The sequence below is a fragment of the Anabrus simplex genome, chromosome 14, assembly GCF_040414725.1.
Source record: "Anabrus simplex isolate iqAnaSimp1 chromosome 14, ASM4041472v1, whole genome shotgun sequence".
In the NCBI taxonomy this organism is placed as follows: domain Eukaryota; kingdom Metazoa; phylum Arthropoda; class Insecta; order Orthoptera; family Tettigoniidae; genus Anabrus; species Anabrus simplex.
In genome coordinates, this window is record NC_090278.1 from 76,309,465 (window position 1) to 76,453,643 (window position 144,179).

Consider the following 144,179-nt stretch of genomic DNA (forward strand, 5'->3'; position numbering starts at 1 on the left):
TCTTGTTTAAAATTTTGGGAAATTTATCTTTCCAAATGCGTGTAAATCGGGCATCACCACCAGCGCGGCTTGGCAACAATACTCTCTCCACTCTCGTATCACGCACATTCTCGGAGTATCAACATGAATTCCACAAAGTGTTTGCGATCTTTTACTGCAAGTGAGAAATGGAAAGCAGTTCGGGAAGCCAAAATTATTGGAAATCGTGCCGCCAGTAGGAAATACGATATTGACAAGTCGTGTATTCGCAATTGGAGAAAGAAGAAAAATGTGCTATTAACATGTAGTGGTGATCATAGAGCTTTTCGTGGACTGAGTGTACAGTATCCAGAAATTGAAAAAACTTTATAAATATGTGACAGAAGGGCGGAAATTGGGATATGGTGTGTCAACCGAAATGTGTCAGCTAAGGGCATTTTAGCTCGCAAAGGAAGTTTCATCGGAAGGGTTTAAGGCAAGCTGAGGATGTGTGTTAGTAAAGATTGTAAATAAATTTGACATCACTTTTTTTTCAATTTTGTTCTTTCAAAATAAGGGTGCGGTTCTTATTCGGTGGCGGGTGGTATTCAAGATTATACGGCAATCCAGCTTAATCTCAGAGTATAATACTAAATAGAACATGTTTCATTCCAATTATGGAACATCTTCAGCTAAAAGATTTAACAAAAATTTACAAGACAAATAAAATACTTGTGATGATTATGATAATGATGATAAGATAAAAAGTTTGTTCATGTTGGGTTAAAAATTTCCAACAAGTCAATGCCCAAGTTAACGAACAAAATTGACATAAGGTGTCTTCTTTTAAGGCTGGAGAAGTATATACTTGTTGAATGTCGTAAACCTAATACCATAGGGGTCAAAAGAGAATAATAAATGATTAAGGGAGGTCGGACAAGAAAGATTAGTCATCATCAGACTGACATAAATTAGTGGAAACAATGCCAGGCTCAGCTAGGACTGGGAAGGAAGCAACTGTGGGCTTAATTAAGGTACAGCCCCAGCATTGCCTGTTGCTGAAATAGAAACCGTAACAAAACCCTCTACAAGGCTGCCAGTAGTGGGTTTCGAACCCACAATCTGCCAAATGCAAGCTCACAGCTATGATTTGTTACTTCTAAAATGCTGAATGTAGTTTGGATGAATATAATTTCACCTTAAGTGAGTGTTGATATCATGCCTATATCGAGCAAGGAGTAAGACCAGTACTACAGTACCCTAAAATTATTTATTAAGACAAAGGGGCAAGACTCGCTCATGTTCTCGATTCTGATTACTTCTGATTACCCGATTCCCTGGACGGTGCAAAACCTACCATTGACAGTTGATGGGACTGACATTTTCAAAATGCATTGCCGATGTGAGGACCGTGTGATCAGCCCCAGGTTATTCAGTCGCTGAAGCAGAGCTGACAGATTCCATCAAAACTTTTTTTTTTGCTAGGGGCTTTACGTCGCACCGACACAGATAGGTCTTATGGCGACAATGGAATGGGAAAGGCCTAGGAGTTGGAAGGAAGCAGCCGTGGCCTTAATCAAGGTACAGCCCCAGCATTTGCCTGGTGTGAAAATGGGAAACCACGGAAAACCACCTTCAGGGCTGCCGATAGTGGGATTCGAACCTACTATCTCCCGGATGCAATCCATCGAAACTAATCCAGACAGTTAAATATCAACATTAAACTGTGAAAGAATGTTGTTGTTGTTGTTGTTTTTGTTTGAGTCATCAGTCCATAGACTGGTTTGATGCAGCTCTCCATGCCACCCTGCCCTGTGTTAACCTTTTCATTTCTACGTAAAGTTCTAACATTCCACGCTCTGACTCGCAGAATGTCAGTATCCATCTTCCTGATGATCGCCCCCTCTCGTGTAGTCCCCACCCTGCGACTAGTTTACCTCCGGAATATTTTACCTGGGAGGAAGCCATCATCAGTACATCATTCATACAGAGAGAGCTGCATGTCCTCGGGAGTTAGTTACGGCTGTAGTTTCCCGTTGCTTTCAGCCGTGTAGCAGTATCAACACAGCTAAGCCATGTTGAGTATTATTACAAGGCCATATCAGTCAATCATCTAGACTGCCGCCCTTGCAACTTCTGAAAGGCTGCTACCCCCCTTTCGATGTAACATTCCTTAGTCTGGTCTCTCAACAGATATCCATCCGATATGGTTGCACCTGCGGCTCAGCTATCTGCTTCATTGGGGCACGCAAGCCTCCCCACCATGGCAAGGTCACATGGTTCGCAGGGGAGAGAAAGAAGGTTATTGAGCTAAGGAAACTTAGCAGTAATTCAAAACTCACCCTATAATCTTTATCAAGGGAGAAACTAAAAAAATAAAAGTTTTGAACAATGAACACTCAGAAAATAAACCAAAAAATATTGAAAAGGCAGGTTGAGTGGCTCAGACAATTGTGAACATTGGTTTTCTGATACCTCCTTGGTGCGTTTGTTCACTGCTTAGTCTGCTAGTATGGGAAAGTGCTCAAATACACTAGCCTCATGTTGGAAGATTTACTGCAACATAAAAGAACTCTTGTGGGACAAAATGAAATGGAGTCTGGCTTTTAGTGCCGGGATGTGTCCGAGGACTTTGGCTCGCCAGATGCAGGTCTTTTGACTTGATGCCCATTAGGTGACCTGCGCGTTGTGTGTGGGACAAAATTGCAGCATCTCTGTGCCTCTGAAAACCGTACAAGTAATTAGTGTAGGATTGTTGTAACTTCTGCATTTTCTGGGACTTAGCCCCTACCCGGCTACAGCTGGATAAAGGGAAATGATGATGATGATGAGTACCAGATGAAGATGATAAAAGTTATAGGTAAGTTAGAATAAAATTGTAACGCCAGTGCTTGGATGGATGACTACTGCCATTAAAAGAAATAAGTTTCATAATGATTTCTTTTAATTACTTAGCCAACCAGGCAAAACGTAAAGCCTATTTATACTTAAGTTTAAAAGTTAACGCTTTAATTTACTTTAGGCTGATGATGACCTATTACTAGGTCAAAACTAGTCCCTATGTAATTTAACTATTTTCATTTTGTATTGAAAAGGTGGACCAATAATAATATATTATTTTACTCTATTGTGACTACTGTCATCTACTTGGTTTTGAGATATCATAATAATTGAAGTACTTGAGAAATTGACCTTAAACTTCAGAGAAATCTTAAGCAATTATTTCTTGAGGATCATATAAAATACTAAAAACAAATTATTTTTAACACGTACACAATACCAAGCAAATTGTTCCCCTGGACGACAGCAGTCGCCTGCACGAGTACCAAAGTGTTCCACTCCCAGGTTACTTCCATAATGACATCACCTTGCAGTACTCTTAGAAATGCTAGTTTTCATATATTCCCTGCACCTCTTTTCAACCCCCACAGCACTACAACTATGATGAGCCTGCCAAGCTAATGCTGTTGATCTGAAAAGCTTGCAAATTATAAGGTGTAATGAATCCTTTAGGCCATTATTCTTACTCTTCTAGACCGGCATTGCCACCTAGGAGTCTGATCGCTCCTTAAATAAAATCACGTACCCCGAATGGACCTCGAACCAACCCTCGAGTCTGGGTAAAAATTGCTGATCTGGACAGGAATTGAACCTGAGGCCTCTGGGTGAGCGGCAGGGCTAGCACATCTCTTTTCAGGCTCCAAGATATTAGATTGCAGGGTTTCAGCACAGTTCTTAGATGCACAATACTTTTGTGTCAGGAAAAGGAAGAGCCCCTTAAAAGAGCAAGATTTAGACTCTGGTGTCTCTCTAAGACTTCATGTATTAGAGACATTAAACATAGGGCATTGTCACTGATTTTATCCTCCATAATGCCCACCTCTTTCAGATCTTTCTCACACTCTTGGAACCACCTCAACTTGGATGCCTTTGGTTTTAGAAAATACCAGATTTTCTTTGTGAGCTGGTCATTATTCATGCGGAAGATGTGCTCATAAAACAGCAGTCTTCTCTTTCTAATTATTATTATTATTATTATTATTATTATTATTATTATTATTATTTGTAAGTATCCTTGAACTTTCCAAGATTACAACAACCTGATTTAATGTGATATAACACATTTATCACTCTTAGCAAGGTCATCTGTGTGGCTTCCTGCCAGGAAGTGGCTCGCTGTCTGTCAAGATTAGTCTTTCTATCTCCTGTAAAGATAAATATTGGTCACGCTATCTCTAATTGTGATACAGATTCCCATACGGAACCTGAAATATTTGTCCCAAATGCATTGGCACTGGCAGTGGCCTCCACTGTGTGCACTAGCCATGCGTCTTGACAGGTGTGCTATTTACCAACTGTTGAGCCCAACTTAGTACACTGGGGCAAAACGAGGAATGAGTTGGCTGGAAAATTAAAATGTCCAATAACAGACCAACTATATTGATCTCTAATTGTATCGTATGAAATAATCTTCATGTTGATCCATGCTGATGAACAATAATTAGAATGAAAGAAAATCCACCTAATAAATACATATTGATGTAACTGTATAAACATCAAACTTTGATGATGATGATGATGATGCTTGTTTAAAGGGGCCTAACATCGAGGTCATCGGCCCCTAATGGTACGAAATGAAATAACAAAAAGTACAAATCCATCCATTGACCAAAATAAAATTGTCATGAAGAATGAATGGATCAACATGAACCCCCCCCCCAAAAAAAACCCAGTGAATCAGACTCAAAAAAGATTGTAAATAATAGTATTACTGACCAAGGGACCACTTATAAAGCACAATGATGCTTGATGTCTAAAGGGATGCAAAATCCACATCTAAGGCCCCACTGAATGGTACATGTCGCAAGTAAAGTAGAGCCATGGTATTTGTCATGTTGGGGTACTAATCAAAAGTAGCGGACTCACGGCGTTCCACACAAGATGGTACTACTCACAAGTATTGTACTTCGTACAGGGAACGCAGACCTATGGTGTTTCTCACACAATGGCGCCACTCACAGCCAACGCATACCGGTGAGGCTCCTCACCTAGGTGTACTAATCACGGGCGCCGGTATTCCCGTGGGGTTCCTCACATAGTGGGCACCAATCACAGGCAACGCAGACCCACGGTCTCACTCATATAGCGGTACAACACACAGGCTATGCCCAGACACGCAGTGTTGCTCACATGGGTACGACGCACGGGTACTGGAAACCCCCAGGCCAGCCTCTTTACTGCCACGAATCACAAACCTATTTCATACCTAATTTAGTGGTACTACTCGCAAGTACAGGGAACCCATGGTGTTCCCTGCATGATGGTACAAATCAAAAGTAGTTTCATAGTTCTAATACAATCATCCCTTGGTAGCCCCTTGTAGTCGCCTCGTACAACAGGCAGGCGATACCGTGGGTGTATTCTACATGTGCGTCCCCCACCCGCAGGGGGCAGCATGTTTGGTCTGCGAAAGGTATTTTATTTCCCTCAAGTCCGCCGACAAGCCGGTTAAGACACCCCTATCCGCCACCTGGGATGCGCCACGTGGGAGTAGCACCTCTCCCCCTGCTACCCCAGTGTAGTAGGTTCGTGAAACATCACACTTTGTGGGACTAGTTTCACCTTCAGGCAAATAATCTAAAATTGATATTTATTTATGTATTATGTTCCTTAAAACAAATATGAAACTCAGTCTTAAAATCTAATGTAATATGCTGTATTAAAACATAATGGTTTACTCCATAAATAGCAGTAGTTAAAATTCAATTCTTCCGTATTAAATTACATCAAATGGGGTATCTCAGTTGTCCAACCAGATGTGTATCACCTCTAATGAACTACATTTCTTATGATTCAAATAAATAAAATGTTCCCTGATGAGATAAATCACAACATTAATTACATTTTTAGCAAATTACGAGACGTCAAACAGACGTAATTTGGATTGTTTTGTAGCAATTCCACGTCTCCTTTTAGTGGCACTCATTTCGAATGGTTCTACAAGTTTATTCAGAAGCGAGACTGTGATCTCACCATGCTGTACATCATATTCAAACATTATTCTAGCAATTAACATTTCAAAATAAGTCTGCATATTGTTGGATTGTTTAGTCATGTCGCCCCATTCATGGTAACGGGTAATTTACAACTTTGTTTGCTGGTTGGCTATGGAGAAGAGAGGCTGAGGGATAGAAACTACAGTATGGCCAGATGTCAATATTATTACTGTCTCAGTGGTGAACAGACTATTCAGAACTGTTATGACCAGCCCTTTCATTCAGGTTAATTTGTGAAACGTCAGGCTAAATGGATAGCGTGGTGGGTTTGATTCCCCGACGGGTCTATGATTTTAATCTTAGTTGGTTAATTCCGATGATTCAGGGTCTTTCTGTGTGTGTGCCGTCTTCAGCATTAGATTTCATCCTAGGTAGGGTCCTATTCTCACAGAAGGCACGGCGCTTATCAGGCATCAACTCTAAAGATTTTCACCAGGCCTCCCCGGTGGCCACACGCAATTATTATTAGTTTGTGAAATGTGTCTGCTTAAAGGAGGGCCTATTAACACAGGCTTTATGAGAAAAATGATCACCGAGCAAGTTGACCGTGCAGTTAGGGTCGTGCAGCTGCGAGCTTGCATTCGGGAGATTGTGGGTCAGAATCCCACCGTCAGCAGCCCTGAAGATGGTTTTCTGAGCTTTCCCATTTTCGCACCAGGCAAATGCTGGGGCTGTACCTGAATTTAGGCCACGGCCGCTACCATCCCCATCCCTCCATCGCCAAAAACCTTTGATGTGTTAGTGGGATGTTAAACATGCAGAAAAAAAAAAAAAATTGGTTCCAGAGAAAAATGGCTGATTATCTAGGTGACCACTAAGTGACGGTGGCCGTTCAGAAAGGCTTCACTGTGTAATATATTTGGAGAATATGTGACAAGATCCACACTGGAGCAGTAATCGAAAGGTTTCCAATTTAAGATTCACTGATGATGCTACCTTTTTTTTTTTTTCCGCTGCAAATGAGAAACAACTAGCTATGCTATTCAAAGAGTGTCCGGCTCCATGGCTAAGTGGTTAGCGTGCTGGCCTTTGGTCACAGGGGTCCCAGGTTCGATTCCCGGCAGGGTCGGGAATTTTAACCATAATTGGTTAATTTCGCTGGCATGGGGGCTGGGTGTATGTGTCGTCTTCATCATCATTTCATCCTCATCATGACACGCAGGTCGCCTACGGGAGTCCAATCAAAAGACCTGCACCTGGCGAGCCGAACATGTCCTCGGACACTCCCGGCACTAAAAGCCATACGCCATTTCATTTCATTCAGAGAGTTGCAGATACAAGTAAGTAATAATAATAATAACTTAAATGTTTCCACCTTTTCAATACAATATATTCACAAAATTACAAAATTATACGGTACTAGTTTCGACCCATCTAGGGGTCATCATCAGCCGTATTGGAGCAAAGATCATTTGTGGCGAAATTCTAAACAGCCTCCACCATTCGCCAAGATTCAGTGCACCCCCAGTCCCACAAACGAGCCACATACAACAGCCTAGTTCACCGAGCCTTCAGCATACCTATGTCCAATAAAGATCTAAAAAACGAACTCAACACAATCCGCGGAATCGCAAAATTCAACGGCTTCAGCAATCATTTTATAGAAAGGATAATCAATAAACACAAGCATCGCCCAAAAACTACCCTCAAAAAAGAAATAACCAAACCTCTAACATTTTCCACCTTCACGTTCAACAATGATATCTACAAGTTAACCAACATCTTTAAGAAACAAGGCGTTAAAATAGCCTTCAAAACCTACAATAAGAACATGAATGTTTTATACAATACTTCACACATCAACAAGACCAGCAGTTTTTTAAAATCAGGAGTTTATAGGATCAAATGTACCACCTGTAAAAAAACCTACATCGGGCAAACCGGGAGAAACTTCATTATCAGATACCACGAGCACACTAACGCAATAAAATACAACAAGTTTTCAGCCATCGGCCAACACATGCAAGATTATAACCATAATTTCACCAATATTGAACAAGACATGGACATCCTCGTATTAGCAAACAAGGGCCCTTTACTGAACATAATGGAAAATTACTACATACACCTAGACCAATACTTTAATGCCAGTCACAATCTCAATGAAATCTCAGAGAAACCCAACATACTCTTCGATCTATTTATCACTTTCCTCAGAAACAATAATGCAGCCAACCTAAACTCAATCCTAAATTTAATCAAAGGTACTTTTCCAAGACAATTACACTTTCTCCCGCACCCTTCAGCCCCACCTTAAGCCCTCTTCCTAAGCCATATTTCATTTCAATACAAGAACTTACTGATTTCCATGATTATAATTTTTACAACACCCCATTTATACTTTATTCTTTGTTAAAAACCTCTTATTATGTATATTCCTTGTATTATTAACTATTACCATAACATCTCATTTCACTTGTTATTCTTTAAAATAATATTGTCTTAGGATTTCGCCACAAATGATCTTTGCTCCAATACGGCTGATGATGACCCCTAGATGGGTCGAAACTAGTACCGTATAATTTTGTAATTTTGTGAATATATTGTATTGAAAAGGTGGAAACATTTAAGTTATTATTATTATTACTTATATATTGTTCAATACGGACCAAAAACATGAAATTCATAACCATCAATTGCAGATACAAGTCGTAACTTTGCTCGGTGGCCACCGTTACTGAGTCCAATTGGTGTAGGGGAAAAAAAAAAGTCTTCAGAATGTTGGCCAGTAGGTTAGGAAGGTTGGTGGTATACAATTTATAATCACTAGACTGCGTGAAAAAAGCCTAGGTTTTAATTCCAAACCTCTCCACAACTCTCATAGTGAGTGAGGGCATACGATACTGTCAGTTGGAGAAGTTAAGCCTTGAGCAGACCCCCTGGTGTTATTTACGGAAGTAGGCTGTGTGCCGACACCGACTCTCACCCTCTTCCTTTCTCCATAATACAATACACGACATGCAGTCTTATGTCTGGACGCAGGAACACACACACTTGCATAATGATCTTTCTCTTTGAGGCAGGGAGTAGCCAACTCTTGAACGCACAAATAAATGAAAATCGCAAATCACCCATCATCACGACCAACGGACTCGTATGTCCAAGGGCTTGGGCATTAGAAAACACATCACTGTACATGAAATAACTGAAATATTCAAAATTTGGAAACTGCATCCTAATATATATTTTATATATCTTGCTTAACTGTCACAAGCAATGAGATTTATACCACAGAGATCAGGCCTGAATAATAATGGTGAAGAAGGCAGTGCCATAGAGACCACTTTCTTCGTATATCATCTTTTCCATCTTTCTTTAGAGAACTGAGACGTGGACTGTCGATGCATCACACAAAAGAAAAATAGACACGTCTGAAATGAAGTGCTGTAGAATGTGGAATTTGTATATGAATTTAAATGTTTTATCATTTTTTGTTGTGAAAGGGGTAAGAAAGAATGCAATTACAAAATCCTCCAAAGTTATCAAGCTGAGAGAGACTTCTCTCAAAACCTAGTCATTATAATCATTTCTCAGCTCCAGTTTCTTGGGTGTGGTATACAAATGCTCGCCACATCTTCCTGTCAAAGTATAGTTACCGTTCCTCAATGTCCTCCAACTTGGCATTCCTCTTGCTGACCTCCAATTTTACTGTGTCTATCCATCGGTTCCTTGGCCACACCCCCTTCACTTCGCCATCAAAGTAATTCCTCGCTTCTTGGAAGTGAAGCTTCAATGGTGTGCAGAATTATTTAGTTCTTCTTTCGGGCTGAACCGTGTTATTTTCTTTACATTCCGGACAGTTCGCCGACATTTCGAATACTTTACAATATTCTTTGTCCAGGCGAATGCAATACCCCTACTCTATCACAGGTAATCAGTCTCCCAGGCAGCAATCAAACTACTAATTCCTTGCTGTTCTCCTTCTGTCCAGTCTCATAACATGTTCAAACCATTGTAGCCTGCGTCTTCCTATAATCTCAGTAACATGTACTTTGATGCTAGCCTCTTCCTGTTTGCTTTATTTCTGTTGACTGGATTTGACTTATTACCCTTGTTAAAATCTAGTATAGTTTGTAAAGTACCTGCTTATTTTATTGTTAATCTCCCTTCCCCACCTTTCCTCGGAAAACGAACGCCCTTGGAAAATGTTGTGCCTCGTAGAATAAAACTTAACACCAAATGTCTGAAACAAAAGTGAATTGAGTCGTAAAGTGGAGTAGCTGTGCACGTTGCCCTTGGACATCTGCTAGAAAAACCTGCACCAAGCCTCCCCGGAGTTCACACGACAATACAAACTCGACTTCTTTAGAAACGAGGATCGGTGGGTAGAGCTGGCCTCCGCATCCCAAGATTCAAATCCAGCAGAGGAATTCGGATTTTTCAAGAGTGGAAACATGTCCATTTTGTACGCAGTGTCAGGATGTAAAAGATATGGTGTTTACCCGACAAAATTAATTAAAATTTCAGCCAGAGACCACCCAACAGATATCTCTGTCTCTGCCTTCCGGTAAGTTAAAACGGAACATCAAAACTGACACGCAGGACACCTAAATGGCATTAAATCTTATTAAGTCACATTCCTAACAGCTGTAATAAGCAAATTGATCTATTATGTGCTTCATCATTAGACTGACGTTTAGTATAGTTCGGATCTGTTAACTAGTTTGTGTCAATTTAATATGCCCCAGAAAATGTTCTTCAGGGAAGAGGACAAGTTAAAAAAAAAAAACTAAAACTAAAATAGAGTAAAAGTAGAAGTAACGACACAGTTTTAGGTTGTAAAGATATTTACTACTAAAATAAGTTTGGAACAATTTATATGAAAATTCCATTTGACTCAAAAATAGCTGAACAATGGTACTAAATGAAATTATTTTCAGAGCATGATGAGTGGGCATTCCCCCACCCCTCTCTTTTAATAATTAGCAAATGTTATTAGAACCCTATATATTGTTATGTATGGCATAATATTAATAATGTGTTTTATAGAAAGAAATCACACTCATTCTTATGTATTTATTCAAGACTGTCAATATTTTCATGCTGTCTGTAAGAGCGATCAAAAGGTTTCCGTTCGACGGACGTACAGTCCTGAATCAAGATGCCAATCAGGCCGTTCAGCACTGAGGCACTTATCCCACCAACGTACCACATTGAAGATCCCTGTGCGGTAAAACACGGTGCCCTGCTGCACATCCTTGTCCGATAGGAAGCGTCGACTCTTCAAGGCCTTTTTGAGGGATTGAAGGCGTGATAATCGCATGGGGACAGATCAGGACTATAGGGCGGGTGCTCGAGATGTCATCGTCGTTGTTGTCAGTAATGGATGAGGCTAGCCTCCCAGATCCTCCAGCGCCTTGTGTCGAAAGGCGACCCTCACGGAACTTGGTAAACTATTACACAACGGTGATTTTCGACGGACATGCTGCTCTATACACAGTCTTCATTCTCCAATGGATGTCCACCGGTGTTTGTCCTTCGAAAGCCAAGAACAGAATAACAGCACGTTGGCCCTGTGTGGACGCATTTGGTAACAACGTTGCCATAGTTCATGGCCGCATTTAACGCACACACCTCGACACGACACGACACGACTGCCACACTAATTTCTTTTCCTATATGTCCGTGCTTATATACCCGCATCGGAGTCTTGCTTACTTGCATGACTGCTGCAGCAACGCCCTCAAACGGACACTTTTTGATCAGCCTTATATTTAGATGATAAGTTGTGACGTTATATTAATATAAAGACAATTTTATGTTGTTATTCTTATTTTTAATCTTGTATGCAGAATTTGTGGCAGTTATATAGTGCCTATTTTCTTATTTATTTCACAGTAAAATTAGTCTAAGGTTAAAATGTGTACTTAAGCTTAGAATATTAATGACGAGAATTGTTTAAGCTGGCACAAGATTAATGCCTCATAACGTTAGAAATACATTTCATTTTGTAGGAGATGAGGCACTTTTGTGACAGCTACTGTAACAGTGAGAAGAATAAATAAGGCATCATCCCGTCCGCACATTCAACATAAAAATCACACAAGCAGAAAATATATGTATGTAATATAAATCACTTGTTTAGATGGAAAGAGATTGTCAGATTTGGGTACATTACAACATTTCAATCATATCATGAATCTTTTTCTTAATGTATAGATTTGTAAATATAATGATCAGGAAAAAAATCAATAAACAAAACAAAAAACTTGTTTTGAATATTATTGAAAGTCCACTATTCCTCTTTAACAAATATTTTTTCAGCAAATAATGATGTTATTTAACAAATTAAGTTCCCATAAGGGAACCATAATTTAATTTTGTCGATTGTGAATATTGGCCTCTGAGATACCACAAGTGTAGGTACCAGTGTGGGTCTTGGAAAGGTGTGCCAATCCAACTGAAAAGCCCGCTGTCATACTGGAGTGAAATGCTGGTGATTTCACCATTGAAAAGACCTCAAGGGCTCGAATACTTTCCTAATGTTACTGGTTTTGTGTCCCACCGGCTACATTTACGGTTTTTAGACACACCAAGGAGCCAGAAATTTTCCTTGCACGAGTTCTTTCACATGCCAGTAAATCTTCTGATAGGAGGCTGGCATATTTCAGAACCTTCTAAGCATTCTTCTGTCTGAACTTCTCAACCTGGCTATCAGCGAAGATGCCTCCCTGACGTGTCACTGCTACGATTCTTTTTCACCAGACTTACAAGAGGGGTTTTTCAATCAGTCTTTTTACACCATGCACAAACAAATAATCCCCTCATTAGCTTTCATCTCCGACTCCATCCAACCATCTTATTTTCAGCAATTTTTTGGTAACACCACATTTCAAAACTCCTTATTCTCTTTATTCCTGCACCAGCAATTGTTTATGTTTCATATTCATACAAGCTCCCTTGGTGGACAAAAAGTAGTGTGTCAGCTCAAGATTCCACGTGTGAGGCCTCAATTCCAGTTACGGTAACCGTTTTTTTTTTTTTTTTTAACAGGCAAATATCTTGGCACGCGATGTCAGTCATTCGTATGTTAATAACCTGTGTATCAAATCTCCCGAAACTAACTCCAGCTGAGAAATCGACCACAACAGCACATCAGATTGTAACACTTCAGTCCCTACAGCCATACAATAAAATTGTGAAGGTTACTAAGGGGTAGATGTTGATGACCTAAAAAAAAAAGTCACTAAAACTGATCAATAAAATGTCATTTAATTTACAGAAAAATGTTACATTATAAGTTGAAAAAATTACTTTAAAATGTGACCATATTGAATTCTGGTGACTGTGTAACAGTGGCTCCTACAAGTAATATACAGGTAAACCTCGTTATACGTGATAGTTACGTTCTGCAGAATTGCCGCCCACGTGGAATTTGCGCAAATCGAGAGTCATTTTATGTGCAAAATACAGGGTTAGGTTTCCGTTTATTCAAATAAGTTTAAAATAGCAGAGAAACTTAGTATTTTCATTTTTAAAAATACCATCATAATGTTTCTGAAATGCATTTTAATGCACAGTTTACAACTTCAAAGTTTAACACTGAAACACACAATAATAAACTAAACTCTGCATACGAGCTCTTGGCTTTAGCTTAAACAGCAGCTCCAGGGAGAGGCATGTGTTGTTGGTTGTGATGCTTAATCCAATCCATTCTTTCCATCGCTTCCGAGTGAGATTTGGTTCCTGTAGTCACATTTATGTTAGTAGAAGATTGACCAGTTTCTCAAATTCATTCCGCATTGTCAAGACCTTGTCTGGACCTTTTACGCAAGGCACGCAAAGTAGGTGTAAAAACCACATATGCTGAGTATGCAGTGAAGAGGAAAACATATAAGGATCTACTCAAACAAAAGAAAACGCACTACCTAGAAAAACAGGCTAAACTAGAAGCTCAAGATGCTATGAAAAACCCTTACATTGCTCTCAAACAACTAGCTACGTGCCCTTCTCCCGAATTCCTAATAGCCACATGGGAGAAACATTTCTCGGAGACCCTTAATCAGCAAAACCTTGACATAGTTCTCTCACTTTGAGAAAATCTACATCGTACAACAAGACCTATAGATCAGGAGGAAGTCAAAACAGCTATCCAGTCCATGAAAAATAAGAAGGCAGTTGGCCCGGATGGAGTTTTCAATGAAAATCTCAAAGACACCTGTGACATACTGCTTCATACATGGATCACTCTGTTCAACGCATGTTTTACGACAGGGAAAATACCCGAAGGTTGGAGACAGTCACATATCAAAATGCTCTTGAAAGGCAAAGGAGACAGGGATAACCCTGATTCGTATAGAGGTACTGCCCTCGAAAACAACATTTATAAGACCTATGCCAAGATCCTAGAGAACAGACTAATTGCAGAAACAGGAACTATGATCCCCGAACTGCAATTTGATTTCATGAAAGGAAGAGGAACATTAGATGACATTACAGTCAAGAATCTCTTGGACAATATACGTGATTCAATGAGGTGGTCAAAGGGGAAATTTTAAGTCATCTTTGTAGACTTTCAGAAGGCTCTTGACCTCTTAGACAGAGAAATAATCCTTAGAAAACTAGCGAATATGATTGGAGCAGACAACCCACTAACCATAGCCATAAATAACGTACTTGCTTACAACAGGGTCACGATACAAGATGGCAAAGCATCCTCAACAGCCATTCTACAAAGGAACAGGGTACTTCAAGGGGGCCCCCTTAGTCCGATACTATTCAACATAGTCTTAGCAGATATCACAAATATCACCCACAACATATTGGTTGTAATAATAATAATAATAATAATAATAATAATAATAATAATAATAATAATAATCGTATGGCCTCAGCTACCGTGTGCAGACATTTCAATTTGACGCCATCTGGCTGTCTGCTCATCAATTTTGACGTTCCGTTTTACTCTAGGCCACCACTAGATGGCAGACCGAGTAAACCGAAACTCTCTTGGGCGTCTATGGCTGAGATTTAATTAATTTTGTCGGGTAAACACCAAATGTGTCACCAGAGATCTTTTACATGCCGACATCGTACGACATGGAGTGTCGAATGGACTTTTTTCCGCCCTTCAAAAATCCGACTACCTCTGCCGGGTTTGAACCCGCTATCTTGGGATCCGGAGGCCGACACTCTACCGCTGATCCACAGAGGCAGCTATATTGGTTGTGATGCGCCAGTATGCAGATGACATAGCAATATGATCAAACAACAGAGATGACCTACAAGCTGTAATGGATAAACTTGATGAGTATGCCAACATGAATAGTCTCATAATCAATAGAAAGAAACAGTCCAAATGGTTTTCCGGAAAGTAGGGAGAATAGCAGCAAATGACACAAGCAGTGAAACAGTCCTGGAAGTTGTGAATTCATTCAAATACTTGGGGATTACGCTTCAGCCCTCTTCTACTTCTTTTAGAATTCATGTAAGAGAAAGGTCATTGGCAACCATCATAAATGTGTATGATCTGAAGGAACCCACTAAACTGTCTCTAAATACAGCCATCATAATGCTGTTCTATGGAAAGGTTCTACCTGCCCTGACATATGGTTTGGAGCTAATTAGGGAACATCTAATTGTATCTGACCTTAGAGTTATTGAGAATGTCAAGGCTAGATTCTTGAATAGAATTTTAGGTATCTACAAAATGTCACCATCAAAACTTGCTTATGGAAGAGATAAGAATGAGGCTACAATTACAATTACACGACAAGAACAGGAACTACTTCAAATTAGACTAAGAAAACGAGCGGAAATTGACTTTGAATTCTACAGGGCGGATGCAATGATTAATCGAAGCTGGACGGGGCCGAACAACGAACTGAGGAGTGCTCTGAACAGACTGGCCATATATGGTTTCCATCACAAACTGTGCTTACGACCTGGTTTTCATGACCCATCTGTTCAGTGCGTGCGTGTGTTATGTAACAAACGATGTGACTGATACTATTTTAGTGAATGCAGTAAATGAGCAATTTCCTTATTGGATTACTCTAAAATAATGCACATTTGTGTGCAATTTCTTATTATTATTGTCAAGAATAGTTCTCACAGTGGATTCACTAAATCCCAAAGCACACTGAATGTCAACAATATGCTCACGTTTCTCATAGCGATACAAAACTTCTAACGTTGTTTCTAACGAATACGACTTTGGTACACACTTCTTTCCTTCAACAGGTACAATTTCTTTCCGTTTTAAATACGAAACCTGTCAAGAGCAACTTCACAGCTGTACTGACCGGAACTGGTGATTCACGTCACAACAAACACAACAGAGGATGCACATAGAGATGCGCTTGGCCTGTTTAACCTTGGCGCGCGACGTAGTGAACATTACAGAGGTCTGTAACCGCCTTAAGGCATTACAGCTTCCACGTACTGTTAACAGATGGCAGCACCAGACTTAAAACCAAAATCGCGTATATGCGAAATCGTGGATAACGGGCTTTACCTGTAATTCTGTTCTATGCACTACACAGATCTTCTTTTTACAGAATTAATTATCTCATAATTTACTTGGAAGTGTATATAAATATGGACATAATGATTTCCTTGATTTAGTGCTAGCACTTTGCCCCTGAAGAACCTGAGAACACTTGTTCTTCACCCTTATTAAAGCTTTCAGATGTTTTTCTTATTTAATGTGCTGTAGTACAACGAACTTCCTTTCCACACCCACTTTAACACTGCACAATTTACCAAACACCTGTAAAACATATTCCTCTGTCGTAAACAAGGTTTTTCCAAATTCATTCACTAGCCGAATTTAAACACGCTTTGTAGTAGTTTCATTTTTGGAATTTTTCTTGAATAGAACTACTTGGGAGGATAATTCTGCACTGAAGTAGAAAGTTCCAGTGTATAACTGTTGTTTCCAATTCCTTCTCGTTTCCATTTGTTCTTAGCCTTGAGGTATACTGGCTGTAGCAGCGGGTGCATTCCTTGTGCTTGAGACACATATTTGAACACCTTCAAATATCACCGAATTGAGCCAGGATTGAACTTGTCAAGTTGGGCAACAACTAGCAGTCTGATCACCCACCGAGTGACTTAACAAGCGAGTGGTCTGGAATATTGAGCTTGTTATCGAGTTAATGTTGACTCACACAGCTCATTGTTCAAATACTGCCCATTTCGAATGAGCAACAACGAGTCTACTTCGAGCCTGTCCCAACTCTGTTCGTTCTAGCAGCAAAAAAAACAAAACCAAGCTGGGTCTAAGTGAAGATGGAATGATCTCCGACTCATTCACAGCACAGCTGGATTTGATATATCTTTTTACTGCATAATATACTCACAAATTTTTATTTTTATTGCCAACTCCATCAACAGCAAACATTGTTGATGTAGAAGTACTGGTGGTGAACCAAGTCATGACTATCATCGTGATTACTTTCATAAGCTACAAAACAGTATGGTCACTGGCCCTTAATAATCAGCGTATGATGATTACAATATTATATACAATATGTATAATAACCATCTCGCGTCCACAACTAGAGCTGCACATCGTTGTTGGAGAGCCAGGGAAAAGCACCGCTTGAGACATGGTGTAAGTCCTCTACGGAGCCTCTGTACCCACATAAACAGCAGTCAGATATTCTCACATAACCTCATTTTTCCATTACAGATTAGAGCTTCATTGACGGTTTTCGCCAGATCACTTACAGTTTACTATGCATCTGTCTTCTACCTAACACAGCTTCTCAATTTTATATCGCGCCCCTTTCAACCCTTCATAATAAGGCAAGACATCAGCCAACATTATGAAACAATAATCAAGAAAGGGACCGCTAGACTGAGAAGATTTTGAGAATGCTGTTGTTTCAAAAGCTTTAAATTTCATTGGTGTTTTTTCCTTGTCAAAGGCTTTTCGCCTGCACGTCATATCAGGCTTGGTTTCTCAAAAATGTTTGCTCCCACTCCCCTCCTGACCAATTTAGGGTTTCTACAAGGATGATTTTTGACAGTGATTTCAACCTGTCTGTTATTGTTACTAAACAATATTTTGTAAACTATGAGGTCCACAACCTCACCATGTGCTACTATTGTTCATTTCCGTCTGCATCATTTGTTTTTTCATTCCTTTGTTTTCTTAGGTTAACACAGTTTTTAGTTTCAATTATTATTTTAAATAAACACCTTTTCACTGAATTTTGTCGCAGTGAGTTGTTTTTTGCTCCGCATATTGATGTAAATATTTGTGCTAATTTTGTTTCCATCTAGGCTCTCTTTTGTTTGTTTTTTCATTTGCTCCTTCGTTATGTTTTTTAGCATTTTTTCAACTTATATTATGTAAATTATTTCAAATCTCCCCTCATTTTTCACTGAAGATGGCTCAAACGAGCTGAAACATGTTTGAATTTGTTTACTCTGTCTAATGACGGAATATTTATTGTATTGAATTAAGAGGATACTCTCATTTTTCACCTTTGTAAAGTGGTCAGATATAACGTGATTTATTAAAGAAACAATTTAAAATAGTTTATGCTTGACGATGCTGAAATAAAAATATTATATGCCAGAAAACTGAATTTTAATGAGGCTCATAATAGTTCAAGTTTCATTATGATACAGGTTCTCCACCAATCAGAGTTCAGATTTTCATTATGATGCAGATGTTTGACCAATTAGGTAAGGATAGCATCGCACCTGCACTCAACGCACTAGCTTCGAACTTGTTTCCAAAATCAAACATGTCAGACACACATATTAACATCAATATTCCACAACCACACGGCACATTCCCGCAAATTCACTTCAACTGTACAGTAAACAATTTGTATTTGAAATAAAGCTAGGTTATGATAACCTTCTATCAAAGCTTTGAAAACATAAGACATGGTCAAGGTCTCTGATCCACTCACGGAAAATCATAACCCAACGCATGCGCTCTGTTCAGTAAACTCAACTGACAAGCGACATCTCGACAGAAATTTATGAATATTTAAAAAATAGAGTTATAATTATTGTCGAGCATAAACAGCTGTATGCAACTCTCCTATAATGGTAAGACACTCGTATGGAAATTATAAAACTCGCTTCACTCGTTTTATAAACATACTCATGTCTTAATTATTGCCATTATAGGCTTGTTGCGTAATGTACTACTATATTGGGTCCAGCTTGTCAATACTGTACACTTTTCATGAATGAAAATCATTTATTCATTCGTACATGTTTCACAAACAATATACATTCCCTTCATTAGTGGATAGTCAAAGTGTATCGACAAGGTGGACCCAACATAAACTATTTTAAATAGTTTCTTTAATAGATTTAGACAAGTCAATACAGGATCAAATCAAATACCTATTATGGTTAAGTTTATCAACAGATATAATGTGGTCAATTGTCTGTTCCTCTTCTCCGCAATCACATTGTGGTGTGAAGTCGTCCATCCCCATTTGAACAGGGTAACTCCTGTCCTAACTCTGTTTGGCATCTTCCACTGTCATCTTGGCAGGAGAAATCCTTCTCGGCATTCACAGTTATTCTTAAAAATGCAATGATGAGCTAACGAGGACTGCAGTTGCCACTGTTTTTTCCAGCCATCTAATAACGAGCTGTCTTGTAGATTAATTGCAGTACGCCAAGAAGGGTGTCTGGATTTCAGTATTTTAGCTGGAGAAGGTGGATAGGGAGGCGAGGCCTGTTTTTATTTTCTTCCGTAACAAAGATGTCTATTGAAATAAGAAAAACATGAAGGAACAAGGAATCATAAAGGAAGGTATCGTCGCCATAAGACCTATCTGTGTCGGTGCGATGTAAAGCCCATAGCAAAAAAAAAAGTATAGGCCTCGAATGTCCTAATGATTACATAAAATAAATTTCATCGTAAAGTCCATATTGTCGTATGTATACTTTTAGGTTAAGTCAATATTCCACCTTTACAATTATGGTATTGTAAAGGTGGAATATCAACAGATACAATGCGGTCAATTGTCTGTTCCTCTTCTCCGCAATCACATTGTGGTGTGAAGTCGTCCATCCTAAAAGTATACGTCCTAATGATGCTGAGCCAGAAGTACAAAATATGATAGCGTACAAGCCCCAAAATCTTATGAACTATAACATTACACTTGCGACTATTATTGTTAGTTGAAGTAACTATTCCGTCTTCTTCTGACTTTAATCTCTACTAAATAGTAAGCGCTACAACTGCATTAACAAAAACTAACACATCAACCACTGGCTCACAACTGCTTGCCTTTCTATATCTGGTTGAGGTGGATCGTAAACTTTCATCACATCACTGGGAATGGAACAGAGACAAAGAAGATACCATGATTAGTTTATGAGACAACACCATTCACTTTATTTCATCTTGAAGTTATCCACTCAGGTCATTTTTTTAATAACATTTACACAGTAAATGACGAAGTAGTGTGTATAATATACAGTATATATTATAATAAATAACAAAATATCTTACTTTCAGAAGTGTAAGGGACGACAGAGTTATCATAACACAAGATATAGGAGGATGGACACTAAATGCCCCGAACAAAACTTGTTCTGAGGATTGGTTCAAACATTACAATGCTGAACTTTCAGAGGACAGTACCTTCAATTTCACCAGTGCTTAAATAAGACATAGAATACGTTGTTCTCCTGAAATATCGTTAAGTTTTATCAAGGATATCACAAGTTTAAACACAGGAAGGATGTAAAAAAAAATATCAGCAAGAACAAAATTTCAGACTCTATACCTCCCGCTTGCACAAGAACAGAGGAATGCGCACATTAAAACAGATGTGAATATCTCAACAGGTTAATGAGTTCAGTCTGTAGGCACTCCCGTCTAGTAGACGTGAAAAACAAAAAGTGGATATGCATTCGAACTGTTACATACGAGACTGATGCAAGTCAGTCAGCAGAAGCTAACAAGGAGAAAGGGAACAGACCCAATCTGCATATCCCCTACTATCTCAGTAAATATCACCTCAAGAACCGTCAGATTGTAGAACTTATGGCTGGAAAAAGTTTGTATTTTTCCACGTGCTTGTCTTTCTTTGCTGACTTCTGCATCAGACTCAGAATCAACCATGATGTTGCCCTCATAACCCTTGAGATTCATCAGGATACTGAGACACCATTGACATTCATCCTATGATAATGCACTCTATGTACTTCAAATCACAATTTTCATACATACACTAACCCCACATATATTTTTCAAAATCTGGCAGCGAAAAACCAGGGTGCAGGTATTATTTGCAGTAAGGTTGGTACAGTGTTCTGACATATAAAAATCTGAAAGTTTGTATTTTTCCACCTGCTCTGTTGGCAATTCCATTCTCACAACAACCGAAAAGTGTCCAGCGCACACATCGCGTCATTTTGCAGCGTCAGTTTTAGTAGTAGTATGTGGCAGGTGGTTCTCATTATAGGTCGTTTGTGGTTAAAGAAAAGCTCCAAAGGCGTAGAGTAAACTGGAAATCATGCTACTGAAAGAAAGTAAGATGAGAACTACAGCTGCAATGTGGTATGTGATTTGAGGGGAAAAATAAAGCTGTTCTTGAACAGTCAAACAGTAAATGCCAGGCATTTTTTGGACAAAAATCCATATTTCCAGAGATGGAAAAGAGAATATGTGGATATGTGACTGGAAAGGAGCAGTTCGGATGTGCAGTCTCTAGTGAAATGTGTCGGACTGTAAGTCTGGGCGTGGATGTCTCGCATGGTTTTGAATGAAAGAACTTCAGTTCTTTTTAGACAAATAGTCAGGTCTGCGGTGTAGGAGTAGCATGCCTGCCTCTTACCCAGATGCCCCGGCTTTGATTCCCAGCCAAGTCAGGGACTTTTACCTGGATCCAAGGGCTGGTTCGACGTCCACTCAGCCTAAGTGATCACAATTAAGGAGCCATCTGATCGTGAGATGGTGGTCCCAGTCTAGAAAGCCAAGAATAACAGCCGAGAGGGTTCGTCGTGCTGACCACATGACCCATCATAATCTGCTGGCCTACTGCGCCATGGGGTTTGGTTTTTAATTTTGAGACAACAAACACTTATTATGAAGAAAAGCTAGTGAATTTCTACAGATTTTATCAGTCTGAACCAAAAACATTTCTACGTACTCTCGCAAATTGGTAATGCAAACTGGATGCCAGTATATTTTGAAATGTGACAGGAGTATAGGCTGCTATGAAGTTTCCGATCCAAGGAATTCTTCTCCTACTCCTTTTCCCACTTTCTTGTGGGGTCGCCAAGTGAACTGTGTCAAAAAATGTTGATGCGGCTCTGTTTTACAGCCAGATGCCCTTCCTGATGCTGTATTCACTATTGCAAGTTTCTGTGGTGTGTTGTGTTTGTATGCAGAGGAGAGTATTGTGAGACAAACACAAACATCAAGTCCTCGAGCCAGTGGAATTACTTTACATAAAAACAATATATATACAATTCTCCACCTTATCAATACGAATTTATTTTACATTACAAATATTCAAGACTAGTTTCGACCCCTATGGGGTCATCCTCAGTTGACATGCATTGTAAATTGTTCATAAAAACATCACGTATAGTGGTAAAAGTTTGGTATGTCTAGTACATGACTAGTGTGCATTGTTCATAAAGACACATATTACCTTACTGCTATTACTATCCAATTTTAAGTTATATAGTATGGAACACAGATATATTTGTGTAACTCAACAGTGACAAGTTCAAATATTTACAGAAATGGCTGTTGATTAGTCACATGATATTACAGAACACAGGCTTGAACATTTTTGATTTAAGTATCAGTGCAACATCTTGCTTTTATACATACTAGAAGCTAAATTCATTTTGTAAAGTCATTACATTCTGATTGAAACTTAGTGTGAGGTTAAAATTGAATAAAAATATATTCTAATGTGGACATTAAAATATTGTTAAAATGGGCATATAGTCAAAAACAGTGATATGTATGCCACACATGTCTAGTGTAAAAACTCATTACATTGATGCTGTTAGTGTGCAGTACAGCATATACACTGATTTGGAATAAATGGATTTGTACATATATTGTTCCAATAAAGTGGATCCATAAAAATATAAGATGTATAGGTAATTAGTATTGTAATGATCCACTGCAAATTAGGTAATGCTGTTGTTTACCTAATTTGCAGTGGATCATTACAATACTAATTACCTATACATCTTATATTTTTATGGATCCACTTTATTGGAACAATATATGTACAAATCCATTTATTCCAAATCAGTGTATATGCTGTACTGCACACTAACAGCATCAATGTAATGAGTTTTTACACTAGACATGTGTGGCATACATATCACTGTTTTTGACTATATGCCCATTTTAACAATATTTTAATGTCCACATTAGAATATATTTTTATTCAATTTTAACCTCACACTAAGTTTCAATCAGAATGTAATGACTTTACAAAATGAATTTAGCTTCTAGTATGTATAAAAGCAAGATGTTGCACTGATACTTAAATCAAAAATGTTCAAGCCTGTGTTCTGTAATATCATGTGACTAATCAACAGCCATTTCTGTAAATATTTGAACTTGTCACTGTTGAGTTACACAAATATATCTGTGTTCCATACTATATAATTTAAATTGGATAGTAATAGCAGTAAGGTAATATGTGTCTTTATGAACAATGCACACTAGTCATGTACTAGACATACCAAACTTTTACCACTATACGTGATGTTTTTATGAACAATTTACAATGCATGTCAACTGAGGATGACCCCATAGGGGTCGAAACTAGTCTTGAATATTTGTAATGTAAAATAAATTCGTATTGATAAGGTGGAGAATTGTATATATATTGTTTTTATGTAAAGTAATATCCATCAATACGGAAATGAAACTTATAAACACCAGTGGAATTAATCGTTCACGATTAAAATCACTGTCTTGGCCGGGAATCGAACCCAGGACTCTCTGAAATGACCCTTCAACCAAGGATATGATGCAATGAACTGCTTCATTATTTTATAATTTATTGTACTGTAGTAATTACAGTTTTCAATATAAACATTTAACAGAGCTATACAAACACACAAGAAACATATTTTTCAACATTTCCCCTCCTAAAATTCAGGTGTGGGAGTTATTCGTGTATATGCGGTGTACTTTTTTGTAACTGCTGTAGGTTATACATTTATAAACTTGTTGTATTCTTTATCCTTGTGGTCAACGGTAATTTCAGGCACATTTTAAAACATTCTAAAGACAAAGAAAAATATGTAATTAGTCCACCTTGGCCAATACAATAAATGCTACGTAAAAACAAATTACAGGTACATGTTTTGGCTCTGCTGGGCTTTCTTCACCCTTGAAAAAAAAAAAAAAAAAAAATAAATAAATAAATAAATAAATAAATAAATAAATACTCTAAAGGTCCATGATTCATTATGTCCAACTAAAGAGCACACTTGAATTGAACTTATTAGCATTTTTTTTGTTTTTCTTCTTCTTCTCTTCCCAATTTCTCTTCATCCTCTCGCTGAGTTCCTTTTTACGCTGTTCAAACCATCTGTATTTAGTCGGCTGTGCTTTACAGAAAATTTCTGTTTGTGAATTAAGGTTCTGAATTTTATTCTATCTGAATTGTTTCTTCATTAATGCCAATTTCACTGATTTCTTTTAGCCAATTACTGTGACTTTACATTGATACAGCTAAGTTTAAAATTTTCTTTGTGAGCCTGTTATTATGCATTCTATACAAGAGACCTTAAAACTGTAATCACCATTCCCTGATTGTACCTGAATTTTTTTCTGTAACTTGATAAATTTCATATGCTTTCTTTTTCATTGAAATTCCATTTTCACATTTTGTTTATCGATCATCTTTATCGAGATTTGCCACCGATATTATAACAGTTTCAGATGCATGAAGTGCTTCTGTTGTAACTACTGTGTTATACATCTTGAGGAAACCTGTAAGACTCAAAATCTTTGTTGTAATTTTGAGATCGACTACAGCTGATCTCCCCATAACCTTCAACTGATTAGCATGACGGAACAAACAGCTAACAAGAATAAGTGTTTGTGTATATATATTGTTTTATATGATTCTTTGGTTATGTTTGTTTTTACGTTACGACAAGTTAAAACGTAATGGATACGAGAGAGGTCCACCTATTCAATACCATACAATGTTATAAGAAAAATTATAACATTTTATTATACTCGGTACTGGGTTCGATGCTGGTGTGCATCATCAGCCAAAAATAAGAAAAATGTACATAAACAAAGTTACAATAAACAATGCATAAAGTACATACAAATTTTACAGAACTGGCAAGACCTGATTAAAAATGGGATCCATAAACATTAACCTATGACTTAAACTTAAAAATAGCACCAACTGTCTTAAAACTATAAATATACGTCCTCTTGATAAAAGTCCTCTGAATCTAAAAACACTGAACCATGTGCGAACAAAAACCAATGTTTCACTATCATAAAAGTTCAAGAGCATAATTTTTAATTTTGTAAGAACATATGTGTACAAGGTTTACTTGCTAAACATTCACTGAGTATTAGAGTAACCAGCCATTTTTAACCAATAGAAAAATTGTCTCAATTCTTGCACTGGTTACTCTAATACTCCGTGAATGTTTAGCAAGTAAACCTTGTACACATATGTTCTTACAAAATTAAAAATTATGCTCTTGGACTTTTATGATAGTGAAACATTGGTTTTTGTTCGCACATGGTTCAGTGTTTTTAGATTCAGAGGACTTTTATCAAGAGGACGTATATTCATAGTTTTAAGACAGTTGGTGCTATTTTTTAAGTTTAAGTCATAGGTTAATGTTTATGGATCCCATTTTTAATCAGATCTTGCCAGTTCTGTAAAATTTGTATGTACTTTATGCATTGTTTATTGTAACTTTGTTTATGTATATTTTTCTTATTTTTGGCTGATGATGCACACCAGCATCGAACCCAGTACCGAGTATAATAAAATGTTATAATTTTTCTTATAACATTGTACGGTATTGAATAGGTGGACCTCTCTCATTTCTATTAGATTCTCGGTTCAATACGGAATAAACATGAAGTTTTTAAACTTGAGTTAAAACGTAAGAAATAAATTGTCAAGAGGTCCACCTTTTCAATACAATATACCAAGTAAATAATATTAGAACAGTCATGCAACAAGTTTTAAGCCATTTAGTGCCCATCTTCAGCCCATAGAAAATTAAACAGATTATGTGATAACTAAAACATGTGCATATCACACAAAGACAATGTTGCAGGAATTATTATAACATTAAAATACATATAAAACAAAAATTATGGTTGTGGTCTTCTTGTCATAATATGATGAAATGAAATGTTGTATGGCTTTTAGTGCTGGGAGTGTCCGAGGACACACCCGTAGACCTGCGTGTCGTGATGAGGATGAAATGATGAAGACAACACATACACCCAGCCCCCGTGCCAGCAAAATTAATCAATGATGGTTAAAATTCCTGACCCTGCCGGGAATCAAACCCAGGACCCCTGCAACCAAAATCCAGCACGTTAACCATTTAGACATGGAGTCCTAATATGATGTCTTTAAGTAGAGTTAGGACCTCAGGCAATGAAGTAAATCTTTTCTAAACAGCCCTGTTTCCATTGCCTGTTTCCTCCAGCATGCCGGTGTGTGTTCCACATCAGACATTAGATATACTGTACATTTCACTATAGAGGTGAGTCTCATAAATAATATTTAGCTCCTTTTTAATTTCTTTTCTGTTTGTTTATTCATTCTTAATTCTGGCTATCGTTTCCAGATTTACTTCACTGCCTGAGGTCCTAACTCTACTTAGAGACATTATAATATGACGAGAAATCACAACCATAATTTTTGTTTTATATGTATTTTAATGTTATAATTATTCCTGCAACACTGTGTTGTATACATATGTTTTAGTTATCACATATGTATGAATGTTCAGTCCTCAGCCCTAAGGCTGGTTGGATCCTCAACAGCTCCGCCATCAGCTGTCATGGATGGCCTAGGCATTGCTGAAGAGGCTTACTAGGGAAATGAGGAGCAAGGTAGTTTCCCGTTGCTTTCCTCACCGAGCCATAAGTTGCTATTACATATCAATCTGTCAAGCCCACTGAAATGCATGCATCAACCAACCCTATGAGCAACATTTACACACCATTCATAGCACGGACTGGCTAAATAAGGAATGGCATTACCAGCATCGCTCATACTTCAGTCATTTTCATATTGTCAAAGGCAAGGATAAGACTGAGACAGATCAATGAAAGTAACAAAATTTCTCTAGCCCATACCAGAACACGCAGTGCACTGTAAACACTAGGTCCCGCCAGCAAAAGTTATCACATAATCTGTTTAATTTTATTTTGGCTGAAGATAGCTACTAAGAGGCTGAAACTAGTCCCAAGACTGATGTAATATTATTTACTTGTCAATTTATTTCTTATAATTGCACTTCAATACGGAACAAAAATGAAATTTATAGCTTATGAAGTTAAAATGTTTTTAGATTAATTCTTTCATATGGACTTTTAGAGTATTTTGTAAGCTTTTGTGTTTCTTTTTTCAATGCTGAATAAGGCCCAATAGAGCCGAAACACGTATCTTTAATGTGTTTATTGTATTGACAACGGTGGAGTAATTACATATTTTTCTTTAGAGTCAATATGGAACAAATATGAGATTCTTAAATTGCAATACTAAAGAGAGTCTGATGTAGTCAGATGCAAGTACTCCAATGAGATAACTTGTTTTTTAGCATCCCTGTAATGTAGCTGTTACTTTTGACTGCTAATTCCATTACACCATGCCTCAGAAGTTTTCGTTAGTGACATTTAGTATTGATCCAACACGTGTGTAAATACACACACAATTATATTATACAGATAAGTTTATTATGTCTTATTTAACGATTCTGGACGTTCACATAGTTTTAACGTAACTCTTTAGTAGTAACAGTCAATATAATCTGTACACCTAAAGAATACAATTCTAACCATTTGTAAAACATTGTTTGTGGCTGCAAACTGGGAACAACAAGAATAAGACAGTTAGGTAATGGACACATACAAAATCAACATATTTACAAAGAAAATGAGAATCTTGCTCAATGCAATGGATACAAGGTCATATTCCTCGTGAGGAGCACGGTTTAGCAGATCCTACACAGTCAAAGACTATAGTTATAGCACTGTTTGCCATAAAACAAACTAAAAGTTGAGTTGAAAAGTGGTTCAAAGAGCAAGAAAAATGTACCTATGTGAGTCTGTTGACAGAAATAAGATTTTCTGAAGGAGAGGATTGATTTACAGGAAGTTTACCAAAAGAGTGTGGATTACTTTTCTGGACATGTTAAGGATCTTGGTATCGTACCAAGGCAAAATACAAACATTTCGGTATGTATACCAGTTCAAGAGAGACTAGGAGTGACACTGGGATATTTTGAAAATGGAAGGAGTCTTGAGGATTTACAGTTTTCTGCTGTCAAATCTTTATTCATGTATAAAGGAAGAGATGAATCCCATAGTTCCTCTATAAATCTCTGTTATGTTGTGACTTGCCTAACTCTGAATCAAAGAATGGAGAGGGAACAGATGAATACTGTGTAGCAGCAGATCCTCATTCCTCAGACGTGACTAGTGCGATACTGATTGAAGCATTCTAAATGCCAATAACACTGAGAGTAATGGCAATACTAATGTTCTGATATCAAAACACTGTATTTGAATCCTCTACAGCAGACGTTCTCAAACTAATATGAGATTGTACCCTTCACTCATGGCTAAAGGTTCAATGTACCCCCATGAAATAATGCCTTAAATGATAGGTTTAAAAAATATTAGTACCTGGCTAATTATTAAGGTATTTTTGTTGATTATAAACCATTCTTTTTAAATACACATCATAAATAAGCCGAGATCGTGAAAGTAAATACATTTTTAGAGCACATCACAAGAAATTTATGAGTTTGTGTCTGTATCAAGTATAATACAATAATAATAAAGTAACATAGGACACCCTGTTTGTAGGAAAGTTTCACAAAATGCTAGATTTTAGCCTCAATATCAAATTAATAAATAAGGATGAAACATTTTTTATCTTAATTACAGAATTCAGACACTGCAAACCATCAAAATTTAAATGGGATGGGTGTGCCAGCAAGGCATAACATAGTTTTCCGATGTGTCCTAGTCCAGATGAAACTTTGAAGCTCCATACATACATATTTAACTTATTTATTTTTATTTTTCAAGTTTTAATTTTTTCCCTGAAGGTTGAGTCTCAGGCACCACAGCTTGAGAACAACTGCTCTACATTATTCACTTTCTTTCCAGTCCGTACATGATCTTTATTTCTGTCCATATTGTTTGATAGCGACAGCGTTACTGACTGTGTAGGGTCTGCTTTTATTTGCCAACTGAGTGCAACACGGCACCATGCATACCGTACATAAAGGTTGTCACAGAAAGTAAGTTTACTATGGCACAGGGATGATAAAAGGAATAAACAGAAACGTTTTCTCAGTCCAATAAAAATCTGTAGATGCACGGCAATCCTAGTCCAAGAGCTTACAGGTTGTTTTGCTATACTTCCCCCATACTGCTCCCAATAACGTTTGGATTCTTTTATATATCTATAAACTATGACAGAGGATAGAAAATATTTTACTGACAGAAAGTGTCATTTAATTACATTTGTCTATTTACAGATTCTTTTAAAAATTAGTATATTCTCAGCTATCTTGTGTAGGCATTTTGGGCAGACGCCATCCAAGCTGCCTGCCAGACTAATTTGATGTTCAGTTTTACTCTATCTGATGACTGATAAACATATCTCTCTGGCAGAGTTTTAATTCATTTTGTTGAGTAAACTCTAACTGTGACACCAGAGCTGACTCTCTGCCACTGATTCTTGGTTTTTTATTCTTAATGTATTTTAATGAGTCCATTTTACTATTTCATTTGTTCAACACAATTTATAGTTGTAAAGATGTCATTTCTAGGTTTGTTAGTTGGCTGAAGATGACTTAATAAAGTCGAAATATGTACCAACATTTTTTTAATATAGCTAAGTTTAACACTTAATTTGAGTGTTGGTCTTTTAAGTATTGAAAGATGGACCCATAAAGAAAAATTATTTAAGAATTAAAAACCAGGAACTTGTATGTCAATACCAAACAGTCATGAAGTTTACCGTTTGCAACTCTGCCACTGATTCAGAGAGGATCTTATTTAGAAGAAAAGAAAATATGTTTCCGTCTTATTAACTTACACCATCAATAATAATGGTACGTCCTCTGCTACTGTCTTGGAAACCCTTCGATTTGATGTTACTAAGGCTATTTGGATGTCAACAATATGAAACTTTGATTCTGCTTATGATTGTCGCTTAAAGGGGCCTAACATCTATGCCACCAGCTGTTCTTCATAAAACAAAGAATCCAAACTCCAGAAAGGTGCAGTATATGAGAGGTGTCGATAGTCCTAGCAGAACAATACTGTATATCTCACTCAATTACAGTCTTACAGTAAAATTATAGAAGTTCCTTTTCAGAAAGAGGAAAACCTGCTTCTTTCACTCAGTCACCATAAACAAATTTTTCTAACTCTCACTGACAGAATACTTACAGCAACACTTATACTGTAGAAGACCAATAGGAGACACTTGTTTGGCAACAAGAAGCAACACAGTCTGAACAAATTTAGCCATGTGATAGATGAATGATCGTAAGCCAGAAAGTTATACCCCGTATGTACGCAAGTATTTTGCATGTTTTTTCGTCAGAAGATGGCACTGAAAAATGTAATAGGCGTGCTTTTTCTTGGGATGAAGTTGTTCCTAACCTCATTCGTCAACGGCATTATAGCATTCGCATGGCATCGGTCATCCAGTCAGAGGAGAGTTGCAAAAAGACAGATTATGTGAATGAAAAGAAGCATCCAAAGGGTAAGATTATATGGCTCACAGTTCAACAACAAACTGGTATTTTCTTGCATTCATTTCTTGTAAACAAAACACAAATTAAGCCAATTTTTAATTTTATTTAGAATTTCCCCTCCGGATCGTTTGTGTATATACGGTAATAGTAATGTGATCTAACCCAGCATGGGAAAGAGAAACAGACGTGTCAATACATACAGAGGAAACTACTTCAAAATCATATGCTTCTGGGATTATCTTCAATACTATACACATCAGTAGTAGTAAGAAATCTGGAGATTTCTCAAACTATAATTCAGTTCCTAGTTTTAAGGGAAATTAGTACATCTGCTTATTTAAAATTAGCACACCTGGTGGCTATGACTGTTAAGGCATCAAGTCTACACAGTTTAACACTGCTTAGCTGGTTGAAGTCCTGCTGATGGGAGATTTTTTTATTTTTTTTTTTTATTTTTTTTTTAGAAGCTGCTTAACGTCGCACCGACACAGATAGGTCTTACGGCGACGATGGGACAGGAAAGGGCTAGGAGTGTGAAGGAAGCAGCCATGGCCTTAATTAAGATACAGCCCCACCATTTGCCTGGTGTGAAAATGGAAAACCACGGAAAACCATCTTCAGGGCTGCCGACAGTGGGGTTCAAAGTCACTATCTCCCGAATACTGAATACTGGCTCGGTTAGGAAAGAAATCTGACCAACATGGTAGGAGAGGTAGCAACTTCCTATTCCTCACATCACAACATCTGAGACATTATCTTAAACGACCATTTTGGTTTTTAATGATGTGTTTCAATGGATCATCTGCAAGATAACTGGTGCATAATCATTGCATAACATAATACAGACTGAAAAACAGCCTTCAAATTCAACAAGTGTCCAATATCAGTATTATACAGTATTGTAAACACACTGACCGGCAAAATTAATGGATCATTTAAATTTTCACAGGTAAAAGCATGTTAAATTGTGTAACCTTTGTTTTATTATTTACATTGATTACTTTCATGAAAAAATGACCTAAGTAACCAAGGGTATCAATAACAAACAGACGACATTACCTAGATAATTTTTTCACAAAAATAATCAACGTAAATAATACAAGAAATGTTTCACTGTTTAACATGCTTTCTCCTTTGAAAATTCAAGTAATCCATTAATTTTGCCAGTCAGTGTATTATTTCCAACATGTCCATACAGTGGTTGTTATATAATTAATCCTAACTCACAACTTATATTTACTTGTCATTCAAAATAAATGTCTTCCAACAATGTGCATGAGAGAAAGTAAGGAAATGTATATATTATCTACTCCGTTGCTAATATTCTTAAATTAAACACTGACGATGAGGTAATATATGGATGGAGGTTCTTCTCTTAGGATTTAAATATATTGTAATGAATAATTTTTTAAACTCATATATGAACAATGTATCACTTTAACAAAATTTTATGATTTTATATTCACAGAATAATCTGTAGTGAAAAACATTTGCAAGAAGAACATCCAAACCTGAGGCGCTTCGATTAAAAATTCACATTGTTCTGCATCATATTTTATCTACCTTTTGTTACGTGTAAATAACAACCAAGTTTACATGATAAGCTCAATCTGTTTCTCAGTTCTTCAGTCTGGACACAGACACTGTACGGTCCCTATTTAAATCGCGGTAAACAAACTGAATACCCAGCACCATATCAGACACTCGGTGCACAGGCTGACGAAAATAAACCCATCATCGCTACTTCAAACATGTCACGTGCATTATTCAGCCTAACCTATTCCATTTATAGTAGTGATGATATTTCTGGTATTGGAGTATTATTTTAATAATGTTTTTTTTACGTCCCACTAACTACTTTTACGGGTTTCCGGAGATGCCAAGGTGCCAGAATTTAGTCCTGAAAGAATTCTTTTTCATGCCAATAAATCTACTGACACGAGGCTGACATAGTTAATGCACGTAGGTTTTCGTAGCTCATTGTATTAACGCAAAGAAATAAATATGCACCTTTGAATAACACTGGACTAAGCCAGGATTGAACCTGCCAAGTTAGAGTCAACCGTCTGAGCCATTCAGCTGGGCTAATCGTTGTTTTAATGATAAGAAGAAGATGGTTCTTGGTTTTATGTTCCACCACCTATTTGTAATGTTTTTGGAGACATCAGAACTTCATCCCACGAAAGTTCTCTTACATGCCCATAAATCTATCAACACATTTGAGTACATTCAGCACTGAATGGGAATCAAACCCGCCAACTTGGGCACCGAAATTCTGCACAACACTGTCTGACTCTCTCAATCTGGTGATTACTGTATTAAAGATAAGTACAGTTAGGAAAGGTTACCTTGCATTTGGAACATAGTTGGTTCGAACCTCACTGCTCGCAGACCTGGAGACTCTTTTCTGTGGTTTCTCATTCTCACACCAGGCAAATGCTGGTGCTATATCTTAATGGAGGCCATGGTCACTCTCATACCAGTCCTAACACTACCCTATCCCACCGTCACCAAAAGACCTGAGTAAATCCAATAGCAAAAAGAAAAATCCCACTAAATAACCATCCCCTTTTATGATGCTGATGATTATGCTTGTTGTTTAAAAGGGGCCTAACATCTAGGTCATAAACACCACCCATCCCTTCTTACGGCTAATCAGAGGAGGAAAAAGAAAGGGGGTCTGACTTTCTTGAAAATGCAGGTACTCAGGAAGGGTCACAACCCACAAAACCAATACCACTGAGGTTGCAAGCAGCACGATTCTCTGCTAGCATTATTTTGAAAGTTTAATTAGTTCTGTGTTTTTATTTTTTATTTCTGGAGCCACGTGTTTAGAAATACATACAATGTTTACAATTATTTGTTGTTGGTCAAAGTGACCCTGGTTTGAATCCTAGTCAGTGGAAAGGAGATCCACGATAAAGTGAACACACACAATGGCTAATGCATATCAATAGTTCCACAAAACTTCAAACTAGCTTGCTTTGACAATGTTTACTCTGAAAAAGAGAGTGAGAGAGTGGGGGATGTCTTTTTCTATGAATCTACTTGGAGGCTGGTCAGTTAGAGCTCTGGTCGACGTGACAGAAAGTGGATAAACTGACCTGACTTTAGTAAAGGCCTACAGGGTTTTCTTAGAGTTATTTTAAAAGTAAGCAAACTTGGACTCTTGGATGTTGTAATGATAAGCCAGTTTGACTTTGAACTCACAAGATGCAGTTTTCATTTACAGAAATGTCACGTACCGTAAACAATCACCTCCTAGCTGAGTACCCAGTATGATCTTCTGTCCTCAAAGATATTTACTTCTCATACAAACTCTTGTAACAGCAGGTGTAATTACCACAAACCAATAGCTCTACCATGAAGCCTGGAAGAGGAATTCAATGAATATGTTCTTTTTTTTTGCTACTTGTTTAACCGATTGGAGACGAAAGACGGGCGCTGCCCGTCTGCCACTTAAATCTCAAATTTCTTATTAAAAAATTTAGGTAGTGCCGATTATTGATATCTGTAGCATGTATCGAAGTGTTTGGAAGTTCTTTGACCACTATCGATTATTTCACGTAAGCATTTTATCTTTGGTAGATATCTTTTCAGGTATGCGTGTGGTTTGTTTACATTCTTATCATGTTGGCACCAAGGCCTGAACTCAATAAAGTCTCTATCGAATCTGGTGAATTTTATGAGTGGGTTAACAAAGTTCTAAATGAAAGTGACTGTAAAAGAAATGATGATGGATTCAGTGAAGTTAATTTTGATGACAATTTGAGTGAAAGCTGTGAGGAGTGTGTAAACAAAAGCAATGTATACGCAAGTGATTGGACCTGGATTCAAGAGCCAGATAAACCAGTAAAATTCCATTTCAGCGGTCAATGCAGAGTCAATCCATTGATTTCTTGACAACTGCTTGAATCTAGAACAGAGTTAAGACGTGTTTAGTCAATTCTTGGGCGATGATTTCTGGATAGAGATCGTAAATGAAACTAGTAAATATCCACACAATGCGTTTCTGGCTGGCAGGGATTTGTGGTAATACTCAGAAAGATGTATCTGTATATGGAATGAAGGCTTATTTTTCCCTCATCATAATAATTTCATAGAATACGAAACCTAACCTAAATGATTACTGGAGCCGAAGAAAGCTTTATATTCCAGTACAAGAAATGCCTTGTTCCTCTTGCTTCAAAACATACCACATAAAGAAAAACTTTGGATGCTCCTGAAATCTTGTATTCAGTTGTCAGTTTGGCTATACTAAACCTATTTTTTAAGTTAGGAAATAAATAAAAACAAAAAACACAGTAAATATTCCAGTGTTCTGATCCTTCAGGACAGTCATCCCTTACATTAGAACCAAGCTAAGAAATATTCAGTCACAGGGCTCAACAAGTTCGGAATAAATTTGGACTTCAAGCAGTTAACATTGCACTAGCACATTGAAGGTTTTTTGCCGATGGAGGGATGGGAAAGAGCTAGGACTGCGAAGGTAGTGGCCGTCGCCTTAACTGAGGTACAGCTGTAGCATTTTCCTGATGTGAAAATGGGAAACCAAGAAAGGGCTGCCGACCGTGGGATTCGAACCCACTATATCCCAAAATCAAGGTTACAGCTGTGCAACCCTAACCGTACGACCAACGTTTATACATTTTCAGTTGAAGTTCAGAGAAAACAATGATAACTTGGATACTTCAATCAGAAAATTTAAGTGTATGCAAAGTGTCGGAAGACATTTTTAAGAACCTGTCTGGATAAAAAATTTAAAAAGTACTGAAAATAAGAAAAAAACAGAATTTTTTTCTCAAGATTCACAAAAAACTAAATCTATACAATTAAAAAAACATCATTAACACAGCAATCAAAATAGAACTCACTAGGCAGCCGTGATCTGGAGAAGACGGACACTGGCATATATAGCCTATACGTCAGTATCCGTCATAGAACATGATGGTCACTCTGAAAATAATACCTTTTCTCTTACATTGCTACTCTTCAAGAGAGAATCAACATCAACAAGTTCAGATTTTTTTTTTTCCATCTTAAATATTTACTCGTAAGTTTGCCTGATGACAGAGATCTAGAGTGATGGGGCAGGGATTTGAAACCCTGAGCTTCTCAATATTACGTTGTGAGCTCCATCTACTTGAGCCATTGTTCCTACTCTTCCTGAGCGAGGAGGTGACTGTGAGTGAATAGATGGGGGAGGAGTTAAGAGGGAGAACTGCTCTACCAGAGGGCCAAGTACACTGGGCAAGGAGAACAGTGTTTGTGGTAGGGAATGTGTCAGAAAAACAAATTAATAAATCAAGTAATTCAATTTGTTAAATAAGAAAAAAGAGCTAACAACCATCAAGGAGCGAAAGCTCAGGTACATCGGTATTAACATTCCCAACTCATAACTGAGGAGAAAACTGAAGGACAACCATCAGTGGGGGATGGAGAAATTCCCGACTTAAAGACTTGTGGCACTAGTATGGATGAACTTTTATTGAAATTCTTTGAGCCACTGTTTTGCTGGTAATCATAACCAATAGAATTGCCAACGTTTGTACGGAGATGGCGTCCTAAGAAGAAGAATATGGGAATATGATCATGATGGCATAATACCACTTCCAATGCTACTGATTTCCAGGCAAACAAAATTGCTGGATCTTTTTTCTAGAAAAAGAGGTTCTTTCAAGGTTTCTTGAATTTAAGCAAGCTTAAATGCACATAGGGAGCAATTTCATGTCACCATTGTGAGCATTAAACAACAAATCTGGTGGTAAATACTAGAAAGAAACAAACGACTGTCAAATCCAAGTCATATATAAAGGTTGAACCTGAACTTCTCCAATAAACTTTGGAGGTTGCTCAGGGATACCTTCTGAGTATACTGGTGGAAAGAAACGGCAGTGGCCTATGAATAGAAACTGTCCCGTCATTTGCCTCAAAGAGAAAATGGGAAGCCACAGAAAATCATTCTCAGGACAGCCAACAGTGGGGTTCCAGCCCAATCGTCTCCCAAATGCAGAACTTGGCTCCATAGCTGCAGTAGTGTTAGCAAGCACGGCCGCTCCACTCAATAATACACAGTCTACACTCTACTGTAGGATAACCACCACTAGAACTAAAGTAACCGACGGAACAAACATCATCAACAAGGTAGCAAATTAAGTACTGGAATGCGATGCAAAAAAACCCCTGTTCTCTGGTCTCCTTAAAATGTTTGACACCAAGTTCTTTGGGGTCAGCTTTGTCTTCTTTACCCTCCAAGATGTTTGGATGCTGGTTTTCAAGCAACATCCCTGCAACTTACGCACCACACATTACAGAATGACGCAGTTTCCTATACACGGCAGATGCTCCCCGCAGTTGTTGGAGGGTCTGCCTTTCAAGTGCTGCACCAGGTTAGAAATAACCACACAAAATTATTCATCATCATCATAATCATCATCATCATCATTTCCCTTTATCCAGCTGTAGCCGGGTAGGGGCACAAAATTATTATTGTTGTTATGATTATGTTCATCGCCATCGTATTTATATTCTTTGTTTCCACCTTTTTAATACTGTGTACATAGGTTTCAGGATTCATATATTTAGAGGGTTTACAATTCACACTTCATTTTACGCCACTAACCACTTTTATCCTTGTTGATAAATCCATACAAAGAATGGATATTTAGCTAGTTATAAATAGTGTTGCGCTCGATTAGGTCCTTAAGATATTTTTTCAATGTTACATCATCTCTTTTTAATATTTTTTTTGCCAAACTGTCCTGATATTTGCATCTATAAATTCTCAGATTAATGACGGTTTAAATTTCAAAATAAATCCATTTATGATTTCCAAGCAGTATCTAGCCAATACATCATTCATTAAAAGTCATCGGAGGATAAGAAACCGGGAATCTGAATAATATCTCCACACATTTTCATTTAGTATTATTTTTAAATATCTTCTAGAACAGAGTTTAGAAACAAAACTGAATAATTTTCAAGAAACAATTCAATGATAATGCCCGAGCAATACTACATCAAATAACAGTACATATGAACAATCTCTATAATAACAATTCTAAATACTTTCCAGCAATATTATTCACATAAAAGCATGAACTGCAAAAATATCAGGAAATTCACTTTCATCTGCATTCATTTTATAGGGACAGAAGAGGTGCATCAAATGATACTGCAGACGGACGACGTTAATGAGCACCGGGAACCTTAAAAACGAGAAGTACTGGTGTATCTGTGACATCAGGGATCAATGATACATGATAACAGCAAGAAAACAGATGTAACTAACAGATTTTGTGGAATGAAATACTACACTATCACCAAAAGTTAGAATATGGTAGTTACACATGTTTCTCTATAATTAGATGTTAATTGGGTGTTTGATGATACAGCATTACTGTTAGTCTCTATATCTTATAATTACAGCAACAAGGTAAGACACCATCCAGAGTGACCATCATTCTGTCAACTTACACAGAATACAGAGCTCTATATGGCTGATGACATCAATGCCGACTTCCAACCTCGTGGACGTATATGCACCCCGCCAAAGAGGAGTCTTCAGTTTCTCTGCTAGAGTAGGGACTGCTCCAGCATTATCTTCTCAAAACCTGGTGGTGGGGGATGGCTGAAGTTGTCCAAGATTATATCGAGGATAGCACCATCGTCGACTGAAATAAAAATGTAAGGAACCACCATTTCATCGAGATCAAAGCACTCATTTACTTCCACAATGAGTGGGAAGGGGAAACAATAGGGAAGTTAAAGATAAGAGAGAAAATTGCTCCCAAGTTTCGACATTCATAGCTCCTATTTTTCACGACTTTGTTACTTTTACTACTCGTGGCAATGCTACGCAAAACCAAGTCCGTAATAAAGTTTATCAGCATAGACAAGATTCCTGCTAAAAGTGCAAAGTCTACAGTTCCTAGAGATGACGATGAAGTCATTCAACAATACTCCCAAACTACAGATGAACAGCAGGCTACAGTGAGGTGGTAATGGTACTATTTAACAGGAAAGTACAGGGTGCTGTGACTAAAGCATTGTGATATATCTCAAAAGATTTTCTCTGTAAAAATTCTTGCTTTACAAACTATTAATCTCAAGTTTGATCTGTATTGACAGTTGAATTTTTTACAAATTGTCAAATTGTGCAATCAATACATAATACACATCAAGTTAAGATCAGCTTTCAATTAGACATGTTTCAAGCCAAACATTTTTAACAAGCATTGTATACAATCATGTGTTTTTTGCTGAAGATGACCCCTCATACTGAAGTTCATAAAAATTCCCCTGACTTGATGCCAAAACACAGGAAGATAATTAGATGTATAGAACAACTTGCTTTTGTAATAAACTCCGATCACCAAAAACTGCTCTCCTACATCTACTCGGAGAAGAAAAGGTGTAAATGTCAACAATGCTGATGATGCTGTCCTGATTACCATCTCTCAGGCAGACCTGCAGGTATTGCTGAATACAGTCGTCGATGCAAGTACAGCCATGGGACTATGGCTGAATCCAAGGAAAACAAGGGCTTGGAAGTTGAGGAAAAGACCTTTTTTTTTTTTTGTTGGGAGTCCGAAGACGAGGCCAAACATAATATTTGTTCATTCTGGGTGTTATAGGCCACAAAAGGGTGAGTTTTATTTCTCCATTTTTATGACTTTTTTTCAGGTCTTAATGGCCTTTTTTTTTTTTTTTTTTTTTTTTTTTTTTTTTTTTTTTCCCGACTACATTTGTACTTATAGGCATGATACTGTATGGGCTTTTGGGCTTATGGCGTGTCAAGAAAATAAGGTGAAATTCTCTAAGTTTCGCCCTTAACATCCGTTAGTGTGGAGAGAAGTTTCTCAATGTTTTGCAAAGTACTGTCTGAAAACCGGTTTCCAAAATCCAATTTGTGTAACCCTCAGTGGTAAAGCCAAATATGATTGCAGTTATACTAATTTCAGTTTATTTCTTCGGGATGTCCATTGCAGGTTCGCCAAATTCATTCTAGGTGGAAGCAAAATTTCATTCTAAATTCTGCAAGTAATTTTAATAAACAGGGAATTCCTTTTTTCAAATTATGTTAATCTAAAAATTTTGCACTCATTTGCATTGTATGTTGCATACCACCAGAATTTTGCATTTTATACAAAGAATACAAAGAATGATTTTTACAGGTAAGCTTATAGTGTTTCAATTTACATTTGAAATTGTTGTGTGTCTGACAGCCTGGAAAGTTTCTATTACATTTAATGAGTCGACACTAAAATTATGGTTTCTTTCTTAACAAAATTCTTGAAGGACACAGCACTACTACTAGTAGTAGTAAGAACTTACCATACAAAGCTGGAAATACATGTCCCCTTACACCTGTCAGGGGCGAGTCAACTTTCTTTCCATTGACGTAGAAATTCAGCTCAATGTGGTCATACGATACACCCTGTGAGATAGAACATACAATCAGACATATCCAAACTGGTCCAACTCACTATATACATTTACCATTTGCTTTTTACGTTGCACTGAAACAGATAGGTCTTACGGAGACGATGGGACAGGAAAGGGCTAGGAGTGGAAATGAAGCGACTGTGGCCCTAATTAAGGTACAGCCAGGTGTGAACATAAGAAACCACAGAAAAACATCTTTAGAGCTGCTGACACTGAGGTTGAAACCCACTATCTGCCGAATGCAAGCTGGCAGCTATGTGACCCAAACTGTGAATCCATTTGCTTGATGAAAAATTGTTGAATGGTATGGACACAATCTTGGAGAAGTACAAAATAAATAAACCTAAAATAAAATTAAGGGAATGCAATCAAAATAAGGCAGGTAATGCAGGAAATATTTTATTAGAAAATGAAGTCTTACAGGAAGTACAGGGAATTCCCGAGCAAGCGCCATATGGCTTGTGTCAACACTGGCGAGATAAGAAATGTTCACTGCCAGCGTGCAGCTGTTTAGCACTCTGTCCCTCAGTTCGCTAGAAACTATTGGACTTTGAAGGTGTGTTGTGAGGATATTACAACGATGGTTAAATGCATTATAGAGCAAAGAATATTTTTGGTAGGATGTTTTTTGCACAAGAAGAAGAAATCAGGTGCCTTCGAAAATTCCGTAGATAATTTCCCGGTGCGACAGTACCATCGAAACGTTACGTGCATCAGCTCGTTTGCAAGTGGCGTAGTACTGGTTCTGTAAGCAATAAGAAAAAGAAGCAAAGGAGAACAGCTCTCACACGGAAGAGGTTAGAAGGTGTATACAGGCAAGACTCCAGGTCAGTCCACACAAGTCGCTTCAGAGAGTAGCTCAGGAAAGTGGTATTTCACCTTCTTCAGCATGTAATGCAACAAAATTGTTACATTTACGATCTTATCGGACTCATTCAGTCCATAACATACTGCCTACAGATTTCAATGCAAGAATATGATTTTGCAATTGGCTAACGAATGACGGTATTGTGGATCCAAACTTTCTTTTTATGAGCAACGAAACCTGGTTTCATTTGAGTGGATATGTCAATTCACAGAACAATAGAATCTGGGATACAGACAACCCGCACATTTTACAGCCAAGACCTTTGCATGATGTGAAGGTGGGTGTGTGTTGCGCTATCAGTGCCTGACGAATTATCGGTCCGATGTTTTTTCAGGACACGATTACTTCTGACCATTATATTCACAATATTCTGGAACCATTTTTTTTGCTGAACTAACTGAAGAAGAGAAAACGTACGGCTATTTCCAGCAGGATAGCGCAACGGCCCATAGCTCTATGCGATGGTTACAGGAAGTGTTCAATGATGATCAGATAATCAGTAAAGGCTTATGGCCCCCTCGTTCGCCTGATTTAAGCACATGTGATTTTTATCTATGGGGAAATCTTAAAGGAAAAGTTTACAGGAATAATACTCGAACTGTAGAAGAATTAAAAATTGAAATTAGGAACATTGTGCGTTCTATCGGTGTCCATGAACTACAAAGTCTGTTTCGAAATCTCATTACAAGATGTGAAGCTTGCACTGTAGCTGAAGGAGATCACTTTCAGCATCATATGTAAATACCGGTGAGTTCAGTTTAATTTCCTAGTTGATTTATTTATTTGTTTATTCATTTACTCATTTTTCCAGAACATCTATGTAGCCGGTGAGTTCAGTTTCGTATAATTTCTATAGGCGTAATCATGCCGCTTCTTTGAGCCGACTATGCCTGCTTGTCATGGTGGGCACTGCACTCGTCTCCACTTCCCAGCGTGCCTAATCCTCGGCACTCCGCTCTGAACTTTTAAATTAATCACCTTGTAAAAGAATAGTGTAATAATTAATTTTATTGTTTTTACGTCCCACTAACAACTTTTGATGATGGCAAGGTGCTGGAATTTTGTCCCGCAGGAGTTCTTTTACATGCTAGTAAATCTACTGACACAAGACTGATGTATTTGAGCACCTTCAAATACCACCGGACTGAGCCAGGATCATACCTGTTCAGTTGGGGTCAGAAGGCTAGCGCCTCACCCGTCTGAGCCCCAGGGGCTCTGAACTTTGGAGCGTGGGTTGGCGACCACGGGGCCCTCAGCTGAGTCCTGGCATTTCTTCCACTTACTTGTGCCAGCCTCCTCGCTTTCATCTATCCTATCCGACCTCACTTGGTCAACTCTTGTTCTTTTCCGACCCCGACGCTATTAGGTTTGCGAGGGCTAGGGAGTCTTTCATTTTCACGCCCTTCGTGGCCCTTGTCTTCCTTTGGCCGATACCTTCATTTTTCGAAGTGTCGGACCCCATCCATTTTTTCTCTCTGATTAGTGTTATATAGAGGATGGTTGCCTAGTTGTACTTCCTCTTAAAACAATAATCACCACCACCACCACCTCACCCGTCTGAGTCACTCAGCCCAGCAGAAGAATATTGTTTCTTGAGCAGTACAATAAAAGGATTTATGATGTAAAATGCAGACTAGCACAAGCATTTCTTAAGAAACGTGTTCACTTTAAACATAGATGCATATTAGAAATATGTTTTTGAAGACTTTTGTGCAAAATATTAGAATCAGATACATGTAAGATACAGCAGCTATGCAGAAATGGACAGGTTATCACAGGATAGGGTGACATGGAGGAGTGCAAAAAACCAGTCTATGGACTGATGACTCAAATGGCACAGTTTATTATTTGTTAATTTTCACTAATAATGAACATATCACGAAAACAACTATACATTTAAATAGGGATATCACAATCTCTAGTATCATAATCCTGTTATACAGAACAAGTTTATAGTCTACTAGCAAGATACCCGTGCTTCGCTACGGTATTATACTGAAATTTATAATTGAATGCTTAACGTTTTACATAAAAATCGCCGAAATTCGCAATCTGACTCTTTTTCTGAGAGAATCCGCCAAAATTCGCGATCTGAGTCGTTTTCTGAGTGTTACGGCAAAGTTCCTCCCAATTTAAATCTTTCTTTCCAGCAATCGATTTCGTACTTCCTGGGCTAGGTCCACGTATTCCACCCGGTCAGTTGAGTCCCTAAATCTTTGCCATCTTTTCCTATAAGCATTTTTAATATGGATCAAATCCTGGAGGAGATCCGGCATGGTGTGGTCTTGGGTGCCTTGGCGGTACTGAACCCGCGGCCGGACTGCATTCGTAGTCATTACCTGGCCAAGGCCAGTTTCCAGCGCGGTCCGCATTTTTTTGAAGACAGTCCAGAACATTAATTATTATTACTATTATTATTATTATTATTATTATTTATGTTCAGGACCCCACAGCAAGATGCAAGATCGCTACTTGGCAGTAAATTACATCTGCTGCCATTGTCATTGCTGGCTATGTGACCAGCGCCATTGTCGCGCGTAGGCAAGTGCGCGGGATTTCTGGCGATACGAATGATATACTTCCGTGCATTATTGACCTTATTATAGAGGTGAACAATTGCACCGTCAATATCATTCCTATCGTTTATTTCAAATCTGTTTTAATTTATATTTATATACCAGGAGAATCTGCTGTAATCAAATAATGTTCTCCAAAAGAAAAGATGGCTCTTGAAAACGAACCCAGGAAAGATTACAAATGATCGGTTTGTGATCAGAATAAGTACATTGAAAATCCACAGCCTGTCTGAAGTCATTCGACTGGGTTCGGAATGGATTGAATGAAGCCCCCATCTAGCGGCGAGGATGGGAATTGTGCCGGCTGCTGAAGCCTGTCTCGCACTGGGGCAATGCTTAATGCATGACAAGTGAAATGAAATGATATTCGAGTGTGTTGCTGGAATGAATGATGACAGGGAAAACAGGAGTACCCAGAGAAAAACCTGTCCCGCCTCCGCTTTGTCCAGCACAAATTTCACATGGAGATGCTGGGGTTTGAACCACGGAACCCAGTGGTGAGAGGCAGGCGCGCTGCCGCCTGAGCCACGGAGGCTCCTAATAAGTACATTACGAACAGTAAAATCAATTGATCTCAACTTCTTTTCCACCCCACCGCCGTTAGGTTGATTTTACCCCGCCCCCCACAAAAAAGAGGACGTGTTTCTTTATGTTTAAAGGAGATTTCAAATTCCAATTTTCATGTCTCTCACCTTCAGTTTTGAGATGTAAGTATCCCCATACAAGTAATTCACTTTTTTCACTTCTTTTCACAACCTTCCCCCCCCACCAAAGTGCATTTTCCGGCAAATAATACTTGTTTCTTTAATAGTAAAGCATCTTTCGTTTTTGAGATATGTGTCCTCATAAAAGGAATTCAACTCCTTTTCACTCCTGCCCCCAAGATGATTTCCCCCCTCCAAAACACGTTTTTCATTGTTTTTAAAGGAGATCCAAATATCAAGTTTAACGTCTGTAACAACTTCAGTTTTTATTAGATGGAAGTATCCTCATACAATTAATTTTTCAATTCCTTCTCCTCCCCCCCCCCCCCATTTATGGATTTTCTGACAATACGCGTTTCATTAATTTTAAAGCAGATTCCAAATACCAAATTTCACGTCTGTAACGTCTTCAGTTTTTGAGATATCAGTATCCTAAATAAAAGAATTCAACCCCATTTTCAGTCAGTTTTGACCCTCCACCCAAGTGGTTTTACCGAAAACAAAAATACACGTTTCTTTATTTTCAATAGAGGTAAAAATACCATTTTTCACTTCTGTAACATGTTTTTGAGATATACTGTAGAAATTTTCATTTTAAAATTTCACCCCCTTTTTAGTTCAGTTAAGTGGATTTTCCAAAAACAAATCACCTATGTTGCTTTAATTTTACAGGAGATTCCAAATACCAATTTTTACATCTGTAATATTTTCTGTCTCTGAGATATACTGTATATATAGTCTTTCTAAAAATTCACCCCAATTTGTCACTCCTGTTTAACCCCATTAATTGGATTTTCCAAAAACAAAAAAATGCATGTTTCTTTATTTTAAAGGAGATCGCAGATACCAATTTTCAGGTCTGTAATATCTTCAGTTTCTGAGATATGAATATCCTCGTTAAAGGCATTCAACCTTTTTCACCCCTCTTATTGGGATTTTCAGAAAACAAAAAATATGTGTTTCTTTATTTTATTTATTTTGCTAGGGACTTTACGTCGCACCGACACAGATAGGTCTTATGGCGACGATGGGACAGGAAAGGCCTAGGAGTTGGAAGGAAGCGGCCATGGCCTTAATTAAGGTACAGCCCCAGCATTTGCCTGGTGTGAAAATGGGAAACCACGGAAAACCATCTTCAGGGCTGCCGACAGTGTCTTTATTTTTAAAGGAGATTCTAAATATCAATTTTTACATCTGTAAACTTTTAAGTTTTGACATAAAGATACACACATTTTAAAAATTCACCCCCCTTTTCACACTCCCCCTCCCCATTTGGATTTTCCAAAAAAATTACGCATTCCTTTATTTTCAATGGAGATCCCAAATGCCAATTTTAACGTCTGTAATATCTTCAATTTCCAAGATATAAGTATCCTCATTAAAGGCATTCAACACCTTTTTCATCCTATTTCACCCCTCCTATTGGGATTTTCCAAAAACAAAAAAAATATGAGTCTTTATTTTTAAAGGAGATTCTAAATACCAATTTTTACATATGTAAACGTTTAAAGTTTTGAGATATAGATACACTCATTTTAAAAATTCACCCCATTTTTCACCCCCCTTAGCGGCGCAAAATTTCATTTCTTTATGTCCAATAGTTTTGGCCCGGTGATGATGAATCAGTCAGTCAGTCAGTCAGTCAGGACATGTTCTTTTATATAGGCCTATATAGATGAATAATGGACTTTATTAAGAAGAGACCAGAATTCCTTACCAAGATATCTCCTTCCTGTGCAACATCTTGAATCTTCTGGATTTCAGTGTTGTTATTTCTGAACACACCATCCCAGCAGAGTACCCAGGATTCACTATCATGACCACCCGGGGCATGATGAAGGTCAGCAGAGCGTGTAGCCAAGCCAACACCCCAAATACCTGAAATACAAAAAAATAAAATAAAATGTTTAAAAAAAATAAAACTTATCAATACCAGTTGTTTATAGAAAAATTATACCATAAATTGCAAAACAAAGTTTTTTTCCCTTTAAAATTTGCTTTACGCACTGACACAGATAGGTCTCATGGCAACGATGGGGTGGGAAAAGGCTAGGAGTAGGAAGGAAGCAACTGTGACCTTAATTTGCCTGGTGTAAAGATAGGAAACTACGAAAAACCATCTTCAAGGCTGCCAACATTGGATTTAAAACCCACTATCTCCCGAATGCAAGCTGGTAGCTACGTGACCCAAACCATGCAGCCATGGATGACACTGGCATTCACCAGAAGTTATCCAACTCGACCAATAGTAATATTTCATATGTATACACATGGTAGTTGTCATTGTAACAACACTGACATTACACCATCTTCCCTCTCATTCGCGCCTTACTCAGTTGTTCTGAAACCAGCGTACTGACTAAAGTAACATATGCATAGTGCACTAACGCTATGATGTTGTTGATGACCGTGTTACCTGCCACTCATCACAACTGTGAATTGGCACCCACTATCCAAAATATTTACCCATTCGTTTTAAATAATATTTCACAATACCACCACAACAGCAAAGGTACACAATTCCCCCATAGCCAAGTCTGATACCGGCACTAAGCTCTCTTCCTCCTAGTCACTTGCCTTACTTCATCATATGATCACAAACTGCTAACAGAACACTCCAAGATATATATATATTGTCAGTCTGCACACATCCTGGACAGTGACAAACACTTTGGTCTAACACATCAGGGGTGTATAGCACAGAGCCTCCTGAAAGGAGTGTGTTCCTGCACAGAGTAGACACTGTTTTTATTGTGTGGTAGTTGGTACTATCTGCGCACTTTTTAGCGATAGATTTGTGTACAGTTTTGAGGAGTAGGAAGGGAGCACTTCCGGTTCCGTTAGTACTGCCAACTGAATGGAAATGAAATCTGAATTGAATCGATAATATGATCGATCGATATGAATTTTCTAAACCTTTGTTATTTTAAGCCAACAACTGTGTCACACACACATTATATAACATTTCTCAATGCGAATCTTATTCCTAGAGTGAATTCTATAGTTTGGCTTTGCTGTGTAAATAACAACAGTACTAGTACGTAAAGTGTACGCCAGACATCGCACAGCGATGCATAAGCGATTCATAGTTTGTGTTTCAGATATTGCCGGTACGAATCTCGAAGATTGCCGAGGTCGACCGCTTCAGCACTAGGGTGTAAATCTATTGCTAAAAAGTGCGCAGATAGTAATGAAATCTATCTGTGTTGAATTCTGGGAGTGATACATTTAATAAATTTCAGCCAATGGCAATGGATGAACACCTGGGATTTATAGAAAATGATGTACATATCTGATATTTTGCTATAAAAGTAAATATATTTCCGGGACCACTCGGTGCGTACCTAGCATCTCTCTTCTTCATTTTGTATGAGGTAAATTTCTAAGATTCACATGCCTAAATTGTGTACTTCATGCTGAGGGAAAACAGTATACCATTATACTGTAATAAAACACAAAACTGAGTAGTCTATATAATAAAATGTATACATGCTCTGTTGTGAGAGGTTTGTTAGCATGGATAAATGCTCCCCACCCCAAAGATTAGTATACTGGCAATATAATGTGTGCGTCAGTTCAGGAAGTTACAGGGCACACACACACACACACACACACACACACACACACACACACACACTAGAAATTGAAAATGCCAAACCAAAATGCCTTAGCACTGAGAAATTTACAAGTGACAAGTGCAAAAGAGAACAGTATTTAGTCAAAAGGGGTTTGGTTATGGTAAAGATGACAGAAGTAGCCTAGTACAAATAAGTCAAAGCAATCCTCCACATAGTTCGGATCCTGTGGTTAACAAAATACTCAGAAGTTGAGAGCTAGTGAAGGGAAAGAATGAGCTGTCTCCTTGGTGTCCGTAATTCATTGTGATGGTTAATGGAATGATTTTATGTAACATATGACAATGGAGACACCAAAAACAATTTGTACATTGTTTTTCTTACCAGATTGTTGAATCTTGACTTCAAAATATGATTTACTTTGAACTAATGGGGCACTGGCCAACGCACCTCCGCTACCGCAAATTCGTTGACCATTTTTCACTATAACTACTTCATGACCTGAAAAACATAACCACAATGTTTGACAGTCGACCTGGAAACAATTACCTATTATCACTATATGTAAACTCAAAACCTCACTAACCCATATGCCCAGTATCCAAGACAATTGGATTAATTTCTCTTCTCGGTGCTGTGTTAGGAGAAAATCCTAAGCCATCGAAACAATTTTTAAGGCAACAAAATACTATGGACATGTTTAAGCTTTTCAGTGAATGGCCATTAATAGATACGTGTTATCCCATAGATATTAGTTTCAAAAGTTAAACCGCATCGATTGCTGCCCGTCCCTGCGTAGTTTAATTCACAAAGGTTTAATGAAACAAAACAATGCTTGCTGTTTACAAGTCAATTGACAGAAGACACATCTGCCATCTTGTATTACTGTGCACCAAAGAGAATGCTGTACACTAGAAGTACGGAGTGATACAGTCTCCAAGTATTATATCTCTATGAAAATTAGAGAGATAAGAATCCGAGCCGAGTACAAGTGCTGCCCGTTTGTTGCCCGTGGTCTCCGTGGTCTCGGTCAAGGATCGGTGATGCCTACCGAGTGCCCTTGCCCTGTGCTTCGCACTTGCACTCTCGTGCTCTTTTTTTAATTTTTATTTTATCCATTGCATTTATCATCCAATCCTGTACGCTTGGGCCACGAATGCTTGCCCCGCAACCCGCACTTTATTATACGTTAGGCCTATTTGCCGATATGTTTCTCCCCGCAAAATTGAGCTAAACCATCCTCTCAGTAACATGAACATATTTAAACTCAGCATAGCCCTAAATCAAGATTTCTCTTCCGTTCATATTAAACTGAATGCATTCGCCTACTCCATTGTAGTGAACGTACCGTAGCTAATAAAAAAATTACGACACTCGCTTGGCAGAGGACGATTGTTCTACTGGCTCCTCACATTTCTCTGGATTTTTTTCCGTTCATTCATTGACCCTTAGTACCCTGACACTTGCTCTTCGAAGTCATTATCTTCACTTACAGGATATAGTAAACAGGATGGGTATGGTCATCCATAATCACTTCCTGGCTAATGGCAGGCTCTCTCTCTCTCTCTCTTTCTTCCTGTTTACATCAGAATAAAAATAAAACTCGCGCAGTAGTATACTGAAGCATTACATCTCAGTATACAGCAGCATGCATAAGCTTCTCTTCCTGCTATGCTTCCTAAGCACTGGTTCATCTTTGACAAATGCAAACTTCAACTTCAATTCTAGTTTGACAGCCTGCCCAAATATAAATTCATCAATAAAATCAAATATTGAAAAGGTAAGTTTAAAAAGCCATTCCATCCATAAAAACAAATTTATCATTAACTTGTCAATAATAACTTCATAAATTTAATTGAGAATGAAATGTAACAAACAGGCCCATTCATAATTAATATTTCAGATACCGGTAGTCTTTTATTTCCCTTGATTATTCTTTATGTTTATTCAATATTTTCAACGCATTTTCAACCTCATTACACTATAAAAAGTTAGACAAATTTTTAAAATAATTAGATTTTTATTTCTGATTTTTAATATCTACATAGGCTATGATTTTAAGTGGATTTCCTTTCATAGGTCAAAAAATTACATTTTTCATTTATTCCTTACAGAATATTCTTTTCCCTATTTGGTACAAAATAAAATTATACTCATTATCTCCATGTGTCTTTTGTTATGTCCCTCTGTTCGGTGTTTATTTTCCATAATTTTCATTGTTAGGTAATACAGTTTTCATCGATGATGATTGTTGTTGTTTTTGAAGGGGCCTTAACATCTAGGTCATTGCCCATGGTTTTCATCATTTAAAAAAAAATATTGAAGGTACTGCCATGAAATTTTGCACTGTATTACATTTTGTAGACTCATGTCTATGACACAAATAATTTAACTTTAAAAAAAATAACTTACAGTACGGTATATTAGTACTGTAATGCAATATTGGAAAAAGAATCTGGACTATATGTTGTTGATGTAAGTTTTATCATCATGTCAACAAAAGAATGATGTAAATATTCTGTGAACTGTAGCATTTAGATTTGGATCCCATTTAGATTAATGTATAATTAATTTTTTTAAATTACTGGTAACTGTTAGGTTTTATTAAAATCTGAACATTATTTCATGAATGGTAATGAATGAAAATGATGGTTTAAGTAGCATTTGTAGTCAGTGAACTAGAAAAATATTTTAATTTTACTACAAGTAATTAGAGCCTCTGTGGCTCAGGTGACAGCGCGCCGGCCTCTCACCTCTGGGTTTCGTGGTTGAAATCCCGGTCACTCCATGTGAGATTTGTGCTGGAAAAAGCAGAGGCGGGACAGGTTTTTCTCTGGGTACTCTGGTTTTTCCTTGTCATATTTCATTCCAACAACACTCTCCAATATCATTTAATTTCATCTGTCAGTCATTAATCATTGCCCCAGAGGAGTGCGACAGGCTTCGGCAGCTGGCACAATTCCTATCCTCGCCGCTAGATGGGGGTTTCATTCATTCCATTCCTGACCCGGTCCAACGACTGGAAACAGGTTGTGGATTTTCACAAGAAGCCCTGCTCACACACAGCATATGTGTATGACAGAAACATATTCCTTCTGCCTTCATACATCTTACTAGATACGGTAGTTCAAACCTGTATCACATGTTTGTGTTGGCTTTGCTTTCTTTGTTACAACTGGTTAATATCCCATTAATTGCCAATGAACTACAGTACTTGGATGTGAAGTGTTGACGTGTACATGTCCCTATCAAGGGTCTCAGAAATGTTCATGAAGTAAAGTACTGTCTGATCTGTCATTTCATTTATCTTGCTCATCATCATCAGTTCTCCTTATCCAGTTCCTGCAGGGTCAGGGTATTTATGGCACTTCTCCATCTTCCTCTTCCACGATCTTGTCCCAGTTTATTATTTTATCTTCTTATGCCGCTCTTCACTGATTCAATCCACCTTGTTCTAGATCTTCCTCTTGCTCTCTTGCCTTCAGTATCTGTCTTGGAATTCTATTCTCCTCCATCTTCCATCCTCTTTACATGCCCAAACCACTTTAGTTTATTCTTTTCAACTCTCTCATTTAGCTTTCCTATCCCAACTTCCTTGCCAACATCTTTATTTCTCACTCTGTCTTTCCTATCATACTTCTTAGGAATTTCATCTCACTGGCTTGAATTCTGTTCTCTTGCCTGCTAGTCAGAGTGCAAGTCTCAACTGCATAAGTCAGTATGGGTTCAAAGTACATTATCTCTGTACTTTTCCTTGGTACTTCTTTGCTCCAAACAAGTTTTCTTATACTTTGGTAGAATGCATTACTCTACTGTACCCTCCTACTGATCTCCTTGTCCACCCTAGCATTTTGCATGAATTCACTTCCTAGGTATTTAAAACTGTCCACAATTTCCAGACTCTGACTTCCAATTTTCACAGTGCCCTTTCCTTGCCTTTCCCCTCTCGACATCACCATAGTCTTGCTTTTCTCTGTACACTCCTGATTTTCATGCCATACTTCTCAATTTTTTTGTTCAGTACATCTAGTTGTTATTGCACTTCTTTGCTGTTCTTTCCCTAGATCACAACATTACCTGCAAATAGCAGTATCTTTATCTCCATAGGGTTCCTTTGTTTCCTTTACAATTTCGTCCATGACCATAATAAACAAAAGAGGTGAGAGCACAACTCCCCTGTCTTACATACATACACATCCCACGTCGTTCCATCAATACAATAGGTTGGCGAACGAAGCCTCTCCACCAACTTCTGTCTTTGTAGGTTCTTTTCTCCTTCTTCACTGCTGTTCCAGTCCCCTGCTCATTGCTGAATGTCGTTTTTCACCATGTCTGTACATCGCATTCTTGGCCGCCCTCTTGGTCTTGAATATTTTAACTGCAGATCATACATTTTTCTGGGTATGCGATCAGGATCCATCCTTCACATGTGACCATACCATTTGAGTCTACACAGAGTTATGTTATCCTGCATTCTGCCAACCTGAGCCATGTCTCTGATGTTTTCATTACAAATTTTATCTCATCTTATTTTGCCAACCATCGCTCGGACGAATCTCATTTCAGCTGCCTGAATCCTTGTTTTATCCTTTTTCCTCATGTAAGGAGTAGCATTGTGTGTTGATCCTTGTTTTAGGACATTTCACACATACACAAACATATGAATAATGTCTTTCTTGTACAGTATTCAGTGTCATGTTATCTTACTTGCCATCTATTTAGTGCTGACCGGGCGAGTTAGCCGTGCGCGTAGAGGCGCGGCTGTGAGCTTGCATCCGGGAGATAGTAGGTTCGAATCCCACTATCGGCAGCCCTGAAAATGGTTTTCCGTGGTTTCCCATTTTCACACCAGGCAAATGCTGGGGCTGTACCTTAATTAAGGCCATGGCCGCTTCCTTCCAACTCCTAGGCCTTTCCTATCCCATCGTCGCCATAAGACCTATCTGTGTTGGCGCGACGTAAAGCCCCTAGCAAAAAAAAAAAAAAATATATTTAGTGCTGTGTTTTCTATTTTACATAAAAATATCATGAGTATGCATATTTTTTGTTTTTGGAAAATTCAATTAATAGGGGGCTGAACAGGAGTGACAAATGGGGTGAATTTTTAAAATGAATGTATCTACAGTATATCTCAGAAACATAACATGTTACAGGCATGAAAACTGGTATTTGGAATGTCCTGTAAAAGTAAAGAAACATAGAGAATTTGTTCTCGAAAAATCCACTTAAGGAGAACTGAAAAAGGGGGAGAATTTTAAAAATGAGCGTATCTTCGGAACATCTCAAAAATTGAACATGTTACAGATGTGAAAATTAGTATCTTTAATCTCTTATGAAAATAAAGAAACATGTATTTTCTGTTTTCAGAAAAAACACTTAAAAGAGTAGGGGGTAAAAAGGACTGCAAAGGGGGTTGAATTATTTTTATTAGGATAGTGATATCTCAAAAACTGAAGATGTTACAGACATGAAAATTGGTATTTGGAGTCTCCTTTAAAAATAAAGAAATACATATTTAGTTATTTTAGGAAAATCCAATTAAGGGGGCTGGGTGAAAGAATTGTAATATTAGTTGAATTCTTTGTACGAGGATACTTATATCTCATAAACTAAAGATGTTGCAGACATGAAAATTGGTACTTGGTATCTCCTTTAAAAATAAAGAAACATATATTTTTGTTTTCAGAAAAAATACTTAAGGAGTGTGAAAATATTGTAAAATTAATTGAATTATTTGTATGAGGATACGTACAGTATATCTAAAAAAAATATTACAGGCGTGAAAATTGGTATTTGGAATCTCCTTTAGAAATAAAGAAACATGCTTTTTTTGGGGGGGGGGGGAGGGGGAATCAAATGGGGGTGGGGGCTGAAAAAGGAGTTGAATTCTTTATATGAGGATAAAGCTCAAAAACTGAGGATATTACAGTTGTGGTAATTAGTATAAGGAAGCTCCTTTATAAATAAAGAAACATGTATTTTTCAATTTTGGAAAATTCACCAAAGGGGAAGGGTGAAAGGAAGTGAAAAAATTGTTATTCTTTTTATGGGGACACTTATGTCTCAAAAGCTGAAGGTTAGAGACATGAAAATTGGTGTTTGAAATCTACTTTAAAAAGAAACACACATACGGGGAGGGGAAAATCAACTTAATGGGATATGGGGGCTGAAGAATTTGTTATATTCTTTTTATGAGGATACTTATATCTCAAAAACTGAAATGTTACAGACGTGAAAATTTGTATTTGGATTCTTCTTTCAAAGTAATGAAAGGCATATCCTATTGTTTTCAGAAAATCCACTTAAGGGGGTGAACAGAATTGAAAAAGCGTGTGAAATTTTAAAATGAGTATATCTACAGTTTATTTCAAAAACTTAACACGTTACAAACGTGAAACTTGGTATGTTGAAAATTCCTTGAAAAAAAAAAAAAAAAAAACAGGAACATATACTTTTTGTTTTAAAAAAAGACACTAAATGGGGATGAAGAGAAGTGAAAAAAAGAGCTGATTTTTTAATGAAGATACTTATATCTAAAGAACTGAAGATGTTACAGATGTGAAAACTGATTTTTGGAATCTCTTTGAAAAATAAAAAAGTATGTTTTCTTTTGTTTTTGGAAAATCCACTTACGTGGGGAGGAGAGGACTGATAAAGGGGTTGAATTATTTTTATGGACATCTCTAAAACTGAAGGTGTTACCAATGTGGAAATTGGTATTCGGAATCTCCTTTAAAAATAAAGAAACATTTTTTTTCATCTTGCGATTTTCTCACATGTACAGTTCTATGCTGCATGGCCATCTTGGCCCCAAAAGGCAAAACCACAAACGTTGTTTACAAAGAGTTTCTGGAGTAAATGAAACTCAATTTTTTAGTGAGTTTTTATACTTTAGGGATTTTCCGGTAATGTCTTGGTACAGTACCGAGGAACGATTACTTTTAACAAATTACGGAATCCACGCGAGCAAAACCACGGGTAATTGCTAGTTTTATATATATATATATATATATATAAGAATTCAGGAATAACTTGACCGTGAACTGGGAGAATATCAGGGAGGATTTCGACCAGGACAAAGCTGTTCCAATCAAATCATCAGTCTTAAGTGGATCATGAAACACCATACAGTTCGGAACAAGAGATTAATCATCACTTTTGTTGATTTCAAAACAGCTTATGACAGTATTCATCGTGAGTCACTGCTGAAAGTCCTTAAAGAATTTGGTTTACACCAAAAACTCATCAATCTTAATGGAATCATTCTTAAGAATACTAAGTCAAAAGTCAACTTTAGAGGCGAATTGTCTGAGCCGTTTGAAATTCACACTGGACTTAGAGAGGGAGATGGACTCTCGCCATTATTGTTTAACTGTGCCCTGGAGAAAGTCATGCGAGAATGGGTAAAGAAATGTCATTCAAACATCAAGATAGGCAGAAATATTAAACTTAATTGCCTAGCATTTGCAGACGATCTTTTATTACTAGCAAGTTGTGTGGATGAAGCTAAATTTCAAATTGAAGAACTCAAGGAAACTGCTGCAAAAATCGTACTGCAAATCTCGTTTGAAAAGAGTGAAATGATGCCGACCTTCACAATTGTAACACTAGCCATCACCTCAACAATGCCAAATAAATTAAGATTGTGAATAAGTTCAAATATTTTGGGAAATTATAACCTGGTACACAAAAGAGAAAACATTGATCGACAGCAGAACATCTAAACTGAAAACAGCACAGCAAAGCACCTGGCCAAATTATAAAATAAAATAACTCTCTCCATAAATGCTAAATTTCAGCATTACAACACAGTTGTTAAACCCGAAGTAACTTATGCCCGTGAAACACTCTTCGAGTTGAACACTAAATCAACAACCGATAAATTGCAGAGACTAGATAGAAGAATCATCAGGACAATTAGCAATAAGAAACACTATGTTGATGGCCAATGGAGATTAGCAAGTGGTATATCATGAAAGCGAATCAATAATAGATACCATACGGAAAAGGTGAATTGCCTTTTCTTGTCATATATTCAGACTGCCAGAAACCTGACTAGTGAAACAGTTATTTAGTTACTTCTGGATAAATAAAACAAAGAACACTTGGTTCACAGAGATCATGAATGATTTAGAAGAATGGAATTTTTCAATGCTCCAAATTGAAGGCAGAGAAAAGAAGAGGATTCTAAGGAATAAAAACTTCCGATTCAAACTGATAACATTTGAATGAAGGAAGTACACCATTACTGACAACCAAAGGGCAGCCAGGTCCAACAGGATGAAGAAGTTTTGGAAGCGGACAAAGAAGCTGAAAAACTGACTATTTAATATTATTAGACTTTAATGTATATGACTGATTAAAGTGATCCAACTACGTAAAAAAAAAATTGAAAAGTGTAAAACCATTTATGCTAAAACCTGTGTTTTCTCTTCCAATAATTGTAATGTTACAGCTTATATAAATGAAGTACTCCTCGTGCTGCATCTCTCCTCATAGGTATTCATCATCATTTCCCATTATCCAGCTGTAGTCGGGTAGGGGCAAATATAGTTTGTCTCCACTTTCTTCGGTCTTTCTACCACTCCTCCTCCAACACTGTGTCCCAGTCCAGGTTTCTTTCTCTACTACTGCATTGGATTGTGTCCTTCCATCTCAATCGCGGTCGTCCGCAGCCTCTCCTTCCTTGCATTTGTATTTCCATCACCTTGTTTTGGCAATCGTTTATCACTCATTCGCTTTATGTGTCCAAACCATCTTAGTCAGCTCTTCTCTATTCTATCATTCATTTTTTCCACTCCAATTTCTTCCTGGATTTTTCTCATTCCTGATTTTGTCTCTTCTAATCTTCCGTATCATACTCATCAAGAGCTTCATTTCGGCTATCTGTATTCGACTCTCATCCTTTGTCATTGTCCAAGTTTCTGCTCCGTAAGTTGTTATGGGTACATAATACATCTTGTACATAGTTTCCTTTGCTTCCATTGGCACATCTTTGTTCCATAACATGTTTCTTACACTATGATAGAAACAGCTTCCAGCTTGAATCCTCTTACTAATTTCAGCATCCAGTCGAGCATTCTCCATTAATTCACTCCCCAGGTATTTGAACGTCTCCACTTTTGGGTATTATTGTATTTTAATTGCTTTGGAAATTATACAAGAGTACACTACACTACACTGCTACACTAGGGTGAAACGCTGGTAATTTCACGATTGCAAAAGCCTAAAGAGCTTAAATGTTTTAACATTTGCAATCAATGAAATTAATTTACGGTTTCCTTCTAGCGACCTTATTTTTGATATACAGGAGTTGTTTAATTATCATGTAATGTTTAAACATTTTCCAAATTACTTAAAAAAATATCAATAATAAGGCTAAAATTGCAATTCAAAGTAGCCATTGACTTCATTGAAGCATTACGTAACTGGAATTACCGTTAAGGTAGCCAGCTGGCCTCATGCCAATGACAGAGTGTTACATTGCTACTCCTTGTTAGACCGGCAAAGAGAGAGGACGCACCACTGAGCACTTCACTACATAAATTATAACTGTGAATTAAAGATATGTCGGATCCACCTTTTCAATACAATAATAATTTATTGATATGAATTGTATCACATGCAGTTGTCCGGCTCCATGGCTAAATGGTTAGCGTGCTGGCCTTTGGTCACAGGGGTCCCGGGTTCGATTCCCGGCAGGGTTGGGAATTTTAACCATCATTGGTTAATTTTGACGGCTCTAGGGCTGGGTGTATGTGTCGTCTTCATCATCATTTCATCCTCATCATGATGCACAGGTCGCCTACGAACATCAAATCAAAAAAATGACCTGCGCCTGGCGAGCCGAACATGTCCTCGGACACTCCCGGCACTAAAAGCCATCCGCCATTTCATTTCATCACATGCCGTGGTGGTACCAGTTTCAACACTAATTATGTGTCATCATCACGAGTGATACAATTAAGCAAAACACGAACATAAAAAAATGAATATAAAACACATGCCACACATACAATAGTAATTTAAAATAAGTTAAAAGTATGGTACAAAAAGATGGAGTGGATTCGCTAACTGTTCCAACACGCTGCTCAAAGTTTCCATGGTCCCATATCAAACTGCTAATCAAGCATGGTTTCAAATTAAGATCTTCAAATGCTCATACTATTTTCTCTGGAACCACCTGAGTTAAGACCGTCAAATACCACAGCTTATACAAACAAAAGTTATTCTTCACATGAATGACATATGTTTTGCAATTTTCTTTTAACAAGACAAAGATATAAACATTTTATGACTTATATCTTTCAAGCTGGATCATCTCTCATGTGTGAATGGACTTAACAACTGAGTTTCTCACTTTAGATTTTAAAGAATTTTACTTCATGGTCTGATGCACCATATTCTCATTCCATATTTTTGTATCATGAGTTTAACTTATTTTAAATTACTACTGTATGTGTGTCATGTATTTTATATTGTTTTTTATTGTGATGAGTTTTAAGCCAGAAGATCACTAGGATTATCTGGCTGTCAAATGCTGACGTTCAGTTCGGTAATGGAAAATATTTTCCAACTACCTTAGCAGGGGCACCACGGGCAGGAATCAGCTTCACCAATAAGGACTGCCAAAATCCTGGTTGACAAATTTAGCCTGCAGCAGGATTGGTTTCAGGAATGGACTTCTATGGCTCCAGCTGAGTATCAGAACTTCCCTTGTATAACAAGTATTCCAAAAGAATTTGACCTACCTCGCAAAACCTGGACAACCCTCAATCGTATCAGGACAGGCCATGGAAAGTGCGCTGACTTCCTCTATAAATGGGGCAAACTTCCCTCCCCGGAATGTAGCTGCGTTGCCCCTAAGCAAACAGTTCGTCATATAGTGGAACAGTGCCCCCTGGGTAGCCCAAAAGACTTTCTTGACCCAAATCCTTCTTGTATAGACTATTTGCAGAGCTTGATGGTGAAATTGTAACCTACATAGTGTACTGTATATTTAATTTGTGATTGTGTGTTTTTTATTTTTAATGTCATACGCTAAATAAATAATAAATATATTGTTTTTTGGATATTTCTGTATTGCTTAATTGTATCACTGGCTTATGATGACATGTAATTAATGTCGAAACTAGTATCACTCTTTTATGAACGGCATGTGATATAATTCACATCAATAAATTATTATTGTATGGAAAAGGTGGATCCGAAATACATTTAATGAACTGTAATCCCAGTTCATATGGGCCATAATGAAATTTCTAACTTTCAATAAATTATAACTCTCAAGTATTAAAGGGTACAAACAGATTTTTAACATGAATGTTTCTAAATTTATAACCATTTTTTTTAAAAGTAGCATGATTTGATAGAATCTGATTATATGTTCATTCAAGAAAGAAATATGTTATTCTTTGTTTAACCCTTAATTATTCAGAATTTTGTTCCTCATTAAATTGTGTTACTTAATATTTCCTCTATCTTCCATGGGAATAATTAACTATTTTTTCTAGCTGCCTTTTGATTGTTCACTTTTATATTACAATTCAAAAATTCAAGCGTTTTCCAACCATTCAGTAGCAGTGGGAATTTTATTTTGAAAGCAGAATTGTGCGGAGAGGAATTCCGTGCGCAACTAAACAAAACAGCCATTTTGATGGCGTGATCTCGAGATGTATTGTGATTTTGAACAACAAGAGTCGTTTCCCGCCCTCCAATCATGGCTCCTTTTATCCCACAACATTGCAGTGGGGTGCAGAAGAAAACTGTTACATACAGCACAATGTGCAGTCTGGAAGAACCAGAAGAAGAAAATCAGGAGGGTATTTAAGTTGTAAGCCTGAGCTGTAAGGACTTCGTTTTTTTAGTTTATATATACTTGTTATTCTGTAATTTCCAGAATATCTTTCAGATAATTCTTGCCTTGACTTACATAATATGTTCATCAACTTTACGATCGATAACTTTGTCATTGATAAGAATTTTAGGTGTTTAAGATTTAGTCCTTCATGTTTTGATTTTATTATGTTTCATTGTTCCACCCATAAGACCACAAAGACATATCAAAGACAGAAAAGAGAAGAGGATTTTGAAGAACAAAAGCATAAGTCTCAAACTAAAAGCAGTTGAACGGAAACAATATACTATATCGGACACACAAAGGGCTTCCAGGTCGGAGAGGATGAAAAAGTTCTGGGAGAAGAAGAAGAAGAAATTAACTCAAATGTATTGATTTCAGTGCTCCAATGTGGGCGTAAAATATGTAAATAATAAATAATAATTATTTAAATGAATATTTTATTAAAATATATGTTCAAATTCTTTGCCTATAACTTTTTAAAATACGTTAAGTTATAAATATGCATACACCAAAATAAGTGTATTTCCACCAATTATTAAATTAAAGAATATTAATTATAATTCACTGGAGACCATGGGGACACAAGAGAGGCATTGGAAGACCCCAGAAGAGATGGCTCGACGATGTAAAGCTGTTGGCTGGAACACGCTGGTTCCAAGTGGTTCAAGACCGAAGACGATGGAAACATATGGAAGAGGCCTATATCCAGCAGTGGATTGAAATAGGCTAGAAAAGAAGAAGAAGAAGAATTATAATTACATTATTTCAACAGTTTTGCCAGTTATTTATTATGCGGAATAAAAGTCTGCGCGTGACTAAATATGCAACTGTAAGTGCACGACTAATGTAGGGTTAATAGTGTTTCTTTACAGATATGTTATAGTGTTGTATAATTAGAGTTTGACAGACTGAAGAACATTCAAGCTACAATAACTGAGCCGACACTGGGGAAAAAAGCAAACAGGGCAACGTTGCATATTTTTGTTGGCTGGGCCAATTATACAGTTTTTTTGTACAGTGACAGCTTCATATTGGGTGTATGGGAGATAGATATTTAAGACACACGGTGAGGAGGGATGTTTAGACGTCTTTCAGTATAATGATACAAACATCAGTGTTTTCACCTCTTTTTAATTAGTATAATACCATACCCTCAAATGTTCACACTATTTATGAATCTGTTTTAGTTGGTTGGAAAATGGTATCTAGCCATCATATTATTTGATGAAGACATTGAGGCTCTAGAAGATGAAAATGTCTGCATTAAAGCAGACTTCCAGTATTCTAATGAGACATTTCTGAATCAAGAATGGAGCTTTGAGCCAACTTCAAACAATGGTGGTATGACAATCAATATGCCTACCACTATAGAAGACACAAGCCACTGGACAGCCCTTTCACCACTTGGAGGTAAAATGTTAAATTTTTCTCTTTGTTTTCTCTCTCATTGTTCAGTGATAATTTTTCTATTTTATGTGATTATGCAGGTTGTGAAAGTAGCTATGGTACAGTAAAACCTATCTTAAATGCCTGTATTAAGTGGAAACATGTCTTTAATGGGAATTTATCCCAGTCTCTTGAAATAGACATAAAATGTAACTCTGGATTAAGCAGAAATAGAATCCAAAATATGCCCTTAAATGGATAATTTCCAATACTTCATGTTTAGCAATATTTTAAAAATCCTATTCATAGCAGATGATCTGTGATGCAAATGCAGGTAATGTATGGTATAATGCGCTCTTTCTTTCCTAGACACTTTGTTTTGGGGATTAACAGCTGGATATTTCCTTCGACTGTCTGGGCAACCCAATTTCCCTACAGTACAGTATGCTACTCAACAAATCCTTAGGATTCACAATCTGTTGTTCAGGAATTGTCACTACAAGAAAACGAAGAAAAGAAGGAGAAAGGTGATATTGTGTTCGAAGAAGAGGCGACTGAGTACAGATTGAAGATTTATCAAGAAAGAATGTGTGGAATAAAAAGCTGTACTCAAAAGTGTGCGATGGGATTTACCTTTCTGTAAAAGGTAGCCGCCAATTGACTCATCATCATCATTTTCCAGCACCAGTTTCCCGGGTGTGGTGAACAAGTGCTTGCCACTTCTTCCTGTCAAAATATAGTTTCTGTTCCTCTATGTCCTCCCACTTGGCATTCCTCTTGGTGACCTCCGATTTCACTGTGTCTATCCGTCTAGTCCTTGGTCTCCCAACTGGCCTGTCCCCTTTCAATTCTCTGTCAAAGTAATTCCTTGCTTTTTCTCGGTCTGTCCATCCTCATTACATGCCCAAACCATTGTAGCCTGCGTCTTCCTAAAAACTTGGTAACAGGTATTTTGATGCCAGCCTCCTTCCAGCTTTTCTTTCGTGATCTTTTGGTTTATTGTTCTGATGAATTTAATTCCTGTTGACTGGATTTTACTGTTTGCCTTGCTATGCCAGGTACGTATTTCACATCCACATGTGAGAATTGGAATGAAGTAGGTATAAAACATGGTCAATTTTGCTTTGATGTTATTCTATACAGAGTAATAAATAAGTTACAAGATTGTGAACAACTGCAAAATGACCTTGATAATGTTGTGAGAAGGACAGAAGGCAATGGCATGACAATAAACAGGGTTAAAAGTCAGGTTGTGTGTTTTACAAATAGGACAAGTTCTCTCAGTTTTAATTACTGCGTTGATGGCTTGAAAGTTGATCATTGTAAGTACCTAGGTGTTAATATAAGGAAAGATCTTCAATGGGGTAATCGCATAAATATGATTGTAAATAAAGGGTACAGATCTCTGCACATGGTTTTGAGAGTATTTAGGGGTTGTAGTAAGAATGTAAAGAAGAGGGCATATAAGTCTCGGGTAAGACCCCAACTAGAGTATGGTTCCAGCATATGGGACCCTCACCAGGATTACTTGATTAAAGAACAGGAAAAAATCCAAATAAAGGCAAGCTTGATTTGTTCTGGGTGATTTCAAACAAAAGAGTAGCATTACAAAAATGTTGCAAATTTTGGGCTGGGAAGACTTGAGAGAAAGGAGACGAGCTGCTCGACTAGGTGGTATGTAACCTCATCTTTTAATCCGTATGAAAGTCTGTTTAATTAAAACAAACAATGTATTATTATAAACCACCTATAGGGACCGTGCGTGCACCAGATTTTTAGTAGCTAGCGCCCCTAACGGAAACAGCTGCAGTCGTTTGATGGGGCACTCACGAGACCTTTGACAGTGTAGTTCATTGCAACCAGCGCAGTAAGCTTTGACTTGTGATTGTAAAATAAGGAGGTAAAGCCAGACAATGATGGCTTCGACAGTTGCAGCGACCGCTATAATTTATGTAGGATTTCAGACAGTGCAACACTCAGATTATTTCTGGGAATCAACGCTAAAGAAAGGTGTAGATTTAAATAGCAGTAACCATGTCTTTGACGTGAAGGAAAGGTTAGGGCAAGGATTATACGGCAAGTGTCTAAGGCAAACGAGTATTAATCAGCCACCATACAACTTTGAAATTAAGGTATTTACTATATTTTATTCCTACTTCGGGAAATTGTTAATTATTTATTCACAATAACTTTAGTTATAAATTATTGAATCATTGCACGGGGCCATTGCATACACTGAGTCCTGTAAGAGTCGTAATCATGAATTTAAAGTTGTATGCCTTTCCTGAAACAATTCTTTCAACTGAAAATCGCACTTCAGTGACACTGGGGTTCAAACCACGGTTACTAAAGTCAGAGGCTAGCAGCTAAACTAACATAGGAAAAGCAAGCCAGTTTTTCTCAGTTATTCTTCTATTATAAACGAGCTAGCGAGCGGTTTGCCTCAAGTTCCGGCGACTGTGGTTCAAATCCCGGCAGATTTTCAGTTTATAAATAATGAGTGAGGAAGGGCAACTTCTTGAACGTTCTTCCCCTGCGCAGGCGGGATAAGCTGTGAATGATGATGAGATGGTTCAAAGATTATAACAAAAACATTTAATTCCAAAAGGTGATGCGATAAATAATTCCACATTATAAGTATTTTTATTTATTTTCAGACTGACAGTAAGAGGAACATTGTTGACGGTGATTGTGGATGTAAAGCAGGTCAGTCGAAACGCTGTAAGCACATTGCTGCTTTCTGTTCCTTTATTAACTCCGAGACGGACTCCTCCAAAACAACCATAGTACGACAGTGGGAAAAACTGAAGTGTGCTCGTAAGGATCTACTGTATATTCGAAAGGAGAGAAGATAACAGAACTGTTGAAACCATACGTCCACGTTGCTGAACAAACAGAATCAACCACTTTCAATAAAACTTGTTTGTACCAATGAGTAAAACATATTGAGCGTGTCTTCATCGACATGCTTAAAGCCGAATGTGAGAGTGAAAATTACGTGGTGGCAAGTTCCATTCTACAAAACGTTATAGATGATGCTGTATAACGTAGCGAAATTGAGGATTTGATCTAGTGTCTGAACGAAGTACAAAATCGGAATACCCATGCAGTCCATAGGTGCTATTTTGTTATGAAAATGTCCGCTGTTAGATTATCGATCAAACCCGTTAATTATCTCAATTTCTTGCCTCAAGATGTGCAACTATTTTATATCGCAAACATTACAGTTACAACAGAACAGATGTACAAAATTGCATTTGACACAAGGTTTCAATATCGCTGTGCTGTACGGTTCAAACAAAGAAAATTACGATTATCTGCCAGCCAGCAAGCTCATCAGGTCATTTCTAATTTCCACATCCCTTATCACACCTGCGATGAGGTACGGTTGCAACACCAACAGCTAGCGATGGATGAGTACTGCAAACTCAATGACTGTTTTGTAAAACAGGTGGGAGTGTGCATCAAAGCAGAGCAGCCATGGCTGTGTTCGAGTCCACACGGGATAGTATTTCATCCCAATGGTTTTTCTCTCTTGGAAATTAAGTGTCCTTTTTCGTGTAAAGAAAAGCTTATTACTCAAGAGAAACGGAGCAATGTGTCGTATTTGTGTGTGACAACAAGGTGAAATTAATATTAAAGATAGTCACGTCTGCTAAAGTGCAGATATCCATGTATGTTTTAAACATCAACTTATGTGAACTGTTTGTATATTCTCCTAAAGGAATTATCACTGTGAAAATTTCAAGGGATGAGCAATTCCTATCTACTGTCATTCCCTTACTGGAAAGGTTTTATTTTCAGTATTATCTGCCAATAGTTCGGAATATGTAAAACTGTATTCTTAACTGAAGAATGGTCGTTACGGGTAGTGTCACATTGAGGGGTTTGTGTATGAACTTTTGTCTTTTTATTTTGCTCAGTGACGTACTTCAAAGTTTTCAATGCAGAAAACCAACAGTAACAAAAGTACATTGTATCAGGTCCCAAACGCTTTCAGGGGTTGAAGAGACATTGCTTTTTCTTTTTGGCCAATGTTGAGAGGCTTACCATGCTGTAAAAGCCACCTTATGTCTCATAATAACACAGGGTGAACACAACGAGGCTACTTCATTTTAATTTGAAGGAGAAGTCCCCTTCAATAAATGTTAATGTCAATTCCTTGCTGGGCGATGAGTGAAAGTTTTGCTTGCTTTTACTCGTTCGACTTTCCATTCTTTCAGTTAACACCGACATTAACTCGAGCGCTGGCCTGCAGCTTACCTCATCAAACGTTTTCCTGAGGTAGTCGCAAGAGCGCACCACTCGCCATTCGCATGGTCCCTATTCAATATATCAAAATGTTATTACATTTAGAGTTTGCTCTTTAATATGAAGTTATATGTGGGACAAGTTTTGCTCCTTCATAGAGCATCATCAGCCAGTATAGAATCTCAAGGTTTGGTTTATGTTCGTAACTAATAACTTAAAAACTATTTTTACATTTTACAATCTTAAAATTATTTTACTAAAATATCATAGGGGCAGAATCAGTGGTAGCGTGCCTTATTAACAAGGACTTAATAGTGAAAAAGTTGATAAAAATACATTCATTTATAATTATGGTAGAATAAGTTTGCTCACAAATATTTTCAAACAATCAGTATGTCTAAAATCTTGAAGAATGACTTGTGATTCAATCTTAAGAACTAATAGTTAGGTTATAGTCATTTGAAATGAGATCGGGCTAAAAGTTTATGATATCCTTTGAGAATAAGAGTCTATAAAATTCTAAGATCTCGTCATCTTGATAATTGAAATGTGACAGGTTAAACCTTAGTCTTCACTAAGCTAACATGCTGGCAGCCGTAAGTGCCTAAGAAAAATAACTTACATTGTCTTCAAGAAAATTGTTTAAGGACTATCGTTTCTTCCCAATTTATTGGGGTTGGAGCTCATATGGATTTGGCCCATTTTTACAGCTGGGTGCCCTTCCTGATTCCAATCTTATGTGCTAGGACTATTCACTGTTGTGTGTTTCTGTGGTAATCAGTCGAGTCCTCTGTTTTAATTACTGTGTTGACGGAGTGAAAGTACCTCATGGAGATCACTGAAAGTGTTAATGTAAGGAATGTTCTTCATTGGGGTAATCACATTAACAAGATTCTAAATAAATGTTACAGATCTCTAACATGCAGGGCTTGTAATAAGAATGTAAAGGAGGGGGCATATAAGATTCTGGTAAGACCCCAACTAGAGTACGGTTCCAATGTACAGAGACCCTCACCAGGATCGATATGATCACTGGAAAACATACAAAAGAAAACAGCATGATTTGTTCTAGGGACCCTTCTATTATTTTCTTCAATATCCCACTATGTTTTAAGTATATCAGATGATCCCGCCATCTTTTTATTTGTCTCATAAAACATCATCTCACTCCTGCTCTTCTAAGCACCCCTTCATTCATGACAATTTCTCTAATTTTCAGAAATATCCTATAGCACCAAGCTTCAAATGCAGACGAATAAGCTTGATTGGAGCTTTTAAAAGTAGGAAAGATCATAATATGAAGATATTTGGAATTCAAGAGAATAAATTGCAGCAAATATTTGTAGGGATTGGAATAATTTACTGAGGGGTTCGATAAATTACAGTCATGATGTGGGAAGTGTAGGATAAGTACAGCGAAAGGGAAAAAACATGTTAGGAACTCGAGGACAATATGGCCCCTCAATAAGTACAGCAAAAGGGAAGAAACATGTTAGAAACTCAGGACAATATGGCCCCTCAATGAGTGTTAATAACTGCCCTCTTGATAAAGCTGGGAAGCAGAAGTGAGCTTGTCAGGGGCCGAGAAGAGATGAATTTAGAAATGGGATCGATAAAGAGACGGCAGTGCATTAAGATATGGAGATTGTCCTTGTTCTTTTGTTTTCAAGTTTGTTCTTGTATTTTCCCCTTTTTACGCACTGACTTGACGTATTTTGTGTTCCTGCTAACTACTGTATATATGACTTAAAAGTAAAACCAGACTTTTTGATATCTTCAGTTGAGAAGTTATTTTTAGGTGAACCTCTTACCTGACTCATCCTGTATATTCTTCACCCATCTATCTACTCACAATTGTTCTTTATCTTACTGTAAGAATAGCAGAATTTCTTCTAAAAATTGTTTTTCTATTTTTCACAGTGCCTGTGCATGTAACAGTACTCCACGTTATCCACAAGTCTCGTATGGTGTTGATGTTCTGTGCAGACCACCACACTGGAGGCGTCGCCCACCTCTGGACGGCGATGTTAACCCGTAAAAAGAAGCTCTCGCACTTGGACCTGGTTCACATGTCGGCTCAGCTGCTTGAACTAGGTTTTGATCCCAATAGTCGACAACTTATCACTTGGCATCATTGCTGAACTAGAGTTAAACTTTACAGAACTCATGTCCTACAGTTTTTGAAGCTGAAACCTAGACCTTTTAATGTGGTCCTAATATCAATCATAGATAGCACATATTTACTCATCAAAATGCTAGACCAGTGATTTTTTTTGCCTTGCCCATTAAAACATCACATAGTATAGTACTTCTGTTGGCATATTATTTCCTCTTCACTCCAGGGCTTTAGTTGGAAAATATGAACTACTTGTACTCACCTGTTTCAGCATTTTCCACATGGGTTCAAAGGGGGTGAAGTTTCTTTCTCTGGTATTATAGTTGGGATCATTTACTGAAGACAACAAAGTCTTCACATGTTAGTGAATCAGTGTGGGTCCCGTAAGATTAACCCTGGAACCGTACAGCGGGTGCCTCAGGTAATTTTTAATTTGCCATTATTTGGTGTTCACAAACTCTTTAAAATCCTACCTCCATGACTTCTCTTCGACCTTCTTACTCTCACCTCGTGCATTAATTCTAACGAGTGATGACTGCTTGTATATTAAAACATATGTTTGGTGTATACAGTTAATTAAACTTTCTTTGTATCCAGTTTGGTTTTTCATACTTCAACATGTGTACCTTTGTACTTTGTGTCAAAAGCGATGAACAGATGTTCATATAGGTCTGGAAATAAAGGTTGTTGAAGATGTGATAGAATATATGAGGGTTGGGGCAAAAGTCATGGCAACTTTTGTTTTTTTCCTTGAAGATACCAGTCTGGTTGGAAAATGTGACATATACAGACGAAAGGACAAGCACTGAAATATCGTAACACACTAATTTATTACGGTAGTATACAGGGGGCAATATGGCCTTCCCAGTGCAAAAGAATGACAACACAGTACACATAAAGTTGACATGACAAACCTAGGCCTAAAGATCCTCAAAGTAGTCCCTGCTACTGACACCACACGCTGCCAACGATGTGGGAGGCGCTGAATACCATCTGCTGCAACATGTGTGAGTCGGGTCACCTGTTGGCGTACAGCATTAGCAATGTCCTCTTGTGTTGCCAACCGCGAACCATGTAGTGGTTCCTTATCTTTCAATGAGATCAGTCACAGGGCGAAATGTTGGGAGAGTACAGTGGGTGCTCCAATTCTTCCCATCCCCAACGTCGTAGTAGCTGCCCTGCACACTGCTTTGTGGTTTTGTATTGTCGTGCAGGATTATTGCACTGTCCACAAGATCCAAACGTTTCTCCTATACACCACGTCGTACCTGTCCCTGTAGTACTCTGCGGTCACCGTTCTGCCATGTGACAACAAAGTGACAAACAATGACACCCTTGACATCATACGCGACAATTGCCATAAATTTGACTGGGGAAGGATTCTGACGGACCTACCTCGTTGGTGATCCAGCATGTCGCCACTCCGCGGACTGACGTTTCAGTTCTGGTTCGTATACTCTGGCCCAAAATTTATTGATGGCGATTATTTGTGACAAGAATTGATCGCAGTCCTATTGCCAGCATGCAAGGCGGTCGGAGCATATTGCATAGTGCATCCACCCTTGAACTTCCGTCAGTGCATGCGGTACCCACCGCAATGCGATTTTGCACAGTTACAGCTCATTATGCAATATTCTGTGGACGGCGCGTTTCTCAATGCCACTTGCCCTCTCTAACCCCGGTAGCGTCCACCGTCTGTCTTCATCCAGGAGCTGCTCGATGACGGCACGTGCCACGATGGTCCGCACACTGACAGGTCGTCCCAAACATTGCTCATCACTGGTTGACACACGTCCTTGCTGAAACTTTCCTACCCACCGTGCTACTGTATGGTATGGTAAGGCATTATTCCCAAGGGCCTCCACTAATTCACTGTGACATTCCATCGCATTTCTCCCTCTGAGAACGGCTATTTTGATGTAAGCGCACTGCTCAACACAGGTTACTTCCATCTCGCACGACACTCCCCAACTGACTGATTTCACAGCCCTCGCTGTGCTACTACAAGCTATCACACAGCCTTCTATTGTTCTGCATACACACTATGCCTGCAGAACTTCCAAATGACACATGTACTTTTGTAATCCGTTCACATATCTACGAACGTTGCCATGACTTTTGCCCCAATCCTCGTATATTTTCCCTTTGTGCTTCAGATGAACTTGATTTCACGTTAACAGAAGAATTAATCAGATCCTGGGTATGACGAGGACTGGAAATCGCATCAACATGCAGAGGAATTCATCTTTCTGTTGCATAAAAATTTGTATTTTCGATATCCAGTCAGGCTCAGGTCTGGAATATGTAACAACTGTACAGAGTTTAATATCACTATTTGCGGTGAACAGAAGATATTCGTATGCGAAAACCATACGCTGGAGTTGTGCCAAAAATGTTGCACAGTGAACCTTATAGTAATACCAAAAACCAAAAGGTAAGAGTTTTTAAAAATATGTGACCTTATTGAATTTCATTACCAGCAATTAAAAAGCTGTTCTAATTTGCAAATATGTATATTCACATATTGGAAATATTCCATTTCACTGATAACATTACATTTTTAAATTAATTGTAAGTCTGAAATATGGTTTCTTTTTTTGGGGGGTCCTGTTCCACGGTTTATCATCAACTCTGCTATGCATTTCACTAAAAGAGCACTCCTAACAGGAGTTATCACCATAAAATATAAAAGCCATGATGTTAAAAACAGTGCTTACGATTGTATTATTAGAATCAAACACTCGTAACAGGAGTCTCAAAGACTCATTCATGCTCTGCTGCGGATACTGCAAGTGTTGACTGCTGACAAATGTGGACGTAATGAGTTTTTCCCTTCTTATTTTGACTTCCCTGTGCTATCGGTAAGCTTTATTTTAATATTAACACAAATACCTGGCACTGTCCTCTCTACACAGTGCATCCAAGACTTTGTATCATTCAGATGGATACCAAGACACTAAATAACATGGATCTGGCAAGTACCGGAACCTACCATCACTTCCTACACATTCGCGCAGCTGTCAGCAGGTTCATTGGTGGGGAGCTTTGCCAATTCTACCACTGCAATTAACATTAGCATTGTAAGTGTCTGCTCCTTGTCAGGGCAAAAATTCTGTTTTGATGTCGCACTAACACAGATAGGTCTTTGATTTGCCTCGTGTACAAATGGGAAACCAGCGAAAACCATCTTCAGGGCTGCCGACAGTGGAGTTCGAACCCTTTATCTCCCAAATACAAGCACACAGCTGCAGACCCCTAACCCAATTAGTTTCTTACGAGTTCTGACTAATGATTGAATTATTAATAACCAGTTATAAAACAAAGGCCTAATCATACATTTTTTAAATCCTTTCTGTTTGTGAACATTTTAATTAAGGTGAGACACATCATTGAGGAATTTTCCATTTTTGGCACCAATAAATGAGAATCGGTTATTTCTCTCTCTCTCTCTCTCTCTATATATATATATACATATACATAGAAAACAATGTAATAGGTTTGCTTCCTTAACCCTTATACGCTCAGCGAGCCGATCTATCGGCTCGGGTGGTATTGCTTAAAACACTCAGCGTGCCGATCTATCGGCTTTGTGTTCGGGCGGCTGTATAAGTAACTTAATGGACCGCCAGATGTCAGGAAAAGACATTAATAGTAGCTTTTGGATTTAGTTTACACTTTTCTCGAGAGATACAGACACTAAGCTCACCTGTTTGGAACAAATGAAGTTATCAAACCGCGTATGTTCACCGCATGACGAGTTGAAGTGTGCTGCTTGCCAGTACAGTCTCATTTAAGCTTCAAAATACGTGTTTTCCTTCGTTTTATTGTTTCCATTTTAATAATAGATTATTGTTAATTATATTTTGTTTATATTCTACATTTATCAGAGTTCTCAAGTGAATTTTAGTTTAACATTTTCGTGCCACGAGTAGGCCTAATTTTTTTTACATGGCTGGGCCAAGTTCTAGACTAAATAATTCCGATGTTTTGGGTTATTTAGATGCTTTAGACGATGACGGTGACGTTATAGCCGATATTGATTCGTATTTCATTCCGACTCATTGGCTGAATGATCAGCGTTGAGGTATTCGGTTCAGAGGGCCCGGGTTTGATTCGCGGCCAGGTCGGGAATTTTAATCGCCATTGATTAATTCTTCTGACCCAGGGCCTGTGTGTTTGTGTTTGTCCCAACACTTTCTTCTTCATATTCAGACAACACACTACACTACAAATTACCACGGTAACACGCGATAGTGATTACTTCCCCCCATATAGGGTTGGCGTCAGCAAGGGCAACCGGACATAAACCACCAGCCAAATCCACATGTGCGACAGTTCGCACCCGCGACCCCACAGGTGTGGGAAAAGCTGTAGATAAAGAAGAAGTGATTTGGATTTTACAGGTACTGATGATAGGAGAATGTTTTCCAAAACACAAATGCTCACTCCGGAAGGTACGTGTACAGTTCTTTACGTCAGGTGCTATAACTCATGACTAAATAAGAATACAAAAAACAAAATTATATCATGTTATACAGAATTAAATGCTCTTATTTTCAGAATGACTGAACAACAATATCACTAAAGAACATATTACATTTTTAGTATTTAAAAACAGATTTTTATTTTTTGTAATATATTTTCAAATTTCAAAATTTATTTTGAAGTAAAATATGCCATGAACAATTTTGGGATTTTTTTCCCTAAAACGATATTAAATAGTGTACTAAATTTTTTTCAATTTTGAAACTGGGGATTTCTTTATACGGCAATTTTTTACATTTTAACATGCATAATCATGAAAAATGGCCTGAGTGTTTTGGGCTTGACCGGTGAAAATAGCCTGAGAGCAAAAGGGTTAACTCTACAGATCAGTGTTGCCATACTTGCTATGTGGAACACAAATTTCTCCTGTCTATTGTTCGTCATGCTACACGCACGAGTCTTCTTTTTTAATTGAGTGTTGATCAAACGACGCCTAAGTTTTGGGATTGATTGTTGCCGCTCCATAACATACAAGTTGGCACACACAAGCATTTAATGGTGGGATAACAAAACAACTGCAGGTTCCATTATCCCGACACAATGTGCGTTGAACTAGGTCTCATCTAAATGAACCCTTATGCACCATTCGGAAGGCAACTTACGTGTATGATTTTTAAAATTGTATTGCCAAGCTACTATTCTTGTAGATTCCATCACAGCTTTAGAAACAAATTACCAAGTTTATGCAGTAGCTGTCTTCAATGTATTTTTACTATACAGAAAGTTTTAGCTCCTGAACAGTTAGTAATTGACCTTTCATGAAAAACTTCATGTGTACTTTAACAGAAACTGAAGTAATCTAGTTGTTTAAACTTTGCATTCTTATTACCTGGCTTTTTCAATGTTATATGACCTCTTTTTATGATTTTCTAATAGTTTCAGGATGAAGTTCCAGTATTTCAGCTGTCTGAAATTCTCTTCCTAAATTATTACATTTAACTTATTCGTAAACTACAACCACCAATGATCTGCATTCAGGTGGCAGATTTCCTCTCAGTTGTTTACCTGGTGTTTCCGAGTAGTTTGAAATTTTATTCCGAATTCTGAAGCCTTTGCTACTCTGTAGGTGATAACTCGCATATTTGATTCACGAATTTCAGGAACCTTAATTTCCTGATCCGTTTCCCTGAGGCCTCTACACAATGAAATTTGAAATTTATAATACACAAATATAATCCACAAAAGACTTTCAAACAGCGAAAGTGAAACGCTTGTGGATCACTTTGGATTGTAGCTGCCTCTGGATCAATGGTAAAAAAGTGTCTGCATCAAAATCTCAAGATAGTGAGTTCAAACAAGGCAGAAGTAGTCAGATTTTTGAGGGGAAAAAAAAAGAGCCATTTGACACTCCACGCCATACGATGCTGACATGTAATATATATCGTGACATTTAGTGTTCACCCGACAAAATTCATTAAAACTCTGCCATAGATGCCCAAGTGAGATTCAGTTTACTTCTACCATCTAGTAAGGCTGGAGTAAAATGGAACACCGAAACTGATGAGCAACCAACCAGATGGCATCAAACTAAAATGTCTGTACACAGTAACTGAGGCCATAGGATGATTATTATTAATTGTAAGAAAAACTGGTCACCATAAAATCTGGTCAGACAGGGAAGAACGTGCAACATTGTAAGGGAGCGAGACAAAACAGGACGGGAAACATATGTTGTCCTAAAGATATGCAAATTCCTTTGAGTCAAACTGGAGATTTAGTGAGTAACCGAACAATACAGAAACTTCCAGTAGGTACTCATTTAGGAATTGTTCTGAACTAAACCCTGCTTAAATCTAGAAACAAAAAATTATTTGCATAATTCTCAGTATTAATGATCTTCAAACACAAAGCTCTCTGCCGTATTTGTTAGCAGTGTCGCACATGTTATGTTTATATCAGCAGGTTGTGTGCATTAGAGCACAAATTGTTTCTCAGCAATGGTAAGAGAAAAGAAATCTTGCAATATATTAACTTAAATTGAATGAAATAGTGTTTGCCAAAAATTACGCCAATTGAATTGTGTCCTGTGAATTTTCTGTACTTGCCACCTCATCTGCTTTAGTGACAGACAGTAGCAGCCTACCAAAGTAAGCCATTTTGGGAATAAAAATTCCACTTCCTTACAAACCAGTTATTGTATTACACTTTTAATTAGAATCAATCATCTCCTGTACAATTTTGCAGCATTGTTAAATAAATAACTTTAATATGGTACTCTTGCTCTAATTTTGGAATTCTAGTTTAGATTTAAACGTATACACATTCCCTCTCCAAAACAATAAAACGAGTGCAGAATTGTGTATATTCAGAACATGGCCCAGAAATGTTGAAACAAAGTTATTAACCCCTTTTACTGCTAATATGTTGAATGACTAGCAGAACCCTGTGCTGAGTATTTTTTTTTAAATGTCAAAATCTATTAAATATATTAAAAGGTAACAAAAATACAAACTCTTGTAGGAATTCCAGAATATCTTTCTTTTTATTATTATTTTTGCACAAAAATTAAGGACAGAGAAAATTAGGACTGTCCATTACAGCCAAAAATACATGATCCTATAAAAAATTTTGTATTCAATCACTGATATCTGAGTACTCATCTTCCAATTCAAGAGTATTCGCAGCTTCAAGTTTGAACGCCGAAAGTACGCACTGTATGCTACTTCAAGCCATTTTTAGAATTTATTTGAATTTAACTGAAGCTGCTGACGACATATCTCTGGCATAGCAATTTAAAAGTTAATCCCAGCACTGTCAGATGTCTAAAGTTTTTAATCAGTGTTATACTGTACAACATTGCCAGCACTGCACATCAATTCACAAAACAACATTCACCATTAATTCAATTACAAGTGTCGAGAAAAAAAAGTAGATTAACCATAAGCTGGACTGCCACACCTTTGCAAGACGCTGGCAGTTAAGTGCACCATTCAGCCACCTCTAAACCTCTTTTTTTAGGGCAATGTAGCGAGTCTACACTAGGGCAGATATATACCTCCACTTGTGTAAATACCTACCGTTGGCTTTTATACAACAACAAAAATCTTGCTTGTTGCTTGTTGTTTAAAGGGGCCTAACATCGAAGGTCATCGGCCCACAACAACAACAAAAATCAAGGCCCCAGAAGGAACAAATACTTTCATGGATGAAGAATAATAATTCACATCATCTGACAAGCTGAGATTGTGCAATCTTTTTTTTGCGCATGAATTACATGAAAAGCTTGCAACGTCGCCCTTTTAGTTAAATAGATGATGACATAAGTGTCTCACTTACCTTCGTATGTTAGATTCCCTTTGCAATAAAACTTCTCACAATAGACAACGTAAAGAACTAAAGGCACGTACTGTTGGACAACAGTTTATTTTCATCAGTATTCATTATGCAGAACCAACATCGCAGTAATGCCAACGAGAATTTGAAAGCGCCTGTAAACAGTGTTTCAGATGGAAATAATAAAGTTATGAAAAGTGAATCAGTTTGAAGGCAGGTATCTTAAATATTTCATGCATGCTTTTGTGGAACAGCTATGATTGAACATCTGGCAAATTAAATCTGATTCCACAGTCAACAATGTGGACATTTATTGCAACTTGAATGGGTTAATGCAGCGACAAGGACGAACTCCACAACTTCATACATTACAGTCTACAAATAGATTGGCTCTCCTCAGCAATACCAGTTCTAAATAAATTTCTCCTCTGTTCCCGACAAGCTCACAATTTAACGCTTTATAGGGAAAGTTATTTAATAGTTTTAAAAAATATGTTTCAGGGTGTTGGCCGGCCCTGTGGTGTAGGTAGCGTGCCTGCCTCTTACCTGGAGGCCCCGGGTTAGATTCCCGGCCAAGTCAGGGATTTTTACCTGGACCCGAGGGCTGGTTCGAGGTCCACTCAGCCTACGTGATTAGAATTGAGGAGCTACCTGACAGTGAGATAGCGGCCCCGGTCTAGAAAGCCAAGAGGATACGTCGTGATGACCGCACGACAACTCGTAATCTGCAGGCCTTGGGCTGAGCAGCAGTCGCTTGGTAGGCCAATGCCCTTCAAGGGCTGAAGTGCCATGGGGTTTGGTTTGGTTGGTCTAGGGTGTTGAATGAATGCTGACGGCACAAATAAGATCATTTTAAAGGTAGAAGCACAACTTCATTCTTATGTAAGTTGCTGTTTAATTCAAACAACAGTAGAACTATAGAACATTGATGCATTGGAATGAATTACACAGAACTGCTATGAAATGGTAAGAAGCAGTCCAATCACAGAGCCACCTTGCATAATGAGGAAACATTTTTTGCTACAATTTTATATTGCGCTAACACACGCAGGTCTTCTGGTGGCGATGGGACACGAATGAGAGGGCAGCAAATGTGGCCTTAATTAGGGTAGTCTTAACATTTGTCTGGTATGAAAATGAAGAATAGTCTTCAACGTTGCCAACAGCAGGGCTTAAAGCCACTATCTCCCAAAAGCGACCCAAAGAGCATAGCCACTTCCCTAACAAACAACACTGGATTGCTTTACAAGTCGGGAGTGAGAGGAGGAATAAGAAAGGAAAGCACGTAACAGGACCAACACAATAGCAGGTGTGTGAAGAGGGATAAACAGAAATAGGAGACAGGACAAACATGAAAACACAGGACAAGGATTATCTCCACATCTTCCTACAATGTCGTGATGATGGTTGTTTTTGAATGGGCCTTAACATCTAGGTCATCGGCCCCTAATGTTACAAAATAATGAGACAAAATGTAATGACAAAAGGCCAAAACCATCCAATGACCAGAATTTAAAATGTGATGAAGGATGAATGGATAAATAGGAGTGCTGTACTAACTACATGTGTGGAATACCGCGGTACTACTCGCAAGTAAAGGCGACCCATGGTGTTCCCCCCATGATGATACTAATTACAAGTAGTCTCATGGTCCTAATTCGATCATCCCTTGGTTGCCCCTTATGACAGGCAAGAGATACCGTGGGGGTATTCTTCATCTGCGTCCCCCACCCACAGAGGGTTGTGCGCTTGGTCCGCGAGAGGTATTTTATTTTGCTCAAGTCGACCGGCAAACCAGTTAGGACCCGCCTATCCACCACCTACGACTATCGCCTCTTCCCCTGCTAAACCAGTGTAATAGATTCGTGGCGTACATAGTTGTCTTCAAATAGGCTCTCTCTACATCCATCTCTTTTTAACCCCCGACAAGCTCATTTCTGCTTCCCAGCTTCCTCAAGAGGGTGGGCATCAAACACTCCTTGAGGAGACATCTTGACAGAACTTCAGTAATCATGTGGGTAAGTGTAGGATAAGAAAGATGGATTAGTACAGGAAAAGGGAAGAAACAGAAGATAAATACAGGTGGACATGTAGGAACACAGGACAAAGAAAACACCTGTAAAAAGACACACTACTATTTGTTAGTAGCATATTTCTCCGAATTCAAGACTTTCTCTCAGAATCTCACGTGTAAATTCAAGGGCCGTCTTGCTTTCGCGACCTAACAGTAAAGAATACCAATGGCAGGTACCACGCTGCTTCTTTTCAGCCCCACATATGCACAAAACTCGTTGACAACAACCGCCTCCTCTGTGGAACGTCACTGGATCTCCGAAAATAGTGAAGGAGAATAATGCTCTATTAGCCTCTACAAAAATGTTCCTCAAATGCGCAGAATGGCATCAAAACATGAGAGCCTTTGAACTCTTAGAAAGGCCACGGATACTCAGTGGCAGAGCTATGATGAGTCTACCATATCTGAAACTTAGTAAAATGAAGTTTTATAGACAGCAGGAATATTTTCATGATGGATCGTTGTATTGTAAAGATACGTGGAACAGGCATTGCGGGCAAATCTTAAACAGGTTCTCTTCAATATTATGATGCCAATTTTAAGTTAAGAGTTATTAAACTGGCAAAGATAAAGAATAACTGTGCAGCCGCAAAAAAAAAAAAAAAAAAACCCACAACCGGCATAACTAAAATCGAGGTTCAGCGTTTCCATGAAGACAAAGGATAATCTAGGTATGCGCACTTTTTAAGCCTGAAGGAAAAAGTGGGGGTTGTCTTGGAATGTTATAGTGTTATAACTAGTGTTTGACAAACTGAAAAGCTTTAAAAGGACGATGAACATTTGACAATCTTTATGCAAGAAAACATTCAAACCTTACAGACTGTGCCGTGTCTAAACCTGATCTCTCGTCTTTCTAACTGCCAAATGTTTAAGTTGGAGAGCGAAGTCCAGTTGTAACAAAAAGAGGAATGGAATACACAAAAGATACACAAATGGACACTGTCAACTGGTTTTTTATTTAAAGTTTATATTGTACAACAGTCTCTTTCGCCATTAAATTCGAGAAGGATACAACATCTGAAAAGAAAACAAAATGACATTAGCGAATATTGTATCAATGATTAAAAAAACAGAAAAAGATAATGTTGAATACACATTAATGTGTATTCAACATTATAATTTAGACAAATTATCAACTAAGTGCTAATTTTGAAAATGATAATAGCAGCAGTGCATGGAATTCTACATTCAGGCAGGTTCAGGAAACTTAATGCCACACATTCTTCACATGTTAATTGGCAGTAAAAGAAGTGCATTGACTCAGCAGCTAGGATATTCACCAACAAAATCAATAAGTTCTGACATTACATAGTCCTTCAGAGTTCAGAACATAAAACTGAAGAAGACAGTTACATTCCTCTTCTTCCTACCCATCCTTAAGACAATATTTTGTATCTCCCTCCTCCTAAGACAGCCAGCTAGACCTCAGCTACTGCCTTTGGCTTCGGGGAGATATTGCATTAATTTAGCACTTTTTAGAACCAGAGAGTCAATAAAAATTATACTTCTGGTAAAATCAAAGTGCATAAACACAATCAGTGCAATAAAAAAAAAAAAAAAAAAAAAAAAAAATTAAACGATGGAAGTATACTGGGTCTGTCAATGTTGACTACTGTAGTGTTAGCAGTGCTTTCAACCCTCGAACCAGTAGATGACGATAGATCGGCAGGTGTGCGCCTATCTCAACCGCGCTGACGATAGATTGTCAGGTCTACTTTAGCAGTAACAGGTAGAAGACATTATGAATATTTACGTTAGATGGTAGCATTCATCAGGCATGTTTTCTCCTTGGAATGTTTTGGTGTTCAATAAATCCACTTATGTGTGATATCTTTGAAAACAAAAGAAGGTCGCAATTCGTACAGCTCTGAAACACGTGTTGATTTTGTTGTGACTTGCATTCAATGTTTACTGTGTGTTATGCACACACGATTGCTACGTTTTCGGATTTATATGATGAAGATATTTTAATAGAATTAAGTGCATATGTAAATTAAAGGCCTACTGCAGCATAACGGATAAGTGTTGTGCCATCTGAGGTAGGTTATGAACACCCACCGGTTAAAGCTCTATTAAGTAACATTATTTATTGAATAATTCTTGAAGTATTAACACTATTCACTTAAAATTTGCATGCCTATCAGAATTAATTTCTCTACAAAATGTGTATTTTAAAAAATTACAGAAAGACTGATTAGTTACTTATGTTTGATGTATAAGTAAAAAAAAATTGATTTTTTTGAGGGGGCATTTAAAGGGGCAGAAAATTTAAAACATTACATTGAGAGTACATAGAAACCACTTTTCAAATAGTCCAGTTCATGCTGAATGTTTCGGTGTATTATATGTGCATACGCTGTGAATAATACATCTGTAAGAGTGACATACATCAGGGACTGCAAATGTGTGGTGCACACCTACCAGTTAGAGGTACAGTAGAACCTCGATAATTCGAAATCGGTTAATGCAAAATCCTGCCTAATTCGAAGAGCTCTCGTTCCCGGAAACATGAGATACAGTTTTGCATGTTATTTCAATTGTTTAATTCGAAATACGGATAATTCGTAACCGAAATTCAGACTTAATTCGAAACTGCCTTTACATTTTAAAACAATAGTATGTTACAGAGTAATTTCAACTCGAAATTTATCCACTCCGCATCATAATAAAACACACTTTCCGGAACGTGGAGGGGTAGCTTTCCGCACTTATACTCACTTCGGTGGGTCTACGGTGTGCTTCATGATTGCTAAGTTGAATGAAATCTGAATTCTTTTGTATTCAACCTTTTAAGGAACGCCGTAATATCATGCAACAGGCAGTGTGTGGGGAAAAAGGAATCTGCGAACACTGGCGATACCGACAGTTGACGAAAAAACGTGGCTCATATAATAAATTCGTAGGCACCGAACAATATTGTCATTGCCGGTGAAACTGCATTGCTTTATTTTAATGCAAGCCCAAACGGTCTTATGGTTTTAAAGAAGAAATTGCCAGATGGGAAATCGTACAAGTGTGAGGTATGGGGGTCATAGTAGTGCGTTGCAATGCACATAGAAGAGAGATACTTTATCCCCTCGTCATATGAAAGTTCGATAAGCCACAATGTTTTAAGAGCGTCGAGCACTTTCCATACCAGTACAAAGCATCTATAATAAAAATGCAAACAGTACAGAAATCCAAAAAATAATGCATTTGCACAGGGGAACCAGCATAATTTATCTTCGTCTTTGAATTGTGCGATTTTTTTTCTTTCATTGCATGAGGTTATGTTTACCAGTGATTAATCCAAGTGCATTATTTGACCATTATAAATGCACCTTGTTGGATACATTTCGGAAATAGTTTTTTCCATGGCATTTGGAAGGTTTAAACTGTGAAATGAGGTGATTGCATGTATTAATGGATCTTAAAATTAACATAAGATTGACAACATTAAACAATCTTATGTTAATTTTAAGGACACTTCCTCTTAAGCATTACTTTGTCAATTTTATATATTTTTCATCTAAACAGTGTTATGTGGCTGAAGATGTTGATAAAATACGAAACATGTACCACTTTTAACCATTAAATTGCCTTAAGCAATCATTGTATCGACTAGGTGGAAAATAATAAATACTTAATTGTGAATCTATTGAAGTGCGATACGGACCATGAAACTGATGTTATGTAACAGATAGGTCTTACGGCGACGATGGGATAGGAAATGGCTAGGAGTGGGAAGGAAGTGGCCGTGGCCTTAAGGTACAGTCCCGGCATTTGCCTGGTGTGAAAATGGGAAACCACAGAAAACCACCTTCAGGACTGCCGATAGTGAGGTTCAAACCTACTATCTCCCGAATACTGGATACTGGCCACACTTAAGCAACTGCAGCTATCAAGCTCGGTTCTCAAATTTTTAATTTCTCAAAATAACTTATCGATAGAAAACAAACTTTGTATGTTGTATTATACTGATACTGACATAAAATGATCAAGATTCTAAGATGAAAGGATGAAAATTTGAGATTTTACAACTACGTTCCTTGGAAGGTATATCTAAAAGGTTTGATTGATGTCGTGTGGCCTCTGGAGAGGTCTGGTGCGTGATTATGATGAGGCAAGGAGCGGGCGAAACTGTCAGGATATAGCCTACTTCTGTCAAATTACATCAAGGGATCTGCTAAAGGCTTTATGCCTACACCTGACAAATAAATCAATATTCATAGTGCCCCTCACTTCATACGAACACAGCAAAGCGGTTTGGAAATGAACCAAGGCTTTAGGAATGTTTTTTAGTGATTAGAAATTGTATACCAATACCTATCTTACACTGCCGGCCAATGATATAGTAATCCCCCCCCCCAAATATGTGACTAACCGTAACGTTATGAATCGACGCCTTAATGATCATGGTCGCTGGGGTTTGTTTTGTAACCAAGCGATATCACATATGTTAATATAGGAATTTGAAGGGCATTAAAAAAAAAACACATGTTACAACAAGGTTCCTGTATGGTGTATAATGTCTTGAAAGAAGTAGCAGCAATAATGAGTAGGAGGTATCCTATGTTGACAAACGGCTACTGGTGTATTCCAAGCTCATTAGGCTTTTTTCTTCGGTGCATAATTACCAGCTTTTGGCCCAGAAAAGCATTGAGCCCAGCAGCTTAATTGGGAACATGCATCATTTTCAAAAATATTTTTTTTGAAAAGTACACCAATGAAATAGTACGTAAACGTATTACATTGTGGTATGTTGCCTTGTTTTCTACCATTAAAAAAATATTTAATAGTGCCTTTCCGCAAGGCGAGTGAAACGGCCTCTGACGTAAGCGGCGCACTGTGACGTCACGATCCAGTACCAGCCGTTGTGCATCAGCCGTTGCTAAAAGCCGATTGTTTATTATTCATGATCGCGAATAACTTCGAAATGACAGAAGAAACGTTCAAAACAGCACAGTCAGACAATCTATCATGTGTAGATGTAATCATTCTTGAAAAATGTGACTTTTGTGGCCGCAGAAATTTGCGGATAACAAGCAAGTTTGTAAGTGGCGTCTTTTATATACGTGCAATGTACTGTAACCCACAGTATTAGGATAACAACGAACCTGGATAGAAATCACATCACTTTCAACATTTCCTTCTAGACTGATTCCCCTATTAAAGAATAACATTACATTTTCGGGCTTTCAGCATTAGTAAAGTAAGAAATCGGATTTCAGCACTAACATAAACATATAGGTAGCATTATAGTACTAGTCCGCTTCTGTGGTGTAGTGGTTAATGTGTGCCACTCCCGGAGGCCCGGTTTCGATTCCCGGCTCTGCCATGAAAGTTGAAAACAAATAGTACAAGGGCTGGAACGGGCTCTACTCAGCCTCGGGAGGTCAACTGAATAGAACGGTTTCGAATCCCACCTCAGCCATCCTCGAAGTGGTTTTTCGTATTTTCCTACTTCTCCTCCAGGCACCTAAGGCCACGGCCGTTTCCTTCCCTCTTCCTTGTCTATCCCTTCCGATCCTCCAACAAGGCCCCTGTTGAGCATAATAGGTGAGGCCGCCTGGGCGAGGTAATGGCCCTCCTCATCAGTTTCATCACCATACTCAAAGTCACACGTTCCAGGACACTGCCCTTGAAGTGGTAGATGTGAAATCCCTCGCTGAGTCCGAGAGAAAACCAACCCTGAAGGATAAACTGATTAAGAAAGAAAGAAAGAAAGAAGGAAAGAAAGAAAGATCATAGTACTATAGGGCTATAATCTATCACTCCCCCCCCAAAAAATATTTATGGTTGGGACAACTGGCCTACGCACTTCCGGGGCCCATGAAAGAGAATTAAATATCTTTGTGGAGGGAAAAAATTAAACATGATAAAGATAAATATGACTTCATCTAGTTTTCACCCCAACTTGGCAGGTTCGATCCTGGTTCAGTCCGGTGGTAGTTGAAGGTGCTCAAATACGTCAGCCTCGTGTCGGTAGATTTACTGGCACGTAAAAGAACTCCTGCAGGACTAAATTCCTGCACATCGGCGTCTCCCAAAAATCGTAGAAGTAATTAGCGGGGCGTGAAGACAATAACATTAATTACATTTGGCTTTTAACAAGCTGAGCATATCAGGAAAGAAAAGTGTCCTCGTGACATTTTAGTCACTCAATACAGGAATGTCTTTGGGTGCTGTGACTTTTACTTTTTTTTTCCTTCTTTTTTTTTGCTGTTTGCTTTACGTCACACCGTCACATATAGGTCTTATGGCGACGATGGGATAGGAAAGGCCTAGGAATGGGAACAAAGCGGCCGTGGCCTTAGGTACAGCCTCAGCATTTGCCTGGTGTGAAAATGGGAAACCACGGAAAACCATCTTCAGGGCTGCCGGCAGTGGGGTTCAAAACCCACTATCTCCCGGATGCGAGCTCACAGCTGCGCGCTCCTAACCGCACGGCCAACTCGCGCGGTATTTTTACCCTTCGGTTTATTGACTTGGCTTGTATAACCTAAAACTTTGGCTAAGTAGGATAATATTTTAAACACCTACATCACTATTTTCACCTGTGTGCAATTATGTTATTTATTTCATTAATATTATGATAATTATTATAATTGAGCATTGTTAACTTATAAGACCCCAACAGACAATCATTGGTTTTGTGTAGAGTTATACATTTGTTAAATTCACGTTGTTTCCTTTCATGATTTACACGCCTATTCTTTGTTACATTATAGAGTATTTAGATATAGCCTAAATTTCGTTACCAATTAAGCTCTTCAATAAAGACATACATAACTGTCCCATGCCAAGATATATTGGTAGAATTAGAGCTGTCAAAATGGTTCATAACCCCTTTCATTTATTATCTTGACATGGATCACCCAAAACATAGGTTAGGTTTGGAGAATACTTTAATAATCAGCATTATTTAATGCACTGTTTATTACTTTCATATTCCAAGATGTAATTGAAGCATTTAAATAAAGCATCATACATTAAAATTTAAAGTTTTACCACTAGAACAGCTGACATGGAAAAGTGAATAGAAAATTCAAACAAATTCATCTTACGTTAAAATCTTCAAAAAAATAAACTGTAGACTTTTTCCGATATATCACCAGCATTTCTCCGGCTCGCCAAAATCCATTTCTCCCTAGTTTTAGCGTCTTTGGGACATTTATAAACAATTTGTTTGGTATGGTATGCGATGTGCTATTGCAGATCGGAACTCTACACCATTTATAAGTTTTCTGCCTCACTGTCTGCGCAGGATTCATTTTAAGTCTAAAATATACCACTCAGATTATTATCCAATGTATAGACCTCGAATTTAACCATACCAGACACTAACATAAAGTAGAAATACGCGAAGTGTATCCTGCTTCTCACAGCACACTATGTGTTATTTCGTCTGCTAATTCAGTCAACCAGTACGATGACGTCAGACCAATGAGATCGCGTACTTGCGTGACGTGACATATTCGTAGATTTTTATCATGTTTGGAGTTATTATTTGTACATTCTGATCACATTTTTGAATTCTGCATGAAATTTTGAATCAGATTAGCATATTTTTAATTAAAACCCCGGATCATGCATGTTCCCTATTGCCACATCTCTCCAAGTCGGCAGCAACAAAGGTAATGAGACATTAAAATGTTAACTGAAATGTAACTATTTTACACAGTGCATGCAATTATTAAACAAAAGAAATATCATAAATTGAATTAAATGCAAATTTAACTACCTCCGATAAAAAAAAAAAACCTCTACACTAATATAGCAACCCAATTTTTAACTACAAATCTACTCCCTCCTTCCATCAAGAAAGTAAACTGTATTCAAGTATGGTATAGAATAAAGCACATACAATTCTGATGCGGTGTCCCATGGCTTTGGATGGTAGGTTCCGCCGGAATTTCGCCCTGACAGATCCAGAACATCCATGAGGTCTAGTAACCTTACCCCAGATAGCACGAACTTTGGTCTTCCGGTGGGACTTGCCGGGGACTGGGGTCTTGTTCTTTGCCTGCAAATGACCAACAACACTGCAACATCTGATGTGTAAAATGAGATTCAAAACAATTACACCAATAGGTCAAAGAACCTGAAAATTAGAAAGGCTTGAAAATATGATAGACTAACTTACATTACCATAAATGGAACCTGGGGACATGGATAACTTACAGCAAAAGATTTTCCTTATTCCTGTACTGCTAATGCACAGTACTGAAAAAGGACTCGAGATATACCTTGCTCTAATAAAAAAGTAATAGAGAAAAAACAAATTTACAAATACAAATTTCAAACATGGAAATCTAAGAATAAGGATAGAAAAGACAAAGGGATAGCACAATCACATGTCAGTTTGGAATTTTTTTGCTATTTGTTTTACGTCGCACCGACACAGATAAGTCTTATGGCGACAATGGAATAGGAAAGAACTAGGAATGGGAAGAAAGCGGCCGTGGCCTTAATTAAGGTATAGCCCCAGCATTTGCCTGCTGTGAAAATGGAAAACCACGGAAAACCATCTTCAGGGCTGCCGATAGTGGAGTGGAGTTTGAACCCACTATCTCCCGGATGCAAGCTCACAGCTGCACGCTCCTAACCGCACGGCCAACTCGCCCAGTAGTTTGGGATGTAGGAACAGAGGAGATTCAACAGTGTCCCTCTACTATGGGCGTTAGATGAAAAGTCGCGTGCATGCCGGGTAAGCATGGCTGCTGCGCATGCGCCAGTCTCAAGGCTTGACAAAAAACATTGGTTCCATCCGTAGCGGCTCTTGTGAACTAAGATGCTGCTATGAAGTTTCAAACTGGTAGTGCAACTGCGATTTAGTTACACATTTACTGTATCGAACGACCTGCATAAGCAGAAAAGTATCAGGAAGAAGAAGACCGCACAATGAACAGTTTAATAATGAACACACACTGTTTATCATGACAAATGTTTGTAGTGTAGTATCTGTTAATCGTGCCACACCTACAAGCATATGATGTATATAACTTGTATAAATCAGAATTGTAAGAAAGATGGGTGCAAGTGCAGTTGAAGGCGAGTGAGTGTGTATGCGTGCACGTGTGGAAGTGGTTGTGAAAGAGACTATAAATGGCTGGGTCGTCTTACTCTAATATGTATAGAATAAATCAAGATAATTATTATACCAAGAGTACCGTGTTTGGAGTGTAAATATGTAAAATTAAATTGTCTACAAATATGTAAATATTCAGTAAAATGTATACAAATGTGGAGATGGAGGCACTTCCGTGTATGTGGGGCTTGCGCTTTCTCCATCTACCACCCCTACATTGTTACATGTACAATTTTCCAGAATATGGTGGGCTAGATTCCATCCTGCCTGTCTCAAATGGTTAACCACTTCCAGTATGTTATGTTGTCACAATCCTTACAAAAATGAGGGAATCCTGCTCAAATATTGTCGCAATATCTTAACTGGTATTACTCAAGGAATACAGAGTTCAGTACTGTATAACTGTCGTGTTTTTTATTTTACAGAACACTAGCTGCTGTAACCATCATTGACAGGACAAACCCTTCGAAAGTGTACGACTATATTTTTGTCAATCCTCCATGAATTTCCCGAGATTCTGGGGCACGAGGGTGGGCATGACTCTCTTGGGTAGCGAATTCATGCGACATACTCACTTCCCGGCTATCTGGTACTTTGCTGTTCCATCCTTTTTACATTATTGCTGCACATATCTCCTCTTTCCAAATAAAAAAATTACCAGGTTAATATAAAAAAAGTACAGACATATGTAAAAATCCAAACCAACTTTCTTTTCCCCTGCGGGTGGTATATCCACGGTATCCCTTGTCTGTCGTAAGAAACAACTAGAAAGGAGGACTGGAGGATTCTCTATGTGGGAGCAGAAAACTGCAACCATGGGGTCTCTAGCCCAAACTTTTGCATTGCTTTCACTTATGCCAAGCTCCTCACGTTCATTCCTATCCAACATGCTGGTCAATTCTTGTTCCCTCTCGACCCCGACAGTACTAGGTTCGCAAGATCTAGGGAGTAATTTTCATGTCCTTTGCGGCTCTTCTGTTTAGTTTCCCAATAACTTCCTTCTTCAGAGGACTGGATCTCCCATTTCTAATTAATGTTAACAGAGAATGGGTGCCCAATTGAACTTCCTCTAACTATAATCCGGAAGGGATCGAACTAATCACTCTTCAACATTAGGAAACCCCATTCCTCAACATTAAGAAATGCGTAAACATGTAAAACACACAGAGATGGAAGCAAAAAGAACATGAGACACAGACCGGCTAATAGAGGATAACAATGAATGGACGATGATAAACTCAAATGATCCCGGCAGTGATTACGCCGCTATGGACGGGATTGAGTACCCAACCTATTACTGTTCCAGCAACCAAATTGGTGAGTACATTTATCTTCATAATTGTGTATATCAAATACTTTCTTGATTCATTCTGGTAATTGTTTTATTTGAACAATGTTTTTATGCGTGTAGTACTGGAACACACACACGGCCAGTGTTGTGAACTCCCAATTTATTTGAGATGGAGTATAGTATTCTGAACGACGCTGAGACGTTGCCTGTACGGCCTACTCATAACTGTAGCGGGGTAACGAACCAGACCATAGTTTGTAGTATTGCTGTGAAAAATCTTGTAAGAGATAGCATTGCTGTGACAGATTCATGCATAGTAATCCTGTACGAGGAACCTGAGAATTTTATGATGGAAGTTCTCATGGATCTAATTGTTTGAGCAGACATCAAAAGCCATGGTAAACAATGAAGTTATACGTCCGGAATTTCAAGGTGGAAGATCCTAGCGAGAGTTGGTCCCCAGGAACAATTTACGGATTAACTCTAAGTCGAAACTGAAAAGACTGTTTCATAGTTGCAGAAGAAAGAACTGTTTAATTGGTTGCATATCCAACCCGTCGATTGCATTATTTCGGCAGCTAGGGTATACACTAAATTTCATAAAATCGATATGTACCAACATCTTGGATAAGGAAACAAGAGGGCTAGGCTGCAGGTAAAGTAGACACTCAGTTCATAAGAGTCCATGGTTACAAATAAAGGGATAAAGAGGGTAAGTTACAAAATACTGCCTGAAGAGGAAAAGAAATGTATCTCCCTCCTCCTAAGACAGCCAGCTAGATCTAAGCTACTGACTTTGGCTTCGGGGAGAAAATACATTAATTTAGCACTTTTAAGAACCAGAGAGTTAATGAGAATTATACCTCCGGTAAAATCTAAGTGCACACACACAAACCATCAGGCCAATAAAAATAAAAAAGGACACCATTTCAAAACAATGAAGTTTATTGGCCCAGTCAATGTTCCCGTCTAGTGGTAGTAATTCTTTCAAAAACCAAGCTATATGGAAAATAGAGATATGGCTATATTTTTGAAACCAATTAACTTCATAAGATAAACCGGCCAGATCTATAAACATTTTTACCAATTAGAATATGGAAAAAATTCTCTAAATTAAGAGTGCTCATTTATATCAGCCATTCCACAAAATGATCCTGCCTCATGTTGAATAGTATCAAGTTTTTACTGGTTCAAAAAGTGGTAACACTCGCAGCAAGAATTGTTTTCAGATGGAGCTATATTCAATCATATCAAAGCATCAAAATGACAAATGCCCTATTCATCCGCATAATTTTTGCATCTTTAATTTTGAAATGAAAAATTGGGGAAAAATTAAAATTTGTTTACTTTTTTGCTATGATTATCCTGTAGTTTCTCAATGTGTTTTTCTATTTATTTTTTGTGAAATGTGCAGTCGTGAAAATAATACATGTTTCAATGGTCGATCATCAGTTTGCAGGTGATGACTGACCAAAATCAGGCCAGTATCCAGGAACTGTAAAAGAACTACTAAAATATGCAAGCAGGTTGAGAAACAACAGCTATTCAGCTTCACACAAAGTGCTATATTCAAAGGTGCTGGAGAACAAAAAGAAAAGCAATACCAGAACATTTCTCTTTGACGGTGGACACCCCTACGCCTGCGAATGCCGAAGGTCCATACAAAAAAAGTGGAATCCCACCAGTATTTTGATTTAAAATAAAATGTACATCCTTTCCCCCCACCCCTTTTGATGTTCAAAATTGCTAACATACAGGAAAATTGCATCAGTAAATACAGTACAATGCTTCTATTTGTGTAAGTTCCAAGTGAGAGAGAGATTTACTTCCTCACTTTTGGAGACACTGGAAATTTTGCAAATCTACAAACACCAAATAGGAGTATTTGATGTTCAAACATCACCACGCAGAATCAGGATCAAACCTGCCAGGTTAAGCTCAGAAAGACAGTGCTACACTATCTTGAGCCACTCACGCTGGTTTTTAGACTAAATCTACAGCGCGCGCGTACACACACACACACACATTCACCAGCCTTGAAATTCTGTCATTGCCAGAGTGGCCCTTGTCGTTCAGTTGTATCAAAACTATTTGTTATGTTTGTTTTGTTCATGTGTGGTGCTTTGTTTTACTGTGCAGTATGGCAGACAACATTAAGTCACTGAACAATTAGACAAGAGAGTGACTGGTAAGCAGTTAGATAAATTGTATAGCATGGAAACAACAATTTCAGACAAAAAATAGGTCTTCAATTTTAAACTTTGTAGAGTGAAGATAGAGGAGTTTGTCTAACTGGGTTCAGACGATGAAACAGCATTCTTGGTTGCCAGCATTTTCGCCTCAGAGTGCCAAGAACGAGGTAGCTAGAAAATGGATATTTTCCAGTAACTGACCGATTATACCAGAATTATGAATTTACTCATTCAGTACAAATATTTGAAGTTGCCTATAAGAACTGAAATCTATATATTCTGATGGCCCAGCAGGCAACAATTTTTGTAAGAGACTTAAGTCGCTCATAGTGCACTGGTACCTACTGCGGCTCTAAGTGGCCTGTGCAGTGGCCTCCACTACATGCACTAGCCGTGAGTCTTGCTAGGTGTGCTAGTTACCTAATGATAAGCCCAAATTGGCGCAGCAGTCTGTTCCTATAAATTGGCGATCTCTCGCACTTTAAATATCGATTACACAATAGAAAGTGAATATGAAGCGTTTTGGTTCGAGACTGTCTTTCAGCCACATTGACAGCAGATAGTATGGCACAATGAAGAAAAATCAGATTATGAATGATGGGTGTTAACCATACGAGCATCAATAATGGGAATCATTACCTATCAGAATATTAACTAATGTGCGACTGATAGGCTACCAAGATATCAGCAGAATGAGGAACATAACTGAAAGTGTTAAAATTCTTCATTAATATTTGCATATTAAAAATATTTTTAAACAGGTCTATAGCTCAGAAGCCAGGCCTGATGGTCTGCAGTTTACGAGGTTATAATTATAATTATTATTAGAGCCCGGATTTCCATGCAAATGCAAGTTTTTAAATAAACTGGCTACAATTCACAAACTTTGCAAATATTTGTTTAATACCTTAATGATTCCAAATAACCGTTCTTTTTCCCTGCATGTTTGCATGTTTTGGCCTTTTTAGTAGAAAAGGCATGCATAATTCAAATTATGAAGATTTTGGATTTAATAGCGACTATTTGGACATCTATATTGAATAGTATGACTTTTCTTCAGACTTTGGTGCATATATAATATTAATTTGCATGATAGTGACTTTTATGAATGTTGGTTTGCTAAATTTGGGACGTTTTTTCCACGTTGTACAGTATATGTTATTAAGAGACAGCACCCTCCCTACCTGACATCCGAAGTTAGTACATGCTGTAGAGATCCTATAAACCAATTAACCAAGCACTTTCTTATCTGCTGCTTGAGTAAACACTGACGTAAGCCGGATGGCCCCACATAAATCTCTGTAATTCTCAGGAATAACGGGTACCAGTTATAAACTGAACCAGAAATTGTGCATTACTAATGACTGCTAGTTTTTCTTCTGTCAGACTTATCGCACTTCTGTGACGGTTACTAAGCTAGCAGCTTAAAAACCTTGGTTTTGCACTAACCCTTCCATTGTTAGCCGGGAATTTCCTACCAAGAGCTCTCACTCGTCACACGCCTTTGTTATCGCAGCTTCAATCTTTAACTCCTATGCACCCGTAAGCGGACTGATATGCACTCGAGCGGCTAGGCCTGGACTCCACAAGCAGCCTGATAAGCAGGGGCGTAAGGTCGCATACTGAAGGTGTTTGTGACATCTGTTGGCTTTTTCCGGAAACATTAATTGAAATCTGTTCTTGGTGTCTCAAAGTGTCACCAGAGTGCTCTAGTATACTTCTTTGGCAAAGAGAATTGATTAAAATATTGATAGAGAAATCTGTATTCTGTTGTTGACAAGATGGCTGAGTTGCTTGCTCGTGCGATATGCTCAGTAATAGCGAAATTCAAAGCATACTTAATGTTTTAGGCTGTGATTTCAGCACCGATAATGAGGAAGAAGTTAGTGATCCTGTGCATGAATGAACACGAAATGTATCACCACAGATGTTTTGCGTAGTAGTATCGTATGACATGGAATGCCGAATGAACTTTCTCGCGCCCCTCATCAGATTACGACTGCCAGATTTGAACCTACGATCTTGGTACCTGGATGTGAACACTTTACCACTGATTCTCAGACTGAATCTTAAATAATAATAATAATAATAATAATAATAATAACAACAACAACAACAATACACCGAGCGAGATATACGGCTGGAAGTCCGTATTTGGGAGATAGCGAATGATGAGATTCAAACCTGTCTCGTGATTGGTTTCCCATTAGTTCCTCATTTCAAAATCAAGCAAATGTTAGGCTTGTGTCGTATAATTAAGGCCATAGCACACACTAAAGAACTTCCGAGGTAAGATAATGAAAAATTTTTCAAAGGGATTTTTATGTGTTTTATTTCTGTATTGTTCTGTTTTTTGTCATGAGCAATAGCGTGGAATTTCTCACTAATATAAAACAGGTCTCGTGATAATACGCACAGTCGATCACCCACTATACTGCTTTAACCAAAAGCCTGCAACACCAAGGTTGCATACTAAAAAGTTAATAGGTGGAAAATCCAAGTTTTATTATTCTCCTTTTAATAGACTCTCAACACGGAAAAAGAAAAAATGAGGATAGTCTCTCGCAATACTAAAAAGTAGGCGGATTCCTAGCAATGTCAGAGCAAAGGACGGGAGAGTGCACACGGGTTAATTGAAGACCGCACGGAGTAGTAGCTGCGGCAGCTAGAGTTAAGCTGAACAAAATGACCCGTTCAAATCCTCATTTTGACAGGGCAAGTTGGCTGTGCGGTTAGGGATGCGCAGCTGTGAGCTTGCACCCGGGAGATAGTGGGTTCGAACTCCACTGTCGGCAGCCCTGAAAATGGTTTTCCATTTTCACACCAGGCATCAAGACAATTTGGAGAAATTAGTTTCTGTACGAGGTTTTAAAAGGAACTGAATGCATGCATATTTTGAGATTTGATAGTGCATGGAAATTTGGCCTCTAATTATTATTACTGTATTCTCTTTGACTTATGGTCTTATTCACTAGGAATTCCAGAAGCATGTGTCATTCACAGAGATCCATGTTTCTTGTTTATGTACTGTATAGGTGTATCTATGTACAACATTTTCTGCCATACGTTAAACAATAACTGGGGATTTACAGTATGTAAGTATAGTAATGATGTTATTAGCCTTGATAAAATATTCCTTCAATGATAGAGGTAAACACTAGCTCTTAATGCCACTCTACAAAAGATAAACCAAGTAAAACATGAAGATCTAACTGTGCTGATACGATTTCCCAATAAAACTTCTAAACATACTTGCAACAAGACATGGCTAATAGTATTTCAGAGGGAATAACACAAAAGCTACAAGATAGTGAGAATGCCTTACCAGCCAAGTTTGTAATTAATATTCCAGATTTCCAGCTATCATAAAATATACCATTTCAACAAAATTAAGTGGCACAATCTTATATTAATCAAAGAATGAGGATCTGATAGAGTGTGCAACCTATGCTGATTAACTTAACAGAACTCCAAGCGATATTCTGGGGAGTCCTGAGGACCATTCCAAATGAACAAACGTTTTTTAAAGAAAAAAGTAAGCCTCCCCCTCATCTACAAACTTGGTGCTCACAGGACTACCGCATGCAGCTTTGGAACTTTACCCTCACATATTCATAAAAATGCATGAAAATGACAACAGCCAAGGAAACAAACATATCCACACATTAACTGATAATGGACATCATAATGGTTTACAATGAATACATGCACACTTGTAAGCATAGTAACCAAGGGAAAAGTGATTTGGTAGACCTTCCCACTTCTAATGCCAGTCAGAATACAAGATAGATACAGAACTGCAATTACGAGACAGAGTACTCATCAACCATGGTGCGCATAAAGAAACCAGTTGGTTCCTTCACGTACTGGCAAGCTCAAATGGCATAGTGAAAGCATGAAAACTTCCGGACAGTTCACACAACAGGTTCAGCGAGTAGAGAAACCATGGCTGTAACTCTGGACTTGTTAAGACATAGTTTTTACCCCCATCACTAGCCACTGATACAGTGACTGAGCAAACCTCACTATATTCAAGGCCACCTTTTGAGCAGACTAAAGTGGAAGAGAGGGTACGAGCCAGGGGAAGACGCAGGTGAAATGGGCTGTGGCTACGGTTTTGTCTCGTGGTAGGAGGGGCAAGCGGGCATACATTTCACGTCTATTGTCAGCACGAGTTACAGCAACGCTGTCGCCAGTGCAGAACTGCCATAATTAAATTATGTGTATTAACCACAATTTCATGCTTAAAGCATTGCGAATGAATTCTTTTGCCATGCATAATACATCTTAGTCTTACAAATAAACGGTGTATAACTTTTATACAAGGTTTATACACCATTTATGCGCAATTTGTTACAAATATTACCATGTACAAGCCTCCTGTGTATACATCTGTTATAGTCATTCATCAGACTTACTAATAAACTTTTATACCAGGTTTATACACAAGTATGTCTAATTTGTTACTAATAAATCATGTATAAGCCTCCTGTATATACATTTGTCAGTTATTCACTGAATTACTTAATGTTCGTAAAATAAAACACTAAGAGATGGAGTGACCCAGATGGCAAAAGTTTTAAAATTAAATATAGATTTACGAAGGAGTATGCTTGAATTGTCATCAACAGAGTCAGAAATGACTAACTGGTAATGAAAATCATAGAGGTGGCTTTATATCTGGCAAACTTCACGTTCACACAGCACTACGGACTTGAGCGCAGAAAGAGGTAAGTGTTTACTATCAGTGACAATTATTACCATGGAATGTTTCTTCTTAATTTAAGGATTCATTGTGCACCCTTCTGCCTTTGTTCTTTGAACTAAGAACCCCCACGTACAAGCACGCACTCACAAAATACACGGACTTCACAAACAGAATCCACTTTTCCTTAAGAATTGTACATTTATCACTGATTTTTATTTGATCAATATTATCCTACTGATAAAATGAACAATGCACTGCATACTACTGTGTGGAGAGTTAAATGTGCACTGGTTGGGAGATCCCTAGTGGCAAATCAGCCAGCCAGCAGTGTCACGGATGAAACGTACACAACCGAGACTTTCTTCCTGTCATAAAATAAGAACTAAGCAATATAAAGACTTGAGGTTTGTTTTAAAAATAACCGTATCCAAAGACCATTTGCCTTGCTTCAACACCACCACCCTCCCCCCCCGCGTAAAGTTAATAGTAAAGACGTTCGCCAGCGACCGACTTTTTAGTGCTTGCGCATACCAATTTCTGAACATGACTGTAAAAAAAGACACACACTGAATTTTCCTACTATTCAAATTGAAAATCAAACTTATCTACGTTGAGCAGAAGTGTTTCTTTACCGACAGTGAAAGGATTACAAATATAATGAAGATGAAATGGGAGTTATGACATGATAGGTCCCATGCATGAAGAATTTTATTTGACGTAATTTTCTGTTATATTAATTTTTTCATACTCTTACTTTTTAACATTTTTCGTTAACATCATTAGATGCAAATTGAAATTCTGTACATAACTGGATTTCAACCGATAACATTCAGATTTATATACAGACAGGCCTAACCAGCAAAAGCGACCAATGAACGTGAAGAAATACGTTTGTGAACTGAAGGAAGAGATTCCTACGGCTTTGAACAAGTGCAGTATAGTAATACAATGGGTGTACTACATTTATTACTAAGAAAAATATGCAACGCTTAAACAGGGTCTATTCAATGCATAACTATAAAGTGTTAAACAACTGTATAAAGGTTTGAATAGAAAGACTGCAAGCCTACATTATTTATCAATCACTAATTATCTAAATATAAGGCATGATTTCAGTCTAAGATTGGACCAGGAATGAAATGATGCCCTACCTAACTCCAAGTATTTGAACTGCGCTAGCTGGACAGTCAGTAGTAATCGTGCTGACAACAGTTTTTCTTGGAAATGTTTATGATCAATCATTTCTCTCGCCAAACAAAGTCTTGTATTTCTTTTTCAACTGATAACAGTCTAGCGAGTTTCTGTCCAGATCCATTGCACGAAGGTCTGAGTAACATTCAATAACAAGAAAGATTAAGACTAAACCAACAAATGGCAAAGGTGCAGAGACTACTCCGCAATGTTAGAAACACTGTGGCGCACACGGAGTGACTGTCCGTTGTTTAATACGTAGGTTTCCATAGCGCTGAGGTAAGTAGAGGTGAAGAGAATAGCAATGCTGCCAACTGTTGGTTTGATATAACTATACCTTTTCCTTGCCGTGCGGACAGTATGCGCCGTGGCGATAGAAAAGAGCTCTAGAAGAGTGTGGACCTGAAGGGGCAAATTTTTGGTGGAATCATACGAGGATTTGACGTACACAGGGAGCTGAACAAATTTGTTACCATCATCTACGGCAGGGATTAATTGAACCTACAATCATAGAGATTCCCATACATCCACACCAATTCAGTTAACATTTCTTCTATATTGCTAAAAGGAACTGCTATCTACATCTCACATCGCCAGATGTGCTAGAACAGAAAATTGTGCTCCGCAATCACCAAATTCGACGTCACAATGACATCGGCTGACAAACAGCTGTAACATGAGCTGCAGTATGATCACAAGGTGAGCCGCTACAAAGTTGCACTTGACAGTTTTATTTCAGGTTGGCAATACAATAAAAAATAATTGAACGTCACCCGTCAATCAGAATGGACGAAACTATAGTAAAGGGGCCTCAAGGTTTAGGAACACGAGCCACCACTAGGTGGCGCACGCACGTTCACTGTTGCACTGGGAGGGAGTGCCGAGAGGAATGAAAATGCTGCCAACTGTTGCTAGGAGAACTTTTCTATTCCACAGCTGTGTCTTACTGTTGGTTTGCAATGGCTGTGTGTGGTGGTTGTGACATTAAGACGAAGAAGTTTTCAAGCGATTTTATCGAGAACCAGGCGAATTTAATTCTCTTCCTTGAACTCCATAATTTGATAAGTATGACCAGGCATTGCGGCAAGTGCAGTCGCAGTGTCAAATTGTGACAAAAAAAAATTGTTTTTAGGTGCCATCGTCGCACTGAAGGAGGGAAACAGCGCGGGTGGAAAGAGTGCGAGAAACACATTCTTTGCCGACTCAAAACTACCCTAATTTTGGCATCACACTATTTTGTGTGCTTTGGTGCAATCTGCCCAAGCCTATCACTCCTTACATCAGGCAAGAATTAGGTTTTTCTACAAACACTATAGTGGATTGGTGTAGTTTTTATCGGGAGGTGTGCATCCATTGGGTACAAACCAAGAACCAGAACATTGATGGTCCCGGCGTTTTCGTCGAAATCAACTAAAGTAAGTTCAGCAAAACAAAATACAACAGACATACTGAAGGGCAGTGGGTATTTGGTGGTGCTGAACGGGGCAACTGCAAGAACTTTTTTGTTGTGCATGTTGAAAGATGCGACAAGAATACGTTGCTTGCAGTCATTCAAGAATGGGTTTTGCCAGGAAGTATTATCAGTGACTGCTGGAAGGCATAGATTGCCTGGAGGACGAAGGTTTTCTACATTTGCAAGTTAACTGTTCCATTCAATTAATAGACAGCGGTCGCAGCGAACAGAACAGGTGGCACCACATGAAGCATGGGAGTTTCTCGATTTCAGGATTAGGAAGGAAGAAAGCACACTTTGTTGGGTATCTCGGAGAGTTCCTATTAAAATCAAATTTTCCCTTAGATACTCGTGTGCACGAGTTCTTTAAGACCGCGGGTGAACTATACCCTCCTCTCCACTATGTGAAGTGTAATGATTAATAATTTTTGAAGTATTTGAGGAAAAGTGAGGTTATCGTGTAGTATTTCTTGCATTTTACAACTACTAAACGTTTTTTCTTGCCGTGCGGACAGTATGCGCCGTGGCGATAGAAAAGAGCCTCTCGAAGGGAGTGTGGCCCCAAAGGGGCACTGTTCTCACGACAGATTTGCCTGGATGTGCAAAAATACGTAAAAACGAATAAATGAACTTCATTTCTCGCGCCGTGACCCTTTTAAACTTCCTAGGCCGCTTCATAATTTTTTTCTTCTGCAATGGTTGGTAACAAAATCTCGACCTCATCCTAGGTGTCGATGACGTCATTGTCTTCCATATGTGAAGCAATCACAGTTATAAGCAATGGAGTATGGCATCTAAAACAGCATTTTGTTATAAATGTAAATGTATTTCTAGGGGTGGGCGGATTGGTCCCTGGCAAGCGTATTGAACACATCTCTCTTCCACGATCATTTCAAGGTGAGAATAGCAGCATTTAAAGTAATATTATATCTAATAATCCTTGAGGCCCCCTTACTATATTTCTAGCTCAGAACGACCAATCCAATACTTTTTATGTCAGGTACAGTTATGCATTTTATACATATTCATTAATATTTAATTTCATATAGTGCAGGGATTGCGAACCTATACCACGCATCACTAGGTGACACACCAACATGCACATATTAACGATTTTATGTACGTCTTGTACTATAGACTAAACGTATCTCAAGCATGGTACAGTTACAGTGTTTCTGGTTTAAGAAATATATACCGAAAATCTAAATTCTAGTTGCATTCGGACGTGCATTATGGCAACACTTCAACACTGATAGGCTCGGAAGTCAAGTTAGATAAATGTCAGATGCGTCCGATGACTCATTTGCTCACCCACATCAGCCAATTAGCGAAGTTTGGCTTATGTGTGGTTGCCAGCATCGCATAATTATTCGTACTGTGTACCTGTTTATTGTTTTGAATTTTGTGAGACAAATAGTTGCCAAGAGATTACCTCAACTTCGAGATTTGGAGAAACTATCGCACTTTATTTCAAAACGTCATATTGCACAAATGAGTGCTATTAAGGTCAACTTTTGAGCAGTTAGATATTGACAGAAGTGGAGTTGACAATTTCAAGAAAGCAGTACATCGGTGAAAATTCCTACAACTTGGTAAAGAATTGGTGAAAATCGAGTGTGCTGTTGATTAATATTCTTTCCAAAAGCCAGAGAACTTAATACTTGAACAGCGAAACAGCCTCCCACAGATGCTTTCGGCCGTAAAGAAACTTACTACGATAGTTACTTTGTTTGGTTCATCACATGCCTACGAACAGCTATTTTATGCAATGAACGTGTGAAGTAAACTGTTAGAAACCGCCTTAGTTCAGACCTAAGTGTTTCTTGTATGTTAACGAAGACAAGTTAAGACTAACATAAATGACATGGCTACCAACATTCAGCAACAAGTTTGACGCTAAAGTTGAGAAAGACATTTCACTTAAAGTCATTCGGCAATATTAGTATTTTTGATTTTTATATCCAATAATACTCAAAGACGAAGTGTGATACAAAGGGTGCTTATTATATTTAAACAAAAATAATATTAGGTATTCTTAAAACTTTCATATTAAAAATTGTATTTTTGCAGTATTGGCAAAATTTGAACACGGAACACACAATGAAATGTATTATTCTACACTGTATCTGTAATAACATATTATGAAACATAATTTAGAATTACGGATGGAAATCTGTGGTGGGGTGGTTATAGCCATTTCAAAGGAAGACAAGTGGCACAGTACAGAGTTGAGAAAAATAAACCAGACATAAAATGGCACACTAGTTGGAAAAGGTTCTCCATCCCTGGTATAGTGCGTATAAACTGTTATTTACTTACAAAAACATGAGCATTTTTAAAAATGTAATGTTTAAGCGAGCTGCAAAGTAAAAATGAGCGATTTTCATTTGGTTGTTTTGGCAATATACTAGTATAGTGGTGCCATCTATAACTACCCTGACTTCCGTATTTAAGTGTTGCAGCTTGTCTGTCGTCGCTAGCAAGTGGTCAGGTGTGATTTGCACGTTGATGAAAGGGGTGTTTTTTGCGATATAACTGAAAGTTTTGTAACTAGTGCAGTGCGATGTCACGGAAATGACAACATGATGAATTGCAAAGTGATAATCCTTTGAGCCGAGGAGTGCCCCTTAATAGTCAGGCATGCGAATTAATGCGGAGAACTCGCGAGTTTCACAAGAGGGTGAGGGAATTTGTATGCTTGCATGGTCGTCCCTCTGTTCCAGTAGATCAAGTCGTGGAACGTACAAGTCAAACATTTGGGCTTTCAAAGCGTACTGTTATTCGGAAAGGTGCTCTCCAGGAACTGAAGGAAAAAGGGACTGGAGAACTTAGCAGCTATGGAAATGGGGCTGATAGTGGGGACTTGTTTCTTAACACTCCAGGGAAGAAATGATTCAAAGCTATCTTCTGTAACAGAAATTTATTCTTTCCAGGCTGATGCAATACGGAGACACATGTAAGATTATTACACCAGGAAGGAATACCTAATCGTGGCAAAATTACTAGTCTCCCTTGAACAGGAAAACCTTATCTCTGGGGGTAAAACTTCCTTAAAATTGTTACTGCGAGCCATAGATTTCAGATATTAAAAACTGATGATGATGCTTGTTGTTTAAAGGGGCCTAACATTGAAGGTCATCGGCCCATAAAAAACTGAATGGAAGAAAACTGCTGCTTGAAAAGTCGCACATCGTGATGGCTAGGAGTATTTTTCTAAATAAACTTGTCGGTAAGGATCTCCACGAGGTAATATGGTTGGATGAGACGGGGGTGAATGCTGGGGAGTGCATTGCTTAATCCTGGATTGATGACACGTCCTAAAAGCTCCAGTAATCGACCGACTGGGAAGGGCGCCAGATTAATAATAGCGCACGCAGGTTCATCCAGTGGTTTTGAGCAAATTGGTCTTGTAATGTTCCAATCAAAAAAAAAAAAAACTGTATGACGAAGATGTGGACCATGTTCACTTTTAGATTGGTTTAACTCTTTCGCTGCGGTAATCGACTCGACTTGGTACTTTCCTGCTATGATTTCCGCGCGCTTCTTCAATAAAGGCCCATTTAATAATACAAACATCTATAGTCATGTATTCACTATGTACTAAGCACTGTTTGAAAACTTTGCCGCCAATACTGGACCTATGTTTATTTGTTATCTTTCACCCGCCCGCCCACCAAGATTCCTGTCAGCTGTCTGGTCGATAGCAGGCTTCACTCAGTAGCTATGAGCGGGCGGAACAACATTAGTAATGGAAGTGAAGAAATCTTCTATCTTTCAGTTGCCGATTCTGATTCAGACTGTTCGATAAATTTGGACAATGAAAGAAGTGATGATGTGCATAGTGATTGTTCGGAAGAAAGTGCCAGCGAGGAAGATCTTCATTTTTTATCGGTCTAGCAGGATATTTGTGATGACATTGAAACTGCACTAATGAAAGAATATTGTACAATAAGCTTTAAAAGAGGGCAATTAGTACTCCTGACTTCAGAAATTCTGCCATAATGGAACTTCTACGAGAGTATCAGCAAAGTCGGCCGGCGAAACGAGGAAGAACTTCCGATTACACACCTCAAGCGCGCCTGACGGAGAGGCACATTCTTGGGGAGCAGCACGACAAGGGTCACAAATATAATTGTGTTGCTTGTTCCATATTACCAGAAAAATGTTCAAAGAAAAGAAAGGGACCGAGCAAGAGAAAACAGACAGTACTTTTTGTAAGAATTGCCCAGGACAGCCTGCAATGTGTCCAGTTCCATGTTCAGAGATGTATCACAGTAATGTGTGTTTCAAGGTCAAATGTCACTGCTAGTTTGCCAAAGTTGAGTTAAAAATGGTGCAATGGTGTTGAATGTCACTGAACTTGAAAAAAAAAAATAAAGTTCCAATTCATTTGGAAAATACGAAAAAAAAATTACATTTTTCTGTAAGTGTTCTGTTGAAAAATAGCGCAGCGAAAGAGTTAAGAAGCTCCTGCATCAGCTCAAAGGCCCTTCTGTCATTGTTATGGACAATGCACCTTACCACTTCGTAATAATGGACAAGACGCCTACTTAGAGCGCCCGTAAAGAATTGTTAGTGGATTGGCTGCAGGCATGAAATATCCCAGCGCATATGGGTATGGCTAAATTAGGCCAGGTTTCATCAACACATGTTAAATATATACTAACAAGTAGTTAATACCGAGTTAAAAATGTAACATCTTGTTAGGTTTCTTTCATTTCATCAAACTTTTCCTGTGAAATGGTAACTAATCGACTGTTAACTCTCGCAACATTGTGAACTGGTGCGAATCAAGGAGGCAGTGGTACGAACATGCTGTTTTAGCACTCCGAAGAGCTTTTGTCGAAGTACAGCTAGCAGGGTGTCCACCAAATCCAGATTTTAAAATTCCCTGACATTTCCCTGTTTTCCAGACATAAAAACCAGTTTTTTCCCTGACACTTCACTATTCGAATGTTCCTTTTTAAAATAACTTGAAAGGGATGACAAGAACTGGCTGAACTTGACACTACTGGCATGCATCTTTCCTCCCTTGTGACTTTTTAATGCCTGCTTCCCCATGTTGCCAACAGCAAATGATGTTTTACATATTATGCAGATTACAATATTATGCAATATGCTGAATATTTGTCTTGAGGCATGGGTTTCAACCATGTTCTGAAAGTACCATCAAGCAGCCACCTTTCATTAAACAGTTTTCCTTGGCTTTGATGAAGATAGTGTTAGCTGAAAAAAGAAAGATAAGGATATTGTAAAAATCATTTAAATAGTCCTAAATTCCGCACAGCTTTCTTCTAAATTGACAGTTCGTAAAACCTGTGAGCATTGCCTTATCTATGCTGCCAGCACTCTACTGCTTCAGTAACAGCTGATGCAATATAACTGCGGCACACAGCCCTCGTAAAATGTAATACCGTACTACAAAAATCACACGCGAATCCCAAGTGAAAACAAATTCGCAAATCCTTCCAAGATAGTGCATGCACTTCCTAACAATATCCGACACAAACAAGAACAGGTACATTATTAATACGAATAAAAGAAATAAATTATTCGCGACTAATGACTGGCATAGGAAGGATGTTATATGGCTGATCGAGACCACGGTGCCAATTTTTGCTAAGTCACATTCTTGCCACTTGTCTTTCACGAACTATACTGAGGAACGATACACAGACTAACTATATACTAACCAACACACGGATGTAAATACAATTCCATCTACACTGAACACTATTCAACCTATACCACACACACGGAGTGAGGTAGCTTAACCACATGGTGATGTAGACAATACAATTGTCAGCCAGGTTTCGAAATTGCACTCAACCGATATAAATCAATATGAATGGCAGCTTGGGATTGGCTGGATCAAGACTGAATACATCCAAACCTACTTCACAAACTCAAAACCAACAACCAACCTTCATCCTTACGTCGCACCGACACAGATAGGTCTTATGGCGACGATGGGACAGGAAAGTCCTAGGAATGGGAAGGAAGCGGCTGTAGTCTTAATTAAGGTATAGCCCCAGCATTTGCTTGGAGTGAAAATGAAAAACCACGGAAAACCATCTTCAGGACTGCCGACAGTGGGATTCGAATCCACTATCTCCTGAATGCGAGCTCACAGCTGCGCGCTCCTAACCGCACGGCCAACTTACCCGGTAACCTTCATCTTACAATGTGATGTCACTATTTTAAATCTTGTTCTGTATTCACAAAATTACACATATTACAAGCTACTATACTCCGCACGGCCTTACTTCTAAATTGAAGTTTCGCAAAACAAATGAGCATCGCCTTTCCTCTGTTGCCAGCGCGCTACGCCTGCGAGAACAGCCGATGCAATACGACCGCGGTAAACAGCCCTTTTAAATTGTAATACAGTACTCAGAAAAACGAATGAATATGGATTGAAAACAAATTCACAAGAACTACACTTTCTAACAATATCTGGCACTAAAAGAGAATATATTATTAACAATAAAAGAGAATGAGGAAATAACACATCACTAACGGCTAATGGCTGGCACAGAAAGGAGGTTATGGCCTACAATGGGAACACACTACTGATCTTAGTCACTAGAACCCTCCAAAAATATGAAAAACACATTAAATATTGAAGGAAAACACAAAAGATCGCGAACCGTACCGAATACCACAAACGCTGAGCGAGATAGGTTAACCACGTGGCAAATGTAAATATTAGAGTTGGCAACTAGGTTTCGAGATCGTGCTCTGCCGATATAAATCGATATGAATGGCAGCTTCGGATTGGTTGGATGTCTATGCTTCAGCGCATAACCACCAGAGAGAGCCAAAATCTGCTGAAACGTCAATTTAGAAGTAGAGCCGTACGGAGTATAGTCGTGCCTCAAAACTTCCGAACCCCTCACACGAAAGATAGGTTGGAAACTCAATGTGGCGCAGCCCAAATGGTGTTACGATGCACTACACATTTACACAAGGCTTACTTACGTCAGCGCATTTAATAATAATAATAATAATTATTATTATTATTATTATTATTATTATTATTATTATTATGAGCACTCGAATGAGTATTAAGTTTAAGAGAATTTCACACTTTTCTGCATTCAGTCAGTGTTTTGTGTCTTTTTTACATTTTACGAGGTAGTAACAATCGCATAAGTCATTACACAGTAAACACAGTCATCCGTTGGGTTGTGGAATTTTGTCTATATGCATATATTGTTGTGGAAGCCATGCATTTAAGCGACTAGAAAAACTGAGAATGCAATATAGGCCAAATTCATCAAGCTCGCCATTCCTGAACACCACAGAATATTGAATAGTAAGCAGATCAAAATATTGAAAATTCGATCAATCTATCATACAGCACTTGATATTATTGGTTACTTCACATTTGAGATCACACCTTATTAACTTTCCATTACGATTTATTCCTGGCATAAAAGACATGCCCTAGAGTAATGCTATAAAAACTGAAAAATGTGTGTATATTACATGGATAAATAAGGTATGTCAATTTTATCTGGCAGAAGAATGAATTTCCAGAATTTTTCCTGAATTCCCTGACATTTCCCTGTTTTCCATACGGGTGGACACCCTGTGTTAAATATGGCGCATGAAGTGAAACGGAGCCGTAGTTCTAATTTTTCCTCCTTCGAAAAGGAGTTGTTAATTGAATTAGTAAATGGGATGATTTTCCATCCTTTCATTCCTATTTCCCCTTTGCCTTATGTACTGGTATAATGGAAAGTTTATCTCCAGTCAGCACTGCAATGTTGTGCAACACAGCTGTTCCCACAATAATGGTAAAGGCTGACTAAGGAAATCATCTTTCCAGACCCCTATCATGCCACGCAGTTCCGTGTCCTGCTATGCACTCTGTTGTAGCGGTTTAGAGGTCTTCCTTCAGTATGTAAGTATGGGGTTAACAGATACCGGTACTTTCTTAGCGGGTATCCACTATCACCTAACAAAATCCCTTTGTTAATTGTCCCCACTTAAACTGTGCTCTGACATGGGAGTTATTAAATATTGTACTGTCGTGTACAGAACCAGGCCACCTTGCAACTAAATCCCTGATTTGGAGGTTAGGATCACTAATCACCTGAACATTAACAGAGAAATATCCCTTCCAATTACGATATATTTCGGCCCTATTGCCTCCAGGTGATTGGATTCTTACATGTGTGCAATCTATTGAACCAAGAACACCAGGAAAACGGCTTATTCCATAGAAGTCGCGGATAATTTGCCGACCTTCTACTGAAAGGAATGTTACATACCACCTCCTCATGGAAGCTATTGCTGCAGACACTCAAACAAACAACTCTACTAACAGTGGCTTTAGAAACTCCAGCATTGTCTCTGACCATTACGTAAAAAGAACCAGTAGCAAAAAATCGTAATGTTATCAGTACCTGCAACATTAGAGAAAAAGGTAAGTTTCTCTTCACAGGATATTCCAACCTCCCTCCAATTTCGTTAACGACCTTAGCAACGACTATTCCCAATAACCTGTACAGTATATATGAAGAAATTCTGCATCCATCAAATTTTCAAAATCATTACATCACCAAACTCTTCTTCGATCAGGATTATTGTGTAAAAGTTCCAAATAGAGCCATTCCGCATCTAAAAGGAGATTCACAGCAGCCATTTTGGAACAGGTTGCTAAATGCTAGTGTTAGCCATTTAACATGGAAAATGGCTGATGTTAACTTTAATATGCAGTTTAACATATGTTAACATTAACAGTTGATAAACACAAATTTTCTTAAATTGTATGTTAAAATGATTTAGCACCTTGTTAAGTACTAACGTGTGGATGAAACCGGGCCTTAGCCTTATATGCACTGGGGAAACAAAACAAACCGGTTTCACTGACATATGTAGTCGATGAGGTAGCGAAGGATCAAGGACACAAGGTTATTAGTTACTACCCTACCACTGTCACTTCAACCTTATTGAGTTGGCATGGAGTGAAGTAAAACATTACGTACGCACAAATAACAAATTCTTCAAAATTACTGAAGTTGAAAGACTGGGTATTGCTCTAGAGCAGGGATGGCGATCCTATGACACGTGTGCCACTAGGTGACACGCAAACACGACTTATGTGGAACGCGAGACAACATATTTCATTTGAATGTAATAAATATGTAAAAATCTAATAAATGGGTAAGAAGCTGGCAACATAGCATTTTTTTAACATTAGGCTTTAATAAAAAAGTATGTCTCAGTTACCGGTAATTCTATGGCCATATTTTCAACAAATTTTATTGCATTAAAGCAAAAATATACCGTATTCTTAAAATTGACCTGTTTTAAGAAATATAATTTTCAGTGATGTTTGCAAAATAAAATCATGAAACATGCAGCTGAATGGATGTATACCTAAATTAAGTCAAACGAGGGGCTCCATGTTTATTTTAAAGGAAAGGCAAAACTATAGTAACGGGGCCTCAAGGATTAGTAACGCGAGTTTGACAGTCGTACTAGTAGCGCTGGGAGGGAGAGCCAAGAGGAACGACAATGCTGCCAACTATTGCTTGGGGGCCCTTTCTATCCTACAGCTGTGTCTTGTTGGTTTGCAATGGCTGTTTGTGGTGATTGTGACATTAAGGGCCATTTTCTCCAAATCGAGTTAAACCTGGTATAAATTAAACCCGTTTAACTTTAGTACCTAGTTTAAAGTTGCGTCCATTTTCTCCACCAATTTCTGACACTCGTTTAGATTAAACGGGCGAGCTGTCGTTGGCGCTAACGTTGGCTGCACTGAAGGAATAGTCGAAGGCATGGTCGATTGGAATTGGCCAATCAGAGCCAAGTAATTTAATGACCGACATTTTTGTAATATCAGCTGTTTGTGGCGAATTAATGCTATCGTACGTAGTGAATAAAGAACAAATTCGGCGGTATATTAGCTTTACTGATAAATAGTTTACATTTGTGCGAAGTGTTGCGTCATTTAATTCTACCTATTGCTGTCTAGAATTTATTGGAACGCACTTTTATTTCTTATTTTTCTCTGTCATGCTTTACCATAAACAAGTACCGTGGACCTAATACGTGTCTTTTGATGTCTGTATTGTCTTACGGAACACACGGGAACGTTGAAATATTAAAATCCTGGTCTTTCAGCAATAGGCCTACGGTATTCCTTTCCTCAGAAAATCAACATTTATGTGAATTTCAAGTAAACAAATTCCAAGCATGCTCGGGATCTATCTCCTATCAAAATCCATCGCCCTCGGCCGGGATCAATCTCACAAACCTTGAATCCAGCAGACAGACCACTGAGGATGTATTATTTGGAGATGTATTACTTGATTCCATATTCGTTTATAACATAACCAAGTTCGCGATATGTCGTACTGTATGCATAATACTCTTCTCCCTATAGCATTAATATTTCTATTGCTGGTATGCTGGCAATAGATACGATGAAACATTATTCACTATAATCTATTCTATTACAAGTTTACTAGCAAGCATGAAATACTTTGTTTTTCTGATCCTATAAATATATAATCTAGCGATTAGAAATTGTATACCACCGCCTCTCCTACCGTGTCGGTCAACATTCTGATGGTAAAAATATTTTCGATAAATTAGATTCGAACCGTCTTGTCACAGATTCGGACGATGCTGACTTCACGCTTTAGCGACCACAGCCACCAGGTACCGCATGAAAAGCGGACGTATTACACGACTTATGTAGGAATATTTTTATGCTTCACATTACAGTATTCATACCATGAACAGTATTTTACAGTATATAATATTATAAGGAGACTGCAATTTAAGGTCTGTGGTCCCCATTGTTAATGAAAAAAATGCCTGCTGCATCATATCTTAAAGCAACCAGAATCATTGCTTCTAGCGAAATAGCATTATTTCGTGCAGTTGACGTTTTAAATGAATCCTTCTTCGATACTAGACAATCCTTGCTGTTCGCTTATGAATTATAAATCCATCAAAGAACTCCGTTACATCCGATTTTCCAAGATTGTAAACTTTTGTTGGAACGCGGCTTCTTAACCTCTCTTGCACATCAAAATTATTTCCTATTTAACCAAAGATTTCAATAAATTCTCCCATTTTTCTAATGCTAATACTTTGTTATAATTTTAGTACGTTTTTCATTAAAGTGCTGCAGTACTGGTAGTCAAAACTAACCCTTCCATTAGGAAAATCACAGATACGTTAATAAAATGTCAAGAAGGTTGAATATAAACAGCAGTTTAAACCAACAATATAGAAGGTTTAACTCTGAGCCAGGTTTAAACTTGATGCAAAGTTTAAACCAATATGGGGAAAATGAATGTTAGTTTAAACTCAGACTTAAACCAGATTAAAATAAACCTTAGTTTAAACTCATTTGGGGAAAACGGCCCTAAGGTGATGAAGTTTTCAACCTCCGTTAGGAGGATCTGAGAAAAAGTGAGGTTATCGCAAAGTATTTCTTGCATTGTACAACTACTAAACGACCTTTTTCCTTGCCGTGCGGACAGTATGCGCCGCAGCGATTGAAAAGAGCCTCTCGAAGGGAGTGTGGCCCCGTACGGCCCACTGTTCTCATGACAGATTGGCCTGGATGTGCAAAAATACGTAAAAGCTAATAAATGACCTTTATTTATCGCGCCGTTACCCTTTTAAACGTCCCTGGCTGCTTCATAATTTTTTCTTCTGCAATGGTTGGTAACAAAATCTTGACCTCATCCTAGGTGCCAATGACATCCTCCTCTTCCATACGTGAACCAATCAAAGTTATGAGCAATGGAGTGTGGTGTCTAAAACAGTATGTTTTTTTTTATAAATTTGTTATAAAAGTAAATGTACTTCTAGGGGTGGGTGGGTTGGTCCCTGGCAAGCATATTGAAAATATTTCTTCCACGATCATTGTAAGGTGAGAATAGCAGCATTTAATTATATGTAATATCCTTGAGGCCCCGTTACTATAGTTCTACCAAATCTGGTAGTGTCAAAAAGGTATAGTTGGGGACAAATCATGACGACCTCGCCTCACACTACTACTTTCCAGCGGCAGCTCGGTGTCTACTAGCGACTTGTAGGATTTACTACCTCTACTACAGCCAGAGTTGCCAAATCGGCTACTGCACTCTACACAAAGAAAGGGTAAATACTACAGATAGTGAGGAAGAAAGTGGTTTGGCAGCCTCTCCAAAACAAACAAGGATCACTTAGAACAAGTTAACTCAGCAGGGTGTGATCGAGTACTGGCTTCCAGCTCGCTTCTAGGAACTGAGGCCGTCATGTTTTGTCCCCAACAATATTGCACACCTTTCTAAATAGGTTTGACTGAGACACGATACGCGTGAACTGTAGGTGACAGGAGTGTGTTTCCGCCTTCACTCCATCTTGCCCTGTCCACAAATTTCAGTTACAAATACACCTACGCACATCTTGTGAGGCACAACTCAGTTTCTGCAGTCATTTGCTGGACCTAACTAGTCCAGTCATTGTCACTTTTCATCAATTTGTAAGAGAGTATAGTCATAGTCAACATGGGCTACCTTTCCTGATCCAGGTAAGGACGATATACAGTACAAGCAACTTTCAGTGATACATGCACACCCTAGTGCTGAATCGGTCGACCTCGGTTATCTTCGAGATTCGTATTGGCAACCTTTGAAACACGAACTATGAATCGCTTATGTATTGCTGTGCGGCATATGGCCTACACTTTATGTACAAGTACTGTTGTTTACACAGCAAAGCCAAACTATAAATTTCATGCTAGGAACAAGATTCGCATAGAGAAATGTTATATAACTGCAATTCTCATAAATTAAACAACTGTACAAAGTACCGGTAAGCATTCTGACTGGCTATTCAACATAAGAGAGTAAAGTTCCAAACAGCCTAATATAAAAGAGGCCTTCACTTTCCCTTCAGTTACTTCTACACATTCATTGTAAACCCACCTTATTCACAGAATAGCACTGAAGTCGAATGAAGTATTCCTCTGCTGTTGATATTTCCTTGCAAGTTTCCCAACACAATTCACTTGGCAGCTTTTAACCTGGTACAAACTTGGAGGCTGAAATTGTCCACGCCAATCAGGCAGAGTGCGTTGGCGTAATTTATGAGGCCACGGAGAAACACCACGTATAGAGCTGATCTGAATAGGCTGCTGGCTTCCTATTTTGGGCACAACTTCGAACACACTTCTTACATCCACCTTCCTGGAATTTTTCCTTTCCTGTTCTTGAGAACTGGCATGCTTTGCTGAATTTACATTATCACACAATGGGACAATTCTATTAGGAATTTTAGCTATGGCAGTCCAATTCCTGTATTCCATTTCAAAATCATTACAAACACTATCTTTGATCACAGACGATGAGAGAGAATCATCTCCCGATCGAGTGTGCCCTATTCCTTCAGATGTTACACCGGTAAATAAATTGCAACCAGGTCTTCTGGCACAGAGAGAATCACCAAAATGAGAATATAAAAGTCTGTCAATCATAACGAAGCGCTCTGGTGCAATGGAATGGCCTTCGAATGACTTGTTAAGTAAAGCTTTACCTTCATGTTTATACAAGAGTTCTGCAGCATCTAGAAGTGGGGCCTCAAGTTCTTTAGTTTCGTGCCCAATTCCTAGAGTACTGATGAACTCCAGATACTGTTCCAAATGGGGCCAAAGGCAGTAATTTAAAGCATCAACACCAAGTGAACACAAAGTAACCAAAGCTCCATAATGACTTCTCAGGGAACTGCTACCATCTAGTAATACTGAACCTAACTTCTGAACAATGTCTTTTAACAACTTTGCATTTGAACGATACCAATATTTAACTACACAAGCCAGAACATCAGCTGCAGTTGCTCGCAACTCGTAATCATCAAGTGATGTTCCTGAAGGAATTCTGGGATCCAAGGCACATAACAGGAGGTTAGTGACAAGTTCGTTAACCATTACTGTTGCATCACGATATATGTGTCTATTAAGAGTGAGGGCACGCACCATTTCAAGAAGGCGCATACAATGCATCCCACCTCTTAGTTTACCTTTGATTCCTTCCCCAAGTAAATTCAAAAAGTAAGGTATGACATGAGCAATTTTTGGATTTCTAGCTAAATCGTTGACAGCTTCACAGAAGAGCTTCTCATGCTTGGATAAAACTGCCATTGCTATTTTATTGTAATAATCTACTGAAACTGGAGTTAAGGCTGGAGAATCGCCAGAGGAATCTATTCGAGGTGGTTCTGATGAAGGCTGTATTTCATCTGGAAGAAACCATACACCTCTAATAAATACTTCCCCCATCTGAATATACTTATCATTACTCAACGCCAATGCAAGTAGATCAACATCAATTAAATTATCATGGTATACATAAGCATCTGCTTCAGATGCATATAAGAAATTGGCAGAACCACCTGAGAGAAATCCATATACTCGTTCAGTTCCACCAGGGAGGGCCCTGTCCACATGGTAACTTCTAAGTTTCTTCTCTTTGTTACTTCGCAAATGAACAGTGCAGTTAAATAGTATTTCACGTAACCTGTAAGATACATCTTCGCCTAACAAAGATAAATTCTCATCACTCAATCCTGAAATACCACAAGAATCAGCTAATGCAGTAATAAATTTTGGTGATGGAATAGCATATCTTCTACCTTCACACGGCTTGTCATTCTTCCTCTTATGAGATGGGTCTTTGTCATTTTTTCCACTCATGTTGACTGCCGATGCCAAAAAAAATTATCACTACACACTATGTTATCAAACTTCCATAACACAAATGTTTATTGGAAGTCAAAAACTGTACTACCAAAAGTATTTAATACACCACTATCCTAAAGATGAAAGTTAAAATCCTGAAATTACCTTATACACATACACGCAACGCTTTCCAACATAAAACCAGCTGTCAGCTTTCTTGGTGCAACCTTCAATAGTGAGAAGTGCTGTGTTTTCGTGCTGATTTCTTAAACCACGTTTGTAACCTGTAAAAATAGCCTTGGCGTACAAGCGGCCATGGCGCTTATGGGGTCTCTTCTTCAGGGGAGGTTTCTCGGTTGATGTAGCTTTTTCCTTTGGAACCTTAACTTTCTTCTCTTTTGGCTTTTTTGGCTCTGCTACTTTAGCCTTCGGGGCCTTTTCGACGTCAGCCATAGAGGACGGTTAGTGTAACCTTAAAATACAGAAAATGACCCATTAAAAAAAGTAGAACCAACATACGTACCCATTACCTAAATATGCTAGAGCCACTAAAACATTGATGAAGCGACAAAAAAATTATGATCATAAAAGTGAGGACAACATGAATGACTGTCACAGACACATGCACACTTTGCAACCGGAGCAAAGTATATCCAACTTCATCTCAAAGGTGAAAACTTCTGCAATGACCTAACTTGGCACGCTGAAATCAGAATGTGTAAAAACAAACCTGGGGCAGGATATAGACCACACAATTATAATACTACTATGTATTTAGCAGGTTCTCTTTAGCAGTAAATATCCCCTTCACCTTCGCACTCACAATATGGCGATTTAAAAGAAGAAGATCACATAGCGCAAAGAGCGCTTACGGAGGATAGAGCTTCATGGGAAACGGAAAATGTGAACAAAACAGGCGAGCTTTACGCATTTTGTAACAACAACGCGATACAAATGAAATGAGCATGAAATACAAATGAGTTGCATGCTGTTGCGTGAATAATTATAAATAATAGCACTAGTTATCATTTAATCGTGTATTATATATATTTGTTACCTTTCTTTTTACATTTATTCAGCTCGTGAAACAGATTTAGTTTATTTGAAACGCAAGCACATTTGCGCGCGAAAAACAAATCTTTCTGCAGGAAAAACTCGAAATACTTCCATTATAATCCACACACTAAATTGATTTAATGGAAGGAAATCAAAGAGAGAGTTCAGGCGATGAAAGTGGTCCAAGTGTTAAAATCTCGAAAATCAAAAGCATACTGAAACCTTTCAAGTCAAGTATATCAAGCAGGTACTCAACTTGGTCATCAAAGACTGTGCCGGGCAGTATTTCACTGGCTTCAATATCAACAGATGTTGCAAATGTTGAGGAAGAACTTAAAAGCACAAGCTTTCTTCACAAACAGTCAGAGGAAGATACATCAGTTAAGAAAGATGAACAAGAGGTTGAACAGGAGATGCATAAATCTGTGTTTCAATCAAGTACTCAGATTCAAAAGAAAAACGAAGAAGAAAAACCAGAGTCAACACACATAGATCCAAGATATGTTTTAACACCATTTGAAGCAATTGTAGCAGTTTCTGTATTGGAAGACACACTCAATGAATTAGAAATTATAAAATACATGTTGCCAGGAGCCAATATGAAATGGGTCGAAGGGTATAAATCAATAAATGAAAGGTAATGTTTTAACAATGTTCATTCCTATAACATGATCTTAATGTCACAGTTGTTTATGTATATGTGTGAGAAGAAACTAACAAAAATTTATATTGAAATTTAGGTTTGGGGTTGAGCCAGACAGATCAAGACTTTTTCCGGAAGAGGGAAACAAACCAGTCATGACAGAACTCACCAAGGTGCAATGTGACAGGTATAATTGATTAAGAGAGATTCCTTCATTGATGGCTTTAATGGCACAGTGTTTATTTATGAATTCTGAAAAATGATCATAACGGTACCTTTCCTTTTTGTAGAAAATTACATGTAACTTGATTATGAGATATGATACCGCAATTGCTAATCCTAGTCTTAGGCTGGCATCTTCAGTGTTAATGCCTGTTTAAACTAAATCAACATCACCAGACAAAACATTAAGTTTTCATCCATACATCAGAACAACATGTTTTTGTTACATCATAAACTTGCACCGTCTGTGGGTATTTCTTAACGGATGCATAATTGTTGCATCCGTCTCTTGAAACTGGCAAGAGAAAAATGTGTCTCATGTGAGGCTGTGACAGTATGGATGCTGCAAAGGAGAGAGCTTCATGGGAAACGGAAAATGTGAACAAAACAGACGAGCTTTACGCGTTTTGTAATAACAACGTGATACGAATGAAATGAACATGAAGTACAGATGAATTGCATGCTGTTGTTAGAATAATTATAAATAATAGCACTAATTATCATTTAATTGTGTATTATATATATATATGTTGCCTTTATGATGGCTATTGCTTTAAGAGGACGTATAACTGGGCAACCATCCTCTATTAACAGTGATCAGAGAGGGAAAAAAAAAGAGGAAGGGATCCAACACTTCAAAAAATGAACACAGGGCATGAAAATGAAACCACCCTAGGTCTTGAATGTTCTAATACCATCGGTGTCAGAAAGGAACAAGAGTTGACCAAGGGAGGTTGGATAAGGTAGATGAAACTGAGGAACCTGGCACAAATGGAAGCTATGCCAGGACTTAGCTAAGGGCCTTGTGGTCACCAACCCTTGCTCCCAAGTTGAGAGCGCCTGAGTAATGACTAGGGGGCAGATTCTATGACCTAAAAATGTATGAAAATGTTGCTGAATGATAATCCTCTCCGGTTGTCACTGAATATCGACTTGTAGCGAGAAAAACTTCTCTTTAAACATCACAAGTACGGTAGTGTACTTGAATAGAGTTAAGTTATTTGCAGAAAATTCCTGGAAATCTGCAGACAAATAACTGCAAGATTGTCTTTGCTTTCATGTAAACAATTGCCTGGTTTTCTGGCATTGTCCCAACCAGCAAACAATAACTCTTACCTGCTAGAAACATTCCATGCACTACTTTTCAATGGTTCTTCAGTAGAAGCATATTCCAGTCTATCCAGAAACATAATTTCTAGACCTTAATCTGATTAAAAAAACAAAAACAAAATTCAAACTAAAATTACCAAAATATATTGCTATAATGAGATTTTGTTCAAAATGTGCCAAAAAAAAAAAAAAAAAAAAAGCCTTAATGTGCATTTACATCAGTGGTTTCCAATTTGTAGGGGCTCGAGGGCCACATTGGAAACCTTAGGCATGATCATCGGCCGCACTTTAAAAATAGGCCACCAGGCGAGTTGGCCATGTGGTTAGGGGCGCGCAGCTGTGAGCTTGCATCCGGGAGATCCCCACTGTCGACAGCCCTGAAGAAAGTTTTCTGTGGTTTCCCATTTTCACACCACAATAATAATTATTAAATTAATGGTGTAATGGTCCACCTTTTCAATACTATAATATGCAACATTTAAGCAATGATGTTGCAATAGCTTAAACTAAGTTCAGTTAGTACTGCCATAGATTTAACAGTTCCACCTATCTACTGTGTACTCTCTTGTTGGTCGTTTACCTGTGCAGATCAGAGCATATTATTCAAAACACAAAATCATGTCGAAGGTTAAGAAGGAGGTATGGTGGAGGAACAGAGGAAGACGTTAAGAACAACCCCGATAGATTTGCTAAACACAAATTCGAATTAAATTTGAAGAACAATTCAGATGTGCAAACCTTTGCAACTTCAACTGAACACGCTTTACGAATGCTGACAAGATATGCTCCATCGGTTTCTGTAGATGCTGAGACAAGTTTCTCGCTATATAAAGATCTAATGAGCTCAAAGCGCCAGTGACTTACTATCAAAAACTTTGAAATAACATGTTGATTTATTATTAGAACCCAGTAAATGTGATAAAAGAAAGTTCATGTAACTGGTTTAAACCTTAGTAAATAGATTTCATTAACACCTTTTATGCACCCTTTTGTATGTATTTTCAGAACTTTTTTCCCCCCCTTTTCTGACCATACATTCCACCTTAAAATCCTTTCCCTACTGATGACTTCTCCAGGGTGTGAAGTCATGGAGTTCTAAACTCAAGTGTACCGGATTAACTCTCATCAAACTTTAATTACCTCTCCTCCTATCATAACCACAACACACGATCTGGCTCCTCTTCAACAATATCTCTCAGTCACTCCAGGACTTACAGCTGCTCCTTTGTAGTCACTGCTGCTAGGCTGTGGAATATTCTCCTTGTTACCATTAGGAATTTTCATTCACATAGGAGATTTAAGATGGATTGCCAAAATCACTTGCTGAATACTTCTAGCTGACTTGTTTGACGGGTGAAGTGTGAATGAGTGCGTGAATGAGCATATTTTCATAAAAATTAGAAATGTATTTGTGTTTCGTTCTTTTATTATTACTAGTGTTAGTTGTATAATTATTATCATGTTCATTCATATTGTCATGTTGTACATTCTATAACTATTTCTTTTATTATTGTCTCCATATTTGCTATTAGTAATATATTAAAAAGTATTGTTGTATTTAAAAAATTATATGTCTGTTAATTATTTTAAATGTAAGAGAGGGTCTTGAGCTCTAACTTTGCCATGAATAAAGATGAATTAGTTACTTACTTATTTACTTACTTACTTTCCCCACCGATGATTAAATAACATTTTTATCTCAAAATTCCTCCGCACTATAATTGCACAGGGGGATTCTTTCATTATAAAATAATGAGCAAAATGTAGAACACTTGTATTACTGAAATAATGATTTTTACTGTGCATATTTTCATAAAAACATCAGCAATAATACACATAATATAGAAATAATACAACCTGTATCTGAAACGTTCAGTGAATGGTCTCATGAAATAAAGACAGCGTAAGTTACACACAAAACTTCTTTACTGGCCTTCAAAGTAATCTCCGTTAGCTACAGTACACTTTTGACATCGACTGTAAAGCTGCTGGAAGCTGGCAGCAAACGTTTCTTTTGGAAACTCCTGGAGAACCCTTGTCACGCATTGTTGGATACCTGATACACTGTCGAACCGGTGGCCTTTCGGGGCTAATTTAAGACAGGGGAACAAAAAAAATCTGCCGGCCCCAAATCCGTATGCAGAGGGTGTGGAAGAACAGTCACCTGGCGTTCAGCATGAAACTGGGTCACGCGGATCGTGGTGTGGGGACGGGCATTGTTGTTGAGGCGCTTCCACTGTCCACTCCGGTACAGTTCAGGCCGAACCTGTCTGATGCGTTGCAGTAGCCATTTCAAAACTCCCTCGTAGAATTCTGTATTGACAGGTGTACCCTGGGGTACAAATTCATGACAAATGACACCATTGCTGTTGAAAAAAATTAATCAGCATTGTCTTAATCTTGGACTTTGTGCACCGACTTTTCTTGGGAGGCGGAGAAGACGTTGAACACCATGCCACTGACTGTCTCTTGGTCTCTGGATAATACTGGTAGCACTACGACTCGTCTCCTGTAATGATGGTTTTCAACACCTCCGGATTTTCGCCACAAACTTCAATGAAATCTCCCGATGTTTGCTTCTGCTCGCCTATCAGGTTGTGCGGTACAAACTGGGCACAAATCTTCCGCTTTTTCAAATGTTTGTGAGCAATGGTCCTTACACTGTCCTTGCCTACACCCACTTCATCTGCTATCATTCGTAAAACAGTTATCGATTATTCTCAAGCATCTGTCGCACTCATTCGATGTTGTCTGGAGATGTGCTTGTGGTTGGTCGATCCGAATGCGCCTCGTCCTCAACACCTTCCTTTCCATCTCGAAAGTGTTTAAACCAGTCAAAAACGCACTTTTTACTCACTGCATGAGTGTGGTAAACTTGCACTAACATTGCGTGTGTTTCTGTTGCCGTTTTGCCTAGATGGAAGCAAAACTTAATGTTAACGCATTGCTCCGCTTTGCACTCTATTGTACAATGACACGAGTCCTTTGACCAACAGGGGACACTTGGTGTCATCTCTTGCAATGCATATGCGCAAGCGCATCATCCGAACTAGCATGGTGCACAACCTAGGCGACCATTCACCGAACTTTTCAGACACAGGTTGTAGAATGACTGCCTGACCTTGAGCAATAAAGCAACGTGTAGTGGTGGCAACTCCACACCTGCAGCCTATTATTCACTGCAGGTTTTCGGCACAATCTGCCATTAAGACCAATTCATCAACCTAGGCCAGACTGCTTACTACATTTCCACCTAACTGAATCCCTCCCTGACATTTTATACCTTTCAGCAGATGATCCATGTAAACTACGAACAGCAAAGGTGAAAGATTACAGCCTTTCTAACCCTTGTAAGTATCCTGAACCAAGAACTCCTTCTACCATCAATTCTCACTGAAGCCTAATTGTCAACATAAATGCCTTTGATATATTTCAATAATCTACCCTTAATTCCATAGTCCCCCAGTATGGCAAACATCTTTTCCCTTGGTATCCTGTCATATGCTTTTCCTAGATCTACGAAACATTAACACAACTGTCTATTCTACGTAGTGTTGATGTTAGATCTATGTAGTCGTAATACAGAGGCTTGACTTAAATTAGAACCAGTTAGGAAAATGATTAAAGAGTAAGTAGATCAACAGGTGTCAGGATAAGAAGACAGATAAGTGACTAGATAATTAGATAAATTAATACGGTAAATAGATGGATAGGTAGATAGATTATTGCTAGATAGATAGATAGATAAAGTTACTTGAACTAAATAAAAAGATATCTTCTCGGCTGTGACTTACGATAAAGAATGGGAGTGGACTCACATTGTCAAGTGATAAAGCAGCATTGCAACAGAAGCTTATGCCAGTTAAAGGAATTTCCTATGGCAAACTCTTAATTTCATCCTATCAGCCTTCTTGATTACGATGTCTCTTGAATCAGTCCAAGTGTTTGTAAGTCAAGATGGACATTCTGAGAGCCATAAGATTTTCACGGATTGTTGTAGATGATCCTTTCAGTTTCCTTTTCCTCGTGAAGACGTCCTGCTGTGAGCGATAAGACACAAATTTCACTAGGATAGGTCTGTTTTCCCTGGAGATCGAGGTCCTACTCTGTGACACCTATTGATGTCATTAAGTCTCACATCTGCACCTACTGCTTTGCACACGTTGAGCACTAGTTCGTCGCAGTTTTCGTTCGAACTTTCAGGGATGCCGAAAATTCTTACATTATTTCTCCTGCTATATTGCTCCAATGAATCACACTTGGCATCCATATCCTCCTTCAGTTTGTGAATTTCTGCCTCCTTCTTAACAAGTTTTTCAGTTAACTCTGACAACGCTTCGATATTAAATTTTAAACTTTTTTCAAGTTCTTTTACGACCTCTTCTGTTATGCGGGTCGAAATGGCCTGCATAATTTTTTCAAGGAAGCTGTCGAGTTAATGAAGTCGTCCAGTGCGCACTTCACGAGGCGGTCTACATTGGTAGCACTGGTAATAGCCGGGATTCCAACTCCGTTGTTTCGGTGACTCATTTACTTTACAATGCAAATTTGGAAGAAAAAGAAGATCAACACCAACAAAACGTGTGTGTGTATTGATTCGTCAATACAAATGTAACACTTCCACAAATTTTGAGCACTTTCACTGCTGTATAATACCTTCAAATCACTTGATTACTGTGGAGCCTCACTCACTCACGTCCATCACCAAGCATGCCTATTGTTAGCACTTTTTTAGGATCTCTCCTCTAACAGGTTAGGAACCACGGTGGATTGTATAGCCCTGGCTGCCTGAGCACAAGGAGGGCCACGACTCAGAATATGTCCGAGATGCCCACTCCCATTCCATAACAACTGGTTTCCCAACTCTCAGGACCACTTACTAGGCTACTCAGCCATTGCCTATGGTTCACAAACTAGGACATGACTACAGTAACCCATGAAACCCATGAAAAAATATAATTTACTCAAAGCCCTCCTCTGTTGTCATCGCTCTAAATAGCTCGAGCTTACACCACTCCTGTACTTCTTGGAGAGGGTTTGTTTCTTTTCGGTAGCCAATAGGACAATGTTCACTTAAGGAGTGTGCAAACTGACAAATGTGTTCAGTCGGCACATAGCCCTGATAGAGGAAGGTTCCACTAATAAAGCAATAAATCAGGAAAAATTGCACCTCGTCTGGCCCTTTTTAAGAAAGGAGTAGTCTCTCATAAACTTCTCAGCCGACTGGAATAACTTTCTAAATTCTTGTTTATAACAACAGAATTCATACAAAAAGATTTTAAATTTACATTTTTCTGAGGGAGGGGTAATTTACTTCCAGGAGAATTATCTACCCCCTCCCCTGCTGGGTACTACCTGAAATACACATTAGTAGTTAACCTGCACAGAGGTACCTAGACATTACATGGCCAGAAACAGAAGCAGCCCTTAAGAAGATGCCGCAAGGTAAATCCCCAGGAATCGACAAAGTCAGCACGGGCATGATTAAAGCAGCAGGAGTGCAGGGTTTACAGTGGCTACACAGGGTGCTCAATGCAGTTTGGAAAGATTGCAAGATACCTACTGATTGGAGCAATGGTGTCATTATCCCCTGTTTAAGAAAGGAATTTGCCTAAAATGCTTCAACTACTGGGGAATAACACTCATTCTTGGAGAGGGTGTGTTTCCGATAGGTAGCCAATAGGACAATGTTCACTTAAGGAGTGTACAAGCTGACAAATGTGTTCAGTCGGCACATAGCCGTGATAGAGGAAGGTCCCACTAATAAATCAGGACAAATCGCACCTCATCTGGCCCTTTTTAAGAAAGGGGTAGTCTCTCATAAACTTCTCAGCCGACTGGACTGGGCTTAAGATTCTTGAGAAAATCTTAGAGAGCAGATTGCGAGTCAATTTAGTACCACAGTTTGAAGAGGAACAGTATGACTTCAGGCCTAACAGGTCCACAACAGACCTAATCTTCAGTGTCCGTATGTGAAATATTGGGAGAAAGGCAAAGATCTGTTTATGGTTTTCCTTGACATTGAGAAGGCATATGACAGCATTGCAAGAGAGAAGATATTGGAATGCCTGAGAAAAAGGAATGTGCCAGAGGGACTGGTGAGGAAAGTTCAGATGCTGTGCGAGAACTGTACCAGCTGTGTGCGATTGGGTGACAGGTGACATAATGAAGAACATCAATAAAACCTCTGGTGAACTAAATGCAATGGCCTTTCCTGATGATGTTATGATCTAGGAAGAAACTGAGGAACAAGTACAGTTGAGACTCAATGAATGGAAGGTTGAGTTCCAGGAGTTCAATCTCAAGATAAGCGAACTCAAATCAGTAGTGATGGCAATAAACAGAGAGGGACAAACAGCAAACATCATGCTAGGAAACCATCCACTAGAAAGTGTGGAAAGCTTTACATACCTTGGCAGTGTAATATCTCGAGATTCACTAGCCACGGAGGAGTTGGTAAGTACAGTGCAGAAGAGCTCTCACTTTTACCAGGAAGTACGAACACTCCTCTGGGATTTGAAAGTACCAACAAAATCAGAGCTGGTGATGTTCAATCAGTACTTCATACCACTCTTAATCTATGGTATTGAAACCTGCACCCTCACTAAGAAAGACTCATCAAGGTTGCAGGCATCCGAGATGAAGTTGCTTAGGTCCACAATTCAACAAACCAAACTGGACAAGTTGAGGAATGATGTGGTTAGGAAGGAAGCTGGGATTGTTACATCATTGTTAGATTGGATCAGCACGTCCAGACTGAGGTGGTTTGGGCATGGAATGAGGATGGATCCAACAAGGACAGCATATGATAACTTGGAGAGACGTGGCAGGGAAACAGATGGTGGGAAGATCAAGAACCCGCTGGATGGACATCCTAAAGATGGACATTGCAGATCAGGGAAGGACGCTGGAGGACATCATTAACAACAGAACGTATCTCAATAAGACAGAACGGTAAAGGCTCGCCAACAGTACCCGGGAAACTGGAACTGTAAAATGATGATGATTCTTCTCCCTGCCCCCCTCCCATCCATTTTCTGACTTCGCACCCTGGCTATCTCATTTCATACAGAATGCTCTCACTCGCCCACCTTCTTATGCTTTTCTCACTCGAGTGTGTCTCAATGTTACGAAAAGTGCTGGTCCTAAGGCCAGTTATAATGCAGTAATACTTTCCGGCCTAGTGAAGAAAGCAACGGGTAACTCACTCATCACAATGTCTTGTACGCCTCACTGTAGAGCCGTAATCAAATTTTGCAGTTTCCCTCGAACTGCATAGACTTCATTAGTGCTATTGAAGATCCAACTAGCCTCAAGCAGACAGACAATTAGGATAATAAATTAATTACAAGTCTGAATCATCAGAAATAAACATATACTTACAGAGCCAATAGCCAAAATGCAATTACATCAGTTAAATATATTCTTGCACATTTCACTGTGCTTAGTTCCCATAACCACAAAATTTTGTTAGCGATACAGATCGTTTTGTATACTGATAGAATGGTATCTGCTGCAAGTCTTGGTGCATAACGACATAAGTGCAGTTTTGAATGCAGCTACACCAAAATCATTTTCAAATCTTGTGATCTAGTTTTTATTCTGGAATCCCAGATCCACTTGACTACAAAGGTTGATGAAATATAAACAGGATTTTTGTTCCTGAAAATCAACAGTTGTTAGGACTGGCCCCGCGCTTCTGCTATGCTCGGGCAGGACTGTTAGGAGTGGGGAGTGCATGCTGTTAGATATTTCCCACCATTTTGTCAGTAACGCTCACGATGTCAGAGCAACAGGTGCACCCCTCCACTGCGCAACGCATAATTATAAAATTTCTTGCTCGTGAAGGAGTTACAGCAATGAAAATTTGCCACAGATTTACTGCACAGTTCGGTGATCAAACATTGTCAAGGACGCATGTGTTTGCCTGGCATAAAAAGTTCAAGGAAGGACGAGAACGTGTGGAAAATCAGCAACGCGATCGCCGTCCTCGGACCAGCATTACAGACAACCATTTTTTTCAACCGGCGAGGCATTTTGCATATTGATTTTTTGCATGAGCGACGCACAATCAACGCTGCTTACTACTGCGAGCTGTTGAATAAGGCAAGGATAGCATATCACCACAAAAGATGAGACCAACCGATTCGGCACGTCTTCCTCTTCCACGACAATGCGTGTCCTCATACTGCAGCTCTAACTGTCTCCAAGCTACAGGAAATGCATTGGATTACACTTGATCATCCTCCTTACACTCGGACTTATCGCCCTGCAATTTCTATTTGTTCGGACCGCTTACAGAACCTCTAGGAGGGCAACGATTTGAAGATTGGGAAGACTTCATGTGCAACTGGTGGGTGACATGACCCTGTTCTTTTTGTGATGAGGGCATCAGAATGCTGCCCATATGCTGGGACAAATGCATTTCCAAAGCAGGAAACTATGTGGAAAAATAAATTGTAATTGCCTTGAGTTTTTCAATAAATGAATTTAAATAAAAAATAAAATACTGTTTATATTTGATCCCTCCTCGTATTATCAAGTGTCTAATGTTTGGACATTTAAATGTGTACCTTGGTGTATTTTATGTGTTTGTATTTGTAGTTTTAACTCACGAGGTTTAACCCCCTTTCGTTTACGATGACACTATGTCCTCCCAATTCCAATTTTTATAATGAATAGCTGAGGTTGACCACTATGTACAGTCAAAACTAGTAAAACTATGTCCGGGAGATAGTAGGTTCGAATCCCACTATCGGCAGCCCTGAAAATGGTTTTCCGTGGTTTCCCATTTTCACACCAGGCAAATGCTGGGGCTGTACCTTAATTAAGGCCACGGCCGCTTCCTTCCCATTCCTAGGCCTTTCCTATCCCATCGTCGCTATAAGACCTATCTGTGTCGGTGCGACGTAAAGCCCCTAGCAAAAAAAAAAAAAAAAGTAAAACTATGTATTGATTAGGTGGAGAATAAACAATAGTTTGTAAAAAGTAAGTAAATGTCATAATAAAAAGGTTATGATTTGTGTTGTCTTTTTCATCATCATCAATGTCCCACTCCAGTCTCCCGGGTGTGGTTAACAAACCTCATCCACTCCTTTCTGTCTCACCACTTTTCCTGCTCCATTACTTCTGCCACATCCAATCCAGCTTCTCTAATGTCCTTCCAAATCTGATTCATCCACCTTCTTCTTGGTCTTCCAACTGGTCTCTTTCCCTTAACACGTTCAGTGCGGATCATACGCTGGGCGCGTGACGCTACCTTTTAAGCACGTGCAGATCATACACCTAGCGCGTCATGAGACGGTTGCTAGGAAATGTGAATCACAGGTTTCCTGCATGGTAAGAAAGGCTCTAATTGTCATCCCGCACATCGTGTAAGTCCAGTCTACCAGCAGATTCATCCATAGCCATATTTGCACATACGTATTCCATTTCCCGCGTATTTCCTCTCCAGAGTTGTCAGCATACGTCATCATTCATTTATGGGATCTTCAAGCAGCAAGACCACTTCAGTGCGAGGTGAGACACTGCATTTTCTGTTTATTAATTATTCAAGAGAATTGTGAGTGATTCCGCTTTTGAAATAAATAAATTCCACTACTACAATATGTTCAGTAAAAGAACTGAACTTGTAATTGTCATTTATTCCTGCATCACATTTATAAGTAACTTGAAAGAACATACAGTAATCATTTTTGACTGTGTCGTGATGCTTATGTTATCATTTTATTTATATTTTTTCAGTTGGCCGACAATATGGTTCCTTCAACATCATGAGACCTACCTAATTAGCCAAAGTACTTCATTTTTGTTTGTCAAATTCTGTAATAGACAAGTGTAAATATGAATATATTTATGTCCGTAACATACATTATGCATTTGTTTCCTATCCGCGGTAAATAATGCACAGTAATCTACCAACACGCGTGGCACGTGATCCGTCTGGTGACCGGTATTACTTCTCGATTTCAACCACCGTGCGGGTCACGCACCAGGCGCGTGAGTGGGATAAGTCCACGAGTTCGATAGAACTCGTCCTATCAACGTACAAAACTTCGATAATTACAACTTCTAGAGTCCCACACAAATATTTTGCTCAGGTTAGCGAGTATGTCACGCTCTGCTAATATGCAGTGAACACATTAACTTCTCTTTCCAGTTCCCTTGTTGCTACCCGTTCCTTTTCTATTCTCTTTACATGTCCGAACTATCTCAGTCTTGCTTTCTGTGTGTTCTATACTTACAGTTCTATTTAGCTCTTCTCTGATTTTAATATTTTGAATCCTATCTCTTCTTGTCTTTTTAACCGATGTTTTTACAAATTTCATTTCTGCTGCTTGGATCTTACTAGCTTGTCTCTTATTAGTCTGTATTTTACAATTGGTATGAAATACTGTTTCTATAATATTAATTTAGTTCTCTTGGGTACTTTGTCATTCCATAAAAGCTCTCTGACTTGATGATAAAATGTTGTACTTGTACTGTACTTAGTCTGTTATTAATTTCAGGGTTGATTTCATTACTTCCACCGAGCTCGATAGCTGCAGTCGCTTAAGTGCGGCCAGTATCCAGTATTCGGGAGATAGTAGGTTCGAATCCCACTGTTGGCAGCCCTGAAAATGGTTTTCCGTGGTTTCCCATTTTCACACCAAGCAAATGCTGGGGCTGTACCTAAATTAAGGCCACGGTCGCTTCCTTCCCACTCCTAGCCCTTTCCTGTCCCATCATCGCCGTAAGACTTATCTGTGTTGGTACGACGTAAAACAACTAGCAGAAAATCATTACTTCCATTAATAATGCTACCTAGATATGTGAACTGTTCTGCATTCTCTAACCGTTCTCTGTTTATGTTCACTTGGCTTCTCCTTTTCTCTTTTCCACAGTGGATATGAGAGAGAGAGAGATATATATATATATTTTTCTTTCTTTCCTCTCTCTGCCTTAGTATCATGTATGGCCTCTTCCGGCATTTTTCAAGTCTCTGTCTCACTGTGCCATGCTTGCGATCAGCCCATTGACGTCATCTTGGGGAAGAAGTTTCCATTCCATCTAGGCAACTCTACATGAGGTCTGGGAGTGTCTGTGGAGGTTGTGGACGATCAAAAACAGCCATTTTCAACCTGCCCCAGGCATGTTAAATATAGTTCATGTCCAGTGAATTAGCTGGCCAATTTGTATGTTTGACCTGCATCTCTCTTGAAGTTCCTCACTGATGAGAGCGAGAATTGCTATTGATGAAAATGAATTCAGCACCACAGTCATCCCTAAAACGTTGTACAAATTATCAAATAATTTCATCTGTATACCACAGGGCCGTTAACATCCCTTGATTTGGTATCAGAGGTGTATGATGAGGTGTATGTATCTTTTGTCATCATATATCCGGTCTAAGTACCCCAATGCTATTTCACGCCCTTCTTCGCCCTTGCCTTTCTTTGGCTGATATCTTCATTTTTTGAAGTGTCGAATCGCTTCCATTTTTTCTCTCTGATTAGTGTTATACAGAGGATGCTTGTGTAGTTGTATTTCCTCTTAAAACAATAATTACCACCACCACTGGCCTAAGTGATGTCCATATTTCATCTGCAAACATGACATGATGCCTCGCAACATGATGATGATTCTCTCTGGAACATGTTGAATCGATCAAAATGACCTTAACTGGGCACTATGCAGCTGACGCATACAGATTTTGGAGTTACATGGACCCAAGTTGCCCTCAAGAAATCATCTTGTAATTGTTGAACAGTCGAAGTTCTTCTCTGTGCTATTACGCGGGTATACTAACACTGCCATGGCGTTGTCACCCTCGGTTTGTCAGTCACATCATTGATCTCATGGTACCATTACCATATTTTTGACACTGTACTGTACTGTACTGATGTTTGTGTATGTCCACCCAATCAATGCCACAATTCTGGCTCGGTCAAACTGGGAAATACGCATTGCACATTTAAATGTATACACTACCTGAAGCTCATACTGCACCAGCATTGCCAACCGTATAGTTTGAACATCCATTGACGGTATCCAAACTTCTGTTGACGGTGTACAGTTCGAACCTCAAACCGTACGCGTTATATACGGTTCTGCAAAAAATTTTAATGAATATTTTTTATTATTTGGAAGTGTTCAGATTTCATGTGAAGAATTATTTTTTCTCCTCATTTCTAGGATCTGTATGATGTGGCCTCCATTTCTTCCAGAGAATCCCAAGCTTTGAATGTTGTGATTCACCTTTGAGCTGGTTTCAGATCAATCAACGAAGCACCTGAATAGTCTGACATGTGGGAATTTTCTGTCTCACTCTGTGGCCCAGATTACCCTACTTCAAACTTTATCAACTGTGGATCTCATAGTCGTATATTTATTCGCAGTCACACTCTTGAATCATTCCACACCGAACTCCGTCAATCGTTTCTTACCCAGTGTGAAGTGTGGTGTAACATCAAACATGTAACAGTGCAGCGTCTTGTAGTTGTATACCACTATCACTACTGATCTGCATTTAGGGCAGTCGCCCAGGTGGCAGATTCCCTATCTGTTGATTCCCTAGCCTTTTCTTAAATGATTGCAAAGAAATTGGAAATTTATTGAACATCTCACTTGGTAAGTTATTCCGATCCCTAACTCCCCTTCCTATAAACGAATATTTACCCCAATTTGTCCTCTTGAATTCCAACTTTATCTTCATATTATGATCTTTCCTACTTTTAAAGACACCATCCAAACTTATTCGTCTACTGATGTCCTCCCACGCCATCTCTCCACTGGCAGCTTGGAACATACCACTTATTGCAGGTTATAAACTTCATTTTCCTTGTCCATATTGAAGATCTACTTGTGATACAATTCCTTTAGTTTTGTCAATACATTATGATAAATATGTAAGTTTGTACTATATTTTTATTGTATTGAAAAGGTGGCAATTGACAAAACTAAAGGAACTGTATCACATACCACTTAGTCGAGCAGCTTGTCTCCTTTCTCCCAGGTCTTCCCAACCCAAACTTTGCAACATTTTTGTAATGCTACTCTTTTGTCGAAAATCGCCCAGAACAAATCGAGCTGCTTTTCTTTGGATTTTTTCCAGTTCCTGAACCAAGTAATCCTGGTAAGGGTCCCATACACTGGAACCATACTCTAGTTGGGGTCTCACCAGAGATAAATATGCTCTCTCCTTTACATCCTTACTACAATCCCTAAATACTCTCATAACCATGTGCAGAGATCTGTACCCTTTATTTACAATTCCATTTATGTGATTACCACAATGAAGATCTTTCCTTATATTAATACCTAAGTATTTACAGTGATCCCCAAAAGGGAACTTTCACCCCATCAATGCAGTAATTAAAACTGAGAGGACTTTTCCTATTTGTGAAACTCACAAACTGACTTTTATCCCCATTTATCATCATACCATTGCCTACTGTCCATCTCGTAACATTATCGAGGTCACGTTGCAGTTGCTCACAATCTTGTAACTTATTTATTACTCCTATAAGAATAACATCTTCCGCAAAAAGCCTTACCTCTGATTCCAATTGTTTACTCATATCATTTATATCTATAAGCCAACAAAGGTCCAATAATACTGCCTTGAGGAATTCCCCTCTTAATTTTTACAGGGACAGATAAAGCTTCACCTACTCTAATTCTCCGAGTTCTGTTTTCTAGAAACAGAGCAACCCATTCAGTCACTCTTTTGTCAAGTCCAACTGCACTCATTTTTGCCAGTAGTCTCCCATGATCTACCCTATCAAATGCCGTAGACAGGTCAATCGCAATACAGTCCAATTGACCTCCTGAATCCAGGATATCTGCTAAATCTGGAATCGTACAAGTTGGGCTTCAGTGGAATAACCTTTCCTAAACCCAAACTGCCTTCTATCAAACCAGTTATTAATTTTGCAAACATGTCTAATATAATCAGAAAGAATGCTTTCCCAAATCTTACATACGATGCATGTCAACTGACTGGCCTGTAATTTTCAGCTTTACGTCTATCACCCTTACAGGGGCTACTATAGCAACTCTCCATTCATTTGGTAAAGTTCCTTCATGCAAACAATAATCAAATAAGTACTTCAGATATGGTACTATATCCCAACCCATTGTCTTTAGAATATCCCCCGAAACTTTATCAATTCCAGCTGCTTTTCTAGTCTTCAACTTTTGTATCTTACTGTGAATGTCTTTGCTGTCATATGTAAATTTTAATACTTCTTTAGTATTAGTCACCTCCTCTATCTGGACATTATCCTTGTAACCAACAATCTTTACATACTGCTGGCTGAATACTTATGCCTTTTGAAGATCCTCGCATACACACTCCCCTTGTTCATTAATTATTCCTGGAATGACCTTCTTGGAACCTGTTTCTGCCCTAAAGTACCTGTACATACTCTTCCATTTTTCACTAATATTCGTATGGCCACCAATTATGCTTGCCATCATGTTATCCTTAGCTGACTTCTTTGCTAGATTCTATTTTCTAGTAAGTTCCTTCAATTTCTCCTTACTTCCACAGCCATTTCTAACTCTATTTCTTTCCAACCTGCACCTCCTTCTTAGTCTCTTTACTTCCTTGTTATAATATAGTGGATCTTTACCATTCCTTACCACCTTTAAAGGTACATCTTATGGATAAATCTTAAGGTAAATCTTATGGATAACGTGATTTTGTCAAACTTATGAATAATATTGTGTAGTACTTACAAATTCTTCTGCGTGACAGTGCAGTGCTGTAGATGTTGATTCCCATAGGGTACCTGAAATATTTGTTCCGAATAAGTAAATTTAGAATACCAATATAGTTCGTTCCTCCATGGCTAAATGGTTAGCGTGCTGGTCTTTGGTCACAGGGGTCCCGGGTTCGATTCCCGGCAGGGTGGGGAATTTTAACCATCATTGGTTAATTTCCCTGGCACGGGGGTTGGGTGTATGTGTTGTCTTCATCATCCTCATCACAACGCGCAGCTCGCCTACGGGAGTCAAATCAAAAGATCTGCACCTGGCGAGCCGAACCCATCCTAGGATCTCCCGGCACTAAAAGCCATATGCCATTTATTTATTTATTTATTTATTTATTTATTTATTTATTTATTTATTGGACATTATAAATTTTCCAGCTAACTCATTCCTGGTGGCCAGTGTTTCACCCCAGTGTGCTAATAATGGACCAACTACATTGGTATTACAGTGCAGTGCTTCAATTTCTTGTTGGTTAGCTTACTATGTATTAATTAAGTATATGTGATTTTCTTTGGTGTTTATTTTGAATGTTAATTAAGTAAAGATGCGGTTAACTCCTGATCCCAAAAATAAATAAAGCAGGTCCTTCGACACCCAAGAGTTAAAACTTTCTAACACCCAGAAAGAAAAATAAAATACAGGCAGTCCTGGGAGAGTATAGACTGTATAGGAAGAGGCTGCATCCTCAACCAACATGTGAAGAAAGAGGAAAGTGTATACTGTATGTCGCATTTATTACTTCTAGTAATACATTTCAGTTAAGTTCTTATTTGATATTATTGCTACTTGCTATTACCGCACGCATTCTATTGAATTATATTGTATTTGGGTGAATACTAGTACTGTGCGGTTTTAAGATAAAGAATAAGGTTTATTTTGAATTTCTGTACGTTTTTTTTTCATTTTTGGAGGTTGGCAACGCTGTACTGCACTGTATACATTAGTACCAGTTTTCACAAAAATGGCATACTTCATCCCAGGCTCAACACAGGCCATAGGCAGCAACGTCGGCTGTATCATAAACAAGTAACTGAATCACTTACAACGGGACTAGACATACCCTACCACATCATCAAAATCAAATCAAATCAAAATCTCTTTATTTGCAAATGAGGTGTCTACCTCGGTGGCAAATGGTGCACTAAAATACATTATTGTCAAGCACTAAATTTTAAATTAACTAGAGAAGAAGAAAAATTTCTAGAATACAATAATATACAATTTATGCTAACAATTTTTTTTTCTATTAAACAAACAGATCATCCTTAATAAATTTATATTGTTTACAAAATTCTAGTTATAATATCTCCCATACTTACAAACATAGTCAACTCATATACAGTATGTGGAATTACTTCAAATAATACTATGCAACTGGTATAAGATTAAAATTTACATTGCATTTATTTACTTTTTTTTTTTTAACACGCATTTTTTATTTACAAAAGCCTGCATTGGGCGAATGCCCTCTAACATTTCATTTATTTTCCCTGTTGCTGTTTATTCTCTTCTTGAATACCTGTACAGATTTTGGAAAAGGATCAAACACTACCCCTGGTAAACTGTTCCACTCCTTCACGCCCTTCCCAATGAATGAATATTTACCCCAGTCGCTTCTGCTAAAATTCCTTCTAATTTTATACTTGTGGTCAGTTCTGCCAATATAATTATTTTCCAACTGAAGCCTCTCACGGATTTCTCCCCATGCTTCTCCTGTATAGGCTCTATATAATCCTATAAGTCTAGTTTTCTCCCTTCTCTTACTTAAAGTTTCCCACCCAAGTTCCTCTAACATTTCTGATACACTACTGTTTCTCCTGAAATCCCCTGTTACAAATCTTGCTGCTTTCCTCTGCACACTATCTATTTCTTTTATTAGGTATTCTTGGTGAGGATCCCAAACACTGTTTGCATATTCCAATAATGGACGAACCATACTTAAGTATCTTTTTTCTTTTAATTCTTTGTTGTATCCTTTAAGTAGCCTCATTATGACATGTAACGATCTGTATGCTTTCCCATGCTTTCATCAATGTCCCACTCCAGTTGCCCGGGTGTGGTTAACAAGCCTCCTCCACTCCTTTCTGTCCTTCCACATTTCCTGCTCCATTACTTCCGCCACATCCAATCCAGCTTCTGTACTGTCCTTCCAAATCTGATCCATCCACCTTCTCCTCGGTCTTCCAACTGGTTTCTTTCCCTTAACTTCTCTTTCTATTTCCTTTCTTGCTACTTGTTCCTTTCCTATTCTTTTTTACATGTCCAAACCATCTCAGTCTTGCTTTCTGTATCTTCTCTAATAGCGGTTCTATATTTAGCTCTTCTCTGATTTTAATATTTTGAATTCTATCTCTTCTTGTCTTTTTAACCAATGTTCTACTGCTTGAATCTTACTATCTTGTCTCTTATTAGTTACCAGCATTTCTAATCCTTATGTTACAATTGGTATGAAATACTGTTTATATAATGTTACTTTCATTCTCTTGGGTACTTCGTCATCCCATAAAAGCTCTCTGACTTGATGATAAAATGTTGTACCTTTAACCACACCTTTACCCTACCACATAACATGCCTAATTCCACAATATTTCAAACTTATTATATTTAAGACTTGATTTAAAATTGTCTGCTCCTTTCCATTACTTAAGAATGACAAATTTAATAGTACTTACAATATAAATGTTGTCTAATTGTAGTTAAAACAAATTCACAGTTCTAACTGCAAAAATTTAAGGGATCAGAGCAAAAAACTTAACAGGTTTAATATTGTAGACATGATATGGGCTTATGCCATGTCAAGAAAACAAGGTGAAACTCTTTACATTTCATAGAGAACTTTGCTCTGCATCTTCAGAAGAAAATCTCGACTGTTCACAAGGAGGACTTCTACAATGATGAAGGTTTGAATTTAGACGTTTGTAATAGAAGTGTAAGAGGTATGTTCATTCGTCACCAGATGGTTCGCTGTATGCGGTACAGCACTCGCATTCGAAGCAGAAGCTGGAGGGGGGGAAGTAAAACTTGTGTACACACATATGAAAGTATGACTCTGACGCAAGCCTGGAATGAAACATCTGGTGATGAGGAAGTACGAATTTGAAAAACACTGAAACGAAATAATAATAGTGAAAGGAGAGGGAAGAGAACTGCCTCCATAAATCCTTAATGGCTGGCAACCACGTATTACTTAATTGGTAGCCAGTATCTATTGGTGAAATAGGACACTGCAACTCCCCTGAAATGTTTTTATGTTTGAATTGCAGGACCTACGTTGAAAACACACTCAAGGATACTCTACAGGGCTTGGTGACAGCAAAATCATTTGAAGCTCTGGTCATAGCAATAGACAACGCCCATCAAATGCAAAATGAAGAGGCTTTGCTGATACTCGAACAGAAAGAACACGCACAGGAGATTAAAGAATTACAAGAAAAAATTTCGACCACTCAGAAGAACTCACAGAAGCAGCTTGATCTACGCTCTGAAATAATTATGAAGCTCAGGGTAATAATATTAGTTTCTCGAATATACTATAGATTAGAGGGGAAAATTTTTCCAGAAAACAATATTGTTGTGCATTGACACAGAACTTCAACACACTAAGCCATTGGCATTTCTTTACCTCTTGGTCTTTTGGCTTATTCCATCTATTTTGAGCATAACTCTTACGAACACACTATGTGTCTCAAGGATCATCATCATCATCATCATCATCATCATCATCATAATCCTTTTATGTATTAGTCCTACAGAAGAACTGTAACGGTCTATACAAAAGATTTGCATTTTCACACCATCTCTTTCTGGAAGTTACAACATTAATTAAAACCACCTTTCCAATACATAACAATCCTTATATTTAGGATATAAACATTATACAGATGTTAGAACTAGGACATGTTTCACTTTTGTCTTCTTCGCCTTCTACTGGGGCATACACTTCGTAAGCATCATCAGCTAGAAAAGGACTTAAACCAAGGTAGGTCAGGGCCCTGTACCTAGGTCATATAATATAAAATGTTCCATAAGGTCTAATATTACATTGATAAAAATTAATTTTAACAAATTAAAACCAGCCAATAAGACTATATTATGTCTATTAAAAACAAGTGGTAACCATAAAATCGCTGTTGTTTATGTGAGGTGAGTGACATGGAAATGTTACAGTGAGTTGCTATGAATTATTGTTCGTATAATATTCAAGATCATGATAATCTTCACATGGTGGCATGTGAATGCTTGCAATTAGGAACAGTTTATTCCAGTAAGAGTGAGCTGATATGGAATTATGAGCTGTAGTCTCATTTCATTTCAAAGATTAAAACGTGGTGAGGTGCATAGAAATCATGTGATGGGTTGGTTAAAAAACGAATGTTGTGAGGAATAAAATGTAGAATGAATCGGCGTGAAACTGGAGGAGCTTCCACACATTGTTTCCGATCATTATTATTGTGGATTGGTGATCTGTTATCTTGAGCTTCAAATGGGGAGTCAACTAATCTTTAAATATGAATATGCAGAATCAATCAGGTTGAACACCCTTATGTTGGCTGCAAGATGATTAGTCCCTTGGTTGTTTAAGAAGGTCTATCGGTCACTAGCTCTCTACACGCAGTCTTACTGCTGTTTTAAGGTGGTTGTTAGGCGTTTCCATTCCTCTTCAACATTTTCTACTGTTGGAGTTGGTTGGGTTAATTCAGCCAGTCATTCTTGGCAGAGTCAATTAATACTAGGATCATGAAGAAGTTGCACTTTGTAGAGAGAGGTAGTATTTGATTTTGTTGGTTGCTTTATCTTGCTATGCCATCAAGGTTTTATTCTAATGGGACAAATTAATAGGCAGTGATCTGTTTCTAATTCTGGGCCTCAAAAAAGCTCTTGTATCTAAAACCATCTCTACTATTGTGATATTATTATTATTATTATTTATTTTCCACTGCAAATAGCATAATCTAGTATTGATCTTGTGCCTCTTGCCTCCCATGTGTATTTATAGCTGTTGCTGTGATTGAAAAAAAGAAAACATTCATTATCTTTAACTCATTGTAAGTGAAGAAGTCTATTAATCTAATCCCGTTGTTGTTACAGACTTGTTCGCCAAATGTGCCAATTGACTGTCCTATTTTTGCATTACCAACTTTTGCATTGAAGACACCTATCAATAAGAGATAATAATTCCTATTAATTTTATTCAAAACCTGTTGCAGTTTGTTGTAGAAATCTTCATTTTTGTCTTCTTCACCTTCTAATGGGGCATACACTCTAATTACAGACAGGTATCCCCTAGATATTTTCAGATGTATTTCTATTATTCGTTCGTTCCAGAAGGTGTAATCTGTAATGGGAGATTTAAACCGTTTATGTATCGTAATCATTATTTGTGCTTGTGCTTGGAAGTTTTGCCAGCATAAAACTGTAGGTAATTTTGTGTCTGTTTTGTACCTTGTAGTTTCTTTTTGGTCTCTGATATTACAGTGATTGAGATTTCCTTTTTTGCCAAAATGTCTTTATGAGCTATACCTCGTACATTCCATGTGGCAAATTTTAGGATGTTTTCTTTCTTCCAGTCATTAGCCTTATTCATGCTATAATGCTTCTGTTCAAACTCAAGTGTGGAAGGATTCCAGGGACACTCCGATTCACCTTACTGCAAATGCTGAGACTCCCCAGAACCCTAGGTCCCAATGCATTGCGTAACACAATGGTGGATTTCTCTACCGAGCTACCATCTGGGGTAGTGCTTTCTTTAAGCGGTTTTTCCATTTTGCAGTTGTATCTTTGTTAGACTTGAAAACAAGGAACTGTTCCCCCAACTAGTTGCTGGCAAGAAGGAGGTAAGTTCAGTGGTGGCTCTGTCACCTTTCAGCTTCTGAACGAGCTTCATGGTACTGAATTTCCTTAGTACTGAGATGGAATGACTCGGTCCCAAGAGCCTCGTCTGTAAAATCAGGTTACTGCACCATAGGCAGGTGAGGTTGAGATTTGGGTAGGAGAGAGTTTATGGAATGCACATCACTACCCCTTACAGACCCACCTCTCAAGGATGTTTCAGGAAATAACTGCGAAGACCAACATTTATCTATATAAATAAAGTTGTAGGAGGTCTGCTGTCTGTGATTTCACTTTTTTTTTTTTTTTTTTTCAATATTTATCCCTTTTAGATTAACTCAAGACTGTATCAGTGGCTTTTGTGTCTGTTTGTCTATCCATCTGTTCCACCATCACAGCAAAACAGCTGGATATATCTCGACTAAACTTCATATTTAGAGTATATTCATCCAGGAGCAGGTTTGGATATGCATATAATTTAAAAACCACTGAATAGACTGGGGTTTTATACAAAAATCTGAACTGTTTTGTTCAATTTTGTCTTATACTATTGATTTTCCGTAAAATCTGAAGATTGTATGTGAAACTTCTCTTAATTTCAAACAACTTTTGTTATGTACCTACATAATGTTGCTTACTCTTCAAATGACGGAGAAAATTATTATTTTGTGCGAGTTTGATGCTCTTCACTCAGTGACCGACAACGAACCTACTGGTTACCATGGCAACGTCTCCGACTGCTTGCCAGCGGGGAAGTAATGTAATGCCATTTTCGTCATTATTGCTGTAAACTTGCGGTTGTTCATTGAGTAGAAGGTGAGAGAGATGTCAAGCTGCCATTCTGCGGGATATATACGGAATACCGTTAGGGGTTACAATCATCTTCGAATAGCACTAAGGGAGGATGTTCATAACTCAACAGGACTACAGGACTGTAGGCCATTATTTTGCACCTTAAGGTGTGTTATGGCATTTGCTATAAATTTTACTGTATTTTTCTTCTACTTCCATTCTCTCCTTTTATTTCTTGCCTCTTCCTTGCCTCTGGAGGCTTAAATAATAACACTGTAAGTCAACTTATCTAAGAATTCCAGCACCTATATTTTTCCTCTGTTACCACTTTCTTAAATCTGTAACTCATATCATTACAACTTAGTGAGGGACATTTCATTTTTGCAATTCATCCACTTTGTTTTTAGGTTTTAGATAGAGCTGCATTTCTCAATTAGAATCAAAATCCCCCAACTGATGAGCATTAGGAAAAGGGGCCTTTTTGTAAAATGAAAACTCCACATCTCCATTGTGAATGGCAGTAGGCAAGTTAGCCTGCCATTATAGTAGAAACTCCCAAACTTGATTGTGAATAACGGTAGGAAACATTACCTGCCATTTTCATCTAAACTTCCCAATGCACACCTTGCATCGTAAACAACATATGGGGTCCTCCCAGTGGTGTTTCTTGGATAACACTAAGAGATTTGCAATTGAATATAATCTTACTCACTGCATGTACAGCAATTTACGTGGAATACCATAGCAAAGCACGGGTACATTTGCTAGTAATTAAAAAATAATATTGTAAGGAAAACATCTGTCAGGCTGAAAGGCTCAGACCCCAGTTAGAGTGTGGTTCAAGTGTATGGCACCCCTCACCAGGATTACTTGATTCGAGAACTGGAAAAGATCCAAAGGTAAGGAGCACGATTTGTTCCGGGTGATTTCCAACAAATAATAATAATAATGTTATTTGTTTTATGTCCCACTAACTACTTTTTGAGGTCTTCGGAGACGCCGAGGTGCCGGAATTTAGTCCCGCAGGAGTTCTTTTACGTGCCAGTAAATCTTCCGACACGGGGCTGTTGTATTTGAGCACCTTCAAATACCACCGGACTGAGCCAGGATCGAACCTACCAAGTTGGGGTTAGAAGGCCAGCGCCTTAACCGTCTGAGCCACTCAGCCCGGTCCCAACAAATGTGTAGTGTTACAAAAATGTTACAATGTTTGGGTTGGGAAGACTTGAGAGTGAGGAGATGAGCTGCTCGACTAAGTGGTGTGTTGCAATTTACAAATTTCATTATATAGGTCCGTACTGATACAGCTTAATTAAGAACTAATATTTGGTTTAATGATCCACCCACCGAGCTCGATAGCTGCAGTCGCTTAAGTGCGGCCAGTGTCCAGTATTCGGGAGATAGTAGGTTCGAACCCCACCGACGGCAGCCCTGAAAATGGTTTTCCGTGGTTTCCCATTTTCACACCAGGCAAATGCTGGGGCTGTATCTTAATTAAGGCCATGGCCGCTTCCTTCCCACTCCTAGCCCTTCCCTGTCCATCGTCGCTATAAGACCTATCTGTGTCGGTGTGACGTAAAACAACTTAAAAAAAAAGATCCACCTAATCAATACACTTCACTTTACACTTTACAAGTGAGAATGCACTCAATCTTAAAATGTTTTATGCTTCTTTGGCACATGTTTCATCTTTTGTTTAAGACTTCTTCAGCCATAACCTCTCAAAAATTATTTTATCTGATTAAAATACAAAAATATTACTATCCAATAATTTAAATTTGATGAACCTGTCCTTTCTAGAATGTTTAAAAAATACACTAAACTCAATACACTATGTTTTTCTATAATACTGTCCACCACTTTCTTAGGAAAAATCTTTTACATGTTAAAATTTGATTCATAGCATTATCTTCTAATTAATGTTGCTTGAGGTTTGATATAGCTTCAGTGTATTGAAGGGGGTAGAAGTTAGCTTTTAGCCGGCCCCGTGGTGTACGGGTAGCGTGCCTGCCTCTTACCCGGAGGCCCCGGGTTCGATTCCCGGCCAGGTCAGGGATTTTTACCTGGACCAGAGGGCTGGTTCGAGGTCTACTCAGCCTACGTGATTAGAATTGAGGAGCTATCTGACGGTGAGATAGCGGCCCCGGTCAGAAAGCCAAGAATGACAGCCGAGAGGATTCGTTGTGCTGACCACAAGACACCTCGTAATCTGCAAGCCTTCGGGCTGAGCAGCGGTCGCTTGGTAGGCCAAGGCCCTTCAAGGGCTGTAGTGCCATGGGGGTTGGTTTGGCTTGGTTTTTAGAAGTTAGCTTTGGCCTCGGAAATGGGAGAATAGGATCTTATCACTTTTTAAGAAATTGTGAAGCTATGTCAAACCTCAAGCAACATTAATTAGAAGATAATGCTACTTGTATCAATCAAATTTTAACATGTACAAGATTTTTCCTAAGAAAGTGATGGACAGTATTATTGAAAAACGGAGTGTATTGAGTTTAGTGGTTTTTTTTTTACATTCTAGAAAGGACATGTTTCATCAATTTTAAATTACTCGTATTGGACAGTAATATTTCTGTATTTTAAATATATATAAAATAATTTTTGAGACGCTATGGCTGAAGAAGTCTTAAATATAAGATGAAACTTGTACCAAAGAATGTATAAAATATTTTAAGACTGAGTGTGTTCTCACTTGTAAAGTGAAGTGTATTAATTGGGTGGATCATTAAACCTAATATTAGTTCTTAATTAAGCGGTATGTTCCGAGCTGTCAGTAGAGAGATGGCATGGAATGACACCAGAAGACAAATAAGCTTGAGCGGAGCTTATAAAATTAGGAAAGATCACAATATGAAGATAAAGGTGGAGTTAAAGAGGACAAATTGGGGCAAATATCATTTATAGGATGAGAAGTAGGGGATTGGAATAAATTATCAAGGGAAACATTCGATAAATTTCCAAGTTCTTAACGTCAAAGGATTTTCCCCACCTCCCAATACTTATAAGGTGGGAAAAATCCTTTGACCTTAGTTATAAAAGCTAGATAAACAATTGACAGGGAATCTGCACTAAATGCAGATCATTGACTGATGGTTGTTGAAGATGTGCAGATTGTCCTTTTGCATTTTCTTTCTTTATTTACCTATTTCCACTTTGATATGTCATTTTGTTTGTCTTATTATGCATTCCCTGATGTTCCAATGTTCCTTCTACTTCTTCTTCTTCTGCACGAATAGGTCACTTAGGACCATGCGGAATCAACATTTGTTGAGCCTTCCTTCTTGCCCAGTAGTTCTTCATTTTCATACATTGTTGTAATTTCTGTTCCTCCAACCAAGTACGTCGTGTTGGTTTCTTCTCATCTTCCTAAAATCCCCTTGTGTGAACAATTTTTCTGATTACATTATTTTCTATTCTGCAGATTTCGTGATCCTAATTCAGTGAGGTCTTTCTCTACTTGCTTATACCATTTTAATATCTTTCATTTAATTTGCCAAAACTTTGTGTATTTTGATAAGTCTGTTGTTATTCATTCTTACCAGTCATCATTGTCATCAGTTAACTGTCTCCAGTTTCTCAGGTGCGGTGTATGATCGCTCACCACTTCAGTCGATTCAGGTACCATTCTTCTTCCTGTACTTGGTTCCAATCCACTCCTTTATGTTTTAGATCTAGTTTGACTTGTTCAAACCATCTCCTTCAAGGTCTGCCTCTAGGTCTTTTGCTGTCGCCTAAGGTTTTCTCCAACCATTCCTTAGCTACTGAGCAAGAATCCATTCTCATTACATGGCCATACCATTTCAATTTTGATCTGATTATGGTATCACATAACGATTCTTTTATTTGAATCTCTTGGTGAATCCTCTCATTGTGGACCTTAACTCTCATTCTTTCCAAATGTCTTATAAATTGAATTTGTCGCTATCTGATTTATCAATAAGTTTTTATATTTTTAAGTATATTTCTGAGGTGAGTTTGTGGTAATGTATTTCATTTTTAATTCTTGGCCCTAAGATTTTTCCCATGAATTTCCTTTCTTTAATTTCTAATTTTCCTTCACATTTTCATGATGTACTGAGGGTTCTGAAGCATAAAGAGCTGTCTGTATGTCTATATTCTCTGAATTTATTCCCCCAGGACAAACTGCATGATGAAATGGTGAAGGGACAAATCAGAAATCGATACGTGGATAATTGGGAAAGGTCTCGACAGCAGCAAAACAACAGAATGCTTGGAGATGCAGAAGATAGCTTGAAGAAGAAACTAGAATCGCTTCAGCAAGAACTGGATGAAGAATGTCGTGTGAATGCAGAGATTGAAAATTTCTTGATGCAGCTTCATCTGGTAAGCATCCTTGATTTTTAAATATTCAGTACATTTTGTAAGGTTAAAGGTATTCACATAGTACCAGCTACCGAGCGAGTTAGGAGCGTGCAACTTTGAGCTAGCATCCGGGAGATAGTGCGCTCGAACCCCACTATCGGCAGCCCTGAAGATGGTTTCTACATGGTTTCCCACTTTCACACAAGGTATGCTGGGGCTATACCTTAATTAAGGCTGTGGCTGCTTCCTTCCTACTCCTAGCCATTTCCTATCCATCGTCACCATAAGACCTATCTATGTCGGTGCAATGTACAGCAAATTGTAAAACAAAAACATGACCAGCTGACATAGGTGAAGATTAGTGCGAGTAGAGAACAACTCATTATTGATATATTTTTAATGTACTCTACATATGATGTTGCCTTGTATGACTTCTTTTTTATTAATGATATGATTCTTTCTTAATATCACTATGTGTGATTATTTTTAATAACACTATTACTGTTATTATTGTCATCAATTGTCATCAGTAGTTATTATTAACAGTGCTCTAAATATATTATTTATACAATTTGTTTTACCTCGCACCGACACAGATAGGTCTTATGGCAACGATGGAATAGGAAAGACCTAGGAGTGGGAAGGAAGCGGCCATGGCCTTAATTAAGGTATAGCCCCAAAATTTTCCTGGTGTGAAAATGGGAAAACATGGAAAACCATCTTCAGGGCTGACGACAGTGGGGCTCGATCCCACTATCTCCCGGATGCAAGCTCACAGCTCCGCACCCCTAACCACATGGCCAACTCGCCTGCTGCTCTAGGTTAAGACTGGCTAAGTGTAAGAAAGGGAGTACATCCCTAACTTTGTCAGAACAAATTAAACATATTATTATTATTATTATTATTATTATTATTATTATTATTATTAGATGAAAAAAAGACCAGAAAACTGATCACGCAAAGCTCTCTTAGAAGTTGCATTTCCTTCTTTGCCAGGCAGCCTTCAATTTTTCTCTCATTGTGGTTCTTCATTCTTCTGTCCACTTAGCTCCTGACTTCTTGTGGTTTCTCTCTGAGCTTACTTCCCACTTGCTGATTTTCTTTTTGTAGCAGGTTTGGTCAGCAATGTCGGCCACTTTGATCCCTGATTTTTCCAGGTCTTGGCGGATTTCCGTTGTGCACCTATTTGTTTTGATGTTTTCTGTTATTATTATTATTATTATTATTATTATTACTAGATGGCAGAGTAAACTAAATCTCTATCAAAGAGTAGAGAAAAGTCCACTTATTCAATACCATAAGCTTGTATATGCTTGTATATATGGTATTTAATAATTGGACTCTTCTCTACCCTTTTGATAGTGATCAGTTGTCAATATGGACCATAATGAAACTCATAACTTATGATGAAAACCAAATCTCTCTCGGACATCTATGGCTGAGTTTTTTTAATGAATTTTGTTGGGTAAACACCAAATGTGTCACCAGAGATCTTTTACAAGCCAAATTGTACCTCATGGAGTGTCGGACAGATTTTTTTCTGCCCTTCAAAAATCCGACTGCGTCTGTGAGATTTGAACCTATGACTTGGGATCTGGAGGCCAACAGTTTGCCACTGATCCACAGAGGCAGCTTCCATTTATTACAAAGAGTCTGGAAATTTTACACTCAGGAAACATCCTTGAAATCATTTTTTGACTAGACACGGTGACTGATTTAACACATATGAATGACAAATAAACTCATGTTGTGCAGTAGCAAACATATATTGTGCTATAATATAGAAAACAGAACAGCACACAACTCACAAACACATCTTTCAATAGGCACTCGCTCACTAACAAGCTTGCTTTGCATCTGAGGCCAGACGCTAGCGCACACCTCTCATACATTGACTTATTGTTGCCAGCAGGAAAATGCAGCATGGCTGGTTTTTAGTTCAAATGCTCTCACTTTCTTCTTCCTTAGCATTTGTTCCACATATTAGCGTGGTTTGCTTTCTTTTTTTCGCTCTCTGTCGCCACTTCACATGACTGTATGCCATGTCTGAATGAAGGTGTGCAATTTTTAGACAGTCTTGTATGGTGTCAAGCCAACACTGTCTCAGTCGTCCTACAGGCCTTTTCCCATCAGTCAGCAATGTCAATCCAGTCATCTTCGCAACTGTTGTTCCTGCAGCTCAAAGTACATGCCCATACCAGCAGAGAAGCTTTCCCTCATCTTTTCCATGACTGGTACCACTCCACATGCCTTGCAAATTTAACTGTTGTTGACATGATCAGGAAGTGTCAAGCCACATGTCCATCAGAGCATCTTTGTTTCCATCACACCAAGTTGCTGATCCATTTCCTTAGGGGAAGCCCAGCATTCTGCACCATACAGAGCAACTGGACGCACCACAGATCGATAAACTTTAGACTTTAACCAGTCTGGAATCTTCTTACTATGGAGGGCACCAGCTACTGAGCACCACTTCAGCCATGCACTGCTCATGCGATTTGATATGATTGCACGATTTGCAGGTGATGTCCCAAAAATTAACAATAATATTGTGCATTCATGCCTGTCCATGGAGGTACCAGTTTATGTTAACCCTTCAAACTGGTATTAAAAGTTGACCAAGTTGTATGCTAGTCATAATAAATTTGAGAAAAATTACAATTTTACATTCTGTCACATGCTGTTCTAAATGACTTGTCTGATTTTGTTGAAATTAAGTGGATATGCAGTTTAAAAAAATAAAAAAATAAAATAATAATAATAATAATAATAATAATAATAATAATAATAATAATAATAATAATAATAATAATAATCGCATGGCCTCAGCTACCATGTGCAGACATTTCAATTTGACGCCATCTGGCTGTCTGCTCATCAATTTCGACGTTCTGTTTTACTCTAGGCCTACTAGACGGCAGACCGAGTAAACCGAAACTCTCTTGGGCGTCTATGGCTGAGATTTAATGAATTTTGTCGGGTAAACACCAAATGTGTCACCAGAGATCTTTTACATGCCAACATCGTATGACATGGGGTGTCGAATGGACTTTTTTTCCACCCTTCATACATCCGACTACCTCTGCCGGGTTTAAACCCGCAATCTTGGGATCCGGAGGCCGACACTCTACCACTGATTCACAGAGGCACTTAATATCATGTGGATATAGTATCTACATACAAAAAGGTGGCACCTTGCATGCAAAGTAAAAAAAGGGCCTAATTACCTTCTTAATCAACAAA

At 38.3% G+C, this 144,179-nt stretch overlaps 3 protein-coding genes across 4 annotated transcripts; 1 reads left to right on the forward strand and 2 right to left on the reverse strand.

The window, feature by feature from the left end:
* Positions 1-37,391: 37,391 nt before the first annotated feature.
* Positions 37,392-48,976, reverse strand: LOC136885714 (SPRY domain-containing protein 7). Its single transcript, XM_067158438.2, has 5 exons — positions 48,692-48,976; positions 48,490-48,606; positions 46,248-46,408; positions 40,272-40,374; positions 37,392-38,608 (listed from the first exon to the last, which is right to left on the reverse strand). The coding sequence occupies exons 1-5, from the start codon at positions 48,801-48,803 to the stop codon at positions 38,511-38,513; spliced, it is 591 nt and encodes a 196-aa protein (XP_067014539.1). The 5' UTR covers positions 48,804-48,976; the 3' UTR covers positions 37,392-38,510.
* A 649-nt stretch (positions 48,977-49,625) lies between these two features.
* On the forward strand, positions 49,626-68,315 carry LOC136885716 (uncharacterized). The gene is made up of 3 exons (XM_067158439.2): positions 49,626-49,885; positions 61,153-61,375; positions 67,523-68,315. The coding sequence occupies exons 1-3, from the start codon at positions 49,754-49,756 to the stop codon at positions 67,741-67,743; spliced, it is 576 nt and encodes a 191-aa protein (XP_067014540.2). The 5' UTR covers positions 49,626-49,753; the 3' UTR covers positions 67,744-68,315.
* A 10,230-nt stretch (positions 68,316-78,545) lies between these two features.
* Positions 78,546-113,095, reverse strand: RpL35A (ribosomal protein L35A). Of its 2 annotated transcripts, XM_067158203.2 has the most exons (4): positions 112,938-113,095; positions 112,373-112,679; positions 85,457-85,615; positions 78,546-78,627 (listed from the first exon to the last, which is right to left on the reverse strand). In XM_067158203.2, the coding sequence occupies exons 2-4, from the start codon at positions 112,658-112,660 to the stop codon at positions 78,604-78,606; spliced, it is 471 nt and encodes a 156-aa protein (XP_067014304.2). In that variant the 5' UTR covers positions 112,661-112,679; positions 112,938-113,095; the 3' UTR covers positions 78,546-78,603. The 2 variants fall into 2 exon arrangements, with proteins under 2 accessions (XP_067014304.2, XP_067014303.2); XM_067158202.2 differs by lacking the exons at positions 78,546-78,627; positions 112,373-112,679; positions 112,938-113,095 and adding an exon at positions 110,460-112,366 and having other exon boundaries at positions 85,479-85,615.
* Between the last annotated feature and the right edge of the window lie 31,084 nt (positions 113,096-144,179).

Bases quoted from the DNA above. Each gene is read 5' to 3' on its own strand.
- LOC136885714 (XM_067158438.2), bottom strand. From the start codon at position 48,803: ATGTCCATAGTATTTTGTTGCCTTAAAAATTGTTTCGATGGCTTAGGA. The intron at 48,607-48,691 runs GTTAGTGAGGTT...TATGTTTTTCAG, and splicing joins CTTGGATACTGGGCATATGG to GTCATGAAGTAGTTATAGTG. The intron at 38,609-40,271 runs GTAAGTTCTTAC...TTTTTATTTCAG, and splicing joins TGTATTTCCAGCTTTGTATG to TCGACGATGGTGCTATCCTC.
- LOC136885716 (XM_067158439.2), top strand. From the start codon at position 49,754: ATGCATAAGCTTCTCTTCCTGCTATGCTTCCTAAGCACTGGTTCATCT. The intron at 49,886-61,152 runs GTAAGTTTAAAA...AATCTGTTTTAG, and splicing joins TAAAATCAAATATTGAAAAG to TTGGTTGGAAAATGGTATCT. The intron at 61,376-67,522 runs GTAAAATGTTAA...TATTTTTCACAG, and splicing joins AGCCCTTTCACCACTTGGAG to TGCCTGTGCATGTAACAGTA.
- RpL35A (XM_067158202.2), bottom strand. From the start codon at position 112,222: ATGAGTGGAAAAAATGACAAAGACCCATCTCATAAGAGGAAGAATGAC.